This window comes from Molossus molossus, unplaced genomic scaffold (assembly GCF_014108415.1).
Source record: "Molossus molossus isolate mMolMol1 unplaced genomic scaffold, mMolMol1.p scaffold_m16_p_19, whole genome shotgun sequence".
NCBI lineage: Eukaryota > Metazoa > Chordata > Mammalia > Chiroptera > Molossidae > Molossus > Molossus molossus.
The window spans coordinates 50,739,132-50,880,701 of NW_023425354.1; the positions used below are offsets into that span (position 1 = coordinate 50,739,132).

General features: G+C 46.6%; 4 protein-coding genes across 9 annotated transcripts; 1 reads left to right on the forward strand and 3 right to left on the reverse strand.

Annotated features, from left to right (window-relative positions):
* Window positions 1–40,206: 40,206 nt before the first annotated feature.
* Window positions 40,207–60,555, reverse strand: LOC118633938 (myosin-3). Its single transcript, XM_036268213.1, has 39 exons — window positions 60,352–60,555; window positions 58,664–58,807; window positions 58,136–58,292; window positions 57,616–57,643; window positions 57,180–57,288; window positions 56,476–56,568; window positions 55,189–55,252; window positions 55,010–55,108; window positions 54,194–54,297; window positions 53,972–54,110; window positions 53,466–53,584; window positions 53,233–53,382; window positions 52,359–52,529; window positions 51,956–52,262; window positions 51,769–51,839; window positions 50,918–51,005; window positions 50,723–50,840; window positions 50,214–50,337; window positions 49,988–50,124; window positions 49,647–49,902; window positions 49,219–49,461; window positions 48,956–49,132; window positions 48,700–48,845; window positions 48,529–48,619; window positions 47,731–48,120; window positions 47,511–47,637; window positions 46,360–46,478; window positions 46,002–46,198; window positions 45,496–45,679; window positions 44,379–44,544; window positions 43,968–44,092; window positions 43,187–43,495; window positions 42,862–43,065; window positions 42,663–42,788; window positions 41,484–41,654; window positions 41,285–41,389; window positions 41,043–41,138; window positions 40,798–40,935; window positions 40,207–40,233 (listed from the first exon to the last, which is right to left on the reverse strand). The coding sequence occupies exons 1-39, from the start codon at window positions 60,553–60,555 to the stop codon at window positions 40,207–40,209; spliced, it is 5,823 nt and encodes a 1,940-aa protein (XP_036124106.1).
* Window positions 60,556–70,638: 10,083 nt separating this feature from the next.
* LOC118634442 (protein SCO1 homolog, mitochondrial) lies at window positions 70,639–95,426 on the reverse strand. Of its 2 annotated transcripts, none has more exons than XM_036268991.1 (6): window positions 95,082–95,426; window positions 94,079–94,169; window positions 91,783–91,980; window positions 90,938–91,030; window positions 87,149–87,264; window positions 70,639–70,900 (listed from the first exon to the last, which is right to left on the reverse strand). In XM_036268991.1, the coding sequence occupies exons 1-6, from the start codon at window positions 95,364–95,366 to the stop codon at window positions 70,832–70,834; spliced, it is 852 nt and encodes a 283-aa protein (XP_036124884.1). In that variant the 5' UTR covers window positions 95,367–95,426; the 3' UTR covers window positions 70,639–70,831. The 2 variants fall into 2 exon arrangements, with proteins under 2 accessions (XP_036124884.1, XP_036124883.1); XM_036268990.1 differs by lacking the exon at window positions 70,639–70,900 and adding an exon at window positions 79,637–82,546 and having other exon boundaries at window positions 95,082–95,417.
* Window positions 95,427–95,442: 16 nt separating this feature from the next.
* ADPRM (ADP-ribose/CDP-alcohol diphosphatase, manganese dependent) lies at window positions 95,443–107,313 on the forward strand. Of its 4 annotated transcripts, XM_036268986.1 has the most exons (5): window positions 95,486–95,524; window positions 99,820–99,883; window positions 102,731–103,348; window positions 104,159–104,275; window positions 106,804–107,313. In XM_036268986.1, the coding sequence occupies exons 3-5, from the start codon at window positions 102,748–102,750 to the stop codon at window positions 107,118–107,120; spliced, it is 1,035 nt and encodes a 344-aa protein (XP_036124879.1). In that variant the 5' UTR covers window positions 95,486–95,524; window positions 99,820–99,883; window positions 102,731–102,747; the 3' UTR covers window positions 107,121–107,313. The 4 variants fall into 4 exon arrangements, with proteins under 4 accessions (XP_036124878.1, XP_036124879.1, XP_036124882.1 ...); XM_036268985.1 differs by lacking the exon at window positions 99,820–99,883 and having other exon boundaries at window positions 95,443–95,524; XM_036268989.1 differs by lacking the exons at window positions 95,486–95,524; window positions 99,820–99,883 and adding an exon at window positions 95,772–95,841.
* Window positions 107,314–110,770: 3,457 nt separating this feature from the next.
* Window positions 110,771–125,930, reverse strand: TMEM220 (transmembrane protein 220). 2 transcript variants are annotated; one of them, XM_036269877.1, is made up of 6 exons: window positions 125,839–125,930; window positions 124,667–124,696; window positions 120,625–120,685; window positions 119,053–119,176; window positions 117,768–117,827; window positions 110,771–110,918 (listed from the first exon to the last, which is right to left on the reverse strand). In XM_036269877.1, the coding sequence occupies exons 1-6, from the start codon at window positions 125,926–125,928 to the stop codon at window positions 110,783–110,785; spliced, it is 501 nt and encodes a 166-aa protein (XP_036125770.1). In that variant the 5' UTR covers window positions 125,929–125,930; the 3' UTR covers window positions 110,771–110,782. The 2 variants fall into 2 exon arrangements, with proteins under 2 accessions (XP_036125770.1, XP_036125771.1); XM_036269878.1 differs by lacking the exons at window positions 124,667–124,696; window positions 125,839–125,930 and adding an exon at window positions 124,697–124,762.
* Window positions 125,931–141,570: the final 15,640 nt, after the last annotated feature.

Sequence of the window (141,570 nt, forward strand, 5' to 3'; positions counted from 1 at the left end):
GACCCCACTCCCATTGCATCCTGGGCTACTTGGTGTGGAGGGAGACGCCATGAGCACCACCGCCCGGTCTCCTGGTGACCTAACTGGGAACACGATGTCATTGTTTGCCTTGAGAATGGGGATGGCTCCTAACTGATTTCTTCACCCTCACCACTCTTACCACCCATCTTTCTTAATCATAGCTTTCATCATTTGCTCGAAAATAGAGTGAAATTAGGTCTCTCTAATAGCTGATGTGTTTGGTCGATTTTCATTACTCAATGATTCCATATTTGCTCATTTGCCTAGTTGCTAAAATGTATTTGTAACTCCCAAATCAGTACTTGTGAACTTTTGTGGTCATTCTTGGACATGCTCAGGGTGGTGAAAACTGTCTCCCGGCTGGGGGAGAACAAGGCAACACCCTGCCTGCTTATTTCAGCTCATGCTATGACCAAGCATATTTTCCTGGTCTGTTGGGTGCCACTTGCATATGTGTGCTTTTTATTCATGATTCACCATTTCAAATGGTCCCTGAGGGGGATGGTAACATGCTGTTTACTGTTCCAAAGTGCAGGAAGCTGTGATGTGCTTCTGGAGAAAACGTGTGTTAGATAAGCTTCGCTTAGGCACTAGTTACAGTGCGGTGGTCTGTGAGCGCCATGTTAACAAATCAACAGTGTGTATTAAATACGGTGTCTCCAAACAGAAGCACACAAAAAGCAAGGTTATGTACTGATCAGCTGATAAAAATGTTGTGGCCACCCAGCCGGTGTGGCTCAGTGGTTGAGGCTTGACTCATGCACCAAAGGGTCGCCAGTTTGACTTCTGGTCAGGGCACATGCCCAGGTTGTGACCAAATCCCCAATGGGGAGCATGCAGGAGGTGCTCAATTGATGTTCTCTCTCATTGATGTCTCTATCTTTCCCTCTCCCTTCCTCTCTCTCAAATCAATAAAGAAAAAAAAAAGAGAGAGAGAAATGTGGCCAGAGGCTCTCAGGAACCGAGCCCTGGCTTTCCCCGAGGGCACTCATTCAGCATGCAGAACTTAGTGTGCACAGTGCACAGTACCATTAATAATGAGAATCACGATATGTGTGTGTTCCCTTGAAAGATACCCAAAACACTGGGGACACCAACTGCTCCAGAGAGCAAAACTCAGCAGCGAGGGACAGAGCGGGAGGAGACTTTGTACTATAATGACCTTCGTGTTTTGTGCCATACAATTATACCCATCAAACATTTAAAAAATGTTAAAAGGCGAATAATAAAATGAAAAAAAAAAAAAACACCGTTTAATCATATTTCTCTTCAATTTCAGGGAAACAAAGCAACTCCTACTAAAAATCTAAATGAGGTCTCCTTCCCGAGCAGAGACAAGCATTGCCCGAACCAGCAGTGCCGGTGGGGACCTCACTGCTTCCCAGCAGACTGAGGGTTGAACCTCAACTTTGGTGTACCAGAACAACACTCTACCCAACTGAACTACCCAGCCAGGGCCTGTCCAGGTCCAAGGGGACATCCTCCACTCCTGCTTCCTGGCTCCTATATACCACCTATGAAAACAACTCAGGCTTCTTCCTTATCAGAAGCCAAGTTGACTCACTGGGGGCCATAACCCTCAGGTGACCAAGGAGACCAAAGCTGTGCTGCAGCCTGGGAAGCAGAAGGCTTTATAGCAACCAAACATGAAATGCAACTCAAGACCCTAAGCTCAACTCTCGGGGTATAATTCAATTTCACTTCTCATTCTTCTACTAATGTACCTTGAGAGCTGATTTGAAATTTCTGGTGGGGAAGCAGGCCATGTGTGTACCTATAATAAAGAATGATTTTGCTTTGTCTGAAAAAAATAAAAATAAAAGGAATAATAACTATCTAAGTGACACCCAGCTCCCCACCTGGACTCTAAGGTTCTGCGCGAGCTGATCCTGTGCTCTGCCTGCCGCCCCAGCTTGTCCGTGTGGTCGACCCATCGCCCCTGCAAACTGCGGCAGTGGCTTTGTCACTGCTCATCAGCAACACCCCTCTCCCCTCTCCCTAGCGACATTCTGCTTTTCCTTCAAAGCACACCACCCCCTTGAAGAGATCTTTCTCTTTTCCTTTTTGAAACTCCTGGGAGCTCGCTGTCACCTATTGTTTCCCATCTAATTGTGTTGGTTGTCTTATCTTTTTGTTTAAATCCTCAGCCAAGAACACTTTTCCATTTATCTGCAGATAGAGTGGGAGGGACAGAGGGAGAGAAAAATATTGATGTGAGAGAGACACATTAATTGGCTGCTTCCCGCAAGACCCCAGCCAGGACTGGGGACTGAACCCCAACCAAGGTATGTGCCTTGACTGGAATTGAACCTGGGACTCTTTGGTCTGCAGGCCAATGCTCTAACCGCTGAGTCAAACTGGCCAGGGCTTGTTGGTTGTTTTTTGTTTCAAATCTCCCCAGTTCTTGAGAATGAAACTGGGGGGTCCTATCTTTGCATTACATTTAAAAGACAATAATATTGATTGATTGTCCTTGGTCATTCAGTACCAAGTATATACTTTAAGAAATGTTTTTTCGCCCTGGCCGGTTTGGCTCAGCAGTTAGAGCGTCGGCCTGCGGTCCTGAGAGACCAGGGTTCGGTTCCCGCTAAGGGCATGTACCTCGGTTGCAGTTTGTCCCTGGCCCTGGTTGGGTCGTGTGGGTGGCAACCACTCGACGTGTCCCTTTCATGTCGATGTTTCTCTCTCTCTCTCCCCCTCCCACACTCTATCTGAACAAAAAATAGAAAAAATGTCCTCGGGTGAGGATAAAAAAAAAAAAAAATGTTTTTTCTTTGTTGATTTTAGAGAGAGAGGAAGGGAGAGGGAGAGAGAGAGAGAAACATCGATGAGCGAGAACATCGACTGGCTGCCTCCTGCATGCCCCCCACTGGGGATCAGGCCCACAGGCTGGGCGTGTGCCCTGACCGGGAATCCAGCCAGCGACTTCCTGGTGCATGGGTCGACGTTCAACCACTGAGCCACACCAGCTGGGTCCATGTATAGTTTTGATTAAAGTCTTTATTTCTAAGGAGATTTCTACTCTACTATGTAAACCCGAAGCAACCTGGGTGATCACGTTTTGGGAGGAGCGTGAAGATGGTGTTCCGGGGCCTGGGAGACCGTGACTGCCCTGCACAACGCGTGACGGTGGGATCATTTCGTCTGTGAGGAGGGAATCTAGAAACAAGATTTTTATCCCGGACAAGCAAGCCACAGGCCAGGAAGGGATCTGAGTGCAGCCTTGGTGCATTCCTACTGTGCTGGGCACTCTGTGGCACCTAACACAACTCGTTTTATTACGTAAGCCTGTCCGGCAGCAGTAGTGAGGCCCATTTCGTAGAACAAACATATGTGTAGTTACTAATCCAGGCATCAGGGAGCTGGTCAAATCCAGAAGGGGGATAAGAACGCAGGTTTGAGTGTCTACCGTGTGGGGCTGCCCTCAAACAGATCGAACAGCAAACCCTTGAACAAATGTAAGTGAAAGTATTCTTTTTGCTGTGAATTCACAGCATGGTGCCTTGGGGCAAACCACAAGGCAAGAGCAGTCTGAGATGGTGTCAGGCAAAGCTTCTCCAGCTAGGAAGAAGCTCTGAGTGGGGGCGTAGAGCAAGGGACCTGGCCCTCCTGCAGAGCGTGAGTCTCTGCCGCCGGCAATGGTTTCCAGTCCCGCTGAACATCAGTCCCACCTGGGGATCTTTAAAAACTACAGATGGGGAGGGCATTCTGACCCAATTGGTCTGGGTAGAACTCAGATACCAGCCCAACAGATGGTTCTAATGTGCATCCAGGGTTGATGGCCCTGAAACAGCAATAGAGAGGTACAAGGACCCAGAGCAGCAGCAGCACCGGGGACCATGTTAGAAATGCACAGTTGCATTCACCCACTAAATCACAGCTGGGGGGGAGGGGGGCAGCAACCGTGTTTTAAACCCTGTAGGTGATTCTGATGTGTGGTGAGGTGTGAGAACCACTATTCTTCAAAGTCACTGAAAAAGAAATACAAATAGTCAATAAGAAAATGAAGTATGTCCAACCTCACAATTAGGGAACTACAAATGAAAATAACAAGCACGTGCCCTGGCCTGTCTGACTCAGCGATTAGAGTGTTGGCCTGTGGACCAAAGAGTCCCGGGTTTGATTCCAGCCAAGAGCATGTACCTCGGTTGCAGTTTGTCCCCGGCCCGGTTGGGGTTGTGCGGGTGGCAACCAGTCACATCGGTGTTTCTCTCTCTCTCCCTCCCAGTCTGTCTGAAGATAAATGTAAAAATATCCTTGGGTGAGGATTAAAAAAATAAAATAAATAACAAGGACGTATGCTTTTTTATCTTTCAGATTGATAAACATCGAGAAGTTTGATAATATCCGCTGTGGCTGTAGGAGACAGGAAACAGACACTCACATATATGACCAGTGGAAAGGTAAACCAATACATCTTTAGAGGGAAACTTGGAAGTTGAAATTGAATTTAAAATGTAAAATATGCATATCCCGTGACCAACAGTGCACAGACAGACACCTGCAGAGGCACTTGTGGTGCTGTTTTGGTAACGGGGAAATGAAAACAACCTCAGCGTTCACCAGGGGAGGACCGCTAAGGGCACTGAGCACAGCCTGACCGAGCACCGCACAGCAGGTGAGAGGCGGCAGGCACTCGGTCCGCAAGTGGCGTCTCCCCGAGACACCAGAATGCAAAGGCGTTGCAGAAATATGTATGTGGTACCACTTTGCATTAAGACCCCTCCCCCCAGTGCTCTACATTTCCTCCACCAGTGCATAATTATGAAGATGCCCAGAAAATGAGAACCACCGTTACCTCCGCCAGGGGCAAACTTAAGGGGAGCAGATATGGAATGGAAGAGTGAAAGAGACTTCGGACCTATCTATACTTCCAAATTGTCTTATAATATGTATGTACTTCTTGAGCAATGAAAAACCATGTTGGGGATTGAAAAAACAACATATTTATGGAAATAATATACTAATTTGATGGTTCTTAATTATTGTTTTGGTCATGACCCCTGAGAATCTGATGAAAGTCCCCCCTGCCCCCCCCCAAAAAAAAATTGCACAAAGGCACGGAAAATGGTTGTTCAATTTCCGGGAGTTTCTAGATACCCCGAAGCCCTCCCATAGACCCCTTGGGACTTCTGGCCCGCCTGCTTTTGGAGGATCCTAAGTAGCTTTGCTTTTCCACCCTGGGCTCCATGACCCCTTGGTTGTATGTGTCCCTGAGGAGTCATAATGTCTGAAAGCTATTTTTATGGGCGTCAGCAGCTCTCCTCCGGCAGATTAAATTTCCCCAGAAGGTAGATTTTCGCTGACATCTTAATACTTGAAAGGAGCGATGATCCTTGAGGAGTGAGTGAAGGCAGCATGTGGTCGCTGGGCTGCAAACAGAAGCTGATGTGTGTGAAGGAAGCCCCAGGCGTCACTCCTGTGCTTTTAGACACCGAGTCCTGGTTTAAGTTCTGCAGCGTCATGCCCTCACGATCACAGGCCCTTTGCAGGGTTTCCACTTGGCTGTGAAGGGTAGATGTTTTCTTTAATATTTTTAAAGAAGAAAGTGGTATCTTTTTCCTCCTAAACTTGTAATCAGTGTTTCTTCTGATATTCCAAAGTGATTACAGAATGAAGGTTTCCATTTGTCCTATTTTAGTTTACTCTAAACTGTCTTAAATGGTCAGCAGTCCTCATCAAAGTGAAGATCCATGGTAACCTACTTCTTATTGAGTCTCTGAGCCGCCAATACTTGTACGGTCCTTATGTATCAAGTCTGACTTTGGATGTGCTGTACATACCTTCCCCATGAACGCCTGCTGCAGAGGCTCCAGGGAAGCACTTTCGGCCGTCTCCCTGTGCCCTCCCCACTGCCCATTGCTCCTCACACTCACCCCCCAGTAGGTTGGAAAGAGCCTTGCCTGGAGAAGTTGGCTATGAATGGATTTATTCATCCTTTCTCTAGCTTCCTATTTTTTATTTATTTATTAATTTGTTTTTGTTACAGGTGTTTCTCATTTTTCCTCCATTAACACCCTCCTCCCCTCCCCCCACCTCATCCCAGCTCTGTTGTCTATGTTCATTGGTCATGCATACATGCATGTAAGTTCTGTGATTTATCTCTTCCCCCCTCCTCTGAGGCTTGTCAGTCTGTACCCCACCTCTATGTCTCTGGGTTAATTTTGTTCAGCAGTTTGTTTAGTTCATTATATCCCACAAGTAAGTGAGATCATGTGATAGTTGCCTTTCTCTGCTTGGCTTGTTTCGCTTAGCAAAATACTCTCCAGGTCCTTCCATGCCATCTCAAAGGGTAAGAGATCTTTCTTTCTTACAGCTGCGTAGTACTCCATTGTGTACATATACCACAGCTTTTGAATCCACTGATCTACTGGTGGACACTTGGGTTGTTTCCAGATCTTAGCTATTGTAAATAGTGCTGCTATGAACATAGGGGTACATATATTCTTTCTGATTGGTGTTTTGGGCTTTTTGGGGTATATTCCTAGAAGTGGGATCACTGGGTCAAATGGCAGTTCAATTTTTAACTTTTTGAGGTAACACCATAGTGTTTTCCACAGTGGCTGCACCATCTGCATTCCCACCAGCAGTGTACTAGAGTCCCCTTTTCTCCACACCCCCAACAACACTTGTTGTTTGATGATTTGTTGATGGCGGCCATTCTGACAGGTGTGAGGTGATACCTCATAGTTGATTTACTTTGCATCTCTCTGATGATTAGTGATGTTGAGCATTTCTTCACATGTCATATATATAGATATATCAAAAGGGGACTCTCTCTCTCTCTCTCTCTCTCTCTCTATATATATATATATATATATATATATATATGATATGTATATATATATATATATAGAGAGAGAGAGAGAGTGCTCATATAACTCAACAAAAGGAAGACAAAGAACCCAATTACAAAATGGGCAGAGGACCTAAATAGACACCTCTCCAAACAGGACATACAAATGGTTTAGCTTCCTATTGATTTAGTCACATTGCAAGTAGGAAGCGAGCAGTCGGAATACTGTATGGCAGTTTCTAAGAAATGTGGATTGTTATTCCTATAAAACAACAACAAACAACTATGGGCTTTGTTCAATGGGGATGCAACTGAATGTTCTTGAGTTCTTTCTTCTCTTGAAAAATATTTCCTGCAGCTGGACTTGCAGCCTCTCCATGGGCTAGTCCAACCTGTCTTTTTAGACTGACTGCTGGCTTCCATGAACTCTTGGGTCCAGCTAGTCTGAAAGCCCCTCCCTGCTCTGAGTCTTTTGCTCATGCTCTTTTGACTCACCCTCATATGGACCCAGCCACATTATCTTTTCTTTATTCTTTATGCTCCAGATCCCAAGGTCAATGTTTGAGGTAGCATTTGTTGATCATGCTCATTCTCCTTAGAGTGTTTATGAAACTTTCTCTCTTCTACCCATAGAGTACTTCTCCATGGGATGTTGTATTGTACCTACCTCAGCAAATGTGTGTTGAGTACTTACTATATGCCACACACTCTTTAGGTTCTAGAAATACAAACAAGATTGTTTCCATGGGGCTTATATTTAAGTGTGTGAAACAGAATGAACAAGTAACAGATGCATGCAATAATTTCAAAGAGTGAAGAAAATGAGGCAAGGTACTGTGGTCAAGTGATAGAGGAGGAGAGAGGGGTAACATTAATGAGATACTCAGGGAAGGTTTCTGTGAGGAGAAAGCATTTGAATTGAAATTCATAATAGAAGGTACTATTCAAGCAAAAATAGAAAAAGAGCATTAGGCAGAAGGAACAGCAAATGCAAAGTCCCTGAGGCAGGAAGGAGCTTGGCATGTGGGTTATCCTAGTTTTACTCTAAAAAAGCATTTTTAAAAGGTGATTATATTTACCCTACAGCATTTAGCATATAACAAGGCGGATGGACTGTTATCTTCATGAGGGTGGATTTCATGCCTACCTTGCTTTCCATGATGAGTGCATTGATTGGCACATAATAGACACCCAAACTGGTGAATGAATGGATGGATGCTCACTGAGTAACTGAATGACTTACCTCTGGTCTGGGAGCAATTCTGCAGCAGAGCCAGAATGGAAAGAAGAACTCCTTCATCTCCTAAATGCTAGTCTGTGCTGAGCCAGCGCCCTTGTCTCTGCCACCCTTCATGTGGTGAAGCACGAACAGGGCACTCTCTTCCTTTTTGGAGGAACATTATACACATGAGTAAGATCTCGTATATGAAATGTTTGGAACTTCTGGAAGCTATTCAATGAATGCAGGCAATTCTACTGTGTGGCTCAGCACAGGGGAAGCCAGAGTCACTGTATATTAAATTTTATCCAAGCAGCAGTGGGAATGCAGTTTGCCTTACTACTGTAGGACTGCAAACTGGCACCTCTTTCAAGCTTTTGGAATGTGGATAAAGCATTCCATGGAGTTAGCAGGACATTGTTCTACCTTCCCTGCTGCTGAGTTTATTGTTGTAGCCATAATCCAGAGCCCCCGCCTGGCCCTTCTCTTGCATTCTCTCATGGAGACGGTTGTACTACAACCACTCAAAGTAATCCTCAGTGGAGCGATGTTTTTAGTGTGTCGAGGAGACTGTCCATTCATAGAAGCAATAATGTGGTAGATCAGTATAGAATAAAGAATATACTCAAAAGCTTTGTTAAAATAACAAACCTTCATTAAGACTTCATCTCAAACAACCATAGTTGAAACCATAGGCCTTTAGCTTTCAATGGGACTCTGAGAGACATCAACTACTCTAACCGTTTCTTAAAAAATTTTTAATAAGAGATTAGTTTATTTGGGCCAAACTGATGACATATGTTGGGGAGCAAGATCACAAGTGTTCTTACTCTAAACACTTTTGAAATGTATTATGAAAGTATTCCACTTCTTTCCAGTATCACCCTCCGGGAACAGGGAAACCAACACATAATAGTTCATCCATCAGAGGGTACGTTTCTCTGAGCAATAAAACCTGGGTGCTTTAGGAGTGACATTTCCTAGGAAGAATTCACAGCCTGTTTCCAAACCGATCTGCAGCTAGTCGCGCTGCTAAACCAGTGCGGGCCTGAGCTGGTGCCCCCAGACCACCCAGGAGCCAAACTAAACCCACAGCAGCAGGCAACCTGGGCTGAGTATTTCTCAGCACACAACCTAGTTGTTTCCACCACTCGACTTGAAACATCAAGTCAACAATGACCTAGTATGGTGGCCGGTATTTAATATTGTGTGTATAGTAATGCTATAGAGCTGGTGAGGGTGGGAAGGGGACAGAGAATGAAGTGGCCGGCTCCAAACCGCCTGGCTTAGCCTCTTTTATCACCTCACAACCACTCTCTGGGAAGGCAATGTCTGGGGCACAGTTTGAGCTTAGACACAGACACATATTAACGCTGGACCTCATCATTTGACACACCCTTTTGTCATTTGAATTGGGGGCCAGTTTGGCAACGGAATTCCCTAAGGACTCCCTGCTGCCCAGTCCAAAACTGTCTAGCCTCTCACATCAGAGGGCCTGTACCCTCCCAGGCCCCACAGTCCGGCTGGCTTCTAGGCCAGGCCGCCGATGCCCTGGTGTAAGCGCACTCTGTCATCTCCCTAATGGATGTAGAACTCAGTTTGGAAGAAACTGGAAGGGCCTGCTTTGCAGCACAAGGACACATCATGAAGAACTATGCACCATTATAATAAAACTTAGTTCTAGTTGCTTTCTACTTATTTCCCAAAGAAGCAATTTCCCCTCTTTCTCGAGAGGTCCCAGGAAGGAACGTTTGATTCTTAGAAGTCAATAGGTAAGAAAAGTCTCCTTGAGGCCTTCTGAATTTAAAAAATCTTCCCATTAGACCTTATGTCATCAAATAAATCCACTTTTAGAACATTTTTTTTTATCTTGAACTACTTTTCATGAGAACAAAATTCACAAGTGGGAGAATATAAGCTAAGACCGAGGGTTTGCTCAGTGGACTAACACAGGTTCTAATTTAGCTTTTGAGCTTTTGCCTTTAATTCTTTTGTTATTTGGGTAATATGACTCTGGGTCAATAACTGTGAGCCTCAGGGTCCACAAATGCAAATGCGAAACAACAATCTCTGAAGTCCAGTTATACTTTCCAATTAAATTCACTTTGTGCACTCACTCGTACAACAGACATTTTGAGTCTCAGTATGCATTTGGTACAGTAGTTCCAGTACTTACTACAGAGGTAGAGGTGAGTAAGATAAGGCAGGAGGTGAATACCTGCTGCCTGCCAGAGTCTAGTGGGAAGGATAGGCATGAACACAAATGATAAAGAGTGACATGCTAGAGGTTAGGTGGTGCGAACACAGTGGAAGGAGAAAGGGTAATTCTTGCAAGACTAGGAAAGATTTCTCTGATGAGGGGACAACATTGGAATTTATTCTTGAAAGGAGATGTTTCCAGACGACAAAGTTCATTTCCAGCATGTGGAACCGCATGAGCACATACACCACATGGAACATAGGAGAGCTTGATAAGTCTGGAGAAGACGCATTGCCCAGGGTAGCTGTTGTGTGGGGTGTGGCAGGGAGAGTGAGCACAGAATAGTCTATGGAGCTACGTAGAGGTAAAGACAAAGGGTCTTCAGTGAGCTCAGTTCTGGACACTACGACACGGATGCAACCACTGGCAAAACCCACGGGGCTGTCCTGCTCATCCTCCCACCTGTTGCATTACCAAGACCTGGAGACCAGGGTTGAGGCGGTCAGAGTGTGGGCTCTGGTGTGTCACAAACCAGAGTTTTGTTCTTAGCTCCAAAATCTACTATAATGATTGTTTTAGAAAATGAACTCTTCCTAAACCTCAGTTTCAGTATCTGTAAAATAGAGATAAGAGTGGCATCTTTTTAACCAGGAACATAGGAACAAATAAGAGAATGTATATTACACATTCAACAAATGCTGACTGGTACACAGGAAGTACCCAACAGTTCACCATAACACACGATCAGTAATAGTATCTTATGAACAACTGAAGAATAATATGACTGATAATAATGTTTCCTTTGTCAGGGTTAGTGAAGAAGCCCAAGGTCAGGTAGGTCAATTAAGGTCAGATGACCCCATCACTTGGTTGCTGAGGACAGCCTTGGTGGGATTTACAGCTCTGACCCTATCTCTCAGCCAGATTTGTAATGTCAGAAGGACATGCCCAGCAGGCTCATTCTGTCCTCAGATTTCTTTCCCCGCGGGGATTAAGGAGGGGGAGCCCAAGCCTTGGATTATGAAGACATTCTTGCATCTCCCTGTGTAAAACGATAATGCCAAAGGTTCCTGGCACCAAGCAAGGGAATGTGTCCCCAGCCCAAGGCTCCTTGTCCCCACATGATTACTTGGTGCCTGCTGATATTAGACCTTGGGGACTGTCTTTAAAGTCCTTTTTTATTTCCCCATTTGTCTTTGTGTGTTTAATAGCTAAGTTGTACAGGTGGGTACAGGGTGTTTCCACCTCCTGGCAGTAGTCGCTACCTTTAAAACTTTTCGTACATTTTATTTAGAGAACTTTTAAGTTCACAGCAAAATTGAGCAGGAAGTATAGAGTATTCTCATATACATACTACCCCCCCCATAAAAACACAGCCTCCCCTCTATCAACATTCCCACCAAAGTGGTACATTTGTAGAGTCAATGAACCTATACTGGCATATCATCATCACCAAAGTCCATTGCTTATATGAGGGTTCACTCCTGTTGATGTACCTTCTGTGGGAGTTGTTGACGTTCTATACCGGCAACTGTCCTAGGAAAACCAATCCAAATAACTTGGGACAAGGCTGATGATGCTAGCCTATTTCCAAATAATCGGTTTTGGAAAAGAGAATTAAGATTGACTAGAACTATGAGAGAGAGAGAGAGAGAGAGAGAGAGAGAGAGAGAAGGAGAAGAAGTTGAGAAGGAAGGGAGGAAGGGAGGAAGGAAGGAAGGAAGGAAGGAAGGAAGGAAGGAAGGAAGGAAGGAAGGAAGGAAGGAAGGAAGGAAGGAAGGGGGAGGGAGGGAGGGAAGGAAGGAGGGAAGGAGGGAAGGAGGGAAGGAAGGAGGGAAAGAAAGAAAAAGGCATGGAGGAAGAAAAAAAAGACATGAAGGAAGAAAGAAAGACATGAAGGAGGAAAGAAAAAAGAGAAAGTACCATTGGCTTACCTAGATAAGTCCCACCCCCAATTTCTGAAGCTCCTCACAGGTAGAGGTTAGTGGTAATTATTGCCTAAAATGTCCATACTCTTCTCCTGTTTCCTAAATCTGGTTCTACCATCTTACACCTGTCTCTTGGCCTCCTCTTCCTGGAGACATAACTCTGACTTTGAATATTTTCCCTGCAGCTTTTCCCCCACACATCCTCCGGGGCTACATAATGGGGTCCCCAAACTACGATAGGTGGGAGTTTTATTTTAAGACACAGGCCTCAGAAAGGGCCTGGGAAATTCTAGAGATATATTTTTTTAAAGAACCTAAGATAAAATTTTAATTGCTCTTGCAAAATTCTTGTAAATGAATCTAAGTCAGCCTCCTGCTTTGACAGATGAAGCCTTGTGGGAAGTTGGCTGTCCCAGGAGCCCCAGAAAACACTGAGATGTCCTTCCAAACAGGGATACAAACAGCTGAAGTGCTCCAGTTACTCAAGAGGTGAGTGACACGGACACTCTGCCAGTTGGAGAAAGGAAAGGAGAAGGGCAAGGGAGGTGGTGGAGAGAAGGACAGAGGAGAAAGGACAGTTTCGAGAGGGTGGGGGAGTGAGGAAGGAGTGAAGCAGGACGCGAGGGCCACAGCTGTCAAGCCGCCTGGCGGAGTGGAGGGGGAGCATCCTGTCCTGACCATACTTCCTGCTACACTGTGGAGGACAGGGTGGCATCCCTCCTTGGACGTTTAGTGACTTACAACCCAAACTACACATGGCCTGACATGGAAATCATGCTGGCTGACCCCCCAGGACCGTGAGCCGGTCCTCACACAGCAAACAGCTATATTGTGAAGGGAGCTAGCCACCTGCAAATGTCAAGTGGGTTAGTCCTAACCTTCGATTCAGGATTAAATGCATATATGAAGGGTTTTCAAACAGTGAAAGAGAATGCACAACCATTTAAATGTTTTTATTTCACCTTGCTTTTGCTCACTGGCATTTTCTGTATGTTTCTAGAATGAATATGGATTGCATTGGCAATAATAAAAATAAGTTATTTTCCATTACAAAACTTGAAGAGGTTTGAAAAAGTTCACAAAACGATTTTTTAAACATTTAAAGGGAAAGGGGTGAAATAATACCTATCAGATTGTGCATGTTGGTTAATTTGTGGGATGGAGGTGTCATTGGGACAAGAGAGGGAGTTTATTACTTTTTTTTTTTTAATCCTCACCCGAGGATATTTTTCCATTTTTTGTACAGATAGAATGGGAGGGAGAGAGAGGAAGAGAGAGAGAGAGAGAGAGAGAAACATCGACATGAAAGGGACACATCGAGTGGCTGCCACCCGCACGACCAACCAGGGCCGGGGACAAACTGCAACCGAGGTACGTGCCCTTAGCGGGAACCGAACCCGGGTCTATCTAGACCACAGGCCGACGCTCTAACCGCTGAACCAAACCGGCCAGGGCTATTAACTTTTTTTACTATCTCTATGTTACTTGGCTTATTAACATGAGTGTATATTACTGTTGCCATTTTAAAAGTAACTTCAAGAAAAAAAAGTAAGAAAAAAATTTTGCCATTTGTTTTTAAAAAGCAAAGCTGTTTTATTAAGTGAAACACCTTTAATTCACCATTACTTAAATTGTATAAAAATTTAATTGAGCCCCAGCCGGTTTGGCTCAGCAGTTGGAGCGTCAGCCTGCGGACCAGAGAGTCCCAGGATCAGTTCCCACTAGGGGCACATACCAAAAAAAAAAAAAAATTTGACTGAATGTTGTTTTCTTAACTTTGTAGCAAACCTTTTCTGACAATTTTACATGTGTCAGTCACCTGTCAAAAGTTGAGTTTTGCATTTGTCCCTCAATATGGCCCATACAGACCTTTATATATATATTTAAAACTATATATATATAAAACTATATATATATATAGTTTTTTATTTTTTAATTAGAGCTGACATACAATATTATATTACCTTCAGGCGTAGAGCCCAGTGATGAGACATTATACAATCTACCAAGTAATCATCCCAATAAATCCAGTACCCACCCAAAACCATACATAGTTATCAAAACATTATTGACTACATTCCCTGCGTTGTACCCTAGATTCCTGTGACTACTCTGTAATTACCAATTTGTACTTCTTAGTCCCTTCACCACTTCCCCCTTCCCCCTTCCCCACTCCCTTCTCATCTGGCAGCCATCAAAATGTTCTCTTTATTGATGAGTTTGTTTCTGTTTTACATGTTTGTTTATTTTGTTTTTTAGATTCAATTGTTGATATGTATTTATTGCCATTTTATTATTTATATTTTTTATCTTTTCTCCTTTCTCCTCCTCCTCCTCCTTCTTTGAGACCCTTTAACATTTCATGTTATACTGGTTTGGTGGTAATAAATTCCTTTAGTTTTTTTCTTGTCTGGGATGATCTTTATCTTTCCTTCTATTCTAAATAATAGCTTTGCTGGGTAGAGTAATCTTGGTCCTTGCTTTTCATTACTTGGAATATTTCATGCCAATTTCTTCTGGCCTGCAAGGTTTCTGTTGAGAAATCAGCTGACAGTCTTATGAGAGCTCCCTTGTAGGTAACTAACTGCTTTTCTCTTTCTGCTTTTAAGATTCTTTTTCTTCAACCTTTGGTATTTTAATTATGATGTGTCTTGTTGTGGGCCTCTTTGAGTTCATGTTGTTTGGACTCTCTGTGCTTCCTAGACCTCTATGTGTATTTCCTTCACCAGGTTAGGGAAGGTCCTGTCATTATTTTTTTCACCTAGGTTTTCAACTCCTTGCTCTCTCTCTTCTCCGTCTTGCACCTCCCATAATGTGAATGTTGGTACCCTTGAAGTTGTCCTAGAGGCTCCTTACACTATCCTCATTTTTTGGATTCTTTTTTCTTTTTGCTGTTTTGATAGGGTGTTTTTGCTTTCTTATATTCAAAATTGCTGTTTTGATTCTCAGCGTTATCTCCTCTACTGTTGATTCCCTGTAAATTATCATCATTTCAGTTAGAGTATTCTTCATTTTTGACTGATTTCTTTTTATGGTTTCTATGTCTTTTTTTAATGCTATTAAAATTCTCTCCAAATTCATCTACTCTTCCCCAAAGTTAATTGAGCATCCTTATAACCAGTGTTTTGAACTCTGTATGTAGGAGATTGCTTGTCTCTATTTTGTTTAGTTCTTTTTCTGGAGTTTTGTTCTGTTCTTTCATTTGGGACAGGTTTCTTTGTCTCCTCATTTGGGTGTCTACTTGTATTTGTTCTATGTATTAGGTAGAGCTATTGTGTCTCCTGGACTTGGTAAAGTAGCCTAATACAGTAAGTGTTCTGTAGGGTCCATTGGCACAGCCTCCCCACTCACCCACACTGGGTACTCTAGGTGCACTCCCCAATATATGGGCTTTGTACACCTTCCTGTTGTTGTTGAGCATTGATTACTGTTGGCACATCAGTGGAAGGAATTTACCCCCAGGCTCTTTGGCTGGGAAGACTGGCTGCAACCACCATGAAGGATTAACCATGCAGGGGCCCACTTCATTGAGCAAAACCCACTTCAGTGGGGTTATGGTACCCACTGAGTCTGCTCCTTGAGTGTGTTGCTTGTGGAGGTGTTTGGGTGGTGCTTAGATGTGGTCTAAAATAGTCTACTGGGTGAACTGGCTCTGGGGCCTCCCAATAGGTGCAGGCCAAGGCCAGCTACCACCTGTGTTCTGCCTGGCATGAGCTACAAAACGTTCTGCAGATGACTGATACTTGTGCTGGACTTGGAGATGCCCAGGGGAGGCTAAGCTGCAAACCAAGCCTGGCTGCTGATAGTTTTGGGCCTGGGTCCACTTAATGAGAGGTACAGGGCACACGGAGGCCAGATGTTGCTTGTTTAAGAGACTTTAGGAAAATCTGGAGCGTAAGCCAAGACAGGCCATTCATATGGAAAAGCCACTGGAAACAGCTTCGGTGGGCCCACACTTTGAGTGGGACAGAGTCTCAGGGAATCACCAGGCTGATGGAGACTCAGATATTATGCCTGCCTACATGCCTGTTGGAGGAGGGCTCAGAAAAGGAACAATGGCCTCCACAGGTGCTAATGTCTGGGTGAAAAGCTCCTCATCTAGCTCTTTCCCTAATGCCAGACAATTCAGTCCCTCCCCATATGTCCCTGGGGCCCGTTGAGCTGCTGCCCCAGCACAGGAGTGCCTGGGACTCTAGGAGCCATTCATCTCAACTCAGCCACAATCCCCACTGGATTTTACAGCCAGAGGTTATGAGGACTTCTCTTCTTGGCACTGGAGCCCTGGGCTGGGGGGTGTGGTGTGGAGCCGGCATCCCTTGCTCCTAAGAGGGGACCTCCGCAGCCAATATACACATTCTGTGTTTTTTTTTAATTTGTTAATTTGTTTTTGTTACAGATATTTCTCATTTCTTCCCCATTGACACCCTCCTCCTGTTCCCCCCCACCCGATCCCCAGCTTTGTTGTCTATGTTCATTGGGCATGCATACATGCATGTAAGTTCTGTGGTTCATCTCCCCTCCCCCGCAACACTTCCTCCTCTGAGTCTTGTCAGTCTGTACCCCACCTCTATGTCTCTGGGTTAATTTTGTTCAGCAGTTTGTTTAGTTCATTATATCCCAAAAGTAAGTGAGATCATGTGATATTTGTCTTTCTCTGCTTGGCTTGTTTTGCTTAGCATAATACTCTCCAGGTCCTTCCATGCCATCTCAAAGGGTAAGAGATCTTTCTTTCTTACAGCTGCATAGTATTCCACTGTGTACATGTTCCACAGCTTTTTAATCCACTCATCTACTGGTGGACACTTGGGTTTTTTCCAGATCTTAGCTATTGTAAATAGTGCTGCTATGAACATAGGGGTACATATATTCTTTCTGATTGGTGTTTCAGGTTTCTTAGGGTATATTCCTAGAAGTGGGATCACTGGGTCAAATGGCAGTTCAATTTTTAACTTTTTGAGGTAACACCATAGTATTTTCCACAGTGGCTACACCAGTCTGCATTCCCACCAGCAGTATACTAGAGTCCCCTTTTTCCACACCCTCACCAACACTTGTTCGATGATTTGTTGATGGCAACCATTCTGGCAGGTGTGAGGTGATACCTCATAGTTGTTTTACTTTGCATTTCTCTGATGATTAGTGATGTGGAGCATTTCTTCATATGTCCCTTGACCATTTGTATCCTTTTATGGAGAGGTGTCTATTTAGGTCCTCTGCCCATTTTTTAATTGGGTTCTGTGTCTTCCTTTTGTTGAGTTGTATGAGCATGCTATATATTTTGGAAATTAACCCCTTATCTAATGCATCATTGGTGATTATGGTCTCCCATATAGTAGGATCCCTTTCCATTTTGATGGTTATTTTTTTGTTGTTGTTTTTGTTTTTGCTGTGCAGAAGCTTTTTAGTTTGATGTAGTCCCATGTGTTCATTTTTTTCCTTTGTTTCTCTTGCCTTAGGTGTATCAGTGAAAATTCTGCTGCATATGATGTCTGAGATTTTGTCGCCCACAGTTTCTTCTAGAATTTTTATGGATTCATGAGTCACATTTAAGTCTTATATCCATTTTGAGATTATTCTCATGTATGGTGTAAGTTGGTGTTCTAGCTTCATTTTTTTTGCAGGTAGCTGTCCAATTTTCTCAACACCATTTATTGAAGAGACTGTCTTGACTCCACTGTATGCCCTTGCCACCTTTGTCAAATATTAATTGAGCATATTGTCTTGGGTTCATTTCTGGGTTCTCTATTCTGTTCCATTGATCTATCTGCCTGTTCTTGTGCCAGTACCAGGCTGTTTTGATTACAGTGGCTTTGTAGTATAGCCTGATGTCTGGTATTGTGATCCCTCCTACTTTGTTCTTCTTCAAGATTGCTGTGGTTATTTGGGGTCTTTTTTGGTTCCATATGAACTTTTGGAGTGTTTGTTCTAGTTCTGTGAAGTATGCCGTTGGTATTTTGATGGGGATTGCATTGAATCTATAGATTGCTTTGGGTAGTATGGACATTTTAATTATGTTAATTCTTCTAATCCATGAACAAGGTATATGCTTCCACTTTTTTATATCTTCTTCTATTTCTTTTTTCAATGACCTGTAGTTTTCTGTGAAGAGGTCCTTTACTCTTTTGGTCAAGTTTATTCCTAGGTATCTTAATTTTTTTGCTGCATTGGTAAATGGGATTGTCTTTTTAGTTTCTCTTTCTGTGATTTCATCATTGGTGTATAAGAATGCCATTGATTTCTTGATGTTAATTTTGTATCCAGCTACTTTGCCAAATTCATTTATTAAGTCTAGTAGATTTTTGATGGAGTCTTTAGGGTTTTTTATGTACAATATCATGTCATCTGCAAATAATGACAGTTTCACTTCCTCCTTTCCAATTTGGATCCCTTTTATTTTTTCTTCATGTCTAATTGCTGTGGCTAACACTTCCAGTACTTTGTTAAATAAGAGTGGTGAAAGTGGGCATCCCTGTCTTGTTCCTGTTCTTAAAGGGAATGTTTTTAGTTTTTGCCCATTGAATATGATATTGGCTGTAGGTTTTTCATATATGGCCTTTATTATGTTGACATATGATCCCTCTTTTCCCACATTGCTGAGTGTTTTTATCAAAAATCAGTGCTGGATTTTGTTGAATGCTTTTTCAGCATCTATTGATATGATCATATGGTTTTTATCTTTCCTTTTGTTTATGTGGTATATCACATTTATTGATTTGCGAATATTGTACCATCCTTGCATGCTTGGGATGAAACCCACTTGGTCATGATGAATAATATTTTTGATGTATTGCTGGATCCTATTTGCTAATATTTTGTTAAGGATTTTGCCATCTGTGTTCAACAGGGATATTAGCCTGTAGTTTTCTTTCTTAGTAGTGTCTTTATCTGGTTTTGAAATTAGGATTATGCTGGCCTCATAAAATGAGTTTGGAAGTGTTCCATCTTCTTAGATTTTTTGGAATAGTTTGAGGAGAATGGGTATTAGATCTTCTGTGGATGTTCAGTAAAACTCCCTCGCGAAGCCATCTGGGCCTGGGCTTTTGTTTGCTGGGAGTTTCTTGATTACATCTTCAATTTTCTTTGTTGTTATTGGTCTCTTCAAGTTTTCTATCTCTTCCTGGTTCAGTTTTGGGAGGCTGTGTGTGTCTAGAAATTTGTCCATTTCTCCTAGATTGTCCAATTTGTTGGCGTATAATTGTTCATAGTATGTTTCCATGATCCTTTGTATTTCTGTGGTGTCAGTTGTTACTTCTCCTCTTTCATTTCTGATTTTGTTTATTTGGTTTCTCTTTTTTTTGTTTCTTGGTGAGTCTGGCTAAAGGTCCATGGATCTTGTTTATCTTTTCAAAGAAACAGCTTTTTGTTTCATTGATCCTTTGAATAGTTTTTTTAATCTCTATGTCATTTATTTCTGCTCTGACCTTTACTGTTTCCTTCCTCCTACTAGCTCTGGGTTTTTCTTTTTGTTTACTTTCTAGTTCTTTAAGTTGTAGGGTTAGAAAGTCAATTAGAAATTTTTCTTGTTTCTTGAGGTAGGCCTGTAGTGCTATGAACTTCCCTCTCAGGACTGCTTTCACTGCATCCCATAGATTTTGTGTTGGTGTGTGTTCGTTTTCATTGGTTTTCAGGACGTTTTTAATTTCCTCCTTGATCTCATTAGTAACCCATTCATTGTTTAATAATATGCTATTTAGCCTGCAAGTGTTTGAATATTTTTGTGTGTTTTTATTGTAATTGAGTTCTAGTTTCATACCACTGTGATCTGAGAAGATGCTTGATATGATTTCAATTTTCTTGAATTTGTAGAGACTTGCTTTGTGTCCTAACATGTGGTCTATTTTTGAGAATGACCCATGTGCACTTGAGAAGAATGTATGTTCTGCAGCTTTGGGGTGAACTGTTCTGTAAATATCAATGAAGTCCAACTGATCTAGTTTGTCTTGTAAGGACTCTTATGTCCTTGTTAATTTTTTGTCTAGAAAATCTATCCGGTGGTGTCAGTGGCGTGTTAAAGTCATCAGCTATGATTGTGTTGCTATACATCTCTCCCTTGAAGTCCTCCAGAAGGTTTTTAATATATTTTGGTGTTCCCATATTTGGTGCATATATGTTTACCAGGATTATATCCTGTTGTTGGATTGCTCTTTTTAATATTATGTAGTGACCTTCTCTGTCTCTTATTATGGCCACTGTTTTGAAGTCTATCTTGTCAGATATGAGTATTGCTACACAAGCTTTTTTTCTTATTTCCATTTGCTTGGAAAATTTTTTTCCATGTCTTCACTTTCATTCTATGTGAATCTTTTATGTGAGGTGGGTCTCTTGTAGACAGCATATATATGGGTCATGTTTTCTTATTCAATCAGCTACCCTGTTTTTTGATTGGAGCATTTAAGCCATTTATATTTAAGGCAATTATTGATAGTTGTTAGTTGCCATTTTAAGTTTATGCCTGTGTTCCCCACCCCCTTCTGTTTCTTCTTATTATTATAACAGTCCCTTCAGCATTTCTTGCAGTGCTGGTTTGGTAGTGGTAAATTCCTTTAGCTTTTCTTTTTTTATCTATGAAGCTCTTTATTTCTCCCTCAATTTTGAATGATAGCCTTGCTGGATAGAGTAGTCTTGGATTCAGACCCTTGCCTTGCATTACTTTGTACACTTCATGCCACTCCCTTCTGGCCTGCAGTGTTTCTATTAAGAAATCACCTGACAGTCTAATGGGAGCTCCCTTGTAGGTAACTTTCTGTCTCTCTCTTGCTTCCTTTAAGATTTTTTCTTTGTCTTTAATGCTTTCCATTTTTATTATGATGTGCCTAGCTGTGAGTTTTCTGGGGTTCATCTTGCTTGGGACTCTCTGTGTTTCCTGGACTTGTGTGACATTTTCCTTTCACCAGTTTAGGGAAGTTTTCTGTCATTATTTCTTCAAACAGGTTCTCTATTCCTTTCTCTGATTCTTCTCCTTCCAGTATTCCTATAATGTGAATGTTGTGATATTTTGTATTGTCCCACAGCTCCCTTAAACTTTCCTCCTGCTTTTTAAATTTTTTTTCATTTGCTGCTCTATTTGAGTGTTTTTCTCTACCTTGTCATCTAAGTCACTGATTTGGTCTTCAGCTTCTTCTAATCTACTATTGAACCCTTCTAAGGTATTTTTCTTAACAGTGATGTCATTCTTTATTTCCTCTTGATTTTTATGTGTAGCTTCTACCTCTTTTTTTAAGCTGAAGTAGTTCCCAGTGAGCTCTTCATAATTTTTATTAAGTTTGCTTATAGTTCTCACCAAATTGTTTGAGCACCCTTAAAATCATTGCCTTGAATTTTTTATCTGACAAGTTACTGTCTTCCATTTCCTATAGTTCCTTTCCTATAGTTCCTCTTTTTCTTTCCTTTGGGTGTTGTTTCTTTGCCTCCCCATTTTAACCTTTTGGTAGCTCTAGACTCGCTGAGGGATGTTGGCATGTGTAGGCAGCTCACTGTATATCAAATAAGGCTACTGTGCCTCCCAGACTGTTTGGTTGAGTGTTGCCTCTTGCCTGCTATGGATCATGGAGGACTGACTACTGGGGGCTGGTATTGGTGTGTCCTGGTAGGTGCTGCTGCTGGATCACATGGGCCCCTCTGGAGCTGTGTTCCTAGCTGGTGGCTGCTGCCACCTGTAGCTGTATAACTCAGGCCCTGTTGGAGCTGCACTCCCTGCCTGTACTGTGGGCAGCTGGATCAAACAGTCCCTTTGGAGACCCGGCTCTATGCCTGTCTTGTGGGCTGCTGGGTCGCACAGGCCTCTCTGGTGCCTCAGCACCCCGCAGGTCCCGCGGGTTACTGGGTCACACCTGTCCCTCTCAGGCTCTGGCTTCCCACTGCTCTTGTGGGCTGCTGGGTTGCTCCGGCCCCAATTCTGGTTTTTATCCAACACACATGGGTGTGGGACCAGTCCTTTCTGCATCTCAGTCCCTCCTACCAGTCTCAGTGTGTCTTCTTCTATATAGCCTTAGCTGTAGGGCTTCTGTGCAGCTAGATTGCAGGCGTTTCTGAACGATGTTTGTTCTGTAGTTTAGTTGTGGATTTGATGTAGTTGTGGGAGGATGTGAATACTGTGTTCACCTACACTGCCATCTTCACTGGAGCCAAGTCTTTCTTATAAGTAAATGTTTGCAACGCATGATCCATGTATGTGCATTTAATTCAGAGCTTCAGTAGCTTAAATAACTTTTATTCAACTATGAAGTTTCAAGCTGACAGAAAAGTCTGGAAAACAATTTTACAAATGTTCATGACCCACTGTCTAGATTTAACAGATGTCATTTTTCCATATTTGCTTCACAGACCCTTAAAAATAATTGCAACAAATAGTAAAATACTATCTTTCTGTTCAGTGTTGTATACTTTTATTTTATGTGGATATCCTTAAACAATATGCATTATTATTTTATATTTTAAATCTATACAAAAATAGTATGGTACTGTGTATATAGTTACTTTTTGCTGTTTTTTCGCAATGCCTTTTCTGAGATTATCCAGGTTGATACACATGGCTCTGGTTCATTCATTTTAATGGCTGTATATCATTCCATTGCATCACTCAGCAGCAACTTGTTTGTTCATTCTCTTATTGGACATTCAAGACACTTCCAATTTCCCCTAGTATTGAAAATGCTTCCTTGAGCATCCTTGTCTGTCCTCTTGTGCTCTTGACCCAGAGCCTGGCCGGCACTGTCCTGGGGTGGGACTGCTGGAGCACGGAAACATCTTTGCACATTTCAGAGTGGGAGAGAGAGACGTGTAGCGAGTCCTTGGTTTTCTTCAGCATGGTTGCTTTAAATTAGGACTCGGGGTCACTTTGTTTCATCTGAAAGTAAATTCTTCACTTTGTTTCACCACTTTTCTCCCAAATTTGAAAACTGGGATACCTCTCCATCAGAGCCCTGATTATGAAGAACTTGTCAGTCAGAACTCAGGGTACTAACTCCTCCTGAAGTGGGGCTGACGATGAGACGTGCATATGTCATCTCCCCTCCTTTCTCTCGGAATATTCCGTATGAACCAAGAACACGCTAAACAAGAGATGGAGGTCAACGAGCTTATTCAAGAGGGAACAATTTCTGGGCAAGCAGAATGACAGATTAACAATTTTGCATCTCTATGGACCCAGACTGAAGGAGGTCCCTGTGCCGGGACTTGCTAGGGTCCTGTAGTGGTAGTGTGTGCCCCCCCCCCCCACACCGGGTCTGGCCAAGTTCCACGCGTGTGCGCTGCAGGCACCAGGGAACGGACAGCAGCTTCCTTGTAATCGTCTGGTGGCACAGTGACACGAGGGCTTTCCACAAGAGAGGAAATGAATTCTCCCACTATGGCCCCTCCTTCTTCACACCAACCCTCTCAGAAGTCAGCTCTCCCAAGCTGAGTGCCATGAAGGACTGACCGGCAGACTCTGAGGGAGAGCGTGGCTGGTGCTGTGGCCGCCTGGGTCTGCTCGGCCCCACCCGGGAGCAGCTGCTGCAGAGGGGCTGACCCGGCCTGTCCTTCCCAAGGCTCGCCAGTGGGCAGAGCTTCTGCCCTGCGTTCCCAAGTGTGCTGCGGTGATCTGCAACATGAACCAAGGTGCCTGCTGAATCTGATGCATATTTCACAAATTGCATTGCTGAGGCCAGGCGAAAGTAGCATTTAAGTTAAAAAATCATTATTTTCAAGAAAAAGTGTTAAGTACGTAAAAGTGCATGTCTGTGGCAAATATCAGGAAGCTCTATGCAGATGACTAGATTTGGAAGACGTTGCCTGAGCCAAAGCAGAGTCTGGCTTAAGGCGTTACACTTAGAGTGAGTGTTGCTTTGGGCCTGCCCCTCCAGTTCCTTCTCTGTGTTTACCCACCTGGAAAATACAGGGGTTGAACTAAAACAGTGATACTGAGGCCTGGCATCCTCTCCAGACCAATTCGGTGAACTTGTCGGGGACCTGGCCAGGCATCCGTTCTGTCTCAAAGCTTCTCCATGCGCTTGTGTGCAGGCAAGACCGAAAACTGCTGGGTATGATGTCGTCTGGGGTTTCTCCAGGATGTAAAATGAGTTGACCTTCTAATCCCACGGATAGAATATAAATGCAAAATAAGTACTGAATCCGTAATGGTGGGGGAGGCTCATTGTCCTTTTCTGGGGTTTACCAGTTCCTACACAGTGTGTGGTGTAGGGTAGGTGCTGAAGCGGTGTTGACTGATAGAATGGTACCCTGAAGTTCAGCAGCGTGGTTTTACCCAGGGTTAATCCAGTGGTCAGAAGGTAGTAACCAAACTCACAAAAGACTGATATGTTTTTGTACCTGGACATCAGTTTATCTGTTCAAAGGGAGCTGTTCTGGATCCATGAAGTGGACCCAGTCTGTGCCCCATGCGGTTTCTTCTTGGTGAATGGGCCAGCAGGTGCTTGGTGAGCAAGAACAGAATCTCAATGTTCTGAGGCGCTGCTTCTCTCAAGCATGCTGATCTGATGGCCAGGCGGCCAGTTCTGTGTCTGTTTACGGCAAGGGCAGGGTCAGTCACCCAGCACCAGGGTGCCTGCTGGGCCTCCCGCTGACACACCAGAGCTTTTCACTCCCACTTTCCTTTGCGAATATTGGTGCCGACCACCACCTTGCTGCTTACACTCGGTCCCACAACACACCGTTCCCTGAGTGTCGGAGTGTTTTGCACTGAGTTAGGCTGCTTGCTAATGACGTGCGTGGGACAGGCACCTTAATCTCCTCGGTGAGGTCACTCATCTGTGCAAGATGGGTTACTTCTGCAGAGCTGTCCTTGTGGGCTTGCTTAATGGAGAGGGCATCTGCAGACGCTGCGTTTTTGGGAGCCCTCTTCTTCTGGGGGTTGTAATATGGGGGTTATAGTGCTTTGTGTCCACTGTCTACAATTACCACGACTAAAAGTATTTTGGAGGGTAAAGAATCTTCAAGGGGACTTTGCAACCGGACTATATTCCTCGTATTTTGCTATCCCCTTTCAAGGTAATATACCTCGTTACTGCGCTAAGCTGCATATTACCTGCTCGGCCAATATTTCGTATTATAGGTGATTAGAGGCCAATTTTCATGCTGACCCTTGTGATTACATGGCCTTGTCCCTGCAAATGCACTAGTTAACACAGTGCCTGAGGTTTTCCTGATAACACCATCACCACTTGGCCTCAATGCACAGAGTCAGCTACCTTCCCTGTGCAGAGGCCAGAACTTCATTTTTCTCATGCAGAGGTATCAGCCTCAGTCCTCCTCGGCCACCTCCATCCCCCACCCCGATGGCGTGACTTGTGAGCTTCGCACAAACCCAAGATCAGAGGACAGAGATGGACCTGTGTCACCGAACGTATGGAATCTGCTCAGCAGGCTCACACTGAACCATGGGTGCGTTTCCAAATCTTTGTCCACCACTGATCGACAAGCTGTGAGCTGTGAGCCTTGCTGAGAGTCAGTTGAGTGCTAGGTGGCTGGCGGTTCCCGGTTCAGGGCAGGGTTTGTGAGGCTCCACCGCCCGCTGCCTGTGTTTCAGTGGGTGTGCTTGCGTGAGAGGAGGGTTCCGGGGGGTGTGCTTGCGTGAGAGGGGGGCTCCGGGGGGTGTGCTTGCGTGAGAGGAGGGATCCGGGGGGTGTGCTTGCGTGAGAGGAGGGCTCCGGGGGGTGTGCTTGCGTGAGAGGAGGGTTCCGGTGGGTGTGCTGCGTGAGAGGAGGGCTCCGGGGGGTGTGCTTGCGTGAGAGGAGGGTTCCGGGGGGTGTGCTTGCGTGAGAGGAGGGCTCCGGGGGGTGTGCTTGCGTGAGAGGAGGGTTCCGGGGGTGTGCTTGCGTGAGAGGAGGGTTCCGGGGGGTGTGCTGCGTGAGAGGAGGGCTCCGGGGGGTGTGCTGCGTGAGAGGAGGGCTCCGGGGGGTGTGCTTGCGTGAGGGGAGGGTTCCGGGGGGTGTGCTTGCGTGAGAGGAGGGTTCCGTGGGTGTGCTGCGTGAGAGGAGGGCTCCGGGGGGTGTGCTTGCGTGAGGGGAGGGCTCCGGGGGGTGTGCTTGCGTGAGGGGAGGGTTCCGGGGGGTGTGCTTGCGTGAGAGGAGGGTTCCGGTGGGTGTGCTGCGTGAGAGGAGGGCTCCGGGGGGTGTGCTTGCGTGAGGGGAGGGTTCCGGTGGGTGTGCTGCGTGAGAGGAGGGCTCCGGGGGGTGTGCTTGCGTGAGAGGAGGGTTCCGGGGGGTGTGCTTGCGTGAGAGGAGGGCTCCGGGGGGTGTGCTTGCGTGAGAGGAGGGTTCCGGGGTGTGCTTGCGTGAGAGGAGGGTTCCGGGGGGTGTGCTGCGTGAGAGGAGGGCTCCGGGGGGTGTGCTTGCGTGAGAGGAGGGTTCCGGGGGGTGTGCTTGCGTGAGAGGAGGGTTCCGGGGGTGTGCTTGCGTGAGAGGAGGGTTCCGGGGGGTGTGCTGCGTGGGTTCCGGGGGGTGTGCTTGCGTGAGAGGAGGGTTCCGGGGGGTGTTCTGCGTGGGTTCCGGGGGGTGTGCTTGCGTGAGAGGAGGGTTCCGGGGGGTGTGCTGCGTGAGAGGAGGGTTCCGGGGGGTGTGCTTGCGTGAGAGGAGGGTTCCGGGGGGTGTGCTGCGTGAGAGGAGGGTTCCGGGGGGTGTGCTGCGTGAGAGGAGGGTTCCGGGGGGTGTGCTGCGTGAGAGGAGGGCTCCGGGGGGTGTGCTTGCGTGAGAGGAGGGTTCCGGGGGGTGTGCTTGCGTGAGAGGAGGGCTCCGGTGGGTGTGCTTGCGTGAGAGGACGGTTCCGGTGGGTGTGGTGCGTGAGAGGAGGGTTCCGGGGGGTGTGCTGCGTGAGAGGAGGGTTCCGGGGGGTGTGCTGCGTGAGAGGACGGTTCCGGTGGGTGTGCTGCGTGAGAGGAGGGTTCCGGTGGGTGTGCTGCGTGAGAGGAGGGTTCCGGTGGGTGTGCTTTCCCGGTGGGTGTGCTGCGTGAGAGGAGGGTTCCTGCCAGGTGAGCCCGTGCACGTGATCTGAGGCCTCGCTCTCATGTCAGGGAAGCGCTTCCTGAAGTTCCATTTACAACTTTCCTCCTGCGCTTTCAGTCTAATGCAGGGGTGTCCGACCCTTTGCACCTCATGGCACATGCAGACTAATTACTGATATTCTGTGGCACACCAAAAATGTTATACATTTTTTTTTCCAGTCTCACAAAAAACAAAAGGTATTATTTTGACAGCTATTGTTGTTGTGTTGGCTGTTGTCACTTTTTATTTGACAAAATGGAAAAGAGGCCAGTGCCCCTGACTGCATAGTCAGGTGTGCTTGCGGCTCAGCGTGTGCCACGGCCGCAGTCGAAGATTGCTGGTCTAATTGATCCCAGGGCAGGTGAGTGTGTGTGTGTGTAGGTACTTGCACGTGAATAGAACACTTATGGAAGGATGCACAAGGAACTGGAAGCAGTGGTTACTTCAGGGAAGGGACTGATGAACTGGGGTAGAAGGAGATATTAGTTTTTATTTTAAGATCTCTTGTGCTATTTTAAATAAGAGATTATGTCCATTAAATAAGAGATTATGTCCCACCTGGCCGGTGTGGCTCAGTGGTTGAGCATTGACCTATGCACCAAAAGGTCACCGGTTTGATTCCCAGCTAGGGCATATGCCCAGGTTGTGGGCGCAATACCCAGTGAGGGGCATGCAGGAGGCGGCCAGTGTTTCTATCTTTCTCTCCCTCTCCTTTCCTGTCTTTAAAATCAATAAAGAAAATACATAAATAAAAGAGATTATGTCCGAATGGTCATGCAGTCTTCTGAGTCCCTTCTCTAAGTCTAGAATTCTCAGGAATTGAGGTTATATTTTGTAGTTTCTCTAATCTATTTATTGAATTCAATTCTATTGGTTATTTAAAAAGACCTCATTTTTCCAGCATTACCTGAGAATGAAATGTTTCACACTGTGAATTGTCCAGGTAAATGAATCTAACCCCTTTAAACTGTTGAAGTCTGGAAATCATTTCTAACAGACTATGAGTTTTATTACATACCTTCCTCTCTTCTTTTTTTTTTATAGCTTTGTCAAGATATGTTTCACGTATCATAACATTCACCTATTAAAAGTTCAGTGGTATTTGATATATTCACAGAGATGTGCAAATATTACCACAATCTAATATTAGAACATTTCAACACCCCCAAAAGAAACTCCATCCATTAAGCAGTCACTCCCACTGATCTATTTCTGTCTCTATGGATTTGCCCGTTCTGGACATTTCACATATATGGAATTATATAATAGGTGATCTTTTGTTTCCATCTTCTTAATCAGCGTAAAGAGTATTTTACCTTCATAATTTAGGCTTATTGTTACTGAGTGTATGCTGATGATGATCTCAAGAAACACTGCAGCAGGAGGGCTGTCGGCCTCTAGCTTCTGTGGCCCATTAAAACCTACGTGACTAGCCCAGCTAGTGTGGCTCGGTGGACTGAGGGTTGTCCGATGGACTGAGAGGTCCTGGTTTGATTCCCGGTCTGTGCAGGAGGCAGCCGATCGATGTTTCTCTCTCACATCAATGTTTCTAGCTCTCTCCCTTCCTCTCTCTCTAAAAAAATCAATAAAAACATATTTAATAACACACACAAAAAACGTCTGTGACTTTGTCAGAGCTTTGCTGCTCAGGCCATGAGGCCGCTTCTTGAGTACCTTACCCACAGCCGTTACCTCCCCTTTCATCCGCCGTTCCTTTGCTGGTCCTCCCCTGGTTGCAGAGTTGGACCATTAGCACATCATCTCGGTCAGGCCCAAGGTCTCACGCCTTTTCTTGACCCAGGTTCATAATGGAACCCAACTCTGAGTCTCTGGTGTGTTCTCTCTTCTCCTGGAGTGGTGAGCGGACTGAAATCTTCCCTTCTTCCTCTGCCTTCTTGAGCATCTCCTATGACTCACTCAGCCAAACTCCGTCTGAGAGACAGATCCCCACAGGCATTCTAGGCGCTCTCTGCTAGAAGTGGTGTTAAAACCCCTTGATTCCTCGTATCCTCCTCTCCCCTTTCTTAAAGTAGTCTGTGTCAAGGACTCATGTCAAGGACTTTATTGAATTCCCTCCTCTAAACTTGCATTGCAAAAACATCATAAAAAAATTATTATTTCCTTATTTCCCTTGAAGTGGATGCATAATCAAAATATTCTCAAATGTGCCCTGGCCAGTGTGGCTCAGCAGTTAGAGTGCTGGCCCACAGACTGAAGGGTTGTGGGTTCGATCCCTGGCCAAGGGCATGTACCTGGGTTGCAAGTTCAATCCCGGCCCCAGTCAGGGTTGTGTGGGAGAAAATCAGTTGATGTCTCTCTCACATCGATGTTCCTCTCTCTCTCTCCCCCTCTTGCTCTCTCCCTCCTCTCCTTCCACTGTATCTAAAAAAACAATGGAAGAATATCCTTGGGTGAGGACTAACATATATATATATATATATATATATATATATATACACACACACACACACACACACACACACACACACATTCTTGAATGCAAACCTTCAGGCATCTGGGACAGGGCAGCCTTTAGATCAACAGGGCGTGTGTCTGCCAAGTCCATGAGCATCTGTATGTTTGTCAAGGAGAGGACATTAGACATCTGAATTGTCCCGGAAAGTAGAGTCTCTGTAAGTATTGTCTTTACCTTTTGGTAGGAGTGAAGGGGTGAGAGTCTACCTTGGGGCCCTGTCTCAGGTCTGGGTCAGACTCTTGGCGGGGCTGTCTGAGGTTTAGTCAGTTGGGCAGGGAGGGAGTTGTCGCCATTCTGAATTTGGCTACAAGAGCGCGGCAGGGTCTGACTGGAGCATGTCAGGGGAACGTGAGATTCCAGGGCTTCTCTTCTTACACTCATATCAGGATAAGCCCAGCAGTTTGGGGCACCCTTGCCGCAAGCAGCTCTGACTTGTGAACCTGGAGACCCGAGGGAATCAGTCTGTGTCAGGAAACCAGCCCTTCACTGGCCTGACGTGGCCAGGCCGGGACGGCCTGTAGAAGAGCACCCAGCACATAGCAGGCACTCGGCAAATATCTGCCGAGTGACCCGAGCCTCTGGTGTCGGGTCTGAGCAGTTGGTGGCGACTGTCTGGCATGAGATGCTGAGAAAGATGCTCAGACTCAGCTGGGCCGGAAATGCTGTGATCTAGGCTTGATCTACCACGGGTGCAGGGTGCAAGGTGCAGGTGAGCGAGTGGAGAGACGCCCACGAAGCAAGTCCTGTGGTGGGAAACCAGAACAGCATCCCAACTCGAAGACATTGAGGTGGCCCTGAATTGCAGACTGGCACCAGAGAAGCTGACCTGAGACCAGGGTACTCTGCTGAGCTCAGACCTGGGTAGACTAGCAGACAGGGTACCCCCAGGCTCAACACCAGGGGACCAGAGTGGAGGCAGCTTCTGCAGCAGCCCTGCTTGGTGGGCTTGCATTGACTGACCAGGAGGCAATCCCTCCATAAGTGACCCCACACTGCCCTCTGCTGGTAAGATCTACCAAATGCACATTGGCTTAAGAGGATTCCCTCCAGAGCCTCTTGAATGTACAACTTTGCAGATGCCCTCAGCATTTGGGCTTTGGGACTAATTTTACTAACCTACATGGCCAATACTGCTGTGATGTGAGTGTAATAATCAGGGAAAGTGATGTACTTTATTGCTCTGGCTGGTTCCATCAATAGCCTGAGACAATTCAGTTAGCATTTAAGAACTACCACTTAGCAAACACTTAAACTGTGACAGGCATTGTGATTGGCCCTTTATTTGTGTCATACTGTTAATTGGTAGGAAAGGTGCTATAATTATTTACATGTTACAGAGGAAGAAGCCTAGGCTCAGAGAGGAAGTCTCACTCTTGCTGCAAGAATGTAGCTAGCATTTTTCTGGGTGCCACTAACCTGTTCACAATGGTGTACCCCCCACCCCACCCCACCCCACCACAGAAGTGGGAAGAAGAGGGAATATCTTATATTTCACAAATATATTTAATAGTGAATATTGATGACTTCTCTCTATATTTTCTAATTTAGACTAACTTCTGGGTGTCTCATGTGATGAAGGGCTACTGCCCGTTGAGCATGTCCAAAAGAGGGTAACCAGGAGACGGGCGGGAAACAGGACCTGGGCCTTCTCACCTGGAGAGGCAAGGATTCATAGGGCCACGGTAGCTGTTTTATGACCGCTGAAGAGCCAGGAGGGTAGGTTTACTCCGTGTGTGGCCCCAGTGTGCAATCCCAGGGCCGAGGGAGCAGAGTTCTCAAGGCAGATTTCAAGGGCAGGTCAAAGCATTCGGCTAGCCAGCCAGCCAGGAGGGCTGTCCCACCAGTAACAGTGGTGGCCTGGGGAGGTGGAGGTGGGACATCTTTAGAAGGCTTAGACTGAAGGTCACTGGCAAGTTTATACAGGAGGATCGTCTGTGGGTAGAACATAGGTTCTGAACCCTTAAAGTCTCCTATGTCCATGTGCCGCCTCCTCCCCCCAAGTCTGTGATCCTGCCAGTAGGCAGCAGTACCGGCTCTAGCCTGTAGGTGGCATGTGGCAGCCTCGGTGGGTAGGTAGCCCAAGCCTGTTTGGTGCCCGGGTTCCCATTCTTGGCTGGACATCTTCTCACCTGACGGGTTTACAAACTACTGATTCCCGGCAGGTAGAAGGGGTAGGAGGCAAGGCTGCATCACAAGGGATTCTGATTTAATTGGTCCGGGCCTTGGGATTGTCTGAGAGCTCCCCGGGGCTTCCAAAGGGAGTGACTGAGGACTCTGCCGTTTCTGCTGGTTCAATGGGCAGCTTATTTCGCTCTTTTCTTTCACTCTGCTCCGTAGGGGGAGCCGGTGCCCAGGGGGAAAAAACGAGGCGCACTGAAGAGATGTCACCAGAAGCTGTAGAGAATACTAACTCTTATAAAGGAAAGCACATTAAATGGTTCCTCTCAAAGCAGGAGGGAAAGAAGAAACGGGAGCCCAAGCAGTGCACTGAGGGAGTGAGGCATTCTGTTCCCTCAGGAATGAATTCGGTCAGCCCATCAGGGGACAAGGGAATCCTCCAGAAGGCGGTGGCCAGGAGACCTAACTCCTCCAACAGCAGGGGCTTTGGCTGTGGCCAGGCAGTGGCGGTTCTGGGATTCGGGAGTCTTTGGAGACCTGGGGACATGGGCTGGCCCAGGTGGGTTCACAGGGAGTTGGAGGGGCCACCCGAGGCAGAACTCATCCTGAGAGGAACTGGCTCCTACCAGGGACCAGGGACTGAGCGGCCCACAGCCTCCTTCCCCAGCATGGTAGCTGCCCTCAGACTGCCCCAGCCCACCATCAGGACCGCACTGACCGGAGCCGCCCCTGATGAAGGAGCAGCTATTTCCTTTACCCTTCAGGACCCGGGCCACAGTCCATCATGCTCGGCCCAGGCAGGGACAGGGGTGAGCAAGTGAGTGCAGAAGTTAAGGGGACAGAAACTTGGTAATTAATAATATTAATATTTAATGCAGTATTTTTAATCAAAATTAATGGTGAACAAAATATCCTCATTTTAAATAAGATGGGGTGATGTTAGTGGGTTTTCCTTTTGCTTCAGCTCTAACATGGTGCAGCACTGTTTGGACTTCTCTGCCAAAGAGCAGGCAGAAGGCCAAGGAAGAGCTTCTTCCACCCCACCCCCACCCCCACCTCTCCACAGCCGCCTTGGCCCCCAGAGAACTTTATTACTTTAATTCCTTCCTGAGGACAGTGGCCCCTGGCAGAGCAGTGTGCCACCTAGTGGGAGACTCCGGGTGCCACGGAGTGAAAGGTGATGCCAAGCAGAACAAAGTTGGAGAAGGTGCCCAGAGTCTGCCCAGGGGAGTAGTGCCTCCCACCAAGGTGTTCCCCACAGTGTGTGATGGTGGTGTGTGACGGTGTGCGTGACGGTGTGCGTGATGGTGTGTGTGATGGTATGTGTGATGGTGTGGGTGATGGTGTGTGATGGTAGTGTGTGATAGTGTTTGATGGTGTGTATGATGGTGGTGTGTGACGGTGTGTGTGATGGTATGTGTGACCGTGTGTGTGACGGTGTGCGTTACGGTGTGTGTGATGGTATGTGATGGTATGTGATGGTATGTGTGATGGTGTGGGTGATGGTGGTGTGTGATGGTGGTGTGTGATAGTGTTTGATGGTGTGTATGATGGTGGTGTTTGTGGGGGGGGGACTGCATTAGCCTCAGCATTGTAGCTTGTTCTTGAAAATTTTAGTCTGTGTCAAACAACTAAGCACTTAAATAATATACTGATAACTAAACCATAGAATCTTAGACCCTCAAGGTGGGTGAACAGGAGTTTGTGAGTGCCCAAGTAGATTAATAAAAAAAAAAAAATCAGAGGTTTCACTCAGAAAATTTAAAAAATGCAAAAAACACACAAAAGGCTCTTTGAACGAGAAAGATTCTGAGAAATTATCCAAGGCAGTCGTTCTCAAAGTGGGGTCCCCCGAACAGCAGCGGCGGCATCCCCTGCGAGCTTGTTAGAAATGTAGTCTTGGGTTTTACCCCAAACCTGAGAATCAGAGGATTCTGGGACATGTTAAAAAGTCAGAAGCTCGGTCTAGAGCCTCACTTCCCAGTCATAGTGCGCCTGCTGGTCTGCTGGGGTCCCGCTGGCATGCAGCGTCTGTTCAGGCAGATGGGAGGAGCCAGAGAGTACACGAGGTGTGCTAGGATTTCAACACGTGGAGGTGGTCCCGGTGGGAGGGGCCTGTGGGGGAGCAGAAGACAGCTACGTTTGTGGGTGTCTGTTCAAGGGGTGTGTGCTCAACTGAGAGGCAAGGGGGCATTGATGGTGTCTGGGCAGAGCAGTGACAGACCACTGTGGTGTTTCAAACAGGAGAACTAAGGAGGACGAAGCTGTATCGACTCATTTGAATGGATGTGGCGGTGATGATGGTGCCTTGACCCTGGTTGTTCTTCTGGACCAGGTAGAACACCACACCTTCATATCACTAGCCTGAAAATCCAAAACAGGGTTTCAGTAAAATCGTGAAAGGTAGGAAGAGGGCCTGTAGAAACTGCTTCTCCTTCTGTGTTAAGGAAATGATTAACATTCCCACCATCTCTTCATCTCAGGAGCTCAGGATGATTTAAAACATGGAACCGCCATAAATTGTCTTTACAGAGATGGCTCGGGCCACAAATACACAGCCCGCACACATCTTCAACCCCGTACTCCAGATAATAAAACAAAAGCAATAGATTGCTCGGGATTACAAAGCCAGACAGAACTTCCAGGAAGAGGGATGGGTGGGAACCCAGGTCCAAGGAGCATGATCTACCTGTCAGAGCCAGCCACGGGCAACAGAAATCGACCCTGAGATCAAAGTCCGGACGTCTGGTGTGTCCCTCATTGGGGAGGCCTGGCTGGTATTGCCCTCTGACTTCTCCCTAGGGGGACACCAAAGAAAGGGGGAGAAACAGGTGGTGGGAGATACTTTTTTAAGGCTCCCTCTGATGAGGTCACAGCTGAAGAGCTGGTCTTCCCAAAGGGAAGGGCTCTTATTCAGTCTTGTCCCAGGGAACCTCTCAAAAGGTGAGAACAAGCTCCCTGGGGCTGCACGCCCATGGCCATGGGCGACGAGTTGTGGCCACGTCAAATCTAATCGGTGTGTATTGATCCATCGCTGATTGTACCACACGTAAGAGCCTGTCACGGTCTGGATTTGCTGTGGGTCTGAAAGCGCGTCACTTGAGAAGGTGAAAACTCATGACCTTTTAATTGACTTTCCCACCAGGCCTCTCATGTGTGCAGGCTACAGCCTTTGCTGCCTCGGGCGTGGCGGTGGGATGATGGCGGCACTGAATGCCAGAGGACCGAAGGAGTGGCTGGCAGTGCCCAGGGAGGTCTAACCGGCTGCTGTCCTCACCCCTTGCCCGGCAGCCGGGGACGATGCAAGCCTGGGGGGTGGAGAAAGGGGCAGCTTCTCTCTGCCTCCCTACCTCAGCTGTGCTCTGTGGGCTTGCCGCAGAGCGGAATGGGACCTGTGAGTAGAACATGACCTGGCCCTCTGCAACCCGGAGAGGGCTCACGTCCCAACGCAGCAGCCTGAGGCGGAGATGAGTCGGGTCAGATGCCACTGTGGAAACAAAGAAAGGAAATCTTATGCTTCTGGCTGAGAACCGTTATTTCAAAGGCTGGCTTTTGCTCCTAAGAATGATGCCAGGATGCCCGTATAATAAGCACAACATATTGTGCCTTGTTCTTCAGGTCTCCACACTTGTTGCCCACAGGACAGAGACCCCGGGCGCAAAATAGGAGCAGCTGCTTTGATGCGAATCTCCCCAGGACTGAGGATGAGCCTTATTTAGAAATGCCTGTCCCTCCAACCATGCACCTGCCCTCTCCACTCTGAGCCTTGGGACCTCAAGACAGGCGTTCTATCTCCCTCTTCCCGGTCTAGCTTTCTTGGGGACTTCTGCTTCACCCACTCTCATTCCTGGACTCGTAGCAGGCAGTAGGTAAACGGTACATGAAGTGAGTAAATTGGTAAGGAGACCAGGCCTGCAACTCTGGCAGCCAGGCCTGGGGAGGCGGGGGCTTTGGTGCTGGGGGCAGAGGCTGACAGGCTCCTGTGTCCACAGGCAGCACCTCGCCCCCAAGGGCCTCCTCTCTGATACCTGATGCTCTTCAGACTCACCAGCCAGCGTGAATTGCAAACAGCCGTGCCCATGCCTGCGGTCTCAGAAAGCCAAGAAAACCAAGTCCATGGTTAGGATTGCTCACAGATTTGTAAAGAACCACCTCTGGGTTATTACCGTCTTGTTATTGCTGATCTGCAGGGCAGATGGTCAGGACAGAAAGAACACATTTTCCTTGGGGCACCCAGATTCCCCAGCACTTGACGTTTTCTGCGAGGAATTCAGTTCAAGGCTCCCACTGAGCGCCTGCTGGACAGACCGCTGAGCTCAGTGCTACGGGAGTTGACTTTCTTTTGGTCTCGGACTGTAAAGGCCCTTCTCCTGTCCCCTGGCTCAGTTTCCCGTGGACTCTGTGATGCGTTTCGTTTTTCATCATCATTATTTGAGCACTTAATATTTCCTTTACTGTCCTTGAGCTTCACGGTTCTGTCTCATTTATCTCTGTGCTCCTGGGTCCCTCCCTGGGTTACCCTGTGCTGGTGACAAGAGTCCATTTTCTTTATCTAAGCTGCCCCTTCTCTCAGCAAGCTGGTGTCAGGGTTCTTGACAAAGGTGGCCTAAGGGTGCCTATTACCTGCTCCCCTGAATCTCCTCAGGGCTCCCGATGGAGGGACGCATCTCATCTAGGAGAATGTGGGGAAGGCCCCCAATGCCCAGCCAGTGGGGCTTCGTGCTCACGGCCGTGGAAGGACTGGACGTCTTAGCTAGAAATAGCCAGTCCATCCTGGGCCGGAGCGCTAAGAATGTCTCCGCTCCGCTCAGGCACCCGGACCGCGGCTCGGCTCCAGCAAGCAGCCTCAGAACTTCTCGGCCTCGGCTGTTTTTAGCAGTGGGATTATTGGCAGGGGTGGAAATAGACCTCCGTGTTCTGGGCGGCTTCCTCACCCACATTCCCAGGCACTTTGCTTTATTAAAACCCTCAGCTGTCACCATGACCCAGGCACGGGGAAAGGGCCCTCACCAGCTGTGGCAGCCTGAGGCCTGCAAGTGCGCCCTCATAAGGGCATGTCACTCTTGTTAGAAGCTGTGCGCCTCACATGGCCTTAAGAGGGGGCCACCTGCCCGTCGTCAGTCAAGATCTCATCTGCTCCAAATATAGAAAGAGCCCACCACCCGAGCTGGTCCTTCTATAGTGAACAGGAGTTCGGTTAATTCTGTGCTTGAGCATGTATTGCCAGTGTAATTAATAATGTATTATATATATATAATATTTATATAAATCATATATCTATCTATCTATCTACTGCTAAGAGATTTGAGGCATAGTACAGAATTCAGAAAGTTGGAGATTTCTGGATAGTATAAGAATTACAGTGAGAAAAATAAAAATAATAATAAAGGAGAAAAGTCTATTCAGAAAAAGAAAAAGGTAATTTTGGATGGCCCTTTCCTTGGAGACAGTGGGAATCTACCCAAAGAAGTTAGCTGGGAGAGGGGGAACTGGTCACCCTTTCTGGCCATCCTAGTATTGGGCCTGTGTGCACCAGAAGCGGTAGGTATCACAGAGGAGCTAAAGATCATCCGGGTTCCTGTGGAGTGATCAATGGCCCACCTGGGGGCGCTCTCTGAAGACAGGGTGGGCCGACCTGGCGGGCAAGAGAAGGGTTTAGTGGAAAGCCTGGAAGAGGCCACCACCGACAGTCAACAGTCAGAAGGAAAAGCGAGCTCCGCGCTTGCCCCGCCCAGCGGGAACACACCTTCGCGCACGCTCCGCCTCCCCAAGCTGTTTCTCTGTCTGTTTCGCCTGCTGCTCAGGAGTAAAGTTGCTGCGGGATCTAGAGAGAGCCCGGTTCTGCCATTTTGACCCTGAGCAAGTTACTCTATGCCTTGGTCTCCCCTTGAGCTGTCAGGCAGCAGTGACAGACCATCTCGTCATCGCCGAGTTGTAACCAGTGGCATGAGAGAGCCGAGCCGAGAGCTCGTGTAGGAGCTCAGTCAATAGTGGCTGAGCTCACCTCCTCTCCGCTCCAGGACAAGCCTCCCCTCTGCGGCCCGGGGGGCACAGCGGGTCTCTATTTGGACCGAGAGTCATGCTTCCGTTCCCTCTCTGCGGTATCAGGGCTGGTATTTTCTACAGTCACGGCACCCTTTGCTTTACGGAGTAAATGAACACTGGCGCAGTTGGGCATAATACTGACTCTTAGAAAATGAATCTTTCTATTTACGTCCTTCACAAAGTCAGAGCCTAAGAGAGATGGTCATGGTGCTTCCAGGCCCCAACTCCTCACCTGCTCCTTCCTGTAAAATGCCATGCTTTGCCGGCAAGCGGGCACAGGCCACATGGCCTGGGAGGTTTCAAGTTCGTGGCCCAGTCCCGGGTAACATGCGCCGGGGGCCTCTACCAGTTCTCCACGTCTGAAATTCTGTAACACGAGCTCACGTCAAAGATGGCTTGCCCTTCCTTCCTCTTTCTCATTTCCTTTCTTACCTGTATTTTAGTATGCATTTTTAAAAGGTAATGACTGTTTTAGAAAACATAATCACTGTATAACATTACATCTTGAAAATGAATGATAGAAATATTCAGTCAGTTTTCAAATTTCACCAATTGTGGTACAAATGTGTGTGTGTGTGTGTGTCCATGTATGTGTGTGTATGTGTCCGTGTGTGTGTGTGTGTGTGTGTGTGTGTCCATGCCCTGCAATTGATGGATAGGTCCAGTAAATCTACAATCTATACGTCCCCCTTCTATTTCATTTATATCTTTTCCTTGCAATTTATTTATTGAAAAAACTACATGGGTGTTCAGTCGCGTTCCCCACACCTGGAGTGTGTTGGCTGTACCTTGGAATCCCTGCATTTCCCACAAGTTGGTGGTCACCTCGGAGGCTTGGTCAGACCCAAGTTAGTGCTGGGCAAGAATTCTCCCAGGCAGTGTGGTGCACCCTTATCACGAGGCATATGACGTCTGCTTGTCTATATTTTTTTGTGATACTAGTAGTAATAATTCCTTTGGGATTCGTGGTTCACATAAAAATGGTGATGTTCTAGTTCTTTCTTTCCTTCTGTACCAGCTGGAATACCTCGCTTACAAGAAACCCCACCTGCTCTCTCCATCACTCACTCCCCACCGCAGGCAGGCCCGGGAAGCTCGGAGAGGCTCTGGGGGACGGGAGCCCATTGCCAGCCTCGGGCCTGGGCCAGACTCGTTCTTGCTGCCGTGATTCCCTCTCAGGGGTGGCCGCCCCAGGAGGACATGCCACGTCTTAGTCACAGTGTCGCCGTGAAGACTGGAAGCAAGTCAGAGAAGTGGTCTTTGCGGCAGAATGGTCTGAAAGCACTGAGACCCGACCTGGCGTCAGTGGGCCTTCCTTTCCACGCGTGAGGACTCCAGCAGGTTCCGGCACCGAAGAGCACCCTGCGCCTGTGATTCCCAGGGAGTCAAACTGGGCAGCTCCTCATCTTCTGGAATCGGGTAAAGAAGAGAGCTTCACAGCTATTCCCGGTAAGTTTAATTACGAGGACAAGCAATGGGTTCAAGGTTAGAAGATGCTGTTTCACGTAGCTGATTGACCAAAGGATTATTCTCACTTCCTGCCATATATTTTGTCTTTTAAGGAAAAGACAGGTTTACCCTGGGTAAGAGATAATATTTTCTGTGGTGTGGCTTTGAAATAGTGTAAACCGCCCTGGCCGGTTTGGCTCAGCAGTTAGAGCGTTGGCCAGCAGTCCGGAGAGACCCGGGTTCGGTTCCCGCTAAGGGCATGTACCTCAGTTGCAGTTTGTCCCCAGCCCTGGTTGGGTTGTGTGGGTGGCAACCACTTGATGTGACCCTTTCACATTTATGTTTCTCTCTCTCTCTCCTGCCCACTCTATCTGAACAACATATCAAAAACTGTCCTTGGGTGAGGATAAAAAAAAAAGAAATAGTGTCGACAAAGCCAAGGACTCTGGCAGACTATTCATGTATATCCTTCATGTGTGTGTTTCTAAGAGTTTGCACAGTGCTTGCGTGGAGTCTGCCTAACAGGCGTTCTGAGGGTTCCCTGATAGAACTGGGGGGCGGTGGTTATCTCGTGCTATAACCCTATTCAACTTGGTCTCCCTCATGCCACATTGACAGGTGACTCTTGACAAACTCCTCCTCCTCTGCTCCCACTGCCAAAGCAGTGGTTAACCTAGGAGTATTTTTCTTTCTGATCTAATTTCAAATTTAAAGCAAGAACAATCTCTCCCTGTCTCCACATACACACACCAGTTGAATTGATCAAGCCATCTGCTTACTGAGATTTTGATAGCAGGCATTAAAATCACCAACCAGTGAAACTCTTCCCCACAGGAAATAATGAAACAGCCCCAAACGGAAAACAAAGCAACGTTTATTGCATGTGAGAGGCAGTCATATGGAAATTAGGTAAAACGGTCAGGTACCAGGAAACATACATTTTGCATATTTTCTGTCCTGTTCCAGAAGAGATCGCTCACTCTTCACTCTCATGGACCCCCATCTGCAAAGACAGTGGCGTTTTAGTTATGCCCTGTGGCAGAGATACGTTCCCTCCTGCGCCCTCTCCTGGAAGCAGCAGGGAGTACTTGCGCGTGTATCTCAGGACGTGGGATATTTTGAAGGCCGCAGGAGAATACACAATTGCATACATGGAGGGCCTCACCCCATAGCATGAGAAGAAACTGGCCCTCGGAGAGAACTAGCCCATACACCGGGGCTTCCTACCTACAGGTATCTACATGGAAAGTGACTGAAGACAGTGCCAGCAGAGGGCGCTTGAAAGATCTCAGTGGGAACCCTTCACTCCTTTTCAGAATGGTGTTTAAGTCTTTTATTGGGGCTCACAGACCTGGGCTCCAGCGGGGCTGTTCTCAGCCAAATGAGCCTAGGCAAACCCCTTCCCTTTCTGAGCCCAGGATCAACCAGCTCTGAAGCTGAGGGTTCTCTAAGCTTCCTTCCAGTTCAGAACTGTCTACATCACGGCGGGTCCTCCCAGGCCGTCTAGGACCTGCAAATCCAGCATGCACCTACTGCTCTCCATCCAGTTCCAGCAGGGACCACCTACCCGGCTGGAGGTGAAGTCGCGGGTCTTAGCACGAAGCTTATTGACTTGAGATTCTGCAATATCGGCACGTTCTTCAGCCTCCTCGAGCTCATGCTGAGCTTTTCGGAATTTGGTGAGATGAGCGTTGGCTTGTTCATCCTAAAACCAAAGAGCCCGAGCAGGTAAGATCAGCGCACACCTCTCTCAGAGCCCACCGTGAGAAACAGACCGGGCTGCCGACTCGAATCCCAACGCGTCTGACTTACAGCCTCCTCCGCCTGCCTCTTGTAGGACTTGACTTTCACTTGGAGTTTATCCACCAGGTCCTGTAACCGCAGCACATTCTTCCTGTCCTCTTCGCTCTAAAAGTGAGAACACGGGAATGTAGAGTGGCATGAGGTCTGGCTAGTGTTCTGGGGCTGAAGTGTGTCTTCCTGAATTCCCAGGAGAGAAAGGTGGTGTTTGCACCTTACAGAGAAAATGCGTCTCTGGTTTTCTCTCCACCCACCTGGTAAGTTAACTCCTTGACCCGCCGCTCATATTTCCGCAGGCCCTTGACGGACTCAGTGTTCTTCTTCTGCTCCCCTTCGAGCTCAAACTCCAGCTCTCGGATCTGGGGAACACGGTTGGGAAATTAGTCTGGGGCTGTAGGACCAAAGGGGAAAGCTGGGAAGCTCTGTTCATGCTGGGGTTCTTCCTGCAAGTACCCGCGTCTCCAGTTTCTGGATCTGTTTCTTCCCGCCCTTCAGAGCCAGCTGCTCGGCCTCATCCAGACGGTGCTGCAGGTCCTTCACCGTCTGCTCCAGGTTCTTCTTCATCCGCTCCAGGTGGGCGCTGGTGTCCTGCTCCTTCTTCAGCTCCTCGGCCATCATGGCCGCCTGAAAAGCAAGTCGCACCCACTAAGATGAAGACAGGGACCAGGTGCCACGGGGCTGTCAAAGCCTGGGCCGCCAGGGGACCAGAACCAAGGTAAGGAAGAGGACAGTAGGTGAGATGATTGAGCCAGCTCTTCCACAGGGACTGAAATGGGCTACACCAGGCATTTAAAATAACCTAAGGAGCCCTGGCCGGTTTGGCTCAGCGGTTAAGTGTCAGCCCACAGACCAGAGAGTCCTGGGTTCGGTTCCCGCTAGGGGCACATACCAAAAAACAAAACAAAACAAAAAAAGCTGAGGAATTAACTTTGAAGGACTGGATAGGAAACAGTGTCTTCCTTTTCTTAAACTGGCCTTCTTGGAACTTCCCCACCCAATGAAATTCTTTCTTTCGTTATCACCATGATCACCAATATATTTTTTTCAAAGGAACCTGAGACTTAAAGAAGGTTGATTTGATACCTAGCATCACAGGTTTGGAGACAGAAAGTAAGGGAAGGCCTCTAGGGAATCAGGGTGTGCAGTGAACCAGCTGGAGAGCAAACTAGTTGCAAGGTAATGTTCTCCATCAGGCAGCAGATGGCGCTGCGGGAGCTGTGGCCGCTGGGAGAAGGCATCTGAGACCCAGAAAGGTTAGGTGATGCTGGGAGCCACGCCAGTGTCATGTGAGGTGGAATTTGGTGGGATATTGACATCTGATGGTCTCATTTTTATATCTGGAATTAGTCACATGTTGAAGGAAAGAAGAGCTCCCCATGGGCATAGGAGACAGAATATAACCCTTTCCGGTCTTCTTTTCCTCTGCTCCCTTGTTTCCCGTATCCACTGGGAATGAGAGGGCACAGCTGAGTTCGAGGGAGGCGGGCAGTGGTTTCAGAGCAGAATGCACACCATGCGTGCCCTGGGGGAGGCCCACCTGTCTAATGGGAACTGTCTCGGGGCTGGGAGAGGGCAGGGGGCTTTCGTGGGACAGTCTGGGCAGCCACGCGGGAGCTGAGGGGGAAGCCTTACATCTGTGATGGCCTTCTTCGCTTTCTCTTCAGCATTCCTGGCATCCCGGCTGGCGTCTTCAACCTCGCTCTGGAGCTGCATGAGGTCTGCCTCCAGCTTCTTCTTGGTGTGGATGAGGCTGGTGCTCTGGGCGGGAGGAGCAGGGGTTACCCAGGCAGTCCGAGACTGCACCCCTCCCCGCGCCTCCCCCGCCCCTCACCTGGGTGTGCAGCAGCTGCGCTCTCTCGCTGGCGTCCAGCAGCTCTTGTTCAGCCAGCTTCCGGGCCCTCTCCGTCTGCTCCAGAGATGCCCGCAGCTCCTCCACCTCGGCCTGCAGCAGGTTGGCTCTGCGCTCCACGATCGCCAGCTGCTCCTTCAGGTCCTCCTGGCCCCGCAGAGCGTCATCCAGGTGCAGCTGGGTGTCCTAGCCAGAGGGAAAAGGAAGAGTCTAGTTGAAGTTCAGCATTAGTACCTTCCGCCCAGTTGACATCTTTGCATGTTTGGTGGAGGCAGGAGAGGTTTCCGCCCAGGGAGCTCTCTCAAACCTTCAGCTGCCCCTGGACACTCCGGAGGTGTTTGAGGGTCTCTGCAGCCTGGCGGTTGGCATGGCTCAGCTGGATCTCAATTTCATTCAGGTCCCCCTCCATCTTCTTCTTGATCCTGATGGCTTCGTTCCTGCTCCTCACTTCGGCGTCCAGGGCACTCTGCATCACTTCCACCGTCCTCTGGGAGTTTCTCTTCAGCTGCTCCATCTCCTCGTCTTTCTCGGCGATCTTCCTGTCGATTTCTGATTTCACTTGTGTCAGTTCCAGCTGGATTCGGAGGATCTTGGCCTCTTCGTGTTCGAGGGCAGCCTTCAAAGAACAGAAACGGCACCGGTGACGGTACAGAGCCTGCGACCGCCTTCGGGGTAAGCAAGCTTCCGTGGAACATTCATAACTAACTCCGCAGTTCAAAGTCCCTGATTTATCTTCAGTGCAGAAAGACAGTGTTTTCTTGCTATTTGTTTAGGTTATACTATAAAAAATAACATTAAGTCATCATATTTCTCAGGAGTGTGAACCACCTTGTGGATATTTTAAACTCATTTAAGATTTGGTAAAATCTCATTTTTAGACCAGTTTTAGTATAATATTTTTTTCCCAATAAATGTAAGACAATTCAAAGATTATCTCATTCAACCTCACAGTTTGAGATTTGATAGGGAAGGAGCAGGCTTTAGCATTGGATTTTGCAGAGGCACAAATGAAGACGTGGGGCCGGCTGGCTTGCCAGGGCGCCCCACCCTGCCCGCCGGCGCCTGCGCGCCCTCCCCGGTCTGCTCACCTCCGCTTCCTCCAGAGCCAGCTGGGTATCAGCCTTTTCCAGCTCGATCTGCTTTCTTGATTTCTCCAGCTCATGGATGGCTTTGCCGTTTTCAGCAATTTGTTCTGTGAGGTCTGCTATCTCCTCTGCAAAGAAGTCAGTGAGGATTGCATGTGACCACCTCTGCACGGGTTTCCAGGCAGGCGGCACCAACGAAATCCGTTTGAACTAGGTCATTGCCATGGTAAGGGTGCTGCTTCCTAGAGAGAAGATACTGCACAGAGAAAGACTCCAGAAAGCCCCTCCGAGGCTGAACCCTGTGCGTGTGGGCTGTGAGCCTGCGGGGGCAGGGGGTGCGCCTGAAGTCACGCCCTCTCCCGCACACTCTGGCTGCTGTCTGAGGGGAGCTCTCAGGCCCTTTTAAACGCTTACGCTCCAAGTTCTTATTTTCCCGCTTCACGGTTTCCAGCTGATCTAGGGCTTCTTCATAGGCGTTCTTCAGTTTGAAGAGCTCGGTGCTCAGGGAGCGGGACTCCTTCAGAGACGCCTCCAGCTCCACCTGGTTCTCCTCACACTTTGTCTTCCATTCAGCTAGTACCTGGAACACGTTGATAGAAGGTGTCTCCGCTCATTAGCTCCTCTCCCCCAAGCGTCTAACTAACTATGACCACTAAGGGCAATCCTCAGAGTTTGGGGCTGCACTCAGTGTGTCTCCTGCATAGATCCTTGTTCTGGATTAGTGGACTAACCCAGATTTTGTCTGTAAATTTACTCAAGATCCAGTATTAATCAGTAACAGTTGTCTCCAAGAAGCAAATGGCTCCTTTGAGAAGGAATTAGCTGGGCATAATTGCCCTTTTCCTAATATGAAAATGGCCCTGCATTTTTAAATATTTCATTAAAACTTTGGTTCAAGTCAGCCCATCTACCATACCAAAAAGGCCCCAACTTATATTTCTGCATATCCGCCGTCCAGACTGACCAGCAGTGTGGGGGAAGAAAAATGTTTGGGGCTGAATGACACTGTAGAAATGAAGTCGTCTCCACTGATTATGTTTGAACAGAACTTCCATCCCCACCCCATTCCTATTTCATTGTACTGATGAGGAAACCACAGCTCAGTGACGTTCAGGGACTTGCCCGAGCTCACACTGCCAGCGTGGGGCAGGGCAGGCAGGGCAGGGGCAGGGGCAGGGCAGGGGCAGGGACAGGGCAGGGGCAGGGGCAGGGGCGGAGCAGGGGCAGGGCAGGGGCAGGGGCAGGGCAGGGGCAGGGGCAGGGGCAGAGCAGGGGTGGAGCAGGGGCAGGGACAGGGCAGAGGCAGGGGTGGAGCAGGGGCAGGGACAGGGCAGGGGCAGGGGCGGGGCAGGGGCGGAGCAGGGGCAGAGCAGGGGCGGGGCAGGGCAGAGGCAGGGACAGGGCAGAGCAGGGGTAGGGGTAGGGCAGGGGCAGGGCAAGGGCACGGCAGGCTGGGACCCAGTCTCCTCCGTCTGTGACCACAGGTATTCCTCGCATCACTGCGTTCAGCCAGCACAGAGCTGACCCCCACCTTGTCAAAGTTCCTCTGCTTCTTGTCCAGAGCTGCAGCCATGGAGTTGGCTCTTTCCACGTCGACCATCAGGTCCTCCACCTCCCCCTGCAGCCTCTGCTTCGTCTTCTCCAGGGACGCGCACTTCGCATTCACGGCCTCAACCTGTTCCTCGGAATCTTGAAGACGCTGAGCAAGTTTTTTCCTTGAAGGATGTGAAAGAGAAGCAGATGATATTTAAATTTCAATCTTCCTGAACACCACTATTCATCATGTTGGAATCATAAGCCCAGGAAATTTCCTGGCTGCTAAAAATCAGTGATCAACAGCCTGCCTCGTCTCTAACCAAGATCAAAGTCGTTTGTCTTTAGGAAATGTGCCAGGGCCAGCGCCCTCTAGTGGCACCGCACTGCACTGAAAGGCAGGGGGTGGGGAAACCTCTCCTCAAAAACATGCTGGTTCCCTCCCTAGTAGTGCTGAAGTCAGTGCCCTGGAGGGTTCGTGGGAAGGTAAAGAGAGTTGCGCACTTGGCCTCCTCCAGCTCCTCCGTGCGCTGGATGGCGTCCGTCTCATACTTGGTCCTCCACTGGGCAACCTCGCTGTTGGCCTTGGACAGCGCCCTCTGCAGCTCGGCCTTGGCTTCCTGCTCCTCCTCATACTGTTCCCGCAGCAGGTCACAGTCGTGGCGGGAGGACTGCAGGGCGTGGGCCAGGGCGTTCTTGGCCTGAAAAAGTCAAGAAAGAGAAGCACCCCCAGGGAATTCATATTTTAACGCTGTGTTCGCGATACACCCAAGTCTGTACCTCCTGTCCTGTGTCACTACTGAATGACTTCGCCCGGAGGTGCTTGCAAATGCCATCAAAGAAGCGCCGGCTCAGATCATACCTTGTTCTCCTCCTCCAGCTGCCTCTTGAGCTCCTCCGTTTGCTGGGTGACTGCTTGCTTGCTCCTGGAGAGCTGGGACACGATGCCTTCCTTTTCTTCCAGCTGCCGACTCAGCTCGCCTGGGTCCAAAGAGAAGGGTTTCGTTAGTTCTGTTCATTCATTGTTACCAAGCTCCGACGTGTGCCGGGCACTGTGAGGAGATCCGGGCAGAGAGCCAACGATCACATGTGGTCCTTTCTCAGGGCGGACGGATGAGTCCGGGAGGAGGAAAGTATGGTTGTGAATGACTTGAGAGTGGAGTGACTTTTGTCAATAAAACCCGTGAGGACATCTGCAAATCTCAACATGACCAGGAACACCTACCAACTCCCAGCAGATCTTGCAGCGGCCGGTGTTTCCAGCTGTTTGTCGATTTGTCAGTAAGGGAAATAGTGCTTTCCCAAGGACTCGGTGTCTCTAACAATTCAAGGTAGACTCTTGGGTGGATATGCTAAGTTCAGGTTTATATGTGTATGTGGAAGTAAGAGAAAAAAGGAGGGGGTAAGGGGATAGGACCCTATAATTCCAAGATTATGATGAAATGGCAGCTAAGTGTCCAGTCTGCACTGTCCGGGTGGCTGCTGGCAAAGGGCTGGTCCCCCTGCGATGCTGGGCCGCAGGCCTAGTGGCCTGGGTGAAGACACATTTTCCAGGTGAAAGCCCCAAATAACGTTCCCCAAATTTTTATTGCACACCAAGAGCCTGTACAAATTGGCCACGTCCCTTTATTTATCGTCTTGGCTGCAGACAGTGTGAAAACACGCGTAGCAAGAAGAAGGGCAGGGGCTCGGTTTCCGGCCCCAGCACTGCCTTCCAGCCTCCTTCCTCGCAGGTTCCGCGGATTTTGAAAGAGGCTGAACCACATGGCAGTCTGAGTGCCTTCTCCTTCTGGTCTACCCCTCGCTGTCCTGCTTTCACTGAACTCACACTCAGTGATCTCCTCCCTCAGCTTATTGTAAACGTCTCCTCCTCTGGGTTATTCCCATTGTTTCTCTCCTGAAAAGGTGCTTTTGTAGAAATTCTCCCCCAAATGCACTCTACCCTTTAGTTTTGCCCAGTGGCCCCGTAAGGGCTGCGTGAGGCGCTGTCCCTTCCCACCTCCCGGCGCTCACCGGCCTCCGTCTGAAGCCGAGACTTCTGCATCGCCAGCTCGCTCATGCCCCTCTGAACCTCCTCGTTCTTGCCCCTGGCCTCACTCAGCTGGTCCTCCAGAGTTCGGCATATTTTTTCCAGGTTTGCCTAAAGGACGGAGAACATTAAGTCAGCACTGAGAGCTGAAGGACCCGGGAGGTCTCTTTAATCCAAAGCATTGGCCCCCTTCTGCTTGAGCACCTTGGATTTCGACACGCTCTCCACGTTGCTGGAGAGGTCGTCGATCTCCAGCTTGAACTCGCTCTTCTCCTTCTCCAGTTTCTGCTTGACCCTCTGCAGGTTGTCCATCTGCTCCACCAGCTCGGCCACACTGTCCCCGTGCTTCTTCCTCAGGGTGGCCACCATGGCTTCGTGCTGCAGGGTGGCCTCCTCCAGGTCCCTGCGCAGCTTCAGGAACTCAGCCTCCCGCTTCTTGTTCAGCTCGATCTGGGTGGAGGTGACGCCTCCCGCCTCCTCCAGCCGCTCGCTCAGCTCCTCCAGTTCCCGGGCGTAGTCGCTGCGCTGCTTCTCTGCCTTGGCCCGAGTCGCCCTCTCGGCCTCGATCTCTTCTTCCAGCTCCTCGATTCTAGCCTGCGGAGCCCAGCAGCCCCAGAGTGACTCACTCTGAATGGTAAGAACAGGCCGCTTCCCACTCCCATTAGACAAACCAGTCCTGGAACTTTTCCCAGAGAAACACGAATCTTGCTTGTTTTCTTTTATATGACATTTTCCTGCACCAGCATGGTCATTACCCTGCCGTGACCCACCCAGGATGTTGTCAGGGTAACAAAATGTCGACTCAGAATACTTCAATGATGTATTTTATTTAAGGTTGTATGAGAACATTATTCACACTGCTCTGTCAGCCTCGCAGAAAGGAAACCGCCGAGGCAGGCAGACCCGTGGTGCTGCCCACCTGCCCAAAATGGCTTGGAGCACAGAGCGCCCCGCCCACTGTGAGTGACCCACACGGGAAAGAAAATCCCAAACACCTCCTACCTGTAGCTCTTTGATTTTCTTCTGAAACTGGAGGCCCAGAGTCTGCTCATCTTCCACCTTGCTCTGCAGTTGACTATATTCAAAATCCTTCCTGTGAAGGGAAATGCAGAGTGTGTGAAGACAAAACACCCAGCAACTCGCAACCCCGAGGTCAGTGGTTTGAGGGCATACTTCTTGAGCCTTTCATCCAGCTGCTGCTTATCGTTCTCCAGGTCCGATATGGACTCGTGAGCAAGCTTCAGGTCTCCCTCCAGCTTCCTCTTGTTCCTCTCCAGGTCCACACGGAGCTTCTTTTCCTGTTCGAGGGAGCTCTCCAGCTGCAGGAGGCACCATTTCCTTTTGAGAACAAATGCTTTGCCCCAGAGGATTCTCGGGGGCTCTTCCCACCCTGAAATTCTAGGACTGCCAATTAGCAGTATGTACTTACATCATCGACTTGCTGTTCCAGTTTGCTCTTGATTTTACTCAGAGAATTGACTTTGTCTTCTTCAGCTTGGAGGTCATCCAGGGTCTGCTGGTGGGCCTCTTGGAGGGCTTTCTTCTCCCTGGTCAGCTTTGCAATCGTCTCATCCAGCCCGGCGAGTTCCTCAGTAAGGTTCTTCACCTAAAAAGGAGCCACAAGCAATTGTAAGAAACATGGTTTGGTTTGCAATGACCATATCACACTGGATAGACCCACAAAGAGAGCACCTTGTTCTCTGTGGCATGTTTCTCCTTTTCGACCTTGGCCAGTGTCAGCTCAAGGTCATCGATGTCTTTCTTGAGCTCTGAACATTCATCCTCCAGTTTCCTCTTCTTGGCCGTCAGCTCCGCGTTGATCTCTTCCTCGTCCTCAGCCCTCTCAGTCACCTCCTTGATTTTGGCCTCCAGCTGGAATTTGGCTTTGATCAGCTGGTCACACCTTTCCTCTGCGTCCAACAAGTTTTCACTTTCCTTTAAAAAAAGAATCATGGTTTCCTGTGATGAGACAAGGTGTGTGACACTCCAGCATTTTGTTACCTATGAAGTTCTGTAAGAAGCATCTGAACTAAAAATCGAACGTCCCACCAAAATTCTCATTTTCTTAAGTAATCAATTCTGGAAGGAAAGTGAAAACAGAAAGATTTCTAAACACATACAGCTTGTACTTGGAGCTGCAGGTCGTTCTTCTCTTGCACGAGAGTGACTAACTTCTCCTCCAGTTCCTTCCGCTTTGCCTCCGACTTGGCAAGCTCCTCTTTGGTTTTCTGGAACTCTTCCTTCATGGTGGCCATCTCCTTCTCCGTCTCCGCGCTCTTCAGCAGCGGCTTGATCTTGAAGAAGAGCTTCATCCAGGGCCAGTGCTTGACGTTCATGAAGGCGCGGACGTTGTACTGGATGCAGAAGATGGACTCCCTAAAAACAGGGATATTGGTTCTTTCTCAGAGAGACCCCTCCCCCTCCTCACAGAGGCCCTGCTCAGACAGAGACCCCACTCCACCTTCTCTGCACCATCTTCTGGAATTCCACACGCATGAGAAACCCTCTGCACACAGCTTGTGTCCGAGTGATCAGCTTGGCCAGACGGTCATCGCGCATTTCTTCCAGGGTTCCCAGCAAGCCAGCTTTGAAGAACACCTGAGAGGGGAGAAGGATGACATGGGTCGGTGTTCTGGAGAAGTCTAAAAGGGACTAAAGGCCAGCGGCGGTCAGAATCGATGCATCACCTTGGTGTGTCCAAATTTGTACTGAGTGTGGTCAATATCGATGGATGCTAACAGCTTTTCACAAGCTTTCTTGCTGTCGATGAACTGTCCCTCGGGGATGGCACTGGCATTCAGCACTCGGTACCTGCCGTTGGCAACATGGGCACAATCAGACCATTAGCAAAACCATAAAGCTTGGAGCCCATCCAGCCAGCCTCTCTTCCTGTAGGCGGATAGCCCAGTCCGGAGAGGGAAAGAAACTTGCCCGTAGCACACTGCTAGGCAGTGGCCTAGGGTCTAGGCCTCCCGCTGGCCACTCCAGGTGTTCTCCTGCCAGGTGTGTATCAGATAAGCTCTGAGAAAATGTGGAAGACAGAAGTATGCACACTGTGGCCAAGGGGGAGGTTCTTCATTGTACATGGAAGTCCACACCTGTCCTGTTGAACTGTGTCTGTTCATCAGTATTTCTCTCTCAAATCCCAGCATTTGCACCTCTTACCAAGAGCCACAGAGCACGTTCTGGGACACACCTTTGTTTAAAATCCCCGTAGAGGATGCGGTTGGGGAACCCCTTCCTGCAGATGCGGATCCCCTCCAGGACACCATTGCAGCGCAGCTGGTGCAGCACGAGGCTGTGTTCCATGGCCCCTGGGAACGGAGCGAGGGACATCAGCCCCATGCAGAGTCCTGGGAAACTGGCCCCCCGGGGAGCGGGTGGGTCTCACCTGGCGTCTTGGTCTCATTGGGGATGATGCAGCGCACAAAGTGAGGGTGAGTCGTTCTCAAGTTTGACATGAGCTTGTTCAGGTTCTCCTGAAAGAAAGCAAGTACATGCAACAGCCTGCTGTCGGCTTTTACAGACAGAGATACTGTGATAAACAGTAAGGTGTATGTTTTCAACTTATCATGAATTCTAAAGAATAATGGAATTGATGAACTCTTTCAATAATCCTATGGCTAGAGGACCGGGCAAAAAGAAACCCTGACTTAGCCTGGTCGGTGTGGCTCAGTGGTTGAGCGTGGACCCTGCACCAAGAGGTCGCCAGTTTGATCCCAGTCAGGATACATGCCCGGGTTGTGGGCCCAATTCCCAGTGGGGGGCATTCAGGAGGCGGCCAATCGATGTTCTCTCTCATCAGTGTTTCCATCTCTCTCTCTCTCTCCCTTCCTCTCTCTCTAAAATCAATAAAGAAAAATTATTTTTTAAAAAAGAAAGAAACCTCAACTTATATAATAGTCTTTTGTTTCACAGTGAGCCAGAGACTAACAAAGTAGAAAATGTCCCCTGAATCAACTCAAGAGGTGTGTGCAGCCCGGCGGGACGATGGGGTGCTGCTGCCTGTGTCCTTCAGGCAGGCTCACCTCCCAGGTTGCAGGGCCAAATGAATGAATTCTGTTCCTGCCTCATCAGACCTCACTGGACTCTCGCCATACCAGCACTTCGCTGAGCGACAGCAACCACGTTCAGGCCACATTACTACTCTTGAGTAAACAAGCCTAGAATCGCTACATTGCTCATTTCGCGATGATTTAAACCAGCTACAAGCAAGTAAGAAAAATATTGTATTGTTCTTACCCTGAAGAGGGCAGAGACAGTTTGAAAGGAAGAACCCTTCTTCTTGGCAACTTTCTTCTTTCCGCCGTCAACTGGAAGAAATGACATTGGCGCGTGCTTGTTGGCAGGTCGACAGAGGCGTGTCGGTCCTGCAGACCGAGCTGGAAGGAGAAGGCATGACCACAGGGCACTCTGGGGAGTCGATTACCATCCGTGGTGGCAAACGTGGCATAGAGGTGTGCCAGGAGCCTGTTGGAGGACTTCTGGTACAGCCCGACCACCGTCTCATTCAGGGGGTCCTTGTTCTTCTCCAACCAGCCTGAGACGCTGTAGTCCACGGTGCCCGCGTAGTGCACCAGCGAGAAGTGGGCCTCCGCCTTGCCTTTCACGACCTTGGGCTTCTGGAAGTTGGCAGACTTGCCCAGGTGCTGGTCATGCAGCTTGTTCTTGAAGGAGGTGTCTGTGGCCTTGGGGAACATGCACTCCTCTTCCAGGATGGAGAAGATGCCCATGGGCTGGAGTAAGGCAAAGCGCACAAGGGATCAACGAGAGCTGCCGTGGTGAGCGGCACAGTACACGAGGAGAGAGCACCGAGTGGCCAGAACAGGTACCTTCTCGATGAGCTCAATGCAGGCAGCCAGGTCCATCCCGAAGTCAATGAACGTCCACTCGATGCCTTCCTTCTTGTACTCCTCCTGCTCCAGCACGAACATGTGGTGGTTGAAAAACTGCTGCAGTTTCTCGTTGGTGAAGTTGATGCACAGCTGCTCCAGGCTGTTATACTAATACCAAGATTCAATGTTCATGTGAAAAGTTAGACTTTTCTCAAAATCAGAGACCCATCAACGTCCCTCCCCGTTGCTCAGGCTCTAGCCAGCTCAGGTGTGCTCTCAGATACGGTCACATTCCTCAGGGCCTGGCCCAGAGCATGTCTCCTCCGGGAGTCTTCTCTGCACGGCCAGCAGGAAGGCGTTCCTCCTACCCCGAGTTCCCACCTTCTGGGCCTCTCCTGGGCACGGACCACAGGCTGCCTTATTCTGTAGTTACTTTTCAGTATGCCTTATATCCTCCTCTCCTCCTCTACAAACCACAGGCTCATCTACTTAACTGCATGTCTTTCCTGGTAGACACCAGATATACACTTTGATGAATGGCTATGTGCTTCCAACCCAGAACCAGCAGGATATTTGTGTAAAATACTGCATGACTGGCTTATTAAATTCTCTATCTGCTCAGCTCTCCTTAAGTCAGTAATTGCATTTGTGATTTTTTTTTTATTCATTGGACTATGCCCTTTAAAGTTGCCCTTGACACAGTATCCCCCTCTCGTAAAGTAATACAAACCCTCCCCAGATTCTCTTCTACCTGATCCACCCTCTGTCTAGTCTCCCTGCAAGACGTGATCTCATGACATCTTCCCAGAGCTGGGAAAACCAATTCCCTCATACAAAGCCACATAAAGGCACGAATATACGCAACACAAACCTCGAAGATCTCAAAGCCCGCAATGTCCAAAACACCAATGAAGTGTTGTCTTGGCAGCTTCGTGTCCAGTTGCTGGTTGATGCGAGTGACCATCCACAAGAACAGCTTTTCATAAACTGATTTGGAGAGGGCACTCACAGCATGGTGCACCTGCGGGAAGGATCAGCAATGGGTCTGCAGGCGCCGGCCACTGAGCGCCTGTGTCCCTTCCCCACCTGGAAGCCGTCGCCTACCTGACCCACAGTCTGACCCTTGGTAACATACTCGTTCCCAACTTTCACCCTGGGGAAGCACAGAGCTTTCAGGAGGTCTGAAGAGTTCAGGCCCATCAGATAGGCTGTCTTGTCAGCCACTGGCAAGAGAAGAAGGACAGTTACAAAGGGGAACTCTGATGCTTGGTGAAGTAGAAGAACCGCTTTGAAAACCGTCCAGATGTTGCAAACAGTGGCTATGTTTGGCCCAGTGTGTTTTACTTTTGCTGTCGCTAAACGTGGCTGGGGGTTTTACTTTTGCTGTCGCTAAACGTGGCTGGGGGAAGCTGAGAGAATATGGCAGTTTTTATGAAAAGGCAGGATGGCATTCCAGAAAGCCCTGATCACTTCCCGTTGCAGCCAGTCTGGCGATTCAGCAAACACGGGTGGTAACAGTGCCTATAGGCATCAGAGCCCTGGAGAGGTTTAAACACCTCGGTGGAACACCCACCGACCTTGGCTCACACCCTGTCGCCGTGGTTTTGTACCTTCCGTGCCGTCTGGCTCCGCCTGCTCCTCCCGCTGCTTCTGCTTGAACTTCATGTTCCCATAGTGCATCACGGCGCCCATGAGCTTGTAGAGTCCAGACTTCTCTTCCGGACTGAAGCCCAGGATGTCGATGGCACTCTGGCATGGAAAGAACGGCATGTCGATCGGTCGATCCCAGGGACAAGGACGAGCACCCGCCCCCTTCTTTCTGTTGCACTCACATCCGTGGCCAGCAGCTCCTCGGCATCGTCAATGCTGGCCACCAGGATTTCACCCTGGCTGATGAAGGGGTAGTCGTAAGGGTTGGTTGTTATAAGCAGCAGCTCTGAGAAGATGAATAGTTAGAGGAGGTCACATGGATGCAAAGAAAACATCCACCCAGTGGAGCTGAGCTCCTCTCTTCTGGTTTGAAACTCTTACGGGAGCCCAAATTAAATTTAGAGTGAGAAATCTCTTTAAATGGCCTCACGATACTCAGGCTATGACTGAATATGAGTGTCTAGGAAAGACAGTGCAGCCGGTCCGTGCATGCAGATTAAAACCCCAGAGAGAACGCAGTATTTAAGTTCTCTGGCTTTGCATGCAAATGGTGCTTACTGAAGTGGGTTCAGAAAAGTTAAAAGGGAAACTGGCGGAGTGTGGGTCAGGTAGGAGCCACGCTGAGGAAGCAGCGGTTGAAAAGCTGCAGCCTGTTTCCAGGCTTGGGACCAGAAGGCTGAGCCAAAGGGCACAGCACTCAGCGGGTGAAAGGTTGGTTTCCGTATCAGAACACAAGAGGGCGCTAAAGGACAATGAAATGTAGTTGTTCAGAAGGTTTTCATAAACCAGTGCTGAATTCAGTCCTGGTTTAATCTTGTTGTTTCCCATTGGATTTGTTTTTTGTTGTTGTCTTTTTCACTGTCAATTTAGCTACATCAGATTTTGAAAACGGACTTTGTTGCCTGTTGAGTCCCCTATGTGTAGGTGCACCTCTACTTGGACCAGTGATGTCAGAGCCAAAATGCCTGAAAGACCAACCCCGCTGGGGACTTGCTCACCTATGAGCTCCGGCTTCTTGTTCGAAAGAATCTGGTAGAAGATGTGGTAGCTTCTCTCAGCCTTCAGCTGGAAAGTCACTCTTGATTTTTCCAGCAGATCTATGAGCACAAACACAGGACTGTTCTCCAGATTGCTCCCCGCCACCCTGAGACATCACCCATCCTGCTCATCTACTCACAGGTTTCAATATCTGCAGACGCCAGCTTCCCAGTGGTGCCGAAATGGATTCGGATGAACTTGCCCTGTGGGCAGACAGAGACCACTGTTTACCGTGGCTCCAAGTCTTCCTACCCGTCTCCTGGGCCAGGTGAATAGCAGCTTTATTTCCCTATAGTTTGAAATTAGGTATATTCTCCTCTTCTCCCCCCTTTCTCTTTCCAGTTTGATGTGCTGCTGTCCCACCCCTTTATCCCACCCTGCCTCCAAACCACCCACCTCATGCAGTCAACAAGGTAAGAGACTGATTTTTTTCTACATGCAAATCAAACCACATCACTTCCCTGCCTATGGAATCCTTCAGCAGCTTCCTGAGTGAAATCCAAACTCTTTCTCATGGTCTACAGGTGCCTATGTGACGGGTCTCTCTGCCTCTCCCCTCTCCTCATTGGCTGCCCTTGCCCACCTCGCTGCAGCCACTCCGACCTCTTTAGACTCCTGGACAAGACCAGACCCTCCTCCATTTCAGAGACTGTGCGCTTGCTTTGCCCTTTGTCCCTCCTCATCCTGCAGATCTTGAGGTTCACAGCCCCCACCAGAGGCCTTCTGTGCCCACACTGTCTAAAGGAGACCCTGCCTCCAGTTACTCTAGCATAGTCCCTGTTTATTGAACTCTACACGAATGTATCATTATCCAAAAGTGTCTTTTTTTTTTTTAACTTTATTTTTGTTACAGATGTTTCTCTTTTTTTTACCCCATTGACACCCTCCTCCCCATCCCTCCTGCCCTGTCCCTGGCTTTGTTGTCCATTGGTTGTGCATACATGCATATAAGTTCTGTGGTTTATCTCTTCCCTCCCCCCACCACCCCCTCTTCTGAGGTTTGTCAGTCTGTACCCTACTTCCATGTTTCTGGGTCTACCCTATTCTCAGACTGTTATGTTCATTATATTCCACAAATAAGTGAGATCAAGTGGTATTTGTCTTTTTCTGCTTGGCTTGTTTCACTTAGGATAATACTCTCCAGGTCCCTCCATGTCGTCTCAAAGGATAAGAGATCTTTCTTTCTTACAGCTGCATAGTACTCCATTGTGTATATGTACCACCGCTTTTTTATCCATTTGTCTACTGATGGACACTTGGGCTGTTTCCAGATCTTAGCTATTGTAAATAGTGCTGCTAAAAGTGTCTTGTTGATCTGTTTCAATTCCCTGTCTGTCCCTCTGGACTGTAACCTCTGTGAGGACAGGGACCCTGCTTGTCTCGTAGGCCACAGAGAAAACCCCAGCATAACTGAGCTCAGACTCACAAAGCGAGAGGAGTTGTCATTCCTCACTGTCTTGGCATTCCCGAAAGCCTCCAGCAACGGGTTGGCACTGATGATCTGGTCTTCCAGAGTCCCCTAATGCACGAAACCCGGGGAGGAAAAGCCACAGAATGACAGCAAGCAGTGCTTTTCAGACTCTGCCACCCCTGCCGGCCTTGCTGCTGGCCATCTACCGACGGGCGTCCCTCTCTCGGAATTTCCAGTCCGAGGATGAATCAAATTGACAGGAAGCCTCACTCTGACACACCTCTGCTGTGTTGTTACATTTAGCTATAGCTGAGTGTCTCGACTTACAGTGCCTCTCATACTTCGGTTCCCTGATTCTCCATTCAGTTAGGGTGTCTGCTTCACTTCAAACTGTGGTGACATTTTCATTTAGAAAGGGAACATGTACTGTAGTTGTCTCTAGTGGGGTACACGATTCTGCCCTAAAAGATGGAGCTCTCTGCGGTGCGCCCAGGCTGACCTTTCTTAGAGCCTCATTTTCCAAAACAATGACAGGACGTGGTCCTGCATGATCAGCCATGCACTGGGCTGCCTGAGGTAACTGGCTGTCCTTCCAGATGTTCAATCCCAGCCCACTGTCCTTCCCTTGAGGAAGGGCTGCCGCCCCCCTTTGCTCCCTCACCGGAAGTTAAGACAAAGGATAGAAGTAGAAACACGGCCAGCCCTCCTCCCCGCCCCACCTTCATTTTGGAGTCCTTCTTCTTGGCAAGATCCCCAGTGGCTGCAATTGTTGCAAAGTACTGGATGACCCTCTTGGTGTTCACAGTCTTTCCTGCCCCGGATTCTCCGCTGTTGGGAGTGATCAAAAGAGAGAGCAAAAAGATGTCACACAGAGGCCTGGGACACAGATCAGACACACCTCTCCCAAACAAATGCGAGCCCACACAGAGGCAGAGACCCAAGGGAAGACCTCGCAGCTCGGCTGACCCGCAGACGGGTAATTCCCATTTTCTGGGGCTTTCCACACGTCTTCTCGCCCACCCCCAAATCTGTCCTTGACTCTAGACTTTGTCCTAAATACTTTCTAGTGACAGAACAGAGCGGTGGTGCCTTTGCTTTCTGCGCTGGGGACTAGGAGCCTCAGCTCCGAAACTGCTCCATGCCTTGGAAACTTACGTGATCAGAATGGACTGGTTTTCACGATCTGCCAAAGGCAAAAATAAAATAGAGGTGATGGCAATATAAAGAGTCTCACACCTTTACCCCATTTCTCAAGGAGTCACGGTTCAAAGCACAACCCCTCTTCCCTCTCCCAGTGTGTGTTTAGTCCTAGATGGGAGCTTGAGCATGAGCCGCAGAGAGGCCAAGCCCCTGCCTCAAACCGGCCAGTGGCTTCTCATGGGTCAGCGGCTTCTGATGGTATTAGGTTGAACCATATGAAATTGTCAGTACTGTTCTTGGCCCATAAAAATCTTAGTTTCACGGGTTTAAGCAATACTTGCATTAAATGCAAACTCCTCACCAGGGCTTGCAGGGGGGTCAGAGATCTGGCCTCTTTCTGCCTCTTTAAGCATCTTTATCCTTCTCTCCTTTGTATGGAGGTCACAGGCAGGACAGGGCAAGCCCGGCCCAGTGGCCTCCTCCCAGCCCTGCCTAGCACCTGCTCCGCCAAGCCAGACGTCCCCTTGGAACCTACCAGTCAGCATGAACTGATAGGCGTTGTCAGAGATGGAGAAGATGTGGGGCGGGGCCTCCTGGCGCTTTTTGCCTCGGTAGCCATCCACCACCTCGGGGTTGTACACCGGCAGCCACTTGTAGGGGTTGACGGTGACACAGAAGAGGCCCGAGTAGGTCTGTGGGAGGGTAAAAAATACATATGTATGCATATAGAAAGCCTTGATGGTTTTACTTTTTTTTCTTTTTTCTTTTTTTACAATAAACTAGTGAAGCAGGGAAGATACAATTTCTATTTATAGGTGAGGCACGTGCGATTCCAGTAGAGGCGGAGCGGGACCCCTCACCACTGTGACAGTGCTGAGACCGAAGTCTCTGCTCCCCGCCCTCCTATTCCAGCGGCCTTCTTCCCACCCCCTTCGTCTCCGGCTTTCTCATCCTCTGGCTTTCTCTCCCCCCTTTCCTCTGCTTCCCATTTCCCTTCTTTAGTTCAGCGGCTGAAACACTAGCCCCCCAACCCCGTCATCGCAGCCCGCGCCCCCGCGCGCACGTAGATCATCCAGGAGGTGTAGCGGTCCTTGAGGTTGTACAGCACGGCCGGCTCGTTCAGGTGCGTCAGCATGGCCATGTCCTCGATGCGGTCGAACTTGGGCGGGTTCATCGCATACACGTCCTCTGGTTTGACCACCAGGGTCTGAAAGGGAAGGGGTGCAGACACCCGTCACCTGGGGAGAGGCCCGTGAGCCGAGGTCAGGGGCCAGGGCGAGAGGAACCGGCCGCTGGGCAGCGTGGGCGAGGAGGCGTGGGCAGCTGGCGAGGTGCTGCCCGATGCGGGGCTTCGTGTGGTCCCTGCAGTGGGCCTGAGGTGAGGGGAGGATGACAGAAACGAGGCAGGGGACCTCGGTGGGTGGGTGCAGGGATGGTGCAGGACAGGTGCCGAGGGACACCTCAGGAACACTAGGGGGACCCAAACGCTGCTGAGCAGCCGGCGCGAGTCCCTGTCTACGCAGAGAACTGCGCGGGTCCGTCCCTGAGGCAGGGACCCAGGGCAAGACGGGCAGGCATCGGAGCCGCAGGCTGGCACCCAGTTACCAGTGCTCACAGCTCTCTGAAAGCAGCTGTCCGGCCCACACCTCTCACCCGTGCTTCTGAAACAACCTGACACCCCGCCCCCGCCCCCACCCCCGCCTCGCTGGGGTCAGAGTGTTGCCGCCAGGCAAGGGGACCTGAGGCAGAGCAGTGGTTCCTAGCGCTGGTCAGTGCGGCGTGGTCCCTGGGGAGAAGCCCCGCCCCTTGGCCCTGGCTTGCGCAGGCGCAGGGCTTGAGCCGCTCCTCCACCTGCCCTAGCCCCTTTCTCTCTGCGGCCTCCTTTGCACCTGAATCGTGTCCCTGGGCCCATCTCTGGACCCGGCAGTCGGACACATGCCTTTTCCTGCCTTCAAGCAGAGATTCACTCCAACCACCACTGCAGCCCCCGAAGGTTGAGATTGTTTTAGATTGTCATTCTTTACAGCTACTTCCTTCTTCCCTGCCGTTCTGTAAGCCCAGTCTGAGCTCCTCATCTGTACCTGGCGGTACAGAGAGCCACCCCCAGAGGGCCACGCGTGGCAGGGCTCAAGGACAGTTTTACTTCGCGACCAGCTTGGTGTGGGAAAGCCAGATGCTGTGGATTTTATTTTTCCTGTCTTTATTTTTAACTTTTCTTGGAACATTCCAGATTCTTCTGGTCCAGATTCTACAAATCAGTGAAGTCCAGAATGCCTCCTAACACTCCCACAATGGCCTAGGCCACTGGGCGACACTGCCCCGGCCTTCATGGTGTGGGCGGCGCTACTGCACACTGAGCTTGTGTCAGCGAGGGCCCTGAAGCGTCCCCCCCTCAGTTAGACAGCTGTTGCTGGAAGAATTAGCGGAAACCTAAGCCACCCAAGGAGAGTACTCTAGACGAGATCTTCCTACTACTGGACTCCCAACTCCACACCCTCGGGGTGCGCAGAGCGGATCCCTCTGACTTAGGGCCCCGTGGACAGCGACAAAGCACCCGAACCCTTTGCTCGGCCACAGTCGGGCTCTTCTCACCCTGCAACTTGGGGCCAGTATTTGCTCTGCTTGCTCCGTGGAAGCTGAGCCGTGACGCTGGGAGAGGCATCGTGGGGAAGTGGCCGGGTGGGGCGCATGGCCTAGGCACCGTGAGGGGCGGGCAGAGAGCCAGGGGCCTTCGGGAAGGACGAGGCTTACCCGGTTGTCTTCCGTTTCCACCGTGACCTTCCCATCCTGGGTGCTCTTAATTTTCCCCTTGGCGTACTCCTCCTTGGAGTCGACCACAAAGCAGTAGGTTTTGGCATCGAAGGGCTGGTTCTGAGCCTCAGTCCTCTCCTTTTCCGACTTCCGGAGGAAAGGGGCGGCTATGCCGAACACTTCCATTTCAGAGTCGCTGCTCATGGTGTCAGCTGGAAGAGACCCCCGGTGAGCCCGCTGCCTCCTGAGCCAGGCCCCAGGCCTGTCCCCGCGTGTGCTCTGCCGCCCCAGGAGCCAGGCCTGAGTGCTGGGAAAACCAGTACAGCACAGGCATCCCCGCCTCCCCATTGTCTGAGGCTCGATTGGTGAAGGGCCTGGAGTCTCCACCACCTGGACCCCTACCAGCCGAGGGATGTGGCCAGAACTCTCACCTGAGTCACACCCACAGGACAGCAGAGGCCGCAGCAGCGTGGAGAGCAGACCTGCAGTGACAACGCAGGAGGAAAACTCAGGGGACCCTGCAGCGTCCGGTCGAACTTCGAATCAGCTCTCGATAAATTAGCTAAATAAGGATAAAAGACTAATAACGTTAGAAGAGCTTTACTCCAGAGATAAGCTGGAGGGGCAGATGGGGCATGACCCGCAGGTAAGCCATTAAGTAGCAAAAGCCCCCAACTGCCCCCACACCTGGCTCCTACCCACCACCAGGGAACGTTCCTCAGTCTGCCGTGCCTCCCATTGGAACTGGGCGATGAAGACAGAATCGCTGTTTAAAAAGCTCCCGGGTCAGGGAGAAGTCTCTAAGACTGACTGGTTGTCACCGGGACAGTGTGGTTGGGTTTCAGAGGAAGGAAAACCTGACAGGCATGCAGCCCAGGTGGGGAATGCGAGGGTACAAGAAGGCACTGGGTCCCCCAAGGGAGCCTGCCTATGACGGAGTGGGGAGGGCAGAGAGGGCCAGAAGGACCCCTGCTTCGGTGGGGTGTTGGAGGCAAAGGGTGGACAGGCATCTGGGCCTGGGGAGACCTAGCTGCACGTCTAACTATTTATTAGCAAAGCCAGGCAGGGCCCTGGCACAGGGAAATCGGCCACACCGAGGTAAAGGGCTGTGCAGGAGGGACTGTGACTTACCTCCACCCACGAGAGCAGCTACAAGGGGCTGCTGCTGGCCTGGGCTTTTATAGGCCCCGCTAACCCCCGTGGCTCATTCCTTCTCTATATTTGGAAAGAGAGTGACCGCACCACAGGCTGAGAAGCTGCTCCTTCCTCACGTTTTTTTTGGTCGTTGTTGCCAGGGAAAAGGTATATATAGAAATGAGCAGCATCATAACCATTTTTCCAACTATAGAAAGTTAGGAGTTTGAGATGCCTTGTTCTGAACTTGGACTGGCCCTTCTTCCCTGGATGTGATGGACCAGCCTGGCTGCAGAGGCCCTGCCTGCCTCCCTGAGCAGCGGCTGCCGGGCCTCACCCTCAGGGAGAGCCCTGCGCACAGAGCCAGGTAGAGGCTGCCTTCGCAACCTCATCCTGTAGGGAAACGAAGGAACTGAAAGAGCTCAACTCCTCCGGGAACTCTGAGTGAGACTTTTGTGGCAGCACAGGGCTGTGGCAGGGCTGTGTGATGGTAGAACGCACACCAGGAACAACAGTAATAATTCTTCTTCTGCCTTCCCTCCTCCTCCACCCTCCTCCTCCTCTCCTTTTACTGTGTGCCTGAATGATCCAGTAGTAGCATTATTCACTTCATCCTTTCTCAAGCACCAGTAGGACCAAGAAGTGAATGAATGAATGACAGGAAGCCATTCCCCCAGCCAGTCTTTGCAGCAACAGCTGCTTCGGCCCTGCTATTAAGATGCATTACCAATTAGGAGAGGCCAGCTGCTCGCCTGGGGGGCGGGGGACAGTGCCGAGAAAGGGAGGGGGTGTCTAACAAGTGTGGTTGTGTCTAAATCAGGACTGGAAAAATAAAGCCTCCAAGAGTAAGGGTACAGTTGAAACTCTGGCCCGTTCCCATCCTACTTTTCACTTATTTCTTCCAGCCCCCCCCCAACATCAAATCTTTGGGGTGGGCCAGGGGACAAATTATGGTTGTTAATTTTAAAGAGAACTGTGTGTCAACAGCTCCCACACCAAAATAAAGACTGCTTCCTTCCACCCATACGAAGCCCAGGCATGAAGGCTAGTCAAAGAGGTGGGTGCCCCCATGATGAAGGGGCGTTAATTAAACACCTACTGTATGCTGCCCCTATGCCGAGCACTTTAAGAAGATACTAAAGGAAAAGACAATGTAGCCTTTACACTTAATAATTTATAAATGATGAGTCAATTGTTTTTTTGTTTTTTTATTCTCAACCGAGGACATTTTTGCATTTATCCCAGAGCGGGAGGGAGAGAGGAAGAGAGAGAGAAACATTGATGTGACAGAGACCCATCGAGTGGTTGCCACCCATATGACCCCAACCAGGGCCGGGGACAAACTGTAACCGAGGCACGTGCCCTTAGCGGAGAACTGAACCCAGGACTCTCTGGTCTGTGGGCCACTGTTCTAATTGCTGAGCCAAACCAGCCAGGGCAAGTCAACTGTTTTTAATACTTAGGCAACTTCAGTTCAAAACACTATTAAGTGTTCTAGGAGGTCAGGCCAGGTGATGGCCACCAGGGGGCAGGTCGGGAAAGGCTGCTAACCCATTTGTCTCCCCCCGCCTTCTATGGGGCTGCTGTCCAAGTCTTTGTGCCATTGTCCAACCACCTTCTTGGAAGGCCTGTTCAGGACAGGTAAGTGTCACCTATGGGAGCAGGTGTTGACAAGCCGCGTGGAGCCAAGGGACAGCGCGTAGGGCCTCGGCTACATCTCAGGCAGTGAGGGCTGCAGGGCAGACCGCGGGTGGGCTTGCAGTGCCTTGAACACCAGCAGAATGTCAGAGGGACTCTGGGAGACGCAACATGGGTCAGTTTGGATTTCGCCTTTTAGTCACCGGTTTACCCACCTCTCTGTGTAACCACATCCACCCCCACCCCCAGGAAACTGAGGGGACATAGTTCACACAGGACGCTTTGGTCCTTGTGGAAGAACCCAGTGCAAGCTCTGAAATGTTGCTGGCCTCCCCCCCAGCTTCTCCGGAGTTACCCACCCTTTCTCCTCGCCATCCAGCTTCATCCAGGATCACAGAGGGCTCAGCTCGAAGATGCCAGCTCATTCGCTGAACGGCCTCCTTTTGCATGTGAGAAAATGGAAGGCTGCCCAAGGCCATAAAGAGGATCTGAGTTAGCAATGGAACTCAGCTCTCCAGAAAAATAAAAACAACCCGTAGACAGAAGTGACTACAACAATCACCACATAGAAAAGAGTTTAAAAACGTTATCAGGAATCGGAAAGTATGGGCAGCTGGTGGCAGCAGGAGCCGGACCTTGGGGCCAGACAGACCTGCGTGTGAGCTGTGTGACGGCCACCGTGTGGAGCCTCTCCAGCCTGTGCGTCTCGTCTGTGAGGTGGGCACAGCCTCACACGGTGTGTGCCTTCGCTGGGGTGTTAGACCGTCAGACGCACTCTGCCTGCTGCTGCGTGTCACCTGGTGGGTGTTTAGACTTTCTGTCTGAAGTCTGTGTGTTACGGCACATTACACTGGCCTTTTTGGTGACCCTGAGTAGATTATATTGAATTGAGTGTTTGTTTTATTGACATGAGGAGGGGAAAGAGGCATATATAAAATTTTTATTTTTAAAAAATATCCCAGATGACCGACCAGTGTATTATTAGCTGGCTTTTGGGGACCAGGAGGAGCCCCACAGCCGGGGCAGGGAGCTGCATTTATTTTCGGACGAGCTGGAAAGAACGCGTATTGTGTCCCGGAATGCTCCCCAGCTCAGAAAGGGATATGGGGTGGGGGACTGCTGCGCCCCTGTCCCCAAGCCCGGCTCTTCCTCCCGAGCTGACCTCGGCCACCTGCGTGACACCCGCCATGTGGACACCGGCCTGGGGCCACGACCACCTGCTCGGCCGCTGTCCGCAGAGCGTGAAGTCAGCTTCCCTCGGAGCAGGTGCCTCCCTGTCCACAGTGAGCGGAGTTAGGTGTCCCCGGGAGGAGCTCGGTTCTTCAGGGCCAAGGCCGTGGCCGTGCTCAGAGCCCCAGGTAGAACTTGAGACAGAGAGACCATAATGCTCCCTTAATTCAATTCAACACCCTCTTCCCCCACCTCCTATTATGAAAAATCTCAATGCACGGGTAAGTGCAGAGCACCGTAAATGACCCCCAGGGTCACGATGCACTGGACTCGGGGTCAAGGCCATGCTGGGAACTGGCTCAGTGATGGCGTGGGAGTGGGTGGGCGGAGCGACGCGGTGAGCCTGGTGTCCGTGGGGTGGATGGAGCAGACTTCGTGAAAACGCCCCCCTCAGTCTGGAGGTGAAGGGAGAACCCAGCCGGAGCTAAAGGTGGCGGAGAGGAGATGAATCCACCCGCGGGAAAACCTAAGGCGGTGGCTGAAGATGAGAGGAGGGCACGCCTGGGGCAGCCCGGGCTGGCGACAAGCTGGATCCCGCACCCGCACCCGAGTGGGGCCCCAGCCCCCAGCGGGCTGTCTCCTCCCTCAGTGGGGCGGATGACTGAAGGGCCTGGGGGCTGGGAGCGGAGCGAGGAGGTAAGCCGGAAGGATGCTTCGAGCAGGTATGAAGCCCGCGCCAAGGGAAAGACGCGCGAAGAGACACATGGCCCGGGGCCTTGTCGGGGGCTGTGGGCTAGGGAATGAAACGGGTGCATGAGTCTGGTCAATGCCATAAAGAAAGAAACAGGGAGACTGGTCCACTGGCTGCTCCTGGGTGTGGAAGGTCAAGGTCAAGGATCACCAGGAGGTTGCAAGGGGATGAGATGGAGAACAGAGAGCACTGTGATCACAGCGTCCATAGAGCCCCCCAAGAAAGGTGGCCAATTTGGGGGGAAGGGGTTGCTTAAGATTTGAGCCATAGTCTATATCAGAGGATAGCACTGAATTTTTATTTAAAGTTGTTGTTTTCAATTTGGCTATATCTTAAAATCACTTGAGGAGATGTTAAAAACAAAAACAAAAAACTTTGCATAACCAATTGGAAGATATGATGTCACTGGAAGAAAAGACTCCACAGCAATAAATAAAATAAAATACTGCACAATAAAATTAACAAGTCATGTACAAACACATGAAAGTGATACTGGAAGACACAAAAGTAGATTTTCTTTGCTATTGGATGAAGTGATTCAACATTATAAAGATGCCAGTTGTACCCAAATTAATATATAAATTTATTGCAATCCCTATAAAAATACCATTTTATTTTTTTTAGAGCTAGACAGTTGATTCTAAATTTCATACTTGAATAGTAAAGAAAACCCCGTAAAAAGAGAAGCCACAGGCAGAATAGTCCACCACACATTAAAACCTATTCTCTAAAGTCAATAGTGAAAATTGTTGTGCTGGTACCTGAAGAGACAGACTGATCGAAAAAACACAATCAAAAGTCCAGAAAACGGCCCTAAACACACAGAAATTTGATTTCTTTCTTTTCTTTCTTCTTTTTTTTTTTTTTTTTTCTGTTCTTTTCATTTTTTGTTCAGATAGGGTGGGAGGGAGAGAGAGAGAGAGAGAAACATCAACATGAAAGGGACACATCGAGTGGCTGCCACCCGCATGACCCAACCAGGGCCGGGGACAAACTGCAACCGAAGTACATGCCCTTAGCGGGAACCGAACCCGGGTCTCTCTGGACCGCGGGCCGACGCTCTAACCGCTGAGCCAAACCGGCCAGGGCTTGGAAATTTGATTTCTGATAAAGGTAACATCTCCAGTCACTGGAGCAAAGACAGGATTTTTTTTTTTTTTTTTAATCCTCATCCGAGGACATTTTTCCATTTTTTGTACAGACAGAGTGGGAGGGAGAGAGAGGAAGAGAGAGAGAGGGAAACATCGATGTGAAAGGGACACATCGAGTGGCTGCCACCCGCACGACCAACCAGGGCCGGGGACAAACTGCAACCGAGGCACATGCCCTTAGCGGGAACCGAACCTGGGTCTCCCCGGACCGCAGGCGGACGCTCTAACCGCTGAGCCAAACCGGCCAGGGCGTAGACAGGATCTTTATTAAGTGGTGGAGGGACAACTGGACGACCATTTGGAAGAAGATAAATTTGGATTCATAGCTCATACCATACAGCAGATTAAATAACAAAGACCAGATGCAAATGTAAGGAAATGAAGGATGGACTGAGAGAAAATCCGGGTGAATTCCTTTACCGCCTGGGAAGGGGAAGGCCTTCCTCGACTCAAAATGCAGGACAGTCAAATAAAAAAATAGACAAAGTCAACGTCATAACAATTGAAAAATCCTTTCTGGCAACAAAAGTTAGCAGAGTATAAATTAATGACAAATTGGGTGAAAAACATTTTCAGTTTACATCACAAAGGGATAATCTCCTTGTATGTAAATCTCAAAAGCTGAGAAACAAAAACCTGAGATGGAAACAAATAGCAACCAAAGCAGGCAGCTTACAGATAAAAGTAGACAAGTGGTGTTTAAACACAGAAAAACGCTCATTATCTTACGAGAAATGCTTGTTAAACCACACTTTCTCACCATTTTGAATGGAAAATAATCCAAACACTGAGTAACATGTTCTGTTGGCCGTGATGAAATTCATACTCTTCGTACTTTTCTGTCGGGTGAAAACTTGTGCAATTGTTTGTTAGGGAGGGGAATTCAGAAAAAAATGAACAAAAGTGAGTATGTAATTTTCCTTTGACCCAGCAAAACCTTTCCCAGTAATCTCCCCCTAAGATCTCTGTCTGCGAGTCCTGGGACACTGTAGGGCCCGGGTTCTGGTGGACCATCTGTAACAGTGAGAGTGCACAGAGCCCAGGTGTGTATTGATGGGCAGCTTGCTGAACAAATCATGCTACTGCCACGTGGTGGAACATGCAGAACTGTGGCTATGAAGCAATTTAAACAAATAAGAAGATCTTAGTGAACTGAGATGGACTAATTCCCAGGATATACCGCAAGCGAGAAAAGAAAAGGTTCAGAACAGTGTATGTAGAATTCTACCTTTTGTGTGCGAAAGGAGACATAAGAACATCTATATGTATTTGCTCATCTTTGCAAAAATAAACATAAGGATTCCCCAGAAAGTAATACAAATGGTTATCTATGGAGGGTGAATGAGAACTCGCTGCCTTCTCACAGGGTTTTGACTTTTGATTCATGTAAGTGATTTATATATTCAAAGATAAATTTATCAATTTTTTTTTATCCTCACCTGAGGACATTTTTGCATTTATCTTCAGAGAGAGCAGGAAGGAGAGAGGGAGAAACATCGATGTGAGAGAGACACATCGACTGGCTGCCACCCACACGACCCCAACTGGGGCCGGGGACAAACTGCAACTGAGGTACACGCCCTTAGTGGGACCCGAACCCGGGCCTCTCCGGTCCACGGGCCGACGCTCTAACTGCTGAGCCAAACCAGCCAGGGCTCAAAAATAAATTTAAATAAAAAAGAGGGGAAAAAAAGCAATTCCTAAAATTGAATGTAAACTGAACAAATAAACCTAAAGTACATCTAATTAATAACATAACCGCACTTAAAAAAGACTTCATTCCTGTCAATTGGGGAAAGCACTCTGTACATTCTTAGGGAGATGTGTTAAAAGCATAAAGAACTGCAAAGACTCCTCTCAGTAGGTTTACTGTTAGTTATAATACCAAATTATTTATTTATTTATTTTGATTAATTAATTTATTTTTGTTACAGATGGTTCTCCTTTTTCCTCGAAGACACCCTCCTCCCTCTCCCCGCCCCTCCCCAGCATTGTCGTCTATGTCCATTGGTTACACCAACATGCATATGAGTTCTTTGGTTTATCGCATCCCTCCCTCCCACCCCCCTCCTCTGAGGTTTGTCAGTCTATAATTTATATTTTTGATAATGCAAATAAATAAATAAATATATCCATCTTATGAGAAATAAATATTTTCACTCTAAGATTTAAAAAAAGACAAGAATAAAAGAAGGTAAGAAAACCCTGTAATGTTCATTTGAATTGGACCTATGAGTGTGAATCAATTTGGGCATCTGAAACAACAATGACTATGTTTGAATATCAACACACTGAGTTAAAAAGAACCCATGAGTCCTACAGTGAGACAGGGTGAAGGGCAGTGACTTAGCATCCAGACTTTGTGGGAAAATGTTTTCTCTCACAAGATTTTTTTCTGATTACGAAATTAATATTCATATAAAGTTTTATAAGAAAATATAAGATAATGAAGGTAAATCATAACCTCCCCACTCAGAGCTTACAGCCACTAGTATTATATATTACTTCCAAATATTTTATATGCCTAGTCATATTTGTCTTTTCAAAATAAAAAGGGGAGACACTTACATATTTTTTATTTTTTTATTTTTAATCCTCACCCAGGGACATGCCTAGAGAGAAGAAGGGAGAGAGAGAGAAACATCAGCCCAGGAGAGGAACACTGATAGCTGGTCATTTGCCTCCCACACGCGCCCTTAGCAGGGACTGAACCCCAAACCCGGGTATGTGCCCTGACCTGGAATGGGACCAGCCACCTTGTGGTGCACAGGATGACGCTTAACCAGCTAAGCCACCCCAGCCAGCTACATATTTTTTTATTATAGCAACACATGCTGACTGTAAAGATAAAACCATATTATGTGAAAATGTACTTGGAATCAACTTTGTTTTCGCATGATGGGTTGTGGACATCTTTCTATGCCAGGATCATCATCATTTTTAATGACACCACACAATTCCATTACGCAGATAGACCATCATTCACTTAGTAAATCCTATTTAAAAGAACCACAATGGCAACATCCTTATATCTTGAACATTTATTGAATTATTTCCTCAGGATAAATTTTAGGGGCAGGATTACTGAATTAGTGCTTTTGGTTCATATAACCTTATCAATTTCCAGCAGGGTCACCTCTATTTACAGTCTCCCCCCACCGGTAGGGTTAGTTCCCCACATCTTTGCCAACTCGGGGTATCACTGCTCTAAGTTTTGCCAGTTTTATAGGTGAAAAATATCTTACTGATGTTTTAATTTGCTTTTCTTCTATTATGAGTGAGGTTGAACCCCATCTTATATGTTGCTGGTCATCTGTAGTTCTATAAATAGTCTTCATAACCTTTGTGCTTTTTCTCTTGAGATATTCCTATTTTTCTATTTTAAGAATTTTCCTATACCAAAGATTTTAGTAATCTCTCATATATTGCAAATGTTTTCTCCTTTGTTCCTTCTCTCATTTGCGCCTCACCACAATCCCAGGACGGTGGACAGAGCAGGTGGACTTATCCCCACTTAACTGACGTGGAAAAAATCACTTGGAATGTTCAGTGGCCGCAGGGCCGAGGCACAGGGTTTCCTTGCTGAGTGTGGTGCCCCCAGCCGTCCGACTGCTCCAACGGGGCCTCGATGGCATCCCTTAGAATTACAGGAGAAACAATGTTTTCCCTACACAAAATAAAATACCTTCAATGTGTGGGCCTCAGTTTCCTCTTCTGTTAAAAAAATGGGAGTTGAACCAAGTGATCTCTCCTGTTCTCTTCAGCTCTACTGTCTTCTGCCTGTGACTCGAGGCACGAGAGAAGCCCACTGGATGAATGCACTGTCTTTCTCCCCGGAGCATGCATGTGGGCTGCGGGCGGTGGTGGGCTTGTCCTCATGCTAAGTGCAGGGTGAACGTCCAGGACAGTGTTACCAAGAGCAGTTGTCCTTGGCTTCTCCAGGCTGGAACCGGGAGCCTCGTCTCTCCCCAGCCCAAAGCAATCAAACACACGGCAGCATCGATAAACCCCAGCATTTGTATGTCATGGCTGGAGACGACCAGAGCAAAGCAGGGGCTACCTCTTCCCATGATCCCCGCAGACATCCTTAGGGGACCCTAACGCACACCATCCAAGCCTGCTCACAGCAGCACGGTGTTATAGGGAGGGGCTACTGTTTGATTAAAATTGACGAGGGGATAAACTATGTTTCTACCTGATACTTGGATGTTTTCCTGAGAATGACTCTTTCTTGTCACAAAAGTAATGTATGTTCATTTAGACAGGTTTAGAAAATAAATCCCCCCAAATAAGAAAATAATCAGGGGGAGGGTGTCAATGGGGGAAAAAGGAGAAATGTCTGTAACAAAAATAAATTAATTAAAAAAAAAGGATATGAAAAAAAGAAAAGAAAAAATCATAAACATACAATCATTGTTAATAACATTTTTGGTGTGTGTCTATTGTTTATACAAAAAATGAGATCAAATTTTTGCAGCTGACTCAGCTAAAGCAAATTTTGGATATATTTCCATATCATTAAACATTCATCAACTGCTCCAACGAAATGGTTCCATGGTCCTCCATTATGGATGCACCGTTCACTTCTCCCCCGTAGCTGGTATCTTGCAGTGCCCACAGCTGGACGCCGAGCTCGCTATCCGTTGTCTACTGTTACAGAAGTGTTGCAGTGAGCAGATCTTCGTGCGTGCGTACCCACCGGTCTCTGCGTGGATAAAGGCAGAGATAGAGTTGGTCTATCTGTATTGACAAACTGCCATCCAGAAAGGTTGCCACACTTTATATTCTACAGTTCTCTGTGAGAGTCCATTCCTCCTTCCTCAACAGGTAACATTCTTTTTAGCATTTTCTCAACCTGAGATAAAAATTCCAATGCTTTAATTTGCATTGATTGATAGCTAGTAATGGTTATTATTTGGGGCGAGGGTATAGCTAAATATTCAACATTCATTTTTGCTGAGATGCCTTTGACCAGCTTTTTCTTGGGGTGTCCCTCTTCTATTTCCTTACGGAACTGTAAGCAGACCTTGTCCGTTAGTGATAGTACCTCTCTGCTACATGTTTTGATCAAGCCTAGCAGCGACCTACTCTTTCCTTGGTCTTCAGTGTCATGTTTACAAAACCTGCTCTACTATTTCAGTCTGTCTTTGCGGTTGCAAAAAAACAGGCTCATTCAGAACCCGGAGAAAGGAGGCGGGGTGGGAGGGGTGAGCATTGTAAGGCCAGATGGAGATTGGATCTAAAACTGCGATGCCCAGGAAACCTAATGCACGTGTCCTGAGTCAGGAGCGCACAGAACATTAGCGTGTGGGAAGAAAATATTAGTCTTTTAAGTATATTCATTTTTATTTTTATAGAAAAATGGAGCAAACATACATAATATATACAAAAATATGTCTGTTGAGTTTCTAGAATAAAACAAACACATACCCGTGTGTCCATCACCCAGACTAATAATACCACTTACTTGCTTTCTCATCTTTTCCCATTTCTGCTTTTTTAAAAATTCACGTTAGCTGGCGACCACTTGCGAAATATATTTGTGCAGTAGTACATGTATATAATTTATAAATAAGTAAATGTACATATATTGGAGGATGCACGTCAAATTTATTTTTAAAATTAATTGTTATCATTAAACACTTGGCACTTGTTTTTCTTTTAGGGCTTCTGCTTATCTCCTCCTGCCTGCTTCTTTCTCCGCCCAAGGCTCCCGTGCTCACTGGTTTGCACTCACCGTTTCAGTGCGCGTGCAGCTCATGGTGGCCACCTCGGCCGGCTCTGGCCCCTCCTCCTCATGACCTTGCTCCGGGTGCCTTTGCTTATCAGCACAGCCTTCCTCTGTTCTACTCCGGAGAGGGTCTGATTGGTCCAGCCTGTGAACCAGACAGCTCTAGGCCGTGGCAGAAGGATGATGTGGTACCGTACAGGGCCACTGTCCTCAGGAACGTGAGGGGCTGCTGCCCTTAGGCCTGTGGGCTGGGCATCACCATGACGCCCCGGGTAAACCTACCCCCTAGCTGGGTAACCGTTCACATGTATTTCCTGCTAGTTGTTATGATTTTTAGTGGAAGATAGAGAATAATAACGTAATTTTTCGTTATTTCATTAATCAGTGTTCCAATACAATTTTTTTGTAATCGTCACCAATACAATATAGTACCTTTGTGAAATAGTAGTTTCATAAACATGGGTCCACGCCCACACGCCTGGGACTTGATCTGCTGAATGCTGCGTGTCGCCCTGTCAGATATCACATGGCGCAGGGACATCTTCAGAGTCGTTGAGGCAAGTCCCTTCTCCTTGCTCATTTCTACTAATTATTTTCACATTGATGTTTCCAGACTAATTTCAGAATCTTTTTGTTGAGCTCCCCAAAAATTCCATTGTAATTTAAAGACATATTTGAACAGGAATTGTGTTTTCAGCTAATGCATTACTTAGTGTATGACCCAGACACTGGCAGAAAACATACCTTCCGAATGTTTGGGGGGAAGGGGAAAATTATGTAAGTCAAGATTTTCTTTCTTTCTTTCTTTCTTTCTTTCTTTCTTTCTTTCTTTCTTTCTTTCTTTCTTAAGTATTTAAAAATCCTCCAACATTTTAATTTTACTGGTAAGTTAAATAACAGTTTAATTTTTCTTTTACTCAATTATCAGTCTGGGCCAAGAGATTTCCATGGAATTTTTGCACATGTTCAAGTCTTGCACATTATACAGGAAACTCCCTTTTCTTTCTTTCTTTTTTTTATAATTTAAAAAACTTTCAGTTGCAGTTGACATACAATATCATATTGGCTTCAGGTATACAACCTAGTGATTAGACATTCATATAACTTATAAAGTAGCCACCCCAATAAGTCTACTACCCAACTGACACCATACATAGTTGTTACAATATTATCGACCGCATCCCCTATGTTGTACTTTACATCCACAGGATTGTTTTTATAACTGGCAATTTATACTTCTTAATTCCTTTCCCCTTTTACCCATCCCCCCAGCCCCCTCCCATCTGGAACCATCAAAATGTTCTCTGTATCTAGGTTTGGGTCTGTTTTGTTTGTTTACTTTTTCAGATTCCACATATAAGTGAAATCATATGATATTTATCTTTATCTCTCTGACTTATTTCACTTAGCATTATACCCTCTAGGTCCATCCATGTTGTCCCAATTGGCAAGATTTAATTCTTTTTTTATGGCTGAGTAATATTCCAGTATACACACACATACACGCATATATACCATATTTTCTTTATATAATCATCTATTGATAGACACTTAAAAGGCTCCGGTAGCTCGCTGTGATCGTATAGTGGTTAGTACTCTGCGTTGTGATAGACACTTAAGTTGCTTCCATATCTTGGCTACTGTAAATAATGCTGCAATTAAATAGTAGTGCATATGTCTTTTCAATTTCTTTAGGTATAAACATTAAAATTTACTTTAAGTATACAGTTTGATGAGTTTGACAAATATATATAGTCCACTACAATCAAGACCTTGATCATTTCCATCACCCTCCCCCAAATTCCCTCATGTCGCTGCTAACCATTTGCTATTGCAATATTACTGAAACTGTGTTGAAGATTTAAGTGAGAGAAAATTAACATATTTACTTTTTTTTTTTATCCTCACCGAGGATATTTTTCCATTTTTTTTTTTTTTTGTACAGATAGAGTGGGAGGGAGAGAGAGGAAGGGAGAGAGAGACAGAAACATCGATGTGAAGGGACACATCGAGTGGCTGCCACCCACACGACCAACCAGGGCCAGGGACAAACTGCAACCGAAGTACGTGCCCTGAGCGGGAACCGAACCCGGGTCTCTCAGGACCGCAGGCCGACGCTCTAACCGCTGAGCCAAACCGGCCAGGGCGAAAATTAACATATTTACATCCTGGAGTCTTCTTATCAAGAAATAAACTGCCTCTTTTTTCATTCATATCTTGGATTTCCCCCCAAAATTTTATAGTCTTTTCATGAATTCTGAATCATTAATATATTTATTCTATATTGCGTGATCATTATGAATTCAATCATCGGTTTATTTCCTCTGTGACTATTATGATACACAGTAAATATATGTTTTTGCATACTATAACTGGAAACTGATTAGCTACATAAAACACTTGAAAGAGGGTGTCCTTTTAGGGGGGCAGTTGGCAAACTGGCCAGGCAGAGTGCTGGAGACACTGCCTCGTGCTTCTCGCGGGCGGTGGCCACCTCAGAGGCACTCCCCAGTGCCTGAGTGTGTCCCAGCATCAGCCTAACCCGGGAGCTCAAACCCTGTTGAACCAATTAACAGACCAATGGCTGACTGTCCAAGCGCTGTGGTCCCTCGTTGCAGACATGGGTGGTGTCGGTGCCTTCTGCGCCTGCAGGGGCAGAGCGGGAGTTAGGGGACCCCCCGGAGGCCCGAGAGAAAAGTAGCGGTGGGAAAAGCACTTCCCAGAGAGGCCTCGCCTGCTTTAGACCCGAAATGCCCAGCCCTGCTCGGAAAGGAGCGGATCCTGGCAGGGCCCCGGCCCTTCTGGGCCTGAGCCTAGACCGGGCCCCGGGCAGCTCAGCGTCCCCATCTCCCTTCATTACATCTGCGTTCTCAGCAGCCTCCCTGAACGCGGGCCAACTGGGGGCACACACTCGTCAACCTGGTTTCAAGTCAGCTTTCAAAACGACAAAGGGAGACTCGTCCGCACAGGCCTCACTGGCTAACCCAGCCGCCCATCTCCTCCCCGTTGGCTGGAGCCCAGCAACTCCGCGCAGGAGCCTTGGTTTCCTGTGGTGTAAGTTTTTTATTAGAATTGTTCAAATGAGGCAATCAAATAATTATCTGAAAATGGGATTTGTTTACTTGGGAGACTCAAGTTATGTGTTTCACGGAAGCAGAAATAATTAAAGAACTTCCTGGTCAGGGGAAGGTGAATTATTTCATCACTGTTTCCTTTTCCCCCTGTCTGTTGGGGAGCAAGGAGCAGGCTGTGGTGCAGCGGGCACAAGGTCGCTGTGCTGTGAGCCCGGTGCCCCCCAGACCTGCATGTGCACGGAGTCGCTCGGGGACCTCTTCTGAGTCTGGGTCAGGAGGTCTGGGTGGGCCGGAGACTCTGCATTCCGGGGCGCTCCCAGGGGACGCAGGGCTGCTAGTCGGGACGCGCTCGGGCAGCAGGCTGTAGAGGGGGGTCTGGACTCAGCTTTGCTACAACGCTGTGGACAAGTCCTCACTGACCTTTCCTCTCCTGCACAGTAGGACGTACCGGCTGGTCTCCGCCACGCCAGGCTGGTGGCAGAACAGCCTCAAGGTCATCCCAGACCTTGGTGGCCTGCAGATGCAGAGCCCAGGGCCCTCGGTGTGGCCTCTGCCAGCTCCCACTCGGCTAGAAAGCTCAGCTCGGCCCCTTACCTTTGCGTCACCTTGAATGGAAAATGGACCGTGGGCCACCGACTGCGGATCTTCCCAAGAATACTTGAGACGGCTCAAGTGTAAGGGCCTCAGCCCGGTTTACTCCCTAAAAAGGGACAACACTGGGCACAAGAGTCACCCCTCAGAGCAGCAGAGCAGCTTGCTGACTCGCTGCAGAAGCCAGTGAGGGACATGCCCGCTCTCCCCTTCCGTTGTCCCCGCAGTGTCCTGGGTCCCAGGAAGCCTTGAGCAAACTTCTCAGAGATGCGCCACCCCAGCCCGTCCTCCAGCTGGGGGTCCCCAGAGCCACCTATGTCCTGTACCTTCGAGTGAGACGAGCAGACAGACACTGTACGTACACTGGGACCCTCACCAGACCCCACCCTGCTCGTCCGACTCCCCTCACCGCTCTGGTCTCGCGCAGGCTCGGAGAGCCTCACCTTCTGCGCAGCCGCCACCTGCTCCACTCTGACCCGAGCCGGGAGGTAGCTGCTAACTCGTCACACAGTCCAAGCTCGAGTGAGCTGCGGGGCGGCGGCCCGTCTTCTCCACACCACGCTCCTTTCAAGCCTGCCTTTCCAGGACTCTTCTTCCCTGCTTCCTTTTCCTGAGTTATGTATTATATACAATAAAATGCACACATCTAGTTATAGCTCTAAGCAGTTTTAGATTTGTACGTCCTCAGCCCAGTGGAGCTAACGTTCCCATGGCTCCAAAGGCCTCCTCCGCAGTGCAGTTCACCCCCACCAGTTGCTGCCAGAGGTCCCCATATTGTACTATGGCCATGGTCTCGTTCCCCCAGAACCTCATTTCATCCTCACCGTTATCTGCTTACAAACACAAGACAAGCTGGTTGGTCTTCCTAATCTGGCCCAGCCTGAACCCCACACCCCGTGAGTGGGCGCGGCAGGGGCTGCGTGTCCCCATGAACTGGGTGTGAACGTGGACGGTGTCGTGTGTGGCGTGCACAGGACACACCTCCACAATGAACATGTGGTGGCTCCTTGAAAGCAAAGGACCCAAAGTAAACTTACTTTTTCACTGACTGCATATCTGGTATCAAGCAAAAAATGTTTTTAAACGTTGTGTAATAATGGGATGGCAGTTATGACTTTAGAGCTGGAGTGGGTGTCTTTGGAGACACCTGCACATGCAGGACTGGGTGGGATGGGGTGGGTGGAGGTACAGATGAACGAGGCCGTGCTCGTAACTATTAAAGCTTGGTGATGGTATATCAAGTTCATTAAACTATTTTGCTCAGCATATAGTTTTAAATTTCACTATAAATAAAGAGAATTCAAGTTTTCTTTCAATTAACTATCCAGAGATACTCTTCTGAGATAGTACACAGGATGAGTAACTTTTAAGACCCCCAGGAGGGGTGACATTAGCCCATCAGACATCAGACACCTGTGAGAATCCAGACCAGTCAGTGTCGCCCGGGGCGATGGATCGGGTCAGGCGCCGCCTCTGACCTCCAGGGCTTCCCTGCACTCAGCGGAGCCTGCTGGGAAAGGAACGTGGCCCTGGCCCCTTTGCCCACCTCACTGCCCACGGGGACTCACGAAGCTGCTGTCAGGCCGGCCCCTGCTGTTCTCGAGCGTCCCACGCACTCTGGGGCCAGGGTCCTGGTGCTGGAAGCTCCCCGATACTCCCAGGGCTCACTCCGTTTTCAAACGCGGCCCCCTGAAGGAGCCCTTCCTTGACCAACACCCTAACCCTTACCCTCCTCAAAGACTCATTACCATCTGACACCATTTAACAGATTTGCTTCCAGTGTGTCTATCCCATGAAGACAGCTCAGAGGCAGGGACTGGGCCCAGTTCACCCCTGCGTCGCCAGCACACAGGCCGGGGCCTGCGATCAATACCGGCCGAATGGACAAACTAGCAGGCTGACCAGCCAGGCCAGTCTCCAGCCTGGTGTCCCGGGGCTGAGAAGAAAACTTGCTCACCATCTGTTCTCGAATCTACCTTGTAAGCCAACGAGGGCAGGCGAAGGCAGGCACAGAATTGCTGACCATGCCCAGAGCAGCAGAAACTGGCCCCGGGGAATCGGAGCAGCAGACAGCAGCAGCCCCTTCTCAAAGCGACAGTGGGCTCCTGCGGAAGCCAGCAATCCCCGACGGGCATGCCCGAGCCCTGGTACAGCAACCTCCAGCATTTGCTGTCCTGCGCTTTCCATTCAAGCATTCTGAGAATTACCCTCAACAGACTTGTTGCGCGAAAATCCACTAGTTTCATGAGGCCCTGTGCCTACCAAGCCCCTGAGAAAGACCCCCCAGCGGCCTGCTCTTACCATATAATCATGCTCTGAGGTTCTGTGTCAAGACGAAAAGCCCAAGTTTCTGGTTTGGACCTTATTTTTTTCAAGAAACTTTTCTCAAAATTTTTACAAATGTTTTATTGACTTTTTAGAGAGAAAGGGAGAAACATCGATGTGAGAGAGACATTGATGGGCCACCTCCTGCACGCCCCCTACTGGGGATCGAGCCTGCAACCCAGGCATGTGTCCTGACCGGGAATCGAACGGGTACCTCAGTCCATGGGACAATGCTCAACCCACTGAGCCACACCGGCTGGGCACTTTTCTCTAAATTTAATGCCACATAAGAGAAAGCAGGTTTGAATAGCTGATTAAGGCAAGATGACCAAACAGTTCCAGGCTTCGATAGGTGCATGGCGGTGGGGAAGCAGAGAATGTGGGGGACTGTCAGAAGTCAGCGTACTCCAAGGCAGGCTGAAGTGGAAGGGGTGGAGGGACAGTACAGACGCGTATGACCAAACTCCTGCTGACACCTCTGTCAAGCAAGCTCCGAATCACCACCCTCATCAAATGTGACGGCACCCACCCCTTCCTGAGCACTGCTGGTGCCGTCCACGGCGTCGAAGCCTTCGCGTCAGGGTGACCTGGGACCGCAGTGCATCAGCATTCTAGGCTGCGGGTTAGGGAAGCGAGGCTGCGGGAGGTTAACTCGGCCAGCATCGCGGGGATTCAACTAGGTTGGTTTCAGTGCAGCGAGTTCCCGAGGAGCACCGGCCACGGCGGGGAGCGCAGGCTGTGGGTGGGCGGTGCCCACCGACCAACACCTGCAGTGGGAGCCCATGATCCGCCACCCGAGGACCCTGACTGTGGTTCCCAGCTCCTAGTGGCTATTCTCAGAGAAGGAAGTTTATCCAATAACATGCCCCAAATGATGCCATCATTCAATCACAGGTGTGTGTCTCGGCAGGGGTGAGGAGACAACAGAAGTTTACCTCGCCAACACATTTTTCTCGAGTTAACCTACTACCTAACCTTGGCAAGGGAGGAGGGGGAGCTATTTTGTGCTACTTTCAATATTTACCAAATTCAGTATATAATAAATATACAAAAATGTAACAAAAGTAAGTCACATAAAAACTAGTAATAGCTCGCCTGGCTGGTGTGGCTCAGAAGATTGAGCATCATCCCACAGACTGAGAGGTCAAGGTTTGATTCTGGTCAGAGCACATGCCCCGGTTTCAGGCTCGATCCCCAGTAGGGGGCGTGCAGGAGGCAGCCAGTCAACATCTCTCACACATTGATGTTTCTCTCGCTCTCTCTCAAAAAAAAAAAAATCAATAAAAACATACTTAAAAAAAACCCAACAAACTAGTAATAGCTATGCTAGTCATGGTAATAAAACTTAACTTGAACCAGAAACAGCCTAAGGAGATCCTTAATACTCTGGAGGTACCCTCTCCCCCACCACTAAACAGCAATTCCTGTGAGGCGGGGGTGGGGAGTGGTGGGCAAGAGAGACTTGCGCTTGATCCATCGTGTCTAATTTTTTTTTAAAGAATACATCTGTGAATTCCTGATATCAGAAAAGATTTTAAAATAATGAATATTGAAAGGAAATGCATCCAAATATTGTTTTCTGGTAGTGAAATAATAGTAATTTTAAAATTTCTTCAACTTTTCTGTATATTACAAATTTTCTCTACTGGGAATATAATTACAGAAGAACCAATAAATTTTAAATACATTTTTTAAGTAAATAGAAAAGAATCATCTCCTAAGTTCTAAGAGTGTTACTAAGGAACACATGGCTGAAGGTTATTAACTACATCTCATTAATAAATAGGAATAGCCACCCACATCATCACAGAGACTGTCATTCGTAACGATGAGTAAAACATGTAAGCTGAAGGGATAAAAACACGTGTGTGGCTGCTCTTATAAAGGTAATTCCCACAACTTGTAGAGTGCTGTATGCAAAAACAAAGTTATTTGGGGGGTGATGGGTTATTTGAAAATTTTCTTTTAACCTTGTATTTAAAACAAAAGATTTTAAAATATCTTATGCAGATGCACTAACAACTCCAAACCCCTTTACTTGGTTCACATTAGCTCACACATGCACTGTCCTGGCATTCTGTGAACCTGGCTCTCACCGCGAGGGTACAGCTACCGCACGGACGGAAGGAAGCACGAAGTGCTCCACGCCCACTGTGGACAGGAGTCTGATAACGTTCAAACAAACAGCGTGTGCTGTTAATTCCATTGGAGTCCGGGGAAAGAAAACACGAACCCACCAACGTCAGATCTGCAAGTGATACTTTGTTGAGAGGCATCCTTGATTTCAACTCCCCAAGATTCACAATTGACAGGATGCCCCCGGGCACACAGCACCCCTGCTTTGGATTCCCAAGGTCACCATAAGCACCCCACGGCAAAGGAACAAGCAGAGACTTGACCAGAAATTGGGACCCAAAGTCTAATCAAGGTCTGGAAGGGCAACGCCTGCATGTCTGGGACTGTCTCCCTCATGCCTGAGATGTGGACGTCATCTCTGAAGTCCATTAGCCTGCTCCTAGCATCCTGAGCCTAAGCCTTTAAACTTGACACTGAAATGAAAAGTGAATAAAAGGTTTCTTCAAAAGCTGCTGGCTCCCTTTCTGGACCATTACACAAGCTCTAACCTGCAACAGCTGAGAATGAGGACTAAATTTCATCTAGGGCAAGCGTGCCGCACTGATCCACACAAATGTTTTGTGGCTTAAAACAGACCCTCTTTTCAAGTGTCTGGCATTTTAGACACTTAGCATCTTGTTACATGAGACGAGTCTTTCAGTATGTTCCTCACCTTGACAAAGCTCCTGGCAAAGTCACTCCAATCTTGCAGCTGTCATTAAGGGACCCACCCCAAGAAAGGATGGCTACTGCATCAGTTTGCTAAAGCTGCTGTAACAAAGTACCACAGACCAGGGGGCTGCAACTAGACGTTTATTTTCTCACAGTTCTGGAAGAAGCCCAAGATCAAGTATCAGCAGGGTTGCTTTCTTCTGGAGGCCTGTGTCTTCACATGGTCTTTGGGTGTCCTAATCTCCTCTTCTTACGAGGACACCAGTCACACTGGGTCAGGGCCCATCCTACCAGCCCCATTTTAACTTAATCACTGCTTTAAAGACCCTGTCTCCAAATACAGTCACATCCTGAGGTACTGGGGTTAGGACTTCCACATATGGATTTTGGGGGACACAATTTAGCCTATAACCACTATAGAGTTCATGATTTTTCTTTTTCACATATTTTGACATGTCTTTAGAGTGGGTTTAAGTAGACACTGCCTGTTTCACGTGCATGTTGAAACAGTCGAAGTGCAGAGAAGCTTGCTCTGATGGGTGCTGCACCTGCTGTGGTGGGCTCTCCTGGAAAACCTTCAGACAGCTTTGCCCTAGGGCAGCAGTCACAGGTGGAAAACGTGAAATTCAGAACAAAAGCCAAAGCTGCTGATTCATTCCATCACTCGGCAACCATTTTCCTAGCCGTGTGCTCAACCTTTTACTGATACATCAAATGATGAGTCTTCACCCAGCCAGATCCAAACCTTGTTCCCTCACATTTTCTCAGGGAAGGTCCCAGGCCACCAGGGCCTGAGGCACGCAGGGTGTGTTATGAATGCAGTCTCTGCATCCTACCCGGCTCAGTGGCTCCAGCTCAGCCCGGGAGCCTGCACTCCAAGCCCCCACCTGTCCATCCATCGCCTGTGGGTGTCTGCCCTACGCACTCACTCTTCACCCACGAGAAATGTCATGCTTGTCCAAGCTGCAATGTGGATTCCACACAGAGCAGTCAGCACAGGCAGAAAGGTAGTCTGCACCACACTCAGGGCAAGAGCCTCGTTTCCACTCGATATGTCATTGAAAATCTAGCACAAAATCACACACACAAAGATCCCTGAAGAAACTAATCTAATGGTTTTCCCCAAACAACAGATTCCCTCCTCGTTAGTCAAACCAGCACCTGCTGAGAGGGCCCGCGATGCAAACCTGACAGCGGTATTCCTCAACGAACAAGACTGCACTCAAGCTTTCCAGTGGACAGCTTAGCTTCGAAGGGCAGACAGCCTCATTCATTAGCCACTAGGAACTCAAAGGGGAGCAAGAGCACTACAGAAATTGTATTCCTGGAAATTCAGTCCCAGAACCTGTATGAGCAAGGGTCCAAGGCACTGGAGAGGCAGCAACACCGACCAGAGGGCCCTGTTCAGCGACAGAAACACATCGGCAATGCGTCTCTCGCGGTGACCTTCCCTGAGGTCCACTCCAGTGGCTAATTTGGTCCTTCAGTCTTGCGATGGCTATTTGGGATGCTTTTGGTTGTAATCTTCACAGTTCCAATAATCTATGTTGGCTGATCCCACAGGTGACACGCCCTGTCAAAAATAACAGATGTTCTCGTGGTATGAAGGCCATTCTGCAGGTTGCATACGTATGTGAGTTGTCTCCTATGGGAGACAAAGTTCCTTCCTCTTCAGCAAGAGAACACGGCACTGGCAATGCCGCTTTGGCTAGCTCTTTCTCCTGTGTTCCCTCATGTGCGCAGCGATTGAACCAGCTATTTCTGCATTCTTCTTGTTCTGGCCAAAATAATCCAGAAATTCACCATCTGGTCCAATCAAGTACATTATTATAGTATGATCCACCTGCAAAGAAAAGGGGGGATGGGGATGACAAAAAGATTACCAAAATAAGCTGCTTATTTTACTGAATAAAGACTGCAGGTTAAGCCCTGGCCGGTTTGACTCAGCGGTTGGAGCGTCGGCCTGCGGTCCGGAGAGACCCAGGTTCGGTTCCCGCTAAGGGCACGTACCTCGGTTGCAGATTGTCCCCGGCCCTGGTTGGTCGTGAGGGTGGCAGCCACTCGATGTGTCCCTTCACATCGATGTTTCTCTCTCTCTCTTCCTCTCTCTCCCTCCCGCTCTATCTGAACAAAAAATGGAAAAATATCCTCGGGTGAAGATTAAAAAAAAAAAAAAAAAAAGACTGCAGGTTAAGAGAACTTCATATTAATGCTTGAACAGCCTTTTGGCACCTATTATTTATGGAATGGGCCTAAGCCTGTTATAGTAAATTCACAGTGACAAATTACCTAAAATCTTTTGTGTTCTAGAAATCTGCACTGACCACTCCTTGAAACATCAGCTAGAATTTGGATTTCTTGTGGTCAATCCTTAACATACCCACATAATCTGAGAAAATACTCCACATCAAGAAACAGCTGCCGCCGGCCTTGGTTAAACAGTCAGAGCTGGCGGACATGCCTGCTTGGGAAGAGCTTACCTTTACCAGCAAAATAGTTCACCTGACCCCTGAGCCCTTGTAGAAAGACGTATCACATGAAATTTAAAAAATGGTGGAGAGAAATAATTTTCTTCAATACGTGCTTGGGCACATTCCTTTGTTTTAGGAAGAATGGGCTGTCATTCATTACCACCTAAATTCTGCTTACCATATTTTAGGAGAAGAAACCAGAAAGCCAACTATTAATATACAATTTATAGGTTTGAACACAGTATTAGCCTTGATATTAGTGATTCAAATGAAACATGAAAACAGGGGTCTTTCTTCCCAGGGAATTTTTACACATCAACAACCCCATTCGAAGCAAAGCCCCAGGAAACTCCTGAGGAGCCGTAAACGCTACGCCTCAAAGGACACCTAAAACCCACACCCACTTTCCAGGGCACATTCTTTCCGCATTCCTAGCTCTAACTGAAGTTCAGACTGGTTCTCTCTTTTAGTTGCATGCTTCCACAAAATCTGATTTAAAACGAGCAGAAGACTTGGCATTTTGAGTCCTGGAATTTACTGCAGGCTTGATTGCTAGTTGGCAAGATTAAGACAGGAATGTGATCATACATACCGAACTGGAGGCAGCCCCCAAATATACCCGGACACATTACATGCCTGTGAGGTAATTATTTTTTATATGCACACATTCACAAAGATGTAGCAAATGGAAGCCACTTGCCCTCACAGACGGAAAGAATGTGCACCAAGAGCTAAAACAGCTGGAGGCCTCATGTTTCTCCCCACATTTAAATATATGTCAGAATTAGGTCTTCAGTTCACCTTCTTTCTCCCTATTCCTTCCTTTTCTTTATTCTCTCTCTCCTTTAAAAATGAAATTTCAGAGGCATGGGGGAAGAGATAAACCACAGAACTTACATGCATGTATGTGTAACCATGGACATAGACAACCATGCTGGGACCAGGGGGTGGGGGCGCAGGATCGGGAGGAGGGTGTCAATGGGGGAAAAACAAGAAACATCTGTAACAAAATTAATTAATAAAAAATAAAATAAAAACAGAATTTCAGTGTATTGGACTTTGTTCTTAATATAAAGTACTTTCTAATACATAGTGAGAATATTATTCTGTTTATGTATGTCACATGTCAATTTGGGTGTGGGCAGAGAAAACTGCCAGTTTCCAGGAGAGAGTACTTTCAAGTTCTAGTGGGTCCTAGCACAGAAAAACCCCAGCCACCTGGCCAGGGCACACGCTCCTGGAGACAGGTATCATACACTTCTACAAACAATAAAATAGGCTCGAGAGGGTAAGATATACAATTGGTAAATGCCAGACCTAAGCTCAGAATCCAGATCTGTCCAATTTCCAAGTCCACAATCTTTTTATATCACCACGTTGCCGCTATCTCTACTGGAGGGCAACACCTCAGTTTTTCTAACGTGCATTTATACACAAACACACACACAACTTTTAATTTTTGAAAAGGTAATATATGCTCATAAAAACGAACAAAAGAAGCACAGTGAATGTACACAATGAAAGTCCCTCTCCTATTTCAGACTCCCAGAGTCCTCAGTTCTCCTTAGAGGGAACCACTGACGTCACTTCCTTCTGTCGTCTCCTAGAGCAGTGGTTCTCAACCTGGGGGTCGCGACCCCTTTGGGGGTCGAATGCCCCTTTCACAGGGGTCGCCTAAGACATAACAGTAGCAAAATTACAGTTATGAAGTAGCAACAAAAATAATGTTATGGTTGGGGGTCACCACAACACGAGGAACTGTATTGAAGGGTCACGGCATTAGGAAGGTTGAGAACCGCTGACCTACAGCATCATTTATAAAAAGACTGAAAACCAAACAACCATTTTTTAGAAGGTTACTATATATGTGCTGATGTAGAACAATGTCCAATATATCATTAAATGAGAAAACAGGTGTAGCGTATTGTTGCTTTTGTGTACAGAGAAACAGGTGATAGGTGGGAAAATAAATAAGTGGATAGAAACTCATCAACATGAGCAGAGAATTTCTCTAGGACAGGACAGTGGTTCTCAACCTCCCTAATGCCACGACCCTTTTTATACAGTTCCTCATGTTGTGGTGACCACCAACCTTAAAATTATTTTTGTTGCTACTTCATAACTGTAATTTTGCTACTGTTATGAATCGCCATCAGAAATATAAGTTTTCTGATGGTCTTAGGCGACCCTGTGAAAGAGTCGTTCGACCCCGAAAGGGGTTGCGACCACAGGTTGGGAACCACTGCTTTAAGGTGTTCCCTCAGTCTCTGCAGCTCCTCAAATCTTAACAGCAGTTTCCCATACCATCTTGTGGATGAAAATCTGTGACCTCAAGGAACAGAAGCCATACTAATGATAGACCAAGAAGCGTGTCTCCCCCTGTTGGTTGATTGGCAAACATAGAACGATGACTTCCACATTGATTCTTTTCAAATCTCAAATTCTTATGGCAGGAGACCAGTGTTTCTCAAAATGGGGTCTAGGATGGTTTCTAGAGGGTCCAAGAAGTCTCCACAAGACTTAAACATTTGCATTTCAATTTTTAAGATTAAAAAATTAACATCTATATTCTGGAGTCTGTACATAGTACAGATCTCAGTACCCAAACTCTATGCCCATTAACTAATACAACTCTCTTACAGAAAAAGTTGGAAAAGTGTTTGTCCCCATGGACTCCTCTCTCACCCCTTGCTTCCCTCTGATCTTCTCTTTCTTCTTGTGCTGCTGGTACAACAAGAGGAAACCACAGTAGGGTTTCTTCCTTCCTTACACTTAGCGCTTAAGAAAAAATGCTAATTTCTGTCTTTTTTCCCCCATAAATTCAAGTTTCTCTAAATCTAGGAGGTACCATAAAAGGAGAATAAGATTACAATGTAGGCTTAAAGCAAAGGGACTAGAAGCCTCAGTTAGGCTGCAGGCTACAGGGGCACACAGTGTGCTCCAGGTTCAAAGGCGACAGAGAAACCACAGGACTGTAAAGAGACAAAGCACCACAGTGAGATGTCCCCACCGTGTGTTGCTCTTGAAAACTGGCCATGGTGTAGCTAGCAGATCAACGATACACGGTCCTGGCCGTCTTTCTTTCTGTAAAACCAGCTTTGCTGGTAAAAAAGCTCTTCCAATTCATCACTTTGTCCAACCAATATAAAAAGAAACCAGAGCGTGACAACTGAAGAACAGACAGAAATGATACTAAAATATAATGTCAACTTTTAATGTGATGGGAAAGAAGGTGCTACTGGGAAGAAAACGGAATGGGGCAGCGCGCATGCCCTTTGTTGGTGCTTCGCGATCAAACCACTGATTAGAAAGGGGACAAGGGAGCCGGGCATAGCCTGGGGGGGGGGGGGAAGGGGGCAGTGCTGATGAAAGCAGGAGCTGTGCATCATTAGGAAGCATGTAGTAAACCCTAATTATGCAAAATATATTGTTGATAAGAAGATACATCTTACAGAAAGTCTACCTGTCTATGGTTTTCATCTTTTCTCTTGCTTTTCAAAATTCTTATTCATTCAACCCAAAAACGCAGTTTCGGGGCTTAACACCGCTTCTCAAAAGGAGCATATTTCTTTGACCTCTCCACAGGGGACACAGACAGAGCCAATACAATGTTTATAACAACTAAAATAAACTTTGCTCCAAAATGATGGCTACTCTTTATTTCCAACATGGCATCAAGTTTATATTCTATTGATTCAAAGGCACCACTGATTTTATATTGCCCTATAATTTTATGTGCCATTAGAAGAAAAAAAAACACCAGGCAATTAAATTATGGGAAAAGTGAATATATATTAAACAAGCATCCTTAGAAAAAAGTATACTTCTACTATACTTCAAATATCCCTAATTCCCAACGAATTTGCAATAATCTCAGGTTTCCTTTCCTCCCTGAAGCCAGTCATCACTTAAAGCTACATGAACACCTGGGCCTGAGAGCTGGCCTGTGGGGTGAACCCTGAGCATTTACTTACTATGTAGTCCTCATCTTCATCCTTGGGGCCAGGGCTGTAATACACTCGGTAAGCTCTGGCCACTTGGTCGATAGCTTCTTTTGTGCCAGTCAAGCCAACCAGTTTGGGAGAAAATTCTAAATAAAAAACAAGAAAGACAGTGAAAAATAAGAAGCGCAGAAAATAACCATCCCTCTATCAAAAAGCAGTATTAGTTATAAAGCAGCCCTATTGCTGGTTTCCTCTTGTGAGTCCGTAAACATTTCCTTATGTTTCAAAAGAAAAAAAAAATTCACATAGAATAAAAATTCTCCTTTGTCATATATATTAAGTCACTTTGGAATTAAACTAGAAATCAGTAACAGAAGATATCTGGAAAATCCCAAAATATGTGGAGACAAACACTTCTAAATAACACAGAGAGAAAATAAAATATATTTTAAAAAATGAAAATACAACTTATCCAAATTTGTGGGATAAAGCAAAAGCAATGCTTAAGAGAAAAATTCATAGTACTGAATGCATCACTAGAAAAGACAGATCTAAAGTCTGTAAGTTTCCACCTTAGTAAATTGGAAAAAATAAGAGCAAATTAAACCCAAAGTAAGCAGGAAAAAAAAAAAAAATTAGAGCAGAAATCAATGGAATTGAAAACAGAATACTGAGAGAAAAGATCAACGAACCCAAAAGTTGGTTCTTTGTAATCTAGCAATCATATCCTTTCATGACTGTCTAGTAAAGGGAATATATTCTAATTATTCAAGTCAAATTTTTTTTATTAATTTAGTTGTTTTAATACTTAGATGTAGTTCTGAGATATGCTGAAATTTAAAGATATAATCATGAATTAAGCACTATAGTTTTTACTGTATCATATGAGAAAAATGTTTGTTTCATAATTAGTTTACACCAGTTCAAAATACCTGTATCTCATTTTCCAGCAAATAATCTCGTATCTCACAGCATGCAGTTACTGTTAAGTGTTTGGAATTCATGTAAGCTGGTGAAAGTTACTTAAAACACATGAATTCATCATGCTCCTAAAATGATAGTCCAACATTTAACTATATATAGTACCTTCTTCTAAAGGTAGAGAAAGCCTATTTTCATTCCTTGAACTAACACATTCTAAATTGAAAAATTTTTCAGGTACTGAAAAGGCAAGATGGCTTGTCTTTCTCTTTTACTCTATGAGTAAATGAAGAGAAGGGCAAAAGAAGCCTGAATTAGTTGCACATAGAGACCTTTTTAAATTGTCAAAATTGCAATACTTTTCTAACTACTAACTTAAATATTTTAAAATCCCCCAAAATGCAGTAATGGTTACTTTATCAATCACTGCTATGGGTGCTGCTGAAGAATATCATTACATGGTTTTGGTAGTCTGGTTAGGTATAGCAAACTCAGGTATCTATTCATTGGGGGATATTTATAGTTTGGTTACTATGTGATGAAAAATAACTGCCAAGATAACATACATTTAAATCGGAGATTGTTCATCACCCAATGAGTTATACCTGCTTTTTATTGCTTTAGAAAATAACTATGCTAATGCTCACATTTCTGACATACCAGTAAACTATGGACATAAATTCTATTTTTACATACTAAAAACTCTAAAGGAGAAAACATAAACCCTTATAACCTTGGGTTATGCAAAGATTTCTTACATACAAAACCAAAAGAATTATCTATATAAGAACAAACTTATAAACTGGACCTCATCAAAATGGAAAACTGCTCTTCAAAAAACATGACTGAAACGACAGGCAACAGACTGGGAGAAAATAGTTGCAAATCATACACCTGATGAAAGATTTATATCAGGAATATAAATAAAAGTATATAAATAAAAATAAAAAAAACAACCCCATAATGGGCAAAAGATACTAAAGTGGCTAAATTTCAAGATTACCAACCATATAAGTGTGGCAAGAATGTGGAGGAGCTGGAACTCTGCTAGCAGGAATGCAAAAATATATAACCACTTTGGAAAAAGTCTGTCTGTTTCTTAAGAAGTTAAACATAAATGACAACATGATCCAGCCACTCGACTCCTAGATAATTTACTCCAGAGAAATAAAAGTGTGTGTCCATCCAGAATGGCATATGAATGCTCTTTATTTGTAACAGTGGGTAAAGTGGAGGGGAATGAGGGAGGGACTGGCAAGGGCACATGGAAACTGCTGGGGGTGATAGGTTCATTTTTTTATTGTGCATACATGTGTCAAAAAGTAACAAACTGTACACTTTAAGTATGTATACTTTATGTCAATTATATCTCAAGAAATCTGTTACATAATAAAATATATAGCAAGTCCCTCACAAAGGACTTTTTTTTTTGTGGTACGTGACCCTAGAGGAAACTGAACCCAGGACTCTCTGGTGCACAGGCCAACGCTCAACCACTGAGCCAAACTGGCCAGGGCCACAAAAGACTTTTTTTTTTTTTTTTTTTAATCCTCACCCGAGGACATTTTTTTCCCATTCTTTGTACAGATAGAGTGGGAGGGAGAGAGAGGAAGAGAGAGAGAGAAACATCGATGTGAAAGGGACACATCGAGTGGCTGCCATCCGCACGACCAACCAGGGCCGGGGACAAACTGCAACCGAGGTACGTGCCCTTAGCGGGAACCGAACCCGGGTCTCTCCGGACCGCAGGCCAACGCTCTAACCGCTGAGCCAAACTGGCCAGGGCCACAAAAGACTTTTTTATCTCAAAGCTTGAGGATATGTGCGTTAGAATGTGTCATATAATAAAGATAAATATAAACCTATCCATTAGTCCTTCTGTCCAGTAGTTTCAATCAATTTCACCATCATTAAAATTTAAATTCCTGATTTTTAAGCACCCACATTCTGCACACTAGTATAAGAACAATAAAACCTGTCTGATCAGATTTTTATTCTCAACACATTTTTCAGATGAAAAAACTTGAGTCCAGAGAAATTAAGCAACTGACCCAAGTCCATAAGATCTAAGTATTCACCTTTAATTCCACCATAAGGTACAACCTTTAAAAGTAACTTCTAATAGGTTTTAACTTGACTGTTTAGATGTTTGATTTGAAATTCTTCCATTAATAGTTATGTGTTTCTGTCACAATGAATGTTTTGGATTTATAAAATATGTGCCAAGTTCAAAATGTGTTTACATATAACTCATTTTTAATCTCCCAATGTATATACTCCCAGAACGTATATACATTAATTTTACAAAGAGAATGAGGTACACAGCCGGAATTAGAAACAATGTGTCCTTACTCTCAGTTCAAGGCTCTATTAACTTTATTGATATATGAAGGTCAGGTTCAGTCTTTCCACTGTGACAAAATAAAAAGAGCCCCGCACTAGGAAATAAGAAACCTAGTTCTTACTTAATTACTTACTAAGCACAGTCACAACTCTGAGTCTCATCTTTTTTTTTTTTTTTTAATCCTCACCCGAGGACATTTTTCTATCTTTTGTTCAGGTAGAGTGGGAGGGAAAGAGAGGAAGAGAGAGAGAGAGAAACATCAACGTGGAAGGAACACATCAAGTGGCTGCCACCCGCACAACCGACCAGGGCCGGGGACAAACTGCAACCGAGGTACATGCCCTTAGCAGGAACCGAACCCGGGTCTCTCAGGACCGCAGGCCGACGCTCTAACCGCTGAGCCAAACCGGCCAGGGCCCATCTTTTTATTTGCCTGTAAAACTGGTGATAACATCTGTCCTCCCTATTTCACAGGACATTATAAGGTTCAAATGAGCTGATGTTTCAAGAACTGTAGAGCTAAACAGATATAAATTATTATTAATAAAACATACCTTTCACATAATTTGCAATGGCTTCTTTTGTGTCCCTCTCTGGGTCAATAGTGATGAAAAGTGGAGTTAAATTTGGCAGACTTGGAATACCATCTGAAAGAAAGTTCTCATTAGTCACTATTCACACTCTAAGGGAAAAGATAAAACCAGCAATTAGAGTAGAGTATAGTAGGTACAGCAAGGTATTAGGGAAACACAAAGGCACATCTAACACTGGTGTTATATGTTGGGGAAAGGGTGGGATGGCTTTTAGGAGAAACAGATCTATATATTATCTGTAGTGGAATCAGATAAATAACCCACCAAATACCTGCACCAGGGTATCTAGTCTCCTAGTCTAATCCAATATTGTATGTTATCCCCCCCCACACTCCCCACTATACCCCAAGGGTAGGGTAAATTATTCATAAAGACCGAATAGCCTGGAATAATTCATTTTAAGAAGTATGTCCCCTGCCTTCTTATTGGTACTAATAAATGCCCTGACTGCACATCATAGACCATACCACAGATTTTACAGTCTAACCAACAGTCACCTGGGAAAAGGTGGTGTCAATGGTGGAAGGCCACAATAAAGGAAGGGACACAAAGCAGAGTTAAGGGAGACCCAGACCACACTGACATTTTTAAGCAACCTACCATTTAGCATCATAACAGGTTTCTCTGGGTGGAGAGTTTATAGGTCACGGAAATCAAAGCAACAAACAAACCTAACACTGAGATTTTATGTTCTCAGGAACCAAATAATTACGACCCTCCACCTAACAGTAATACAAGAATGTGAAAAGCATAATAACATTAATGATATTACATATACTTCTCATAGTAAGTGATGGCTTTCTTACCTATTTCATCCACAACTTGAATCATTTTTTCTAGTTCTTCTGGACAAATATCAGGGCAATGAGTGAAACCAAAATAAATCAACACCCACTGGCCCAGGTAGTCCTTATTGGTTTTGGGCTCTCCAGTATGAGTGGTGAGGGAAAATGGTCCCCCAAGCAGAGGCTTTCCAATGCTTCGCTGCCGTTTTTTCTCCAGCTCTTAAACAGACACAAACACACACACCACAAAAAGTCAATCTAACCACAGGTACTCAAATGACTGATATATGATTCATACTGTACTAATGGCTGTATGGGCACAAAATGTAGAAGAAATAGTGTCAGTTTTCAAGAAGCTTAAAAAATATTTTATGGAAAATAAGTATAAAATAAAACAAAATCAAATTAAATGCTATTGTATGTAGTAAAGACTGTAAGAAATGAAAGTGGTAAAAATATCTATTCTGGAAAAATTCAGTCCTAAGCCAACAGATGTGCCATAATGGGGGTGAGAGAGGGGGCATAGTCATGCAGAATGTCTGAGCCCAAGTGGGCAAGGTGGTGGCCGGGCATGGGAAGTTTAACCCTGAGTGTGCTGAGGACAGCTGTATGGGGAGGGGACGGTGATAAGAAGATCTTAGTTACTTACTGGGGGAAGGAGGGTTGATCATATATTAGAGACAAGAGAGTTATAAATGGACAAGAAGTTAGAACAATGGAAAGAAAACTAGAATGAACCTTGTAGTACTGGAAAGTGCAATATAGTGTGAACTTAATAGTTTCAAAATATATATATATATACACATCTTTCCTAGCTCTGACTACTGAGGACTTGGGAGCAGACACACCTTAGTAACAAACAATGAACTCATATCCTGACTTCTAAATAGCCTCCTCCACAAAAAGGAAACTGGGCTTTTTAGAGAAATGGCTGATATCAGGTCCTGAAAGTCAAGTAAAGACTGAAAAACTTACAAAATGAAGGAGACTAAAGAAACAACAACTAGGAATGAGGTGTGGTTCTGGACCAGACAGCTTCTCCTATAAAAGGCATCAAGTGGAAAACCTGAATGAGGTCGGAACACTAAACAGTAGTGACATATCAGGGTCAATTTTCTGATTTTGACTGCTGTATTGTGATTATGTTAGGGAATGTCCTTAATTGTAGAAATATACAATAAAGTATTTGGACCTGATGAGGCATCTTCTCAGCAAATATTCTCAAATGATTTAGGTACACGTTTAATATTGTATCATAATCCATTTTTAATAAAAAATGTTACTAATTGGAGGTGAAATTCCAAACTAGACTCAAAAGAAGCTTGCATTTTCTAGAAGTTTCTCTACCACCACTTTTCTAGCTTTTCAGTTTTATTTCACTGTGAAATTAAAGGAACTTAAATGCTTATTAGAATATGGAAATCTTATCAATAAAATACTGCTAGCTATACAAAAGAAACAGGTTTAAATATCAATATGAATCCTATATTGCTAAGGTTCTAAAGCCTTTGAATTCTCACTTCCTGATTTAAACATCATCCTTTGTATAATGGCATCAAAAGACACTAAAGTAAAGAAATCAAAACAGATTTCAATGATATTTTAAAGATTTACTGAAAACTTCTAAAGCACCTCTTATAAGTCCTAGAATAGTCACTAATATAAACTTCCTGGAAACAGTTTCTAAACACATCAAGTGTCTGTCCAAAGCAGTTTCTAGCATTCCCGCACCAGGTTCCCCTTCTCTCCATCTCCCGCGGTCAGCCTCTGGCCTCTTCCCTGCTGAGACTCATGGTTTACAGTAAGGCTTGAGCTTTCCTTTGGCCCTCAGAGCACCCTGACTTCCTTCTGGCCTGACAGAACCTCATCTAGTAAAATCCTTTACTTCTGTGTCAGTTTCACTATCACAGGTATCTCAAAGGCTGGGATGCATCTTAGTCATCTTTGTGCCCTCTGGACTTCCTACTACCCACATTCAACTCTGTCCAAAAACAAGTCATTTCATGTTGTTAGACAGTGCTACCCTGGATTGCATCCTGGAACAGATAAAAGGCAATGGAAAAACAGGTGTAATCCAAATAAAGTGTGTGGTTTAGTTGAGTGTTGTACCAATTGTAATTTCTTAGTTTTCATGGTTATATAACACGTTAACATTAGGGGAAGCTAAGTGAAAGGTGTATGAGAAATCTCTGCCATATTTATAACTCTCCTGTAAACCTAAAATTATTTCAAGATAACAAGTCTAAAAACAACAAAAAGATGCTAGTCCATAGCCAGGAAGGATCTTTTCAGAGCTGACCAAATGATATCTACTTACGCTCTGTCTTCTCTTTCTTGAAGTACTTCATCCCAGCCAATAAAGCTCCTCCAATAGCAAATGTGACTGCTAAAGACTTCCAGGAAACAGGCTACCGGGTCAGAGATTTCAAAAAACAAAAGTACTAGTAAGATGCCGACATCTAATCATACTAAATATAGTATAGTAATTTTAAATATAAATACACAGAGGCCTTTATATTGTTCAATGTGCTGAATGTTTCATGTTCTTTGGGATGAGGAAATACGGAAAGTTTCTGTGGGGGCAGTTGAACCTGGGCTCCTCACACACTTACAAAGGCAAGTTTCCAAGGGGAAGTTCACTAAGTCAATCTCTTTTCATTTGAAAAAAATGACTCAAAGTTCAAGTACCAAGATTGTTTCTCCTTGTGACCCTGATCCCGACGGCTGATTTAAAAACCAGTTAATTACCTACTTGTGCTGATATTGTGATTATGAATAAACCAAACAAAATTTGGGAGGTTAACCTAACTCTGGCTTCCAAAGTAACGAAGGCAAAGTAGGAAGCGATCTCAAGGTGGAAGCTTCCTGCAGCCTTACTTCTCTGTCCTCAAGTCCCAAGGTTAAGTAAGATGTGGACTACGTCGTCTTACTCATTAACCTTCCCCCACTCCGAAAACCGTTTCCCTTACCAATCAAGAGGTTCTTTTTGGGTGAGAAATAGAACCTGAAAGAACCGCCCCCCGCCCCCAATGGGGGCATATCCAGCACGAAACTATGATCCATATTTTGCTCAATTTCAACGTACACATGGAACCTCCGAAGGGGGACCCAAGCGTCAGAAATTGTAAAATTGCTCTGGCTCCTCAATCATGGTACATTTCAGGTGGAGACCGCTAGGAAAACTTAAAATGTTGACCCGGGTAAGCCGGCTGAGTGGCGGACAACTTCTGGGCAGGACGAGCCATTTCTGAGGCTACGACCAAGGGGGTGGGTTGTGAGGGCCGCGACGAGGACAGGAAGTGCTCCAGGTGTGCACTCACCCCGGGCTTCGAGGGGCGCGTGGGGTCTCTGCGGCCTTTCGGCTCGGGTCCGGACGCCCCCGGGGGTGGCGGCATCGCGGTGCTGAGGTGCCGACACCCCAGGCAGCGGCCTGCGAGCCCCGAGGCCCGCCACCCCGTCTCTCGCTGCGCGCACAGTTGCCTCAGTAGGAGCCTCCGGGTCCCCTCTGCCGGACCCCAAACCCCGAAACCGCGAGGCAGGAGAAGCCAAAGCTGACCACCCGGAAGCCGCATGATGCGGCCCGACCCCAGTATCGCTCCCGCCATGAGCTTAGGAGACCACGCCTCCTTGGACCCGCCCCTCGACTTCCGGCGCCGTTCGCTTCCTCCGGGAATCGGAAGAGCCGCTCTCTCCGCTCAGCTCGATGGTGACGCGGTCTCCTAGCGGGTAGCCTGGCAGCCCTTCCCCTTGGAGCTGGAGCGCGGTAGGTAGAGCCTCGCTGCTGGAGGCGTCGGCGCGGGCTGGGCGGCGGTGGGCAGCGGGGTCCTGAGGACGGGGCTGCCTCGGGTGCGGGCTTCGCGGCGGGGCCTAGGCCGGGCGGTCCTGAGTGCTGGGGGCTCCTCGCCCCGCTGGGCACCCCCTGCCTCGGAAAAAGGAAAACTCCGTCCGCAGACCCGCGAGACCTGGCAGCCCCCACCCCCACCGCCGGCGCCCTCTTCCTGCCCCGTGCGGAGGCCCGCCAATTGGAACTGCAAGGCTCCGGGCTCCTTCGCACCTCCAAGCCGACCCATTACACTTGAAGTAATTTTACTTTTAAGAAATTTTATTGCTAATAAAGATGCTGTTAGCGGTTAGGGTAGCAGGGGCGAGCCAAATAGAACTGTAGTCCCTGGTGTTTCTCGTTATCCCCAGGTCACAGTGTAAACTAATTATAAATAACAGCACAGTGCGAAGAGGTATGGGCTGCATCGTATCCCATCCCTAAACTTAGTGTCCCTGGGCCCCCATCCCTAAACTTAGTCTCCTCGGGGGCCCCCATCCCTAAACTTAGTGTCCCTGGGCCCCCATCCCTAAACTTAGTCTCCTTGGGCCCCCATCCCTAAACTTAGTCTCCTTGGGCCCCCCATCCCTAAACTTAGTCTCCCTGGGCCCCCCATCCCTAAACTTAGTGTTCCTGGGCCCCCATCCCTAAACTTAGTCTCCTCGGGCCCCCATCCCTAAACTTAGTGTCCCTGGGCCCCCCATCCCTAAACTTAGTGTCCCTGGGCCCCCCATCCCTAAACTTAGTCTCCCTGGGCCCCCATCCCTAAACTTAGTGTCCCTGGGCCCCCATCCCTAAACTTAGTGTCCCTGGGCCCCCATCCCTAAACTTAGTCTCCTCGGGCCCCCATCCCTAAACTTAGTGTCCCTGGGCCCCCATCCCTAAACTTAGTGTCCCTGGGCCCCCATCCCTAAACTTAGTCTCTCTGGGCCCCCATCCCTAAACTTAGTCTCCTCGGGCCCCATCCCTAAACTTCTTCTCCCTGGGCCCCTCTCCCTCCACTTAGCTTCCTTGGGCTCCTATCCCTTAACCTCCCTGGGCCCCAGATTCTTAAAAATCTCTGCTTGACTCCCCCGCCCCCTTCAGTTTCCTGGTTTCAAGTTTGTTGATGAGTTCCTCACCTGGGCCTGCTTGTTTAGTTTGGGCACAGCCCCATGTTAATGAGGCCATGAGCTTACCGAAGTTTATTTTTCATTCCGTGTGAAAGTTTAACTCATTTTGTCTGCCTTTGTTTCAGTAACTGTGATCTTAACCCCTCCCCTCCGCATTCCGTGGTGGATTTGCAAAATACAGAAAAAGGGGAAAACTGCCTTCTAATTCTCTTCCTCAGCTTCAGATCCCATCCTTGCTTGGCTTTTTTTCAGTGGGTTTCTTTCCACTGAGCAGAAGCAGCTGGTGATTGTGGGACTGAAGCATGGTGTTTTCTGTGAGCGGACATAACCAGCCCAGGGTGCTCCTCTGGAAGCTGGTAAAATTGTAGTCTAGCATCACCCATGTATTTTTTTATTCCAAAGTTGAACTGGAATTTCTGCTCAAAGCAAATGTTTGCTCAGCACTTCAAATCGTTTTTAATCAAACTAAATTTTCTGTCTTGGAGTTGCCAGGGGGCAGTAAGACTTTTTTTTTACCCTCATATTTCTGTGTATTTGTTTGTCCAGGAATAAAATTTTCCTCAAATTGACAAAAAGCCACAAAAGCACCCTGCTTATTCAGGCAATGTACGTATAAATTATTGTCATCCCTTTCAGTTGTAGGTTAATGGATAAAACATACATCACATAAATTAAAATTGAATTCAATGGTGTTTTTAGCTGGTCTGTTAAATTTTGTTTACCAGAGTGATTCTTTTAATAGATTTATCGTCGTTTAGCAGAGCATTTTTTAAAGTCCTCAACCAAGGATATTTTCCCATTGATTTTCAGATAGAGTGGGAGGGAGGGAGGGAGGGAGAGAGAGACTCATTAATTGGTTGCCTCCTGAAGGATCCTGACCAGGTCTGGGGAAGTGAACAGCAACTGAGGTATATGCCCTTGACCGGAATTGAACCAAGACTCTTTGGTCTGTGGGCTGACAGTCTTAACAGCTGAACCAAACCGGCCAGGGCTACCAGGGCATTTTCATAGAACCTCTTCATATTAAATTTATAATGGTAAATAAAATATTACCTTCTAAAACAGTTCCTGACTCAAAGTAGGTGTTTTGTAAGTATACATTGGATGAATTGCTAGCAAAACCTCTTGAGTCTGATTTCATGGACCTATTAAACTTTAGTGTTATAAAAGATACCTAAAATATCGTCTGGTATAAATCCATCACTTACTATTATCAAACCACCAAGATGCCCAAATGCATTTTTTTTCTTTCAATTTAGACACTTTTATTAAAAGAGAACACAAATAATATCATCTGACAAGGCTGATCAGATTTTGTGCTTGCTTTACTGTTTTGACTAGGAGATCTAGGCCGAACTTGCAGATAATCATCTCAGCATTGTAACTTTTTTGCTTCACCCTGGTTTCAGGCATCCCACCCTATTTGCCTAACCACAAAAATGTCCTGCCTCAACTTTGCTGTTATTGCGATAGTTAGCAAAGTTTCAAGCCCGTCCCCCCCCCCCCCCCCACCCGCCTTCCTTTCCATAGCCACCCAGACTATGGACTCTGCATATAACAACTATGCGCACCCACACTTCCTTAACACTGCTGGCTGAGGCTTTCAGCATCTCCCTATTGCAGCACTTCCCCTTAACAGACTCCTTACTCATTCCTGGGTTTGTCACCCTTGCCCCCTTTTTTTAATCTTTGACAGTAGTATAAGGAAATACTCTTTTCAGTGTATGGCTGTCTTTCTTCACAAATTCATAGGTGCTTAAGAAACTTCAGCCTTCTGCCAGTCCTCATTATTACAGAAGTTTTATTAGTGTCATCTTGGAGCAACTTTTCATTGAGCATCTCTAGGTATTTCCTTCTGTTAAACATCATTAATGCCTAAGGTGATCTTCACAAAATGCTGGCTGCTTATCTTGCACCATGACTTCTTGTAGGAATTTTTGGAGAAAAACTTGCAAAGTTTTCTACATTATTCTGTTCTATAAAAAGTTTCCGGTATTGTTTCTACACTTGATCTGAGCTCAGAATTAAAAAAAAGAAAGTTTCAGGTATTGCCCAGCTGGTGTGGCTCAGCAGATAGAGTATTGTCCCTTGGACTGAGAGATTCCGGTTCCGTTCCCAGTCAGCCCGGGTTGCAGGCTCCTTGCCCAGTAGGGGGCTCGCAGGAGGTAGCTGATCAGTGTTTCTCACATCATGTTTCTCTCTTTAAAAAATCAATACAAATAAAAAGTGTCAGGTATTTTGAGGTTCACCAGGCAGTTATCTTTTCAGATATATAATTTAAAAATAATATTCTTAACATAGTGCTTTATGAGTTACACAGTTTACAACTCAGATGAATCTTACAGCAACTGATGAGGATTGCTTTAGGAAAAACTGGGACTATAGTTCAATTCCAAGTCTTCCATTTCAAAGCTTTCAACAGTTCATTATAATACCTCTTAACTAAAACTTAGATGACTTAGCATATAAGGAATGCTTCAGGGAAAACTTTCAGAACAAAAACTGGATATTTTTTTTATCTTCTCAAAAGCGAATTATTTCTGTAATTATTCTGTTATTCTTCCAGACTTTATTTTCTCTAAATTTTTGAATGTTTTTTTAAAACTTTATATTGTAGACATTTAAAAACACAAAAGTAGAGAGAGTAAACCTCATGTATTTATTGCTAGCTTCAACAATTATCATCCTCTACTCAGCCACTTTTTTGGCATTTGGTGAAGCAGAGGGATATTTTGAATAAGTTCCATGGCCTTAGAATCTTTGTAATTCTAAATCTTCTCCCTGGAGGGATCTGGGTATTTTTCTCTCTGTGCCCTGGGACTGATATTTCTAAGCCCCCTGGCATCTCCCCGAGCCATAAACTAAAAGACTGACCTAGCCCGGAGAATCAGCTTCCTGCCCACTTGACTCTCTTATGCCTTCCTTACTCACTTGCGATTCTAGTTGTCATTCCTTGAATGTGGCTATGTCCTTTCTTCTTGCCTCTTCTCTTTTCCTTAAAAGAGCACAGTGTGAATTTAAGTTTCTGTTTTTTAAAATAATCTCTTTATGTAATAAAATTGCATGTTCCCTATCTGTAACCTTATTTTTCTCATCCTCACCTGAGGTTGTATTTATTGATTTTAGAAAGAGGGAGAAACATTGATCGGCCACCTCCTCTATGTGCCTGAAGATTGAACTCAAAGCCTAGGTATGTGCCCTGACGGGGAATGAAACCTACAACCTTTTTAGTGCACAGGACGACACTCCAGCCAGCTGAACCACCTGGCCAGGGCTATAAACCTTATTTTTAAGCCCTGGCCAATTTGGCTCAGCAGTTAGAGCGTCGGCCTGCGGTCCAGAGAGACCCAGGTTCGGTTCCCGCTAAGGGCACGTACCTCAGTTGCAGTTTGTCCCCGGCCCTGGTTGGTCTTGCGGGTGGCAGCCACTCGATGTGTCCCTTTCACGTTGATGTTTCTCTCTCTCTGTCTCTCTGTCTCTGTCTCTCTCTCCCTGTCTCTCTCTCCCTCCCTCCCTCCCTCCACTCCCTCCCTCCCTCCACTCTATCTGAACAAAAAATGTCCTTTGGTGAGGATAAAAAACAACAAAAACAAAAGGGCTATATTCAGCCCGGCCAATGTGGCTCAGTGGACTGAGCATCATCCCATGGACTGAGAGGTCCCAGTTCGATTCCCTGTCAGGGCATGTGCCCAAGTTGTGGGCTCGGTCCCCAATAAGGGGCGTGTAGGAGGTGGCCAATTGATGTTTCTCTCTCACACTGATGATTCTATCTCTCACTGTTCCTCTCTCTCTAAAAAATCCATAAAAACATATTTTAAAATTTTGTTAAAAAATAAAAGCTATATGTATTCAGCATTTTGGATCTCTTTTCTACTTCAGAATACATTGCTGTTTTGAAGTTTGTGGCCCTTGCTGGTTCTTTTCATGTTGCTTAACTTTCTTTAAAAAGTTGCCAAAATCATAGTATATTTTTGAGTTTCAGTAACCTGAACTGTGTTCCAATGAAAGATGTGTCTGGTTGGAATCACATGAAAGAAAATTTAAAGCCGAGTTACTTTGACTTGAAGCTCAAATGAGAATTTATTGGCTGATTTAACTAAATGACCAAGGTTAGTTCTAACAGGGACAGGTGGATCCATGGTTCAAGTAATGTTCCCAGGGCCCTCCTTCTTTTCATCAGTCAGATTTCTTCTCAGTTAATTTCCTTCCAGCAGTTCCAGCCTTAGTTGTCAGCTTACCGGAAGTAGTTCTTATAATTTCGCTAGGAGTTTCAGCAAAAGTCACAGGGCTGACCCTTGGCCCAGGTTAGGTTATATGCCTACCAGAGGGAAACGGGCTTTTATAGGCCAAGCCTGGGTCATGTTGTCTGTCCTCTCAAACCACGTGAAGTAAGAGTGAGGAATTGGATAGATGCCTAAAGAGTCATTGGGATGCAGTTATCAGAAGAACAGGGACTAGATGCTCGGTAGGCAAAATAACCACTATCTACTGGAGAAAAGATCAAATTAATTGGGACTAAATGCTCTCTAGGAGTTCCTCAGTATGTATTATTACCTTGCAGAGGTGGGGAACCTTTTTTCTGTCAAGGGTCTTTTGGACATTTATAACTTCATTCTTGGGCCATACAAAATTAATCAGCCTAAAAATTAGCCTGCTGTATTTGGTCAGGCTAATTTGGTGAGGTGTGTGATGTTAGCTAGTATTGATTTCACGGGCCTTATATGGCCATCCGGGGGGGATGTTCCCCACCAAAGGCTCTGAGTTAAAAATAAACTAAGTTGACAGGATAAAAGCACTCCCAGAAAGTTTTCTCTTAAGCTTTGGTAATGTCCCACTATTATCCTTGCTAAATTATCTTTGGGTTTGATTCTTCTGTTAATCTGTATTTGGAATTGCAAATATTTGAAATCTAATAGAACTAGAGATTTTCAGCTAATAGGTGAGTTTTGTATTCGCTGTAATTGTATCTGAGTTCTTCACTTTCCAAATCAGACTATCTCATCTATACCACCCCTCATAGCTATAGACTGACTTGATGTCTAGTGGGGTTTTCAAATGGGGACTGCAGGTAAAGATTGAGCAGATGAACAAACAAACAAACCCCAGTATAAAGGAGGACACTAGGCCATTTTTAGGATCTCCATCTCTTTTTCTGGTGCTGTTTACCTGTTTTGGGGATAATTATATCCAACCAGATTAAGGAAAGTAGCTGAAGCTCGTAATTGGGTGGGTCAGATAGAAGATACATTTTAGGGTCAAATGATCACCTCCACATCTGTTAGGGACGTTCAGACAGTTAGAATTTCCCATATCAGTTTTGGTTGTAAGGAAGGGGAGTTAATATTCAGCTTTCAAAAAGTTGGTTCAAGTTAATATCCAACTATTGAAGAACCAGGACCCATTGCTCTCAGAAATGAAAATAGTCACAGCAGTGTCCTAATTTTCGTGCCAGATTTTTTTTTTTTTGTTTAAAGTTATTCTTCTCATATCTTTACCCTGTTATTCCATATATGAAATATGAGAAACTTATTTCAAGCGCCCTATCCACCAACAAAGAGAAAAGATCTAGCCTGACACAGAATAATCCAGGGTAGGGGTCTAATGTATAAAGTACAATGGATGCGTGTAATGTATGACTTTCGAAAAGCTGGAATTTTGATAGAATCATTGGTATTTATAGAAGAAGGTGTGTGTGTTTGTGTGTGTGTGTGTGTAACTAGTGTGTGTTTCTTAAAAGTTACAAATTATTCCAGATTTGAATTTGACTTTTCTAGAATTAGAATGCCTATTCATTAATAGGATCCTACTCTTACAAATTATTACTCTTTTAAGGAATACAGGTTATTATCTGTTTTATAGATAAGAAAACTGAAACATTTTATGGACTTGGTAATTTAAACCTAAGCATCATTCCTAAAGCCCATGCACTTTCCTCTGCACGAAGCTGTCTAGTGGATTAACTATGAAGTTTAACATCCATTTTACCATTTGGAAAATTAAGATGTTTATACTTAGTTATCTTTTTCACTTTCTTTAGAAACCTGTTTGGAGGTTATGGATGATAAGCCCAACCCTGGAACTGTAAGTGGGAGTTCAGAACTTCTCTTCTCCTTTGGAGTTATAGCAGATATTCAATATGCGAATTTAGAAGATGGCTATAATTACCAAGGAAACAGACGGAGATACTACAGACATAGTCTTCTGCACTTACAGGGCGCTATTGAACACTGGAATAAAGAGAGCAGTCCACCCTGTTGTGTACTTCAGCTTGGAGATATCATTGACGGCTATAATGCACAGTATAAAGCATCAGAAAAGTCACTAGAGCTTGTTATGAACGTGTTTCAAATGCTTAAAGTCCCAGTTCATCATACATGGGGAAATCATGAATTCTATAACTTCAGCAGAGACTATTTAACAAACTCTAAACTGAACACAAAGTTTCTAGAAGACCAGATTGAACATCATCCTGAGACTGTGCCTACAGGGAGTTATTATGCTTATCATTTTGTGCCATTTCCTAAATTCCGGTTCATTTTACTTGATTCTTATGACTTGAGTGTCTTGGGCGTGGATCAGTCTTCTCCAAAATACCAGCTGTGTCTGAAGATGCTGAAGGAGCACAATCCAAATATGGAATTGAATAGTCCTCAAGGTGAATTATTCCTTTGAGCTGAGAATCTAATACATTGTCTTTAAATTCTTCAGCTACCTTTTATTCAGCAGGAAGATGGATGATTAAGGTAAAAGTATATTGTCGCTGTTGTTCAGAGTCAGGATTTCTCACAAGCCTCATGGCACATGGATTGGTTGCCGTTGGTTCAAGATTTAACAAATACCTGAATGCCTATTCTGGGCTGAGCACTTTTTCTAGAGCTTAGCCATTCAGGACTGTAAGCAGTACTGACAGTATCACTTTTTTAAGGGGTAGAGTGGAGAGAACAAGAAAAGTAGGTGGGCAGGACAGGTAATAAATGAAATAGTAACAAGATTATTTCCACAATGATACATGCTGCCAAGAAAATAAAGTAGGATCGAGGGGACTGTTTTAGTTTAGGTGGTCCGAGATAGCCTTACCACAGAGGAAAACATTTCAACTGAGACCTAATGACAGCAGGGGTCAGCCTTGGAAGGAGTATGTGGGACAGGGAAAAACAAATGCAAAGGCACTGAGCACAGACTTGGGCTTTCTTGAACTGCAGTAGCTCAGTGGACACAGTTGAGTCTGTATTTTATTTTCAGTGTAACAGGAAGCTAGTGAAGTAAGCAGAAGAGTGTCAAGACTAGGAGTAAGATGCAGAGTGATTTGTTTATTGCTCTAAATTCTTGTGGTTTCCTGCTTTAAGTCAATTGTTGCCAGATGTTCCTAAAGAGAAATAGGAGTGTACCCATATTTGCTAAGTTGGAATGTCCTAATGAGAAGAACATGATATTTGATGGATCTAACTTATAGAATTCATTTTAGGACTTTCTGAGCCTCAGTATGTCCAGTTTAATGGAGGATTCAGCCAAGAACAGCTGAACTGGTTGAATGAAGTCCTTACATTCTCTGACACAAACCAAGAAAAGGTGGTGATCGTGAGTAAGTATTTAAATGGTTTGTTTATACTGGCATTTTAGAGAATGAGAAAGTTAGATTTTAAAGTATACTAATAACATTTATATTGTGATATCCTCTTTCTATAAAAATGTTTAGTTTAAATTTTTTAATTGAAAAAATCTGAATATGAGATTAACATTTAAGGTTGAATCAGGGAAGAATTGAATTCTAAAATAACCAAAACATCTTGCCAAGTATTAAAGCCTGTGAGTTGACCTTTTAGATTTCATAATAGAATTTCCAAATGGGATCGATTTGGGTGGTAATATTTAAATGAAAAATTCAGTCCACGCCCCATACTAAATCTCAGTCTTAGGAGACCTACCAGTCAGTGCAGTGGCCACCAAACGGAGGCCCCTACTGCCCGGATGAAAGCAAAGCCGATGTAACAGGGACAGGTGTTCGAGACACACTGGCATTGAGCGCTTATGTGATGATTATTTTCGTTCAGAGTCATTTTCACCAAACATATTGCTATCAGATTGTATCTGGAGGCACTTAGCTGTTAAAGATTTGCTCATCCAGTTTCTCAGCTTACAGAAAAATAGGAGAATTTTAAGAGACAGATGATGTAGATAAGTGCAGTGACAGTGAAAAACAGGGAAAAGCCCTGGCCAGTTTGGCTCAGCGGTTGAGCGTTGGCCTGTGGACCAGAGATTCTGGATTCGGTTCCTGCTAGGGGCACGTACCAAAAAAAAAAAAAAAAAAAAGGGAAGAATATAGGACAGCATGGGAAAAGGGGCTGGGATACAAAATATGGACTCCAGTCTCCGTTCTGTCAGTTGCTGTATGATTTTAGTTATGTAGTTCAGTCTCATTTGGTTCTGTTTAAAATGACTAATAGAAATTTTTTTTCTCTTGCTTTTGGCTATTCAGATGTCATTTTGCCTAATTCTCAAGTTTTGGCCATGGCATTGGAAGGATAAACTTGCCATTGGCTGAGCTATGGAACACTGTAGCAGGAGGGGGTTTGAGTGGAGAGTACAGTACTTCAAGGCTGAAAATTCTGACTTTCAGGCGCTTGTTACACACCAGCAGAGATGTTGAATAAGCAGTTTGGACAAAATGAATCTGAAATTCAGAGTAGAAGTTTGGGCAACAGGTATAGATGTGCATGTTGAAAGAATACAGATGATATTTAAAACTTTGTATATTACCAAAGATTATGATCACCATTACCTGGTGATTACTAAAGAGATCACCAGGTCTTTAGGTGTAGACAGAAGTGAAACCCAAGAACCAAGCATTCGGGCACTTCTAATAAGATACTGGGGAAATGAGGAACTGGCAAAGGAGAGGGAGAATCAGTAGCCCTTGAGGTTAGGAGGAAAACGCAGAGGACTGGTATTATCCTGGAGCCAACTGTTTCAAGGAGAAGGGAGCACCTAATTGTGCCCAGTGCTACAGGGATTTGCTAGGTGAGTCCGCTGTGGCATCCAGATCTGGAAAGTCACACAGCCTCTTTGGACCCTTAGCCCTTGTTGCAGCTTGAAGACTGGCTGAGTGTGTGTGCGTGCAGGTGCGCACTGTTAGCCCCTACCTAAAGACCTGGGTGTAGTGCACACTTCTCTTTTTACTTGTAATACAAACTAATAGGTATTAAACAGAATAAAGATAAACAGTAACATAGAGAAAGGAAAAGTAATTTAATGGGAAGAAGCAAAGACCAATGAACTATTGTACCTGTACTTCAGAGTGAAAGTGTGTCTTGCAATCAGGAATTTGAAAATCTGGCTCTACTTCCACATCTCCTATGGGACCCAGTATGAATATTCCCACGTTCACTCAGTTTTCTAATCTGTACAATGCCCATGGCTACCTTGTTCTTCTGGAGGTTTTTAAAGGGGCATGAATCAGCCCGGCCAGTGTGGCTTAGTGGATCGAGCGTTATCTCATGGACTGAGAGGTCCCGGTTCAATTCCTGGTCAGGGCACATGTCCAGGTTATGGGCTGGATCCCCAGTAGGAGGTGTAAAGGAGGCAGCCCATTGATGTTTTTCTCTCTCTCTCCAAAATAAATAAATAAATAAAAGGGCATAAATCAGTTCTTTATAAAACATTGAGTGTTTATAAAAATGACATACAATTCACTGGTCCATTCCTAAGTGGTTCTTTATCTAAGCGTGCCTCTCTGTGTGTGTAGCACTCCTGTACTTACGGAAGTCAGGGAAGGTGGACTCCAGCACTGCATTTGCCTGATTCTGCTCCCTTTGCAGACTTCCCCATGTAGGATGCCTTGGTCTCCTGTGATGTGTGTACATCCTGGAACTCACAGGGCTTCTGTCTCTACTGTGACCTCTGCCCTTGTGTATGAACTCTCTCACCCTCCTGTATGCCCCAGAGACGTGGCTGTAGATATCCTCGTTCTTAGTGTGTGTGAGTTCCCGCCGGTCTCAGTCCATAATGGGAGCAGTACACATTGTTTTCCTGAGTACTAGTTTGTAGCCATTTATTTTGGTGAAAGGGGTATATACTAATTGGCTCATAACTTTTCTTCTCTTTAACTAACAGGTCATCTTCCCATTTACCCAAAGGCCTCTGACACTGTGTGCCTGGCCTGGAATTACAGAGACGCCCTGGCAGTCATCTGGTCTCATGAGTGTGTGGTGTGTTTCTTCGCTGGTCACACTCACGATGGTGGCTACTCTGAGGATCCTTTTGGTGTGCACCACATCAATGTGGAAGGGGTTATTGAAACAGCCCCAGACAGCCAGGCGTTTGGCACGGTTTATGTCTATCCGGACAAAATGATGTTGAAAGGGAGAGGTCGAGTTACAGACAGAATTATGAATTACAGGAAGGAAAAACCTTTTCCATTTTTAGTCTGATTTATTTTATCTTTGATGACTTAGCTTTGTGTTTTTGCTCCCCTATCCCACCCCTAAGTCCTCAGTCTCATTGTTTAAGATTCTGTTGGCATAACAAGATATAGTTATGGCGTCAGGGTGTGTTGGCTCATAGACATTCTGAAGTGTCAATTCTGGGTCGAATATCAAGTGCTAAAAATTGAAAATGAATGGACCAGGGAGGAGATTGGCGGGGGGGGGGGGGTATAGTCCTCAAAACAGACTTTATTTTAGCTTTACCTGAGACTTTTTAAACTTTTTATGCTCATTTACTACTGTGTAACTTAAAGTACATAATGAAAAAGAATTAAGCACAGGTAAAGCTTGTCCTTTTAACCCTCCTTTGCAAACGAGCTTTGGACATTTTTTTTGCTCAGAATATCCAACATCTTGTACTTTTATAGGCTTGTGTTCTTATTTTATAGACCAAAAACTATCATGTTACTTCACAGGGAAATGAGGTGCTCCCATGTGAGGCTGTCTGAAGGGCCTTCAGAGAAGTTATGTGGTCCCTCATGATTCCAGCTGAAGCAGAACCATGGGCCAGGGCAGACGTGCACCTGCTCACGTGGTCTGTGTGGGCCGCCAGTTAGTGCTGCCTGAGCGTAGCAGCTAAATGAATTTACCTTTGACTCCCTCTTTAGATAAACGAGACATGTTTAACTCACCATATATGCTAAGGCTTATTTGCAGAAACACTTACTAGATGAAAAATGGGGACTGTTTAAGTGTAGAGAAAGTTTGATTCAGAGCTTAAAAACAGTAAGAGAGAAACCAATACTGGTCAACATAAGTGTGCCTGCTGAATACCTAGGCATATGGGGGTATGCAGTGTATTAGTTTTCTATGGCCACTGTGACAAATTACCACAAACTTGGTGGCTTCAGTAACACATATTTGTTCTCTTAAAGTTCTGGAGTCAGAAGTCTGAAGTTATTTTCACTGGGCTGAGATCAAGATGTTAGGGCCATGCTCCATTTTGCTAAATAAGGTAACATTCATAGGTTCTGGAGATTAGGGCCTGGATGTCATTGGGGCCACTATTCAGCCTACCCCAGAGTGACTATAATGTACTCCCTGCACTCACCATCTTTATGATGGTGAGGACAGAGAGATCCCTAGGTACAGTGTGTGAAGAAATGACTGGGAATGCGGAGCGGGGCTTTCGTTTTGTTTGAAGGGATTAGGGATGGCTTGAAGAAGAGGTATTGTAGGATATGCTGAGTTTAGGAGATGCAAGTAATGCTGTGAAGACTCGCCAAAAGGTGCTGGGGTAGGGCAAGAAATAAAACAGAAAGAGGTTAGGCCAGGGCTGTGTGGAGAAGAGCTTTGAACAACCAGCCAAGTTCAAATCTACCTTGTCAGACGGTGCGAGGAACCCTGGGGTTCCTGAGGGGTCAGGGTATGATGAGATTTGTGTTCGGTCCAGGCAGTGGAGGGGCTGGTGCACAGGAGTGACAGTGGGGGCAAGGCCTGGGGTGAGAGGACAGGCTTTCACAGTAGAAATATTAAACTTTCTAATACTTAAATTCAGTTGAAAGGTAGTTTAAAATTAATTTCAGTAATGATCTTTTCTGAAGGCAATACTCTACCAAAAGTTAGTTATTTTATATACCTAAGGAGATTTAAAAGGTACAATAAATTCACAGTGTGATTGTGGGAGAAGCAGACATGATGAAAGTGTCTTGAGCGTTATTCTTTTTTTTCGTATTGGAACATTACTGTCTTTTAAGCACGGAATCAAGCATTACTTGGAGGATGGGTAGGTCCTATATAGAATTTGCAAATAAGTCCATTTCCTAATGTATGGTGTCAATAATTACATTAAAAGAGGTGTAAAAGGCATGAATATTATACAGACTAAATGTACACTGGAACACTGAAATCCTTCATTTTATTGACCCTTAAAATTAATTTCACTTTAATTGCTTTAATATCAACTAGATTTTTTCCCCTTTTACCTCATCTAAATCTTGATCAGGAATTTCTGACTGTCCAGTGGCCATCGTGTAAAATAAAACACATGCGTACCTCCTTTAACAAACATTTGTGGAATCCTTAACATTGTTTTAGAAGATACAGACAGAGACAAACAACGAGGCTCATTTTCACTTTTCTGACATGATTGGTGCTAATACTTTTTTTTTTTTATCCTCACCCGAGGACATTTTTCCACTTTTTGTTCAGATAGAGTGGGAGGGTGAGAGAGGAAGAGAGAGAGAGAGAGGAACATCGGCGTGAAAGGGACACATCGAGTGGCTGCCACCCGCACGACCAACCAGGGCCCGGGACAAACTGCAACCAAGGTACATGCCCTTAGCGGGAACCGAACCCGGGTCTCTCTGTACCGCAGGCTGACACTCCAACCGCTGAACCAAACTGGCCAGGGCGGTGCTAATACTTTTTGAGTGGAATATTTCCTAAATCCCATGAACCAGTGCCTGGACTACAGTGTCTGATGCTAGCCTGTGTTAAAGAGTTGCCCTAAAACAGCACTGACCAACAGAAATACAGTATGAGCCACGTGAGTAATTTAAAATATTTAAGCAGTCACATTTTAAAAAGTAAATAGAAACAGATAAAATGAACATTAATAATTTATTTACCCCACTATATCTAAAATATTTCAACATGTAATTGATATAAAAGTGTTACATTTTTTATACTATGTCTTTAAAATCTAGTGTATATTTTATACTTACACCCATCCATTTGGAAATACTCGATCTGTATTTAGATATAAAATTTGCCATTGAAGACATAAATTCACATGTCCAGGTTATTCCCAGCATATTTAAAACAAGTGTTCCAGGCACTGTACATTTTCCAATAGCTGAATTGATGTTTTTAAATTAAAATGGAAAAGAAAAGAGGAAACTTGACTTTCTCAGTCTCGACACATTTCAAGTGCTCAGTGCAACATGTGACTAGTGGCCACAGTATTGGAGCATGTACAGTAGCCCCAAAATGGTCTCACCCCAGGGTTACTTTTGACATTCATTTTGTTTTTAAATGTGTATAGAGTTTGGTCTTATTTTTCATTTGCAATGTAATTATGCCCTGTTTCCTTTTTGGTTCCAAATTCTTTTATTCGAACTAACTTTCATTTCTTTCCAAGACATGTTGGTTCATCTAGAGTCCTTGTTTAGTTCATGGTACTGTACCAGTTCTTTCTAATGAGATTAGGTCAGCAGTACAGCCCTGTCTTGAACCTCTGTTTCTATCAAAGTAACCAAACCCTGCTTCCCTCTATTTTAATCATGTGTAGCCCTTTGTAAGCACTTTATATTTTCAGAGTGCTCTCATATTATCTAGTTTAATCCTTCCAACTGTATAAGTAGGAGATCTAGTATTAATTCTGTTTTATAGATAAAGAAATATCCACCAGGAGGTTTTTATATTTGCCCAAGTCACATAGATAGTGAGGAAGCTGAGTTAGAATTCGTATTTCTTAACTTTTTTTCAACTGCCCTTTCTGCTACACTATGACACAATAGAATGTCAGACCCTGTCTCTTACTAGTCCCGTCCAACCCCACGTTGTGTTGTAGTCAGCCTTAAAAAGTTCTTAGGATTAAATAAATGAAATCTATGTCTATAAAAAATTGAGAATTCTTATTTTAAAAACAGGACTCTTTACTTCATTTAAATTACTGTCTTGCAGTGAGTTGGCCAGGAGGAACGCATCTCCTTGTTCACATATATGTAGACCCATGCGATGAATGGGAAAAGAGCCATTACAATGGCAATAGCCAACTGAATCCTTCCACCAACTGGATTCCTACAAAGACACAAAAATTATTACAAATAAAAATCCAATAAAAAGTATAGATTGCTTTGGAAACAAGTATAAAGATAGACTTTGGTAAAATACATCATTACTTTTTCTTTTACTTTTTTTTTTCTTTATTGATTTTTTTTAGAGAGTGAGGAAGTGGAGAGAGAGAGAGAGAAACATTAATGAGAGAGAACATCAATTGGCTGCCTTCTGCATGACCCCCACTGTGGATCAGGCCCACAACCCAGGCATGTGTCCTGACCAGGAATCAAACTGGCGACCTCTTGGTGCATGGGTCAATGCTCAACCACTGAGTCACACTGGCTGGTCCATCATTACTTTTTTGGCCCCTTTTCAAAAAATTTTTATTGAAATATAACTGATCTTATGAATTATTTATATATTCTTAATTCAAATCCTTGTTTATATGTATTACAAATAGCTTTTCCCACTCAGTGATGTGTTTTGAAGAACTGAAGTGATTGACTAATTAAGCAATGTTAAAATTAATCTTTTCATGATGATTTTTGTGTCCTGTTTAGGAAAACTTTCCCTCTCCAAGGTCTTGAAAAGTTATCTTCTCTAAAATTTTAATTGTTTTGCTTTCACATTAGCTCGATAATCCTCCTGGAATTGATATTTATGAAAGTTGTAAGGTAAGGGTTTTACTTTTTTCCTATATGGATATTCAATTGCTACAACAGTATTTATTGAAAAGACTGCCTTTCTTTGCTTCCCTGCAGTGCCACTACGTCAGAAGTCAAGGGTCTGTATGGATGGATCTCTTTCTAGATTCTATTTTGTGTCATTAATTTATCCATTTGCCAGTAATAGATTTAGCCTATGCTGCCACAGAATAATTATTTAGGTCTTCCTTATTTTAATATTTAGATTTTCTTTAATTTTTCCCATAATATTTTATAGTTTTGGGCATAGATATTTTATATGTCTGCTAGATTTTTTACCTAAGGAGTTGATTTTTTTATGCTGTTATACATGGTAACTTTTTGTTTTTATTTTGTTACTTGGTGATAAAAGTACAGTAGATTTTAGTATATTGACCTAGTATCCAGTAATCATGTTAAACTCACTTATACAAATGACTTCTTAGATTCTTTTTGATTTTCTATGATATAAATCATGTCACCCATGAATAATGAAAATTTACTTTTTCCTTTTTAATCTTTGGGCATTCTGTTTCTTTTTCTTGCCTTACCGTACAGGTTAGGACAATATAGACTAGAAGTATCTATAGTGACTAATCTCACCTCATTCCAGAGGGAAAGTTTCACCTGCTCACTATTAAGTATCATGCTTTGGCATAGACACCCTTTATCAGGTTAAGTTCCCCTGTATGCCTGTTTTCTAAGAGATTTTATCATCAGTGGATATTGGATTTTATCAAATGCTCTTTTTGTATAGATTGAGAAGATAGTTCTTTTATTCGGTCAATGTAGAAAGCATTGGTGGCTTTTTGAATATTAAAACTAGCTGTATTTCTAGAATAAACACAACTTGGTGGTTGGGTTATGTATTGCAGGATTTAATTTGCTTATGTTTTGTTTAACATTTTTCCATCTGTGGTCATAGTGATAAAATTTCCTTTTGTTTGTTTGGTTTTTTTTGTCATGTTCTTGTCAAGTATTGGTATCAAGAATATTATGCCCTAATAAAATAAATTGGAAAGTGTTTCTTTTACTGTTCTCTGAAAGTTTGTTGAAGTTTGGCATTATTTCTACCTCAAGAAATGTTAGACAGAATTCTCCAGTTATGCCATTTGGTCTAGAGTTTTCTTTTAGGAAAAATTTAAATTATGGACTCAATTTCTTTAATATTTATGGGACTGTTCTAAGAATTTCTTGTGTCAATTTTGATAAATTGTATTTTTTAATGAATTTGTCCACTTTTGTCTACATTTTCAAATTTATTGGCAAAAGTTGTTCATAGTATCCACTTATGATTTTTGCAATATCTATTAGACATGTAGTAACGTTCTGTTTTTCATTCCCGATATTGGTTATTTGTGCCTCCTCTTCTTTGCTCTCACTCTTACTATTTTTCCCTTTTTAGACTTGCCAGGACTTATCAATGTTACAAATCATTTCAGAGAAGGAATATTTGACCTGCTTAATCCTCTCTTTTTTATGTTGACTTTTCATTTCATTGGTTTCTGCTTTTATGTTTATTTTCTTCTTGCTTCTTTGTGTTTAATTTGATGTTCTTTTTCTACCTTCTTGAATTGGAGAATTCCTAACTTTTTGGAAGCTCAGCTCATTGATTTTCACCCTTTTTTGTTTTTTAAATATATCTATTTAGGTTATAATTTTCTCAGCATGATTTTTAGCTGCATTCCACACATTTTACTATATAATATTCTCCTTATTGTGTTCAAAATATTTTTCTAAAATCCATGTGATTTTTTTTTATCAAATTTAATTTGGAAGTGTATTTTCTAATTTCCAAACATACAATGATTATCTAATTATTATTTTTTTATTATTTTTTTAAATCCTCTCCCAAGGACACTTTTGCATTCATCTTCAGATAGGGCGAGAGGGAGAGAGGAAGAGAGAGAGAAACATCGATGTGAGAGAGACACATGGAGTGGTTGCCACTCACATGACCCCAACCGGGGCCGAGGCCAAACTGCATCCGAGATACATGCCCTTAGCGGGAACTGAACCCGGGTCTCTCTGGACCGTGGGCTGATATGATGCTCTATCCGCTGAGCCAAACCAGACAGGGCTCATTATTTTTGTTAATTATTTCTAGCTTAATTGCACTGTAGTCAAAGAAAGAACACTCTCTGACATTTGCTGGGTCTTATTTCATGGCCCAACATAGTCTTTTTGTAAATGTTCAATGTGTACTGGAAAAGAACGTGAATTGTGCCGTTCTTGGTGCTAATGTTCTGGCTATGTCCATTAGGTCAAGTTTCTTATTGTGTAGCTCAAATTGTCTATATCTTTATTGATTCTCTTTTATTTTGTTTTGTTTTCTTGTATGATAGTGACTGAAAGAAGTCTTATAAAGTCTCCCAAGATGATTGTAGATTTTTCAATTTTTCTTTTTAGTTCTGTCAATTTTTGTTTTATCTATTTTGAGACTATGTTACTAGTTTTATACAAATTTAGAATTCTTATTATCTGTCTGATACATTATACATTATATATAATGAACTCAATACATTATATACAATAAATAATGATTTATTATACTTCCTGATTTAATAAATCTTTAGTCATTAAAATGTGTCTTTCTTTGTCATCTTAAATCCACTTTTTAATTTTGGATCAATTCTTTATACCTTCACACTAGGATAAATTCTAAATACATCAAAGATTTAAATGTGGAAATGATACTGTACATGTATTAGAAGAAAACTTAATTTATTTGACAACCTGAGAGGAAAGAAACATTTCTTATGACTCCAAATGAAAAAGCAGTAAGGGAAAGGATTGATATATTTAGTTACATTGAACTCAAAATATTTTCATGGCAAAATTAAAGGACAGTAAGAAACCCAAAAAACAAAATTTTTTTTAGCTATGTCACAAAGGGTTAATAGCCATAGTATATAAAGAGCTTCTAAGCCCTGGCCAGTTTGGCTTAGTGGTTAGAGTGTCGGCCCAGGGACCAAAGAGTCGTGGCTTCAATTCCGGTCAAGGGCACGTATCCCGGTTGCAGTTTGATCCCCAGCCCTGATTGGGGTCGTTCAGGAGGCAACCAGTTGATGTGTCTCGTTCTCTCTCTCCAATTTCTCTCTCTCCCTCCCTCCCTCTCTTCACCTCTCTCTCCCTCTCCTCCATCTTCCTCTCCCTCTCCCTCCCTCCCTTCCTCACTCCCTCTCTATCTGAAGATAAATGGAAAAATATCCTTGGGTAAGGATTTTAAAAAAAAAATCTTACTGATAGAAAATAAATATTTTTAAAAAAGAGCTTCTAAGAATAGAGAAACAGGTCAAACCTGTATCTCTCAGCGATGAACCAATATTTTATATAAAAAAGAAATGCAAATAACTCTTATTAGTTATTAGGCTCACTTTTGCTCCTAATAAGAAAAATGCAAATTAAAACTACCCATTTCTCAACTATTTGGTTAGTAAAAATATACTCGGTTGGTATTATATTTAATAGTAACAGATTTGATGCACTAAACAGTAGAGGACTGAATACACTATGAACCTATCAGCAGAGTAAGGAAAGTCTGTATATAGTACAGACGGAGCTCTAGGATGTAGTAATGGAAAAAGCCACAGCGAGGGCAGTTGTGTATTATATAAATATACCTCCACTTATCTAAGACAGGCAGGAATACAATAAATGCACATATTTGCTCCATGGAAGGATAAACCATAAAACTGAAAAAAGTTTCACCTGTTGAGAAAAGGAGTATAGGGTTGGGGGACCAGGAAGCTAGAATTCTTGGAATATACTTTGTTTTGAAGATTTGACTTTGAAACCATGTAGATACTTTATATAATTATAAAACAAAATATATTTTAAAGTTATCCCTGGAAATGAAAATAGAATGAACTTAACTGTTTTCACTTGTTAGTGTTAGCACACAGAGTAACTATCCCAAGTGATTTGAATATACATCCCTTAGAGACCTGTTCCCTACCAACATGAAAAACTCCAAAAAACCTGTTTTCCATAATCATACTGTCATTCTGAGGTTGTGTTTGTTTTGTGGGATAAGTCAAATGAGTTATGTTAAGGACATTGAAACTAGAGATTTTTGACACGATTAAAAGGAAATACAGATGTAAGATTGCTGATAAGGTTAAATGTAAATCTGTGTTCTTGAATTTGAATTGCTAGGATCAGTAGAAACTCAAGATATTTATAGTATATGTGTAAAATTATTACCTTTATATGTGTAATATGTACATATTGCACATATATGGATTTCCTAGCCCTGTCCACTAAAAAGACCTACCTGTCCAGTAGAACCAGCACTGCTCATGCCTAGATTGTGACCTCTAAATACCATTATCTACCAGAAGTATCCAGGGCTTTTTGGGAAAATGGTTGATTCCAGGTCTGGGGCATAAAATGTACAACATTATTTTGGAACATTTTGTCATACCAGAAAGCAATCAAATATCACTAGGGTTATGTCAAAAAGAATTCAGAATCCAAACCTGAATAAGTGCCACTGGTTGAGGTCACCTGAAGCATCAGTAAAGATGGTAACGTCCATGCACTGACAACATCAGCTGTGTTGAAATCCATGACTTTTTAATGATACTACTAACACAACCCTCATTGGCCACTTATGGAAGGTGCCCAGGCATGAAAGTCTCATTATTTTGAAAATTGGTAAATTGAGAATCACCCCCCCCCTTTCCTCTTATGATCTGTATCTCAAAGAATTGATCACTGGAAGTTTCTATCTATAGGAAATTTCCAACTAATAATCAAATGGTAAATTGAAATACCATTTTTGCAACTCGAATTAATGGACTTAGTTAATAATCACCAGACTATTAACATTACAAAGAAACAGCTAGGCGTTATGTACATTATGATGGAAGTACATAATACTACCCATGAAGTAGTTTTGCTTTGCAAATAGTAGTTTTACTATTATTAATAGTAATAATACCAGAATCAGGCCAGGCCTCTAGATCTAACCATCAACTGATTGGAAATACAGAGCACAGAGGAACAAACATTTACCAGACAGTTGGAAAAATGTACACATTGACTGGAAAACTCAATTCTGAATTCTTTTATTTTTTGTGTGTGATGATGGTAGAATGATTTTTTTAAGTGCTTTTACTGATACATACTGAAATATTTACAGATAAAACAATATGGGATTTATTTCAAAATAAGTGGAGAGAACTGTGATATAGATGAAACAAGATTGGACATATATTGATAATTGTTTAAACTAGGTGATGGGTACATCTGATTCATTATATTAATCTCTGCTTTTGTATATGAATGTTTTTAAAATAAAAAAAAATTACAAAAAAAAGTCCTTTTTCTCTAATGCTGGTTTTAAAGTCTGCTTTTTAAAATTAAAACTGCTGTACTAGCTTTCATTTGGTTGGTGTTTGGATAGTGTCTTTTTTCCATCTTTGACTTTCAATCTTTCTGTATCTGTATATTTAAGGGGCATTTTTTTGTAAGCATTGTTTAGTGGGTTTTTAATCTTTTCATCCACTTTGAAAATCTTTGACTCTTAATTGGAATATTTGGAACATTTACACTTAATGTAATTTCTCATATATTTGGGTTTCTCTAAACATCTGTGTCCTATTTCTCCCATCTGTTCTTCCCCCTTCTCTTTTCCTGCCTTCTGTACACTAATTCTTTTAGTGGTTACCCTAAGGATTACCACATGAATCCTTGACTTGTCAAAGTTTAATATAAATTGGTACTTCCTAGACAATTTAAGGATCTTAGAACATTGTACCTTCATTTATTCCCTTCTACTTATATACTACTCTTGTCATGTATTTTTATTTTTTATATGTTTAAGCCTACAAAGTATCATCGTTATTGTTATAAAGTTAATATTCATTTATATGTACTCACTTTTCTTTAATTTGCTCTTCATTCTTCCCTAAATCTCCAAACTTCCTTCTGAGATAATTTTCCTTCTCCCTGAAGAACAACCTTTATGCTGGCAACTCCCTGTGATTACACTGGGCCACGTAGGAGACTATAGTATTCGTGAAAGTATAAATGATCATGAAATGTTGAATCAACTATTACTAGGTTTCCATTGGGAAGGAAATTTTTCTTTCAAAAGATTACAGTTTTTATTTGTGTTTCAATATTCTCACTAACCTACTTGATCTGATCAACCTTGAACACATCTGATTTGAAAACTTACTTTGGTGAGCTGTAACATAGACTTATCCATGCTGAGATAATCACCAGACCAAACAGCTCCCTGTAAAAGAGCATACATTTCATTTCTGGAGCGGCTGCAGGGGAGACGCACATAATCCCATTATCTCGTGGCGCTTGATTTCTGATTGTTGAATGACTTCCCCAAGATATGTAGCATCTATAGAATATTTTAAAGTCTGGCATGATTCACAAGTTATTTTTCTCAGTTTCAATCCCTATATAAAAATAAGTTTCATTTTATGAAGCATTTATGAACTCTATGACTGTTCCTCAAACTAGAAGTGAGCAAAAAACCAATAGAACAAATCTACAGCTAAATCACTCATGTCACTGGGTAGAATACTACAGGACACTTTCGACTGGATCAGGTATTCTTTTTACATTGTTTTAGAGTGTCGAGTGTTAGGCAGGTTGAGCACAAATCAATCACTCCAGCACGTGTATCGCAGAGGTTGGGTCACATCTTCACGAGGAGAAATGATTTGTAGTGTAAACCAGACTAATGATTTTGAGGTGGATATATGCTAGAAATAATGTATTAACACGTATCTTTTACAGAGTAGAAAATTGTATTTGGCCACAGTACAGAGCCCCACTTTCAGTTCACCCTACCTTGTAGGCTTCAAGTTGGTGGAAGTGATTTAACCCATTTGGTCTACATCCTTATTGACTGACCAAACCTGATCCAGTTCTCCTAGGATCAGGGCCTATAATGTAGCAGCGCCTCACCAGTGATACCTGCTTTACACAGGCCTCTCAGTCTCCCTGCTGGCAGAGGTTAGCAAGGGGATACAAAGGAAAGGAAACTGTTAGTGAGGCCAGGAAGTCAGGGCGGCGGGAAGCAAAGGAAGAGTTAGTAAGAATGAATGGCCATGACAGAAGGAAATGACGAGATAAACCAGGGCGAGGTTGGCCTCAGGTGGCTGATCACACATACAGATAACGTTTTAGCTTGAACTAGACCTGACTCGGTGCTGATGGAGTTGTCACCTTGTTAGACTGGACTGTTACTGTATAGTATCCTTGCTCGGTACAAGGAGGCTGAGGTGCAACTGCCTGGTGGTGACGGAATGTAACATGCAGTGGCCGCCTGGAGAAGGGACCGCGGAGTGCCAGATGGTGCTGGGTTTGAACCTTGGTTCATTCACCCTGCTTTCTTCATGGTGTAGTTGGAGACACTAAATCACTGAGCACAGGTAATGTGTAAAGGAACAAGAATTTCCAGTTTTTCCCACTGCTCCCAGAGAGCAAAAATCAGTGCTCACCTGCCTTCTTCCTCGTGCAAGATGTTCCACTGTGTGTGAAGCGTGAGGTAGTAGGCCAAGCCGATAGCCCACACCATGCAAAAGAACATGTGGACTGCAGAGATACTCTTCCAAATAAAGTTGCCTAAAAACAGAAATCATGGAATCACATCCCAGAGAAAAATAGTCTCTTAGTATTTGCTTTGCTGTCGTCTGCTTTCAGGCAAAGCATTCAGAATAGGCTGGGTTTTGTTTCGTTTTGAAGGATGTCATAGAAGTTAAAGTTATAATTGTAAACTTAGGTGGACGCTGATTACTTTGGTCATCCAGCATCTCTTTGTCCTGTGATGACTACCCTTGTTTCCTTTGGGAATCCACCCTTCCCGTGCTCCGGGCCACGTGGACCTGCGCTAGGTCAGTCAATGCATCAGTTAGTGACAGTTTAGCTCAGGATGAACAGATGACAAGTCAAGGCCAACAACTCAATTCTTGAGATTCTTGTGACATCAGGAAAGTGGATTCTGTATTGTGTGGACTTATTCTGGTGAAGATGTGAACTTGGAGCTGCTGGGCTACCACGTGGAGCCAAGACTGAAGTCAGTGCAACAGATGGTGGAACTGAGAGGTCAGAGAAGTTTAAATGCTGAGCCCAGTGCCCGAAGCCAGCAGCACCCTTGTCAGTCAGGTGTCCCAAAACATCTACTTTTTAGCCTAGAGCCCATTTGAGTTTAGTGTTTTCCTTGCTTGCAGTGAATGGATCCCTAGAGTTCTAAGGGCCTGTACAAGGAGCCCGTGCTCCTAGGGGATAGGAGTTTTCCCCACCCACATGGCACTCAGTCTTTATTCTAAGGCCCTGAGAACTTTCAAGCCCTACTAGTAGAAGCTGTTTTAAAGAACATAAACAAGCCTGGTCAGTGTAGCTCAGTGGCTGAGCATTGACCCATGCACCAAGAAGTCACCGGTTTGATTCCCGGTCAGGGTCCATGCCCAGGCTGTGGGCCAAATCCCCAGTGGGGGGCATGCAGGAGGTGGCCAGTTGATATTCTCTCTCATCAATGTTTCTATGTCTCCATCTCCCTTTAAAAAAACCAATAATGAAAAATAAGCCCTGGCCATTTTGGCTCAGTGGTTGAGCGTCGGCCTGCAGACCAGAGAGTCCTGGGTTTGGTTCCTGCTAGGGGCATGTACCACACACACACAAAAAAGACAAAAATAATAATAATAAAGTAAAGAATAACTTATAGGGTAACATTCCCCGTTAATAAGAAAATATTAATAAATTATGTATTTTTTCTAAGACACTGTATTTTATAGCATAAAATTGTCCAACTTAAGGTTTGTTGAGAGTTTTTAGGACCATAAAAGGCAGAGCAGCTACATTTTGCCCATAACTGAGGTAGGTATCCTTTGGGAAATACAAACTAGATATTCTGAGTGAATTTTTTACATGTATTCCCACCTGGGATAGATACATATGTAGGGAGTCCAAGAAGCACATTATGCAATAAGTACATGATAAAGCCTTTGTTTTATAGCCATTCATTCATTGACAAGCATTTTATTAAGTCTCCATTCAGAATCCAAGGTTCATACCTGTGACAGGAGGGTTAAGTCCAACAAGCAAGGTCAGCACTGCAGGAATCATATACACAACCTGTCAGCAAAAGGAGAGGAAGTCATGTGAGCTAAGAAGCGTCTGCATGTCCAACGTAGATGTGCAGAAGTCTTGAGGCAGTAAAGAGAGATGACACCAGTGGCCACCACACTCCACGGACCCTAAATTTCAGTAACAGGCGAAGTGGTAACCTCTGTCTTTATGGCACTTACCATGTCAGGTCATCATTTCATCTGCCTTCCTCCTGGATTGTAGGCTATTCTAGGAAAGGCTCGTCCTTCTTTGACCTCTAGCGTTGAGCCGTGTGGGTCTCAAGACATGCTGACCTCCTGACCTCTCCCAAGCAACATCCATGCCTAGATGGCCTTGCCCCACTTGCATAAAAGAAAATGCTCTTTGACAAGTAGGGTAGGAGTAGCCATAATCAGTGACATGGCCCTGCTGGGTCTGGCACGGAGGACCGTCCAGCCCAATATTCCATCTCTGCAAGTGAGACCACAGAACAATCGATCCGATGTGCCCAGGAAGGCCAGGCTCTTCATCTTGGAAACTGTTAGTAAATTGGTTTGGAGTTTGGAAGACTTGCCCTTAAGGGGCCCTATTTTCAAGTCTCCATAGCAAGCAGCCTCTCCCCAACCTGCTCTTGCATGCGTATGTCAGAAAGAGAGCACGTAAGGATATGGTAGGTTTACAAGAAACACGGGGCTTTCCCAGAAACGGAGTTGCTGAACCACGTTAATTGCTATCCTTACATCAGAAACATTTCGTTTATTTGGTAGTTGTCAACTGTACATTTTAAGTGATTTGCTGTCACTGTAAAAACATGTCTGTCTTGACCCCAGACAGAGAACACCTGGATTATACAGAGTGTTCATCGTTCCTACTCCATCCCTCATGAGTACTGGTGTACTGGCCAATATCCAGTCAGGTACCTGCCACAGGTGGGCAGTCATGCTACTGGGGGCTGGGCCAGTGCTTCCCATTCTTTAATGTGCATATGAATCACCTGGAGATCTTATTAAAATGTAGATCTGATTCTCAAGCTCCGGGGTAGGGCCCAAGATTCTGCTTTTCTAATGAGCTCCCAGGGGCGGCGGCGGCTGCAGTTCCAGGGACCACACTCAGAGCAGTGAGGGGTTACTTTCCCTGTGAGAAACTAGATGGCTTAGCCAAAGAGAGAGAGGGAGAGGGAGAGAAGTTACACACACACAGGCCATACAATATTTAATTGTGCTTTTCATAAGAAATGTTTGGCAGAGATTTTAAAAATGCGCACTCAAATATATCCGGTATCTGTGACTGACAGAGTAAAGGATATAAGATCCTATTTCAGTATATTGTAAACATATGAACAAAACAACCCTTAAAACTAAGTAATGGTTTCCCATGTTAATTGTGCCATGTTAATCCTTATTTAAATTCTTTTCTCTGTCTTGATTGAGATAACCATTTTTTGAGTGCAGAGAGACTGAAAATAATTGTTTTTAGTAAGACAAGTAAAAATGCACAGTATAAAAATGAACTCAGTAGAACTCATTTTAATAGTCTTTTATCTTTCTGTTGGTGGTGTTTTTTGTTTTTTGTTTTTTAAACTAAGGGTAGCATAATATTTATTTACATTATTTAGTTTAATTCAGCACACAATCATCGAGTCCCTTGGCAGTCATTCTTAATACTCCTGCTCTCCCTTGTCCACTTGCCACTGTAAAAACGGAAAAGTCCATTTGTTTTCCCAGCCTCTTGTAGCAGCAAGGGGTGATCCTGCTCCAGCAATGCAATGTGAAGTCTTTAGGGGCAAAGCTGATACTCAAAGTACTTAATAACCAACATGGATGGGTGCTGACTAAACAGAATGGATCCCAGTCCATAAGCCATATCTGTGTGTACAAACTAAACAGCCTGCCTGAAGAGCTTCGTGGGAAACATTTCTTCCCTGATAAAAGGGAAGAAAGCACAGGAGAAAAACTCATTTTGTTCTTGCCTTGTTTCTTCCTACATGGGATTCTCTTGTCTGGGGATGAGATGTTGGGAGCTGCAGCAGCCATTCTATAAACATGAGAAGATATATCACTTACAGATTGAGGAGCAGACGAGACAGACAGAAAGCCCAGGTCCTTGATGACACTGTTGACCATTAAGCAGCTGCCTCTGAACTTTTTGTTAAGTGAGATATTCTGTATTTTTATAACCTGATGGTAGTCAGATGTTCTATTATTTGCTCCCGTATGCATCTTGATACAAGTATGCTTCATGAGTAAGATGAAGTAGGAAACATGGAAATGAATAAGATGCAGTACAAGCCCCAAGGCCCAGTAACCTAGTATTCATTCATCTGTGCATTCATTCATTCTTCCATTTATTCAAAAGTCAATATGAGCAGGACTGCTATAGGAAGGCACTATGTTAGGCTGCCTGAGGACCACCAAGAGGAAGGTACTGGCCCCGGCCCCTCAGAGCTGGTACTTACAGAGTCAATTCTAATGCAAGAAAAGTGTATTAGTGCTACAATAAAGGCTCAAAGGAATGGCTGGAACCTACAGGAAAGAAGCAGAGATTTGGGGGGATGAGAGAGACCTTGAAGCTTGAGTAGAGTATGACATACAGGAATTCTAGGGGCCAGGCACAGTAACTATTATAGATAGCCGGGGCTGAAAAAGTGGGTTGGGGCCATATTGTGATGGGCCTTGAATGCCAAGTTGGAGAGTTTCAACTTAGACATCTTGAGAAATGACAAAAGTTTTCAAAGTAGGAAGCAAAATATATGTTTTCAGTGGAAGAGATTAGAGGTAGCTAGAAGAGTTGGGTCCATGGGGGAGGTAATAGCTAAATTGGGAATGAGGAAGGATGTCTGTGAGGACATGTGTTTATTATTCATATTATGTCATCTAAGCATGAAGGGATGGTTGGAACCTACATAGGTTAGAATCTATCTAGGTAAAATGTACGACATAGATAAGCAATTAGGCCTACACTGGGTTTTTTTGTTATCGTTCAATTGCTTTGTTTTTTTATTTTTTTTATTATTTTTTTTCAGGGGATCTCGAAGACAGTGGTAAAGAACAGAGAGGTGTTCGAGATAACAGGTTTTGAGCCAGGATGACGCAGAATGATTCTGCTGATACTAGAAATGGACGAGTCAGGATGAGTGGGCTTTGGAGGGAAAGATGCTGGCTGGGACCTTAGGGCCTTTGAGGAGCCAGTGTGACATACAAGTGCTTTTGCAAATTCAACAATAAGCTGCATATTTGACACTTGTCTGCAGGGAAATGATATTTGGAACTCAGGATACAAGCTGGAGTGCTGAGGAAAAGGCAATTTTGATTCAGGGACATGTGAATCTGGACAGTAGGAGAATGTAGTTCTATTGCACTAAAAAACTGACTAGAATTCAGCGTTCTGATTTCAAATGCGTTCACTTGTTGCTAATCTGTACATAGTTGACATTATTCCAAAGCCTAAAATCATCTCATCGGTGATATACAGTCTTGTGTATCTGTATTGAAAGAAACTGGGCAAAATCCAAATATTTCAGAAAGATGTGTAGAATAACCCCCCCCCCCCTCCTTCCATGGTTCAGTAAGAGCACTGGTTCAATGTATACTGTAGGTTTTATGGGCTTCAGCTACTTTCTACAAATATAACTCTGCTGACTTAGCAGAACCACAAACCTTAAGCCTGCCTTTTCTGGTCAGATGTTTATTGGAGTCTCTGGGGAGAAACTCATGAGGAGTGGTTCAACTGACCTTGAGAGGTCTACTCTGTGTCCTCAGAAAAGTATCCTCAGTTGGACCATTTTATTCAAAGGGAATACTGCTAAAAGACCCCCCCCCCCCAATCTCTCTGGAAAATTCTGAATTCATACACATACACAGTACATTATCACTCTGACCCATCTCCCACTAATAGGGAAAAGAGCTTACAAAGGATTTGATGTCGAAGTTTTTAAGTAGCAAATAGATAATATTGTGTGTTTGGTGCAGTTACAGTTCTTTCAGATGAAGGAAAGCAGCTCATACTCACCACCCAGAGCTCTGCATCCGGATCATTTACCTGGAACGCCAAAACATCGGGTATTAGCAGACATACTGTCATGTTACGTTCCTGTGCTGGGTCTGCTCTTTGATTCATCTCAGACATTGGTTACATGCCAGATGCTTCAGTAGGCGCCCAACAGGCCCCGAGGGTACAAAGCAGGAATAAGACATGGTCTAGCAGATCATGATGGGAGAAGGGGCTTCTGGCTGCACACGGCAGACGGTTTGGCCATCCAGCCCACCACTGTCAAGAACTGCAAGGCTCTGACACAGATGGGTGACCCAAACCTAGACAAGGAGGGGGGCCTGGAGTGGGCCTGAAAGCCTAACCTGCTACCAAGGGTTTTGTTCCCAGGCCCTAACGGTTCAGTCTCATCCACAGGCGAATTCTAAGAAGCTGAAGCTGCTTCTGCTCAGGTCCCTTTCTTTTAAAAAAAATTATTTTTATTTTTTGGTAAATGCTTTTGAGAGGAGAGAGAGAGAGAGAGAGAGAGAGAGGGAGAGAAAGGGAGAGAGAGGGAGAGAGAGAGAGAGAGAGAGAGAGAAAGAGAAAGGGAGAGAGAGGGAGAGAGAGAAGGGGAGAGAGGGAGGAGGGGGAGAGAGGGAGGAGGGAGAGAGAGGGAGAGAGAGAGAAGGGGAGAGAGGGAGGAGGGAGAGAGAAAGGGAGAGAGGGGAGGAGAGAGAGAGAGAGAGAGGGAGAGAGAGGGACAGGGGGAGAAAGAAACATCCACCTGCCCTCTCCCGCACGCCCCCTACTGGGGATGGAGCCTGCAACCCAGGCATGTGCCCCACCAGGAACCCAACAGGCCACCTCTCCGTGCATGGGTCGCTCAACCACTGGGCACACTGGCCGGGTGCTGAGGTCCCTTTCAAAGTGACACGCTGAACCAGCTTCTTCCAGCATTTGAACAAGAGAGGGGTGTGGTGGGGCCACTGAACGAACACACCTTTGTCCTAGGTGGGGGAACAGGGGGGGGTTCCAGAGCGTAACACTCAGTTCCTGCCCTCCACCCAAGCTGCCCGGCGCCGCCACCCTGCCGGCTGGTTGGTCTACACCGCAGGCCGGGCCTGGGCACCGAGCGTGGAGCCGGGCGTCCTGTGGGACCCGCAGGCCCCTCTCCCACCGCCCTCCACCCGCCTCCGGGCCGGGCCGCTGACCTGCACCAAGGCCGCCAGCGCGAAGAAGGCGGCCATCAGCGCATTGCAGGCCCTCCAGAGGGCGGGCGCCCACCCCGCCGCGGGCGCCATGGGCTCGGGGAGCGGCGGGCGGAGCGACGGGAGGGGGGGCAGCGGGGCCGCCCCGTCCTTCCGCCCAGAAGGCCCGCCCCGCCCCGCCCACCCCGCCCGGTTCGCTCCGCCCCGCCCCGCCCGGTTAGCTCCGCCCCGCCCGGTTAGCTCCGCCCCGCCCCGCCCCGCCCCGTTAGCTCCGCCGACCCGCCGAGGCCCCTGCCCGCCCCGCCAGGTGGGGAGCCCGCGCCCTCAGCTGTGCTCTCCCCACCGCTGCTCCCGAAGCGGCCAGGGGAGGGGTCCCTGCCCCAGGTCATGCGGGACAGCGCCCCGGAGGAACTGCACGGCTTGCCCGAGGCTGCGCAGCTCCTGGCGGGGGAGGACGTGGCATCTGACCCCGATAGGTCAGCTCCATTGCTTGCTATCCCTGAAGCTACCTTTCTCACACTAAAAAAATTTTAAAAAGGAAAATGAAGAAAGAAGAGAGTGAGAGCATGGAAGTAGGGAACAGACGGACACACTTCAGAGGGAAGGGAGAAGGGAGTGCAGGGGGAAGGGGGTGCAGGGGGAAGGGGGTGCAGGGGAAGGGGGTGCAGGGGGAAAAGCTCAACCAAACAACTTGTAGCACGTATGCGCCACCGGTGGGCACAGACAATAGTGGGGAAGGCAGGAGGGGGTGGGAGCGGGAGGAGGCGAGGGGGGGGTCAGTGGGGAAAAAGGGGGGACATCAGTAATACCCTCAACAATAAAGATTTTTAAAAAGGAAGAAGAGAGATGTGTGCGTGTTGGTGTGTGTTTTCTGGTGAGTATTTATGCATCTCTTTCCAAAGCTCAGGATCTTTCCGAGCCCTGTAAGCATTATGGTAATTTCTGAGAGCGACTCGGCTCTATTAGCATCGCATACGGTTCACAGCCCTGCCACCGGCAGGCTCATTTATCACGCTTTTTCTTTCTTTTTTAATCATAAAAGGTATTTACATATTATACATATTTACAATTCGTTCCCACCACCAAAACCAACAAAATTTTCACATGCGCTGCTCATGAATTTCTTATGAACTAAAGACACTGAAATATTCACTGTCCTCCCCTCGCTTGTTTTACTCTTTTTTTTCTGTTTTGTAATGTACCCTTCTGATTAGTTCTTCCCCGGACTCATTTACACATGCATAGGCCTCATGATTTTTGCTGTTCTAGAGTCTTTATCACTTCAAGTCATGAGCCTGTGCTCCTGTCTGCCTCTCCTTTTAAATACTCTCCTAACACTCTTTAGGAATTTTTTCTCTCGGTTTCATTCCTTTCAAGGAATGCTGATTTCGAGAACATCACATGCGTGGTGCCTGGTCCGGGGTGAGGGGCAGGGACCAGGAAGATGGAGTGGCTGAGGGCTCCCCGGGAAGGGAGCTGCACTCTGGCTCCAGGAGGGCACGTGTGGCCACCCACCCGAGGATCAAGGCTGCCAGAGGTGGGGCAGGGAGTCCCTCCACTACATCAGCGGTGGGACTGGGGACAAGTCGAGACCACCCTCACTGTCCTGTTCCTTATCTGAGAAAAATAGGAGAGGGTAGCCTGTTATGGGCTGAATTCTGTCCCCTTGACAATTCACATGTTGAAGTCCGAACCCCCACGTACCTCAGAATGTAACTGTATTTGGTGACAGGTAAATGAGGTCACAAGGGTGGGCCCTAATCCAATATGACTGGTGTCCTTAGGAGAATAGGAGATTTGGACACAGATATGTACGGAGAAAAGACCATGTGAGGACACAACAAGAAGACATCCTTTTGCAAGCCAAAGAGAGAGGCCTCAGAAGGACCTCACCTGCTGACACCTTGATCTGGGACTTCCAGCCCCCAGAACTATAGTCAGAAAAGAGATGTCTGTTGTTTAAGCGCCCACCTCCCCCATCTGTGGCACTTTGTTATGGCAGCCTGAGCAAAATAATACAGGGAGTGATTTTGATACCTGCTCTGTCAGGGTAAGAGCGGCGTGAAAACGCTTGGTAAATTATTGTGCGCCATACCACTGTGGAGGGTCATAATTTTCACTGTTGTTTGGGATCTCTAGGGTCACTGTGTGGACATTTGTTGTATGCGTCTGCACAGGGTCATTCCCCGTCTTCTAGGGTCAGCATCCCAATTACGTGACAGGGACCCCATCTTCCACTGTCAGGGCATGTATTCCAGGAGGGCTGACCGTGCTCCCCGCTCTGCAGAGATCGGCAGGGGACCTGGCCTGCCAGGGGCGTAGCCCATCCTCCTGGCCTGGTCTGGGATGGTATGTGATCCAAATTGCCCAGATTCAATCCTAGGACATGCGCTAGACTGAGGGTTGTCAGATAAAATGCAGGTTGCTTAGTTACATTTGAATTCCAAATCAACTAGGGATCATTTTTTACTATAAATGTGGCCCACATAATTGCTACATCTGGTAACCCTAGCTGGACTGTTAAAGAGAAGCTGGCTTTTTGCTGAGCGTCGAGCGGGAAGCAGGTAAGAACTCACGGAGAGGAGCGGAACTCAGAGATAAAGAAGGCTGAGAACGTCACGGAGGCTCTGGATCCAGCCACACCTGAAGCTGGGGACTACCTCCCAGCCCTTCAGTTCTGTAAGCCAACAAAGTCTCTTCTTTTCATATAAACCTGTGTGAGTTGAGTTTTTGTCACCCGTGACACAAAAAGGTGACTTGTATAATCACGACTCAGTAGTTAAGCTTGAAATCCTCTACCCCCCTCTGCTGTATGTTTGTCCAGACTTTGCAAGGATAGGGAAGAGAAGTCTTTAAAACGTAATGAGAAATAAGTTTAAATGAACCCAGTATCCCAGAGAGCTCTGCCTGAGGGGTCGTTTCAGTGTACCTTTCCACTGCGGTCGTACACTACTGTAGAGACGCTGAGGTTTGGAGGGGGGTAGGGGCCTTCCCTCTGCAGAGAAGGCAGCACAGGCCCTTCATCCTGCTGGGCTGCCCCCTGGCCACCAGGTCAGTGACAGCGTCGTGAAAGCAATCAGAGCCACGGTGCCAGGCGAGGGGGACTTGCTTCTCCACCAGCATCCAACAGTACCTGGGCAGCACGTGCACAGCTGTCCTCCAAGAACCGGGAAACCGCAAGAGGTGCTTGCGTATTCTGAGTAGGATTATCAATCCCAAGCTGGGAAATGGAGCAGAGACTGGCAAGCTCACAGGAAGACATAGATGGGCCCCAGGGCCACCTGATTGAGAGAGAGCTGAGGAACACATGAACATGTTTCAAAGAGCGCAGCAGAGCGTGGTTGGCTGGCCGTGGAAGTCCAGACATGTCATGTCCACCCAGGAGGCAGGACAGGCCCAGCACGGGCTGGAGAGGTGCTTTGCTCCAGGGGACATGCAGCTCCACTGGACAAGCCCATCCTCACAGGGGCTCAGGTGGCTGAGCACTTCATAAACTCAATCCCTCTCCTTGCTGGGTGACAGCTGCAGCTCCAGAGACTGGCTTCACACCCAGCTTGCCTGCAGACTGTAGATGCGCTGACCTGCTGGCACCGACAGTCTGGTCAATGAGCCAGGTGTACTTCTAAGAATAGACTAATAGGACACTGCTCTCTTTTGCAGACTCATGTACCTGGTAGCCGTCTCCATTATCCATATATCTCCATATGTGCCAGGAGTGGTCAGCTACTCCGGGTGGGGGAGGGGTGCGGGAAGAGTGAAGAAAGTCTGAGGCAGGGTTATCATTGGGGAGTGGACCCTCCTTTCCCTGTCCTCCAAACCAGATCAGCAAAGTCTCCCCCTTCTGTCCAGTCTGCTGATTTGTGTCAGAGAAGCTTTGGGGGAAGGACGACGGGAATCGGACAGCAGGGGGAGTCTGCTTTGGACTATACAAGCTGTTCCTAAAGCCTCCAGTCAGACACGCCCCTCACCGCAGCAAGGACTGATTCACTCTGCAAAACCCACCTGGTCTCCACGAAGGCCTCCAGTTTCTACTGTTTGCAAAGCTTAGACCCTAGTATAAAAGCCTTAAAGCTTACTCATTGGTTGACCATGAAAGATACTGGCTCAAGTGATGTTCCTCGATACCCTGATGTCCCCCTCCACCTCCGGAAGTAGAATACGTGCGGTTCAGTGCACCCTCTGCACATGCTCTGTCCATCACCACGCTCCTCCTCAGTGTGAAACACTCACGGAGCCATTGTTTCGTCCACCCACCGAAAGCTTACTCAGGCCTCACTGTGTGTCGGGCACACTGCTGATCCCTGGGGACACGGTCGCTAACCGAAGAGACGCGTCCTTGTCTTGGGGAGCTGACAGACCCAGACAGGGATCACACACACAGGCAGGTGATCACGGCAGGGATGTGGGTGGTGCTGTGAAGGACAGTGGGGGCAGCTGTGAGGACGTGTGAAATGAGAGGGACTGGACCTCTTCACGGGTTTCCAGAAACTTCCCGGAGAGGTGGCTCTTGGGTATGTCCAAAAGATAAAGGGGTGAATGTGGGCGCAGAGGCATGGAGCAGTGCTTGAAGCAGAGAGGGGAGCGCAGGAGAAGGCCCTGGGCCAAGCTCACCGGGGCGGGTATGAGTGGAGGAAGAACTAGCTGGAAAGGTGCAGGTGAGGGGTCAGGTTTCATCCCCAGGGCAATGAAGAGACTGAGCGCCTGGCTCCCATTGTGCTGACCTCTTAGCTATTTTAGAGATCAGAAAGATGTCTCACCGGTGCCCTTGACCTTTCGAGCCTGATTACTTGAAGCCCTATTTGGAGACAGGAAAAGTGACCACTGAAGCCATTTTCTAAACCAGAGGTTATGACCAGCTGTTAGAAGCGTCATTGTCCACAAGGGGGCATACTTCTGCTACCAATGAGTCAGCACCGCTAGGTGGCTCTGTGGGCGGAGGGAGGCGGGAACAGTGGGCTGGGCTTCCCTTGGCTCCTTCTGGCAAGTCCTGGTGTAGGTTCCCTGGGTGAGTACAAAGTTATCAGCCTGGGGTGGAGATGCAAACGGGACTTTGCACCGGGAAATATTTGTGTCTAAGCAGGGGAGTTGCAGGGAAAGCGCTGATTTGGCTGTGGTGCTGGCAGGACTTCAAACTGTTGGTCGTCCCAAGATCACAGATATGCCTAAGAGGAGAAATCACATCTACTGGGAGCATTCCAAAAGTAAGTGACAACGATAATGGCTATCAATTACTGAGTATTTCCGGTGAGCCCAGCCGCTGCCCTTTGCTCTCCTTGATATCTGGAAGTCACACAAATTCTACATTTCTAAATCTAAACGTTTATCCTGTCCCACAAGGCCTGCCCCGCCCCCACGTCTTGTCTCCCTCCCTCTGTGACCGCACCAGCACATGTTCAGTTACTCCTGGACCAGTTGCCTTAGCAAGTTATTACAAAACTGGAGACTCAAAACAATAGAAAAGTATCCCGCACAGCTCTGGAGACCAGAAATGCAAAGTTCCAGGGGTCGGCAGGATGCACTTGTGTCTGTGTCTCCTGCGTGCCGTCTCCTGTAAGGAAGCTTGCGGTTGGATTAGGGCCCTCCCACAGGAGCCAGGACGATCTCCTTAGGGATCTTCAACTTCATTCTGTCTGCAAAGACCCTTTTCCTAAGCAAGGTCATCTTCACAGGTTCCAGGGGCCAGGATGTGAGCATACCTTCCCAGGGGCCACCATTCAACCCGACACTCACTGAGGAAACCTACAAGTTCTCCGTGACACCTCTCCCTCCTCCCCCTCATGCAGTCCACCGCTGAGCGTGGTGGACTTCTCTGCGAATGTCCTTCCACCGCCAGGCCTTCCCTGCCCAGCCTCCTAACTGGCTTCCTCGCATCCACCTGCCCGGTGACCCGTGCCCTTTCCTCGTCCGTCCTCCAGTTGCATATGGAGACTCTAGCTCCCAAAGTGACAGAGTTGGGCGATAGGGCCTGTAAGGCGACAATTAAACGAGGCCATGGGGCGGGGCCCTAACGTGAAAACAGAAGGGATGCGGAGAGAGCTCTCTCTGTGCCCACACTGAGGACGCAGCAGAACACGTGGACCAACTACAGGTCCGGAGGCGAGATCTCAGCAGAAACCAACCCCGACAGCACCTTGATCTCGGATTTCCCATCTCCAGAACGCCGAGAAAACACAGTTCGGTTGTTTCAGCCTCCCAGCCTGAGGTATTTTGTTATGGCAGCCAGAACAAACTAATACACACTCTGAGATTTCTTCTAGCCCAGTCTCCACATTGCAGCCAGTCAGATGCAAATCTCAAACCTCTGCTGAAAACCAGCCTCTCCCCCTTCCTTCCTCAGACTGGTCCAGGCACCGTTCTGAGCAGTAGGATAAACCAGTGAAACACAACAGACAACGCCCCCCCCGACGCCCAGGACCCTGAGGTTAAAGACCTATATGTGGAACACCGTCCGTGAAGCCCAGCCTGGTCACTCTCCACCTAGCCCCTGTCACCTTCCTTCTCTGCCACTTCACATACAGGCGCCTGCTCCCTTCAGTCACTCAGCCTCTCCCGTTCCTCCAATGCACAGCCCTGCAGAGAGCTTGGAGGCTGTGCTCCTGCCTCCTGCTCAGCCTCTGCTCGGATTTCCGTGCCCAGCCTCCCTGCACGGCCCTGTTGCATGCTCTTAGCGGCTGTTACATCTCCCCACGCAACACTGGTAACAATGGCGATTTAAATAATTAACTGTGCAATTAGTTGTTTGGTGACCTTGTAGCGCACTAGTCTTGAAGCCACTAGTCTCGAAGCCGCAGGAGGTCTGTGCCCATTTTGGTTTCTGTTGTTTTCTCAGCCTTAGGGAACATAGCAAGTACTTGTTAATGATTGTTACAGGAAGGAGCAAAGGCAAGAATGAAGGGCTCGAAGGGCTTAGAAGCAACTCACATCCCTTAGCTATTCCTATTCTGTTTTCAGATGTGAAAGCAAGGCACAGGGTCGCTAGGTACCTGGTCCGAGGTCACCCACTGGACTAGTACCAGTTGGGACCAAATAGAAGTGCAGAGCTTTCTGATTTCAAAGACTGGACTCCTAACAGCCATGACTCAGGTCCAGTTCGTGTCAGACGAGAGAGTTCTAATCAGAAAGGCAGAAGCATCTATCAATTCATTAAAGAGTAATTTTCTTTACAAACATGATTATTGCATTCAACAGAAGAAAGATAAGCAATCTGTGATATAGTCTTATAATGGAGTAGGACTAACGAAAAGGGGAGATGACCTGCCAATAGTATTGATGAACGGCAAAACTATCGCGCTGAGCCAAAGAAGCCAGACACAGGAAAGCATATGCTGCAGGATTTGATTTATGTGAAATTCTAGAGCAGGCAGAACCTTCTAGGGGGAAAAGCATCACATCAGCAGTGGCCCTGGGGTGAGGGAGGGAACTGAGCAGGAAGGGGCGTGAGGGAACCTGGGGTGGCGGCAATGTTCCTATTTGATGGAGGTTTCAGTGATCCAGGTGTGTTTGTATTTGTCTGAGCTCAGCATATGTACGCAGGAGACTTGTTAACTTCTGTTTGCAAACTTTATCTCAGAAAAGAACCCCTTAAGCAAATATTGAACTCTAGTTAATGATAGACACAGTGTTGAGAGGTGAAGTGTAATAACATCTGCATCCTACTTCCAAATGCGTCAGAAATAAGACGGATTGTTGACGGTGGGGGGATGAATCAATGGATGGACACGTGAGAGAGCAAGCGGACGAAACAGCAAATGCACATGCGAGGTGACGGTGGGCAGGGTCTCACTGCACAGTACTTGCAACTTTGCTGTTTGAAAGGGTTCATAATAGCCCTGGCCGGTTTGGCTCAGCGGTTAGAGCGTCGGCCTGCGGTCCTGAAAGGGTTCATAATAAAATGTCGAAAAAAGAAACTAGTATAAGCTGAAAAATTTTAAAGTCGCTAATGTTTTTGTAGTCAATAAGTCAATCTAAAGATGACGGAATAAAAAAAAAATCACTGGCTGTGTATTAGTGTCGAGGGGATAATAGGCCAGGAGGACACCGGGAATGTGGGGACCAGGCGGGACTCGATCCTGGCAGGACCTGCGAGGAGACAGCCGGTGTGGTTCCCTTCAGGCTGGAGGAGGCTATGGGCTCCGGCACTAAGCGCCTCCCCCAGGCATCGAGGGGGGTAGAGGTACCCCTCCACCTTGCTCACGCAGGGTCCAGTTAGAAACAATGACATTTCCTGAAGAGCGAGGCTGAGAGAAAGCCCAGAGGCTTTTGGAGTGAACACCGGAACGTGAAGGGCCAGGCTTCAGTTGGAATTCCATCAAGCTGCTTCCTGGGCTGCGGGCGGACGCCACCCCTCGGCAGTAACCCGAGGCTGCCCTCGGCAGTGCGAGCCCGCGGCCAGGGCCGGGGACTGTGACGGTCCCCGGGCTGTGTACATCCCTGTTCCCATCCTGTCCCCACCACTCCCTGGTTATGGGGCCTCGGGCACATCCCAGAACCTCTCCTGGCCTCAGTTTCCATATCTGTAAAATGGAGGCAATGGTAGTTGGCTGGCGGCGTGATCCTGGGTTTACCATTTATGACCTTATCCGAATGAGGACCTTATCCATGACCATCTTGTCATTTCCAAAGTGGATGCTGAGTTTCCCTGCTGCATTTGCCGGTGGCTTTCTTGTTGTTGTTGATCCTCCCCCAAGGATACGTTTCCAGTGATGCTTGGGTAGAGTGGAAGAGGGGAGGGTGGGGGGAGAGAGAGAGAAACATCGATGTGAGAGAGACACATTGATTGGTTGCCTCTGACACAATCCTGACCAGGGCCAGGAGTTGAACCTGCAACCCAGGTACGTGCCCTTGACCAGGAATTGAACCCTCAACTCTTCAGTCTGCCAAACCGGCCAGGGCAACCAGCGGCTCTTTACCTGGCTGCTCCGGTCTTCCTCCTTGAAATTCACACCTGCCTCAGCCACAGGACCCCGGTTCCCCAGGGTCACCCCGCCCCTCCCCTGCAGGATCCTCCTCACCTTCCCTGCCACAGGCTGAGCTGCCCCAAGGCTCAGTCTTCAGCCTTCTCTGCTCACCCTACTGTCCGCCCCGGGTGCGATTCACTGTAACCCACACAAACCACTCTCGATCCCTCCCCACCGAGTCCTCCCTCAGTTAGCAAATGGCCCACCGACCCTCCCAGCTGCTCAAGCCGAAGTCCTTGGCGTCATCCTTGACTTATCTTTCTCCTCTTACTTAATTCAGCCACACATCCTGTTGCTGCCACTTCTGGAAACACCCACAATGGGACCACCCCTGTCCACCCCGTGGTTAGCACCAGTGTCTCTCCCGTGGACTAGTGCATTTGCTGCCTAACTGGTATCTCGGCTTCCACTTGTCCTCCCAAACTGTTTACCTTACAGCAGCGGGAATGTTCTTTAAAACAATATCAAGACTCTCCACGTCTCAACGCCCCGTGGTGGCAGAGTACAGTCCCCTGCCTGGACCTTCTGCAAGGCCAGGGCCTCCACGGTCTCGGTCCTGCCCCTTCCCCGAGCTCATCCCACAGGTCCCTGCCGACGTCCCGGCTGTTCCTCCAGCGCCCAGGTGCGCTCACCCCTCCCGATGGTGTTGACCTCGCACGTCCTCGGGTTTCCCTCAAATTGCACCCTATCTCCAAGACTACCCCCCCTAAAACAGCCTGTTCACTTTCTATCCCTTTACCCTGCTCCGTTTTTCTTGTACGCACTTCTCATTGCTTGATACTGGGTATTTAGTTGCTCCTTTAAAAATCACGTCTCTTCCTGGCTGGATGAGAGCCGCATGAGAACATGGACCTATCTATTTTACCCGTCACTGTGTCCCCACACCGAAAACGGAGCCTGGCACCCGGGAGCTTGCCGTTAACACGTGGGGGTGAATGAACACGTGGACAGACACCCCGCTCAGGGCTGGCCTCGCAAACGTACCACAAAATGAGGTCCCTGACCGTAATGATGGTCCCGTAGGGAGAAAAGGACGGGATTAATAGGGGAAGATCCAATTCTGGTCCCAGACTTGGGACCTGAGTGGAAAAGACCTTGATCCCTTGGACAGTTTGGTCCTGGGATAAGTCAGAAGCTGCTTTGTTGACCTGGCAGCTAGAGTGTCTCGCGTGACCTGGGAATTACTGCCCCCACCTCCAGGCACATCCTTCTGCCCTCCTGCCAAGCGCCTTCCCCACTTGGCTACTGATCCCAGGGTTCGGCCTGGGGGGCTTTTCTCCGGAGGGACCCCAACAGGAAATGACCCAGTAATTGCTCCCTGGAGCACAGAGCCTTCTGGCGGCCGCAAGATGGTGCTGTCACCAACATTTCAGCAGAGCCGGTCAAAACACATTTGTCAGGAAGGAGTCTGCTAGGCTGCTCTGAACCATTCAGCTTGGATGCTGGCCCTTCTGATCTCCGCAGGCAAGGAGATACAGCCGCACGCACCACCTGCAGGAAGTGAGGCCTTGATCTCTGTGGGGAGACCTGCTTTATAGCTCTTTTAAAAATTGTGTTACATTCTCGGTGTGTTTTTAAGATTCACTTCTCCGAAAAGAGATTTTTAAGGTCTATAGTCATACAACAAATACTGAGTGCCACCTTGGTTGATAGTGTAGCAACTGTTTGCTCAAGTCCAAATACCAAGGCGGAGAAGGAAGGAGATTGAGAAACACACACTGGCACACAGAGCGGGCGGGAAGGAGGCAGAGAAAGGAGAGACGGGAGAGAGACAGACACCCCTTCGTGTTTGGGGGAGAGCAGTCCCCAAGGGCCCAGTGGGTTGCTGCTGTGGACGTTACCGTTGCTTCTGCACCTGGCTGGGGAGCTGGGAGCCAGGGGCAGAGCGAAACTTCTTCCTTTTATTTTCCTTTCTCCGGCTTCCAGCTCATCTGGACAGAAGGTGATTTGCCAGACACACTGGCAGCAGGCTGGCCCAGCAGCCCAGCAGTTTCCTGGGCAGAGACAGGCTGGCCCCCTTGTGAGCTGCAGGTGGTTACCCTGAAATCTGAGAGGTGACATGACTTCCACATCACAGAGTGAATTGGGGGCAGTCACCCCGGAAGCCCACAGTCCAGAAGTTCAGCTCCCCTCCCCCTCCCCACCCTCACCCCGCACAAACACCAGAGACCGGCAAACCCTGATTTTCCAGGGATTACTGCCAAGGGGCCGGGGCATCAAGTGGCAGAGGTGGCCCCGACTCTGGGGGCCCCACCCCATCTTCAGTCAGAGCAGCTCTACCTAGTTTTGTCTTCTGTGTTGTGGATCCGCACAGCCTCGTACCTGACCACAGGTGTAGGGCACATCAGCAAGGGTGGTCCATACGAGGCCCTGCAGAATGTAGTACCTGGGAACACAGATTTGGGAAAGGGAGCATTGGTTCAGACCCCAGCCGTTTCCATGTCTGCGTCGGCAACGCGGCTGTGTGAGGACAGCAGTGTGGCGAGTCTAGCAGAGGTCGCAGGTGAAGCACGGAGAGGCAGCTGTGCGCTTGGCTCAGGTGGGGACCCCGTCAGATTACACAGCTGTTCTCTCTGCTAATCAAGTGAGGAGTCAACATTCCCTTCGATGACTCCTTCTCTGAGCCCAAACACTCCTTTTTTTTTACATGATTAAACACCTTAATTTTTTAATTTAAAAAACATTTTTTTCTTTATTGATTTTTAAAGAGAGAGGAAGGGAAAGGGAGAGAGAGACAGAAACATTGACGAGAGAGAACATCGATTGGCCGCCTCCTGCATGCCCCCCACTGGGGATCGGGCCCACAACCTGGGCATCGAACCTGCCACCTTTTGGTGTACAGGACAGCGCTCAACCAATTGAGCCACCTGGCCAGGGCCCAAACCCTTCATCTTTACTATTGGTGCTTGGTCAAATTAATAAAGACATTTTATTTAGTTAGCCCCTTTGATTGAAAGATAGATCAAATACTCTGGATAGCTCAAAAAATAAGTAAAATGGGATGAGGGGTGGAGTGGTTATTACAAGAATAACACAGACAAAAAGACAAGACAAAACCCCAGGACGGCCCTGGCCGGTTTGGCTCAGCGGTTAGAGCGTCGGCCTGCGGTCCTGAGAGACCCGGGTTCGGTTCCCGCTAAGGGCATGTACCTCGGTTGCAGTTTGTCCCCGGCCCTGGTTGGTCATGCGGATGGCAGCCACTCGATGTGTCCCTTCACGTCGATGTTTCTCTCTCTCTCTGTTCCTCTCTCCCCCTCCCACTCTACCTGAACAAAAAAATGGAAAAATGTCCTCGGGTGAGGATAAAAAAAACAAAACAAAACAAAACAAAAACCCCAGGACAGGCTCGGAGGGGCTCTTGAGCTCAGGACCGACAGCGTCTGGAGGTGAGGTGTGGGTCAGAGGCAGCAACTGGTGTTTTCGCAGTTACAATCCACTGTTGCTGTGACTCAGCTGTTTCACCGTCCATCCACCTCAGGCCCCTGCTGCCTTCTGCCATCTGCCCTCCTCCTCCTGGCCCCTCGCCTCTCAGCACCCCCTGCCCTCCTCTGCGCCCACAGCTAATAGCATCACCATCCCGATCAAATTCCTGAAACAAAACATTTGGTTGGTGCCGCTCCTCTTGCTGTACCAGGCCACACCTTAGGGCTGCTGGGGGTTACCTGACCACTCTTGCCCCATCGACTCTGCCGCAGCTGGGACGTGGTGGGGGAAGGGCCGGGAGGCCACCTGCAACCAAACCTGGAACCACAGAGCCACCCAGTCAGCGGGGCTGTGGCGGGGCACTTGTCCTTGGGCCGACACGGGCAGGGCTGGCCTGGAGAGGGACCTGCCTAGCGCAGAGCGGCCTTCATTATGGAGGCTATCAAAGTAGGAAGGCCTGTGGGTTCCCCCCAGACAGCTAATGGCAAAGTGAGGGGCAACTCGATTCTCTTCTCCATACAGAAGGACACCAGTGGTCAGGACCAGTCTTGGAGGGAATAAAATGGCTAACTTTTTGCACCAGGTAAAATTTTCACTATTTACTGCTGAATGCTTCAGTTTGGATAGTATGGAAAAAGAGCGGATCAAACAAACAAAGAGTTTCTTTGACCCCGAAGTAAATAAAATGGCACACACTAATTCCATAAATGACGACGTCACCAACAGTCGATGTGATGGGCAAGCTTCTGTAGCCATTCGCTGCGGTTCTTCTCAAAGGAGACGCAGTCAAAGTGGTGCCATGGGGAAGGCACCTGGGCCCGCCCTCCCCCAGGCCTCGGGCCACAGGGGGCAAAGGACTGCCGCAGTCTGACTCCCCCTGAAGGACCTCTGCGTTGTCGCGTTGAGAATAGCGGGTGCCAGCCGTGGGGACAGGCAGGGGTGGACGCAGGGAAGCGGCTGAGAGGCGATCGCTGTACCCGCACAGAGGTCTGTTTCTGTCGGCGTGCTGCCTTGTCTCTTGGACACGAGCTCTGATTCATTTGTCACCCTTGGTGAAAACACACGAAAGGTCCCGTATTTCCCAAGCTCTCAGGTCGGGGCGGTGGACTGAACAGGAAGGGGAGGGGAGCGGTGGAGTGGAGGCGACCTACCCCCTCTGGTCTCAGCATAGCAGCTGGGGAGACCCTTCAAGTGGGAGTCGAATCGCGGCACCCCTGCTAAGTGCCTTGTCCCCCTCCCCACCCCCTCCCCTGGCTTCTCATGCCCTCAGAGTCAGGCCAAAGTCCTTAATTTCAGACACAAGTCACCAAAGTTGGGGTGCACAGGGCCCGAGCACACCATTCATGCATCTAGAAGTTCCCCTTTGGCTGCTTGGGGTTCTTGGTGGCCCAACAGCGGCCAGGGGCCTGGGAAGAGGGAACCCTCCGCTCCCTAACCCTAACGCTTTCACGGGGGTTGGCTGACCGGAGGGTGAGCAGGGGGAGGGCGGAGCACTGGGGCCAGCTGATGTTTTAGGACAATGTCCCAAACGATTCAACGACAGGATTTCAAAATAGAAAGCGACGCAGTCTAGCCAGCTCCCAGCTCCAGTTGGAAACCAAGCCCTGGGAGAGGACACTCCTGTCCTAGTAGCTCGGTGACTGTTTCCTCCGGACATGACCTCCTAGTGCTGGCTGCCACCGTCACCAAACAGGAGAGGACCCTGCCACCCGCCAGCTCCCCCTGCCTCACGAACCTGCCTGTGAGTGAGACACTCAGTGCTTTCCTCAGCGTCATCCACCCTCCCACCTGCCTGGGTGTCCGTCCGTCTGTCCACCATTCATTCGGGTGTCTGCGTGTTCCTTTCCCATCCCTTTAACACGACCCCGATTTTCCTTGTTGAACTCATCTCTGTTCTCACCCCACCCTCAACTCTCGCCACCCCTTTGGCCACAGGGACCGGTGCAGAGAAAGGCGTGTCTCCGGTTTAGGCTGAGAGGGCGATGTCCCCCTTCTCTCCAACCCCTGACATGGGCTCTGGTTATTGGAAATGACGTGCTCTCTTCTCCTGGACATGGGATCTTGTCCACCCAGAACTCTGGGCCACCGCGAGGAGCTCAAGGAAGACAGGGACACCACACAAGGCAGGAGAGAGAGATGTAGAGACGGACGGAGGCTGAGTAAGTCCTGGATGACATGGTCCATGTTCCTGGATCAAGTCTCATTTGAAGCCAGAACAATTTCTAAACATCCAAGATGTTTCAGCTAATACATTCCTCTTTTGCTTTAGCCAGTTTTCACTGGGTGTTTTACTAGGTATTTTATTGGGTTACTTGCCACCCAAAAAACCCTGACTGACGTGCCATCTCACCAGCTAACACTGATGGAGTGACGGCTCTACACCAGCTTCTCCCTGGTGGAGCTGGGTGCCGCCCACACCGAGGCTAAAGCTGTGGCCAAGGCAGATGATCATCTGGGCAATTATGATGGAGTATGGTTGTGCTGTTGGTAAAAACAGGGAGAGTGGTGTGATTGACCCCGTCCTTAAGGACTGGCGTTTACAGGTTTTATGTACGCCCGTGCACAGAAGAAAGCATGGTAGACAGGTATGATCTCTGGGCCTTAAGGCAACGCAGCCTGTTCCCTTATTTTACATTTTTCTTTATTTTTGCAATAAACCTTAATTACTCTAGTAATCAAGAGGGGAAATGCTGTTGAAATAAAGACGATAAGCACAAGTGCTGGGAGAGGTGCAGGAAGCTGTTAGGAGCACTTAGCCGCGGCAGGATTGTACTGGGAGCCCTGGGGCTCCGACAAGCTCCCTGGTGCATAGAGACCTTCCTGCCTCTGCCTGAGAGGCCTGCCCTTTGCAGAGCTCTGGGGCTGTGAGCTGGTCCGAGAAGCCCGCCCCCCGCCCTTTCTCCAGGCTGGCTGGGCGTGGCCCCTGGTCCAGGCAGGAAGGGCCCTTCCCCAGCTCACCCTTCTGCCTTGCCCAGTGGCGAGCTGGTTACTGGAAACACAAGGCCCTTCCTCTCCAGAAGCTGAACATTAAGAAACCATTGCAAATACAGTAATTGCTCAGAATGAGCATTAATGTCCTATTAAAAAGAGGCAGTTGCTGTGGCTATAACCTCTAATTCAGCAGAGTTTCCTGAGAACCACGTTAATGTGATTTGAGCTAATTTCCTCCTTGCTGCCTGGGGCCCAGTCCAGAGCTGTCCTGGCCTCCTGCCCTTCGGTGTCTGCGGAAGCACCAGAATCCTTCACTCTCCCCCGACAGCTGTTCTGGAGGCCCCGGCGGCCAGCGGACGTCAATCAATCAGCAGGCGCTGTTCGTGCCCACTCTTGTGAACTAGGTCCCGAGAGTGGGGTCGGG

Excerpts from the sequence above, each read along its gene's own strand:
- LOC118633938 (XM_036268213.1), bottom strand. The coding sequence starts at position 60,555 with ATGAGCAGCGACTCTGAAATGGAAGTGTTCGGCATAGCCGCCCCTTTC. Across the intron at positions 50,338-50,722 it reads TACGGGGATTTTAAACAAAG|GTACCGAGTGCTGAATGCCA; the intron begins GTGTGTCCCAGA and ends TGCCAACGGCAG. Across the intron at positions 43,066-43,186 it reads GTGTCCAGGGGCAGCTGAAG|GACACCCAGCTGCACCTGGA; the intron begins GTTTGAGAGAGC and ends CCCTCTGGCTAG.
- LOC118634442 (XM_036268990.1), bottom strand. The coding sequence starts at position 95,366 with ATGGCGGGAGCGATACTGGGGTCGGGCCGCATCATGCGGCTTCCGGGT. Across the intron at positions 94,170-95,081 it reads CGCGCCCCTCGAAGCCCGGG|CCTGTTTCCTGGAAGTCTTT; the intron begins GTGAGTGCACAC and ends CTGACCCGGTAG. Across the intron at positions 82,547-87,148 it reads ATGAAGATGAGGACTACATA|GTGGATCATACTATAATAAT; the intron begins GTAAGTAAATGC and ends TTTTCTTTGCAG.
- ADPRM (XM_036268985.1), top strand. The coding sequence starts at position 102,748 with ATGGATGATAAGCCCAACCCTGGAACTGTAAGTGGGAGTTCAGAACTT. Across the intron at positions 103,349-104,158 it reads GGAATTGAATAGTCCTCAAG|GACTTTCTGAGCCTCAGTAT; the intron begins GTGAATTATTCC and ends AATTCATTTTAG. Across the intron at positions 104,276-106,803 it reads AGAAAAGGTGGTGATCGTGA|GTCATCTTCCCATTTACCCA; the intron begins GTAAGTATTTAA and ends TTTAACTAACAG.
- TMEM220 (XM_036269877.1), bottom strand. The coding sequence starts at position 125,928 with ATGGCGCCCGCGGCGGGGTGGGCGCCCGCCCTCTGGAGGGCCTGCAAT. Across the intron at positions 120,686-124,666 it reads CGGATGCAGAGCTCTGGGTG|GTTGTGTATATGATTCCTGC; the intron begins GTGAGTATGAGC and ends TTTTGCTGACAG. Across the intron at positions 110,919-117,767 it reads CTATGTTACAGCTCACCAAA|GAATCCAGTTGGTGGAAGGA; the intron begins GTAAGTTTTCAA and ends GTGTCTTTGTAG.